The sequence below is a fragment of the Candoia aspera genome, chromosome 1, assembly GCF_035149785.1.
Source record: "Candoia aspera isolate rCanAsp1 chromosome 1, rCanAsp1.hap2, whole genome shotgun sequence".
NCBI classification, from domain to species: Eukaryota; Metazoa; Chordata; class Lepidosauria; order Squamata; family Boidae; genus Candoia; species Candoia aspera.
This window is the reverse complement of record NC_086153.1, coordinates 189,570,155-189,685,905: the sequence shown is the minus strand read 5'-3', so window position 1 is coordinate 189,685,905 and position 115,751 is coordinate 189,570,155. Positions and strand designations below refer to the sequence as shown.

At 38.8% G+C, this 115,751-nt stretch overlaps 1 protein-coding gene across 1 annotated transcript; it reads left to right on the top strand.

Moving 5' to 3' along the window:
* Positions 1–45,718: 45,718 nt before the first annotated feature.
* Positions 45,719–105,534, top strand: AGPS (alkylglycerone phosphate synthase). Its single transcript, XM_063318134.1, has 20 exons — positions 45,719–45,971; positions 61,377–61,466; positions 63,576–63,666; positions 64,339–64,459; positions 64,553–64,627; positions 66,860–66,931; positions 67,306–67,385; positions 71,857–71,937; positions 72,903–73,028; positions 73,463–73,571; positions 79,098–79,225; positions 82,301–82,352; positions 83,908–83,984; positions 85,924–86,036; positions 88,230–88,299; positions 89,116–89,177; positions 90,400–90,489; positions 92,770–92,869; positions 94,051–94,108; positions 104,954–105,534. The coding sequence occupies exons 1-20, from the start codon at positions 45,790–45,792 to the stop codon at positions 105,073–105,075; spliced, it is 1,899 nt and encodes a 632-aa protein (XP_063174204.1). The 5' UTR covers positions 45,719–45,789; the 3' UTR covers positions 105,076–105,534.
* Positions 105,535–115,751: the final 10,217 nt, after the last annotated feature.

The following is a 115,751-nucleotide window of genomic DNA, read 5'->3' as shown; positions in this document are numbered from 1 at the left end:
CTCCCAAACGGGCAATGCGGGCAGCTTATTCTCTGCCTCTTCCCTTCTTAGACTTCCAGACACAGTGGAGGAGGCAGCCGCTTCTTGCCAACATGCCTTGCTTCCCTGCTCAAGCTCCATTGCTCACTTGCCCCAGTGACCACTGAGGGAAGAAGGCCAGTTAGTGGGTAGAAATGAGTTCCCCTCTGATCTAACATCAGCCTGGCTGCTTTGCACTGAAGGGAATGGAGGAGGGAAGGAGGCACTGCTGCCAAGGTGCAGTGAGTTGCCAATAAGAAAAGGCCTGCCCAGGAACCAGGGTGGCTGCTCCTGGACAGCTGATAGGACTTGGCTTTGGAAGGCTCCTGGATGAGGCACCTGAGCTTCTGAAACAGCCAGTGAATGCTGACTCTATTTCTCAAGCAGGTTCCTGCATCTCATCCCAGTACATAAATTGCACCCCCACATTCCTTAAAGCTGGAAGGAACTTTTTAAGAAAATTTCTGAAATAATGAGTTTCAGAACTGAACCGAACTGAACTAATGCCATTCAACACAAGCCTTTCATATGGCTCATTCATTGCAAAGAGCTAGATGGGGTGAGTGAGATCCAGTTCGGTGTAGTGGTTAAGGCTGCAAGTTAGAAACCCAGAGACCCTGAGTTCTAGTCCCGCCTTGGGCACAAAACCAGCTGGGCAACCTTGGGCCAGTCCCTCTCTCTCAGCCCCAGGAAGCAGGCAATGGCAAACCACTTCTGAAAGCTTGCCAAGAAAACTGCAGGGGCTGGTCCAGATTGTCACCAGGATCCAACACTTAGTCGAAGGGACCAAAAAAAAAAAAAATGGGGTGGGTAACCTGCGCTCCATGGGATGTTAAATAAATATGTTAGCTCTGTTCATATTCCACATTAAGCCATAACCAGGCTTTGCAAATAACAATGACAGGTTTCCCTCAACACACTAAACCCAAACCAGACAAGCCATGTTTTAGCTTAGAAGATAGGAGAGCCCAGCCATAGTCCCTCTCATTGGTAGAAGAACCAACATAATATAGCAATTCAGAATGTTGGCCGAGGACTCTAGAGACTGTAGTTCAAAACTGAAATCAGCCCTGAAGCTCTGATTAATTCCAGCCCAATTCTTAGCTCTCAAGACACTATCACACAGTTGTGAGAACCCATGCTGGCAGTGAGCGAAAGAGAGAGGGATGGCGGTAACATACCCTGCCCTCCTCAATGGAAAGTAGGGATATAGTATTATAAATAGATAAAACAATTTCCTGATTTCCAGAAAATCTTATCACAACTTGTAGAAACAAAATTTGAAGAATATCGCAGTAGGCTAACAAGCTGTGAGATCTTAATTGCCATAGCAGTGATGTGTATAATAGATGAATCACTTGCATCAGGGAAAAACTGGAGAACATTTGTGGGATTGTTTAATGTAATTTCAAGCCATTCTGAAGCCTCCAGACTGCCTGCCAGCCACAGTATACAAACATTTGTAAAGTAGTATACAATAGAGGGTGTAGTAAAAGTCAGACCCCACACATAATTTATCATATAAATTACGTCTAATGTTCAAGTTGGTTGCCATTTCTTCTAAACACTTCCTTACTCGTTTGACACATGACCGTTGAACATTCCTAAGCACTGGAACATTTTCTCCAATGTTCGCAAATTCTAATGTGATAGTCTCCTTTAGATTTGTCCTGTGAGGCCTGACTTTTGGTATACCCTGTAGGGTGTGCTACAATAAGCTATACTTTATAGGACAATACTACTTAGACCAATAAACATCTTGGAGTGAAATAATATTTAGCAGACTTAACAAATATAGTAGATTCCAATGGGGTAAAGGAGAACAGAGTAGAAACCTAACAGCCAATCTACAGTGGCATTTTAGGCCATGGAATTGGCATCATATCAAAGCCTTGGGTACATAACGTGTTGGTCATGGGTCTTCAATCATCCCCATGTTTAGGGAGTGATACAGCTTTATGTGAGAGGAAGTGCCCTATTGGAATCCATGGGAATGGGGAGAAATTAGCAACTGATAGTGGGGGAAATTGGGGATGAGAACACATGCGCGCACGCACTGCTTTTCCACAATCTCCCCACACTACAGGCTTTCTAAAGCCAATTTTATTTACCTGTAGAGAGAGAGAGAGAGCACAACTGCATGCCTTCTTATTTAGCTTGCCTTTTTGAGTAAATGTCCTGAAAATTTAGACTGAGTGAACCCAGAGAGTTCTGCAGATGGTGAAATATGTGACAATTCATCTCAGCGGATTGTCAACAATATCATAGCAACGCTGCCAGAGGTTGGTGGAGTTGCAGCACAATAACTGTGGGTTGAATTGCAAATTGGCTGTGTACACACTGATCACAGCAAACAGCCACCTACCAAAACAAAATCCAGATCCTCTCAAGAGGCATTATCAGCTTGCTAATGGAGTTTGAATTAGCCCAGAGAGAGAGATGGAGCCAGACCTGTTAAACAGTTTAGGAAAAACACTGAATGCTTCCAGCATATCAGGGCCTGCCTTTCTGTGAGGATCATGTGCTTATTAACATTTCTTAAAAGATGAAGAATTGGTTGGATTACTTAACAGGGCTTCAGCAAAGGATCGTTACCTTGTCGTGGTGCTGGAGCTTGAGCACCTCAATGATGCCATGAACTAAACCATGAAGGGCCACCCGAGACGGGAAGGTCATGACAGAGAGGTCAGACTAAATGCGATCCCTGGGGAAGGTAATGGCAACCCACCCCAGTATTCTTGCCGTGAAAACTAAATGGATCAGTACAACCAGAGATATGTCGGTATACCATGGGAAGATGAGACCCCCAGGTCAGAAGATGGTCAAAATGCTACTGGGGAGGAACAGAGGATGAGTTCAACTAGCCCCAGACGTGATGACGCAGCTAGCTCAAAGCCAAAAGGACGGCTAGCGGCCGACGGTGCTGGTGGTGAACGGCGAATCTGATGTTCAAAGGATCAGCACACCATTGGAACCTGGAATGTAAGATCTATGAGCCAGGGCAAATTGGATGTGGTTATTGGTGAGATGTCAAGATTAAAGATAGACATTTTGGGTGTCAGTGAACTGAAATGGACTGGAATGGGCCACTTCACATCAAATGACCACCAGATCTACTACTGTGGACAAGAGGACCACAGAAGAAATGGAGTAGCCTTCATAATTAATAGTAAAGTGGCTAAAGCAGTGCTTGGATACAATCCAAAAAACGACAGAATGATCTCAATTTGAATTCAGGGCAAGCCATCTAACATCACAGTGATCCAAATATACGCCCCAACCACAGATGCTGAAGAAGCTGAAGTAGAGCAGTTCTATGAGGATCTGCAGCACCTACTGGACAACACACCTAAAAGAGATGTTATTTTCATCACGGGAGACTGGAATGCTAAGGTGGGCAGTCAAATGACACCTGGAATTACAGGTAAGCATGGCCTGGGTGAACAAAACGAAGCAGGACATAGGCTGATAGAATTTTGCCAAGACAACTCGCTCTGCATAACAAACACTCTCTTCCAACAGCTAAAGAGACGGCTTTATACATGGACTTCCCCAGATGGACAACACCGAAACCAGATTGACTACATCCTTTGCAGCCAAAGGTGGCGGACATCTATACAGTCGGTAAAAACAAGGCCTGGAGCTGACTGTAGTTCAGATCACGAACTTCTTCTTGCACAATTTAGGATCAGACTAAAGAGATTAGGGAAGACCCACAGATCAGCTAGATATGAGCTCACTAATATTCCTAAGGAATATGCAGTGGAGGTGAAGAATAGATTTAAGGGACTGGACTTAGTAGATAGGGTCCCGGAGGAACTATGGACAGAAGTCCGCAACATTGTTCAGGAGGCGGCAACAAAATACATCCCAAAGAAAGAGAAAACCAAGAAGGCAAAATGGCTGTCTGCTGAGACACTAGAAGTAGCCCAAGAAAGAAGGAAAGCAAAAGGCAACAGTGATAGGGGGAGATATGCCCAATTAAATGCAAAATTCCAGAGGTTAGCCAGAAGAGATAAGGAATTATTTTTAAACAAGCAATGTGTGGAAGTGGAAGAAGACAATAGAATAGGAAGGACAAGAGACTTCTTCCAGAAAATTAGAAACATTGGAGGTAAATTCCAGGCAAAAATGGGCATGATCAAAAACAAAGATGGCAAGGACCTAACAGAAGAAGAAGAGATCAAGAAAAGGTGGCAAGAATATACAGAAGACCTGTATAGGAAGGATAACAATATTGGGGATAGCTTTGACGGTGTGGTCAGCGAGCTAGAGCCAGACATCCTGAAGAGTGAGGTTGAATGGGCCTTAAGAAGCATTGCTAATAACAAGGCAGCAGGAGACGACGGCATCCCAGCTGAACTGTTCAAAATCTTGCAAGATGATGCTGTCAAGGTAATGCATGCTATATGCCAGCAAATTTGGAAAACACAAGAATGGCCATCAGATTGGAAAAAATCAACTTATATACCCATACCAGAAAAGGGAAACACTAAAGAATGTTCAAACTATCAAACAGTGGCACTCATTTCACATGCCAGTAAGGTAATGCTCAAGATCCTGCAAGGCAGACTTCCACAATTCATGGAGCGAGAATTGCCAGATGTACAAGCTGGGTTTAGAAAAGGCAGAGGAACTAGAGACCAAATTGCCAATATCCGCTGGATAATGGAAAAAGCCAGGGAGTTTCAGAAAAACATCTGTTTCTGTTTTATTGACTATTCTAAAGCCTTTGACTGTGTGGACCATAACAAATTGTGGCAAGTTCTTAGCGGTATGGGGATACCAAGTCATCTTGTATGCCTCCTGAAGAATCTGTATAACGACCAAGTAGCAACAGTAAGAACAGACCACGGAACAACGGACTGGTTTAAGATTGGGAAAGGAGTACGGCAGGGCTGTATACTCTCACCCTACCTATTCAACTTGTACGCAGAACACATCATGAGACATGCTGGGCTTGAGGAATCCAAGGCTGGAGTTAAAATCGCTGGAGGAAACATTGACAATCTCAGATATGCAGATGATGCCACTTTGATGGCTGAAAGCGAAGAGGAACTGAGGAGCCTTATGATGAAGGTGAAAGAAGAAAGTGCAAAAGCTGGCTTGCAGCTAAACCTCAAAAAAACCAAGATTATGGCAACCAGCTTGATTGATAACTGGCAAATAGAGGGAGAAAATGTAGAAGCAGTGAAAGACTTTGTATTTCTAGGTGCGAAGATTACTGCAGATGCTGACTGCAGTCAGGAAATCAGAAGACGCTTAATCCTTGGGAGAAGAGCAATGACAAATCTCGATAAAATAGTTAAGAGCAGAGACATCACACTGACAACAAAGGTCCGCATAGTTAAAGCAATGGTGTTCCCCATAGGAACATATGGCTGTGAGAGCTGGACCATAAGGAAGGCTGAGAGAAGGAAGATAGATGCTTTTGAACTGTGGTGTTGGAGGAAAATTCTGAGAGTGCCTTGGACTGCAAGAAGATCAAACTAGTCCATCCTCCAGGAAATAAAGCCAGACTGCTCACTTGAGGGAATGATATTAAAGGCAAAACTGAAATACTTTGGCCACATAATGAGAAGACAGGACACCCTGGAGAAGATGCTGATGCTAGGGAGAGTGGAAGGCAAAAGGAAGAAGGGCCGACCAAGAGCAAGGTGGATGGATGATATTCTAGAGGTGACGGACTCGTCCCTGGGGGAGCTGGGGGTGTTGATGACCGACAGGAAGCTCTGGCGTGGGCTGGTCCATGAAGTCACGAAGAGTCGGAAGGGACTAAACGAATAAACAACAACTTAGCAGGGATGGAGAACCTATGGAACCTCCTGATGTTAGCGCACTACAATTCCCACCAGTCCCAGGCAGTGTAACCTATACTGACAGGTGCTCAGAAATCTAGTTCAGCAATATCTGGAGTGCCACAGGGCTCCTATTCTTATGCATAATTAGCATAATGCTAATTCCTAAGAAACAAGTTTTTTTTCCCCCGTTTAAGGTATTTGACGAGTTGCATTATCAGTTTAGCCTGTAGCTGGAGGAAGTGACTGGCCTGTGGCCCATTGCTCCATAGCTCCATTCTCATAAGAAGCAAGAAAAGAGACAGCTGCTTGTCTAAATAGCTGGATCAGGTGGCCTGTGGGAAGCAAATGACCCTCCTAGGCTTATCAAACTTAGTTTAATAAGCAGTTACATCCTGGTTACAATGGCAACTCTCACTTTCCTTTTAGATGAAGACTGAAGAGTAATGTAGAGTCTCACACATTGGGAATTCCATATGTAGGACGTTAGGCAAAGAAAAGCCTGATTTTACCTGTTAAGTATAGTAGCCTCCCCAAACTATGTAACAATACCTTGATTTCAGATTCCTTGATCTAAACTTGTAGAGCTGTTTTTTTTTTCCAAGTTATGTTCTTGAATATTTTGAAAACAAATACTGGATTCAGTAGAAGACTGGACAAACAGGAAAAGCATAGACAAATTCCCTGCTACCTGGGTGGGAAGCCAGACTTCCAGAAAGCAGAGTTCAGGAGCTAACCTTTTCTCCAAGATGGTACATTATTTTATTTGTGAAAAGAAGTAGAGTCGATGGTAAGTATGGAGAAGTTGGAGATGGTAGAAGAATAGAGACAGAGCCTTCCTGGATTTCTCCAAAGACAGAGGACCTATTAGAAGAGTCTGCCCTGGGTGCCTGGTGGGTTTGGAGAGTTCCAGCAGGCTTCTTGGGATTTTCCTGACAATTTGTAGGGCAGTTCTGTCTCATCCTTAGTTAATCTCTAGTATATGGAGGCAACTCTGGTGTTGGACAAAATTGCCCTATGTGGCCTTTCTCCAACTGCCCCTCGCAAGCAGCTCCGCTTTGCAAGGAGATGAAGCAACTGAAAAGATGCGTAGAGTTCATATAAAACTGTATAAAATCATATAAAACCAAAAGTGAACACTGGAACAGCGGTACAAACTCAGGGTTGAGCCTACTCTGGCAATAAGAATGGCAAAGCCTCATTGCTTCCCCACAGCTGAGTGACTTAGACCTTTGAGGGGAAGGTTGGGTGAGGCAAAGTGCCCACAGCCATTCAGATTTTTTTTTTGAGAGGGGGTTCTTGTAGGTAAAAAAGCTTGTATTTCCTCTGCTTTGGATGCCAGTTCTGCATATCCAAGTGAGACAAGTGGGGAGCATCTTGTGTTATGATCTGAATACTTTTGAGCTTGTGGAATCTGAGGAAGTAAAAAGGGTTTATTACACTTCTATTACAAGCGTGTATATGGCCACCCAACTCAAACAATGTGACTCTGGGTGGCATACAACAAAGTAAGCAACAGAGAAAAAAAGAAAGACAAAACCATACATCATTAAAATAACCCAAATAAGCAAAATGGTGAGCTAACAAAATGGATTAAAACGACCAATAGGGAATTCCCCTCAACTAGATCCAAATGCCTGAGGAACGAGCCAGGTCTTAACTGCCTTTCTAAAGGCCATCAAGGTCAGGGCCCATCATATACTGGGGGGTCTCGAGTATGAGCTCTGCCATGTGTAGGCTTGATGGATGTCCTTCAGGTGCCACAGTGGGGCATGGGTGGCTAGATTCAGATGGTTAGTGCTGTTTTTGAAGGAAGTTCATCCTCTCCAGAAGAGACCATTTCTTGATCTAGCTGTATTTAACAACTTTCAGTGTGATGCTGGGATATCTAGGAATTGTCTTACCAAACATTCTGTTCATCCAGTCTGGTTATCAAAGAAGCCCTGTTGAGATTCCTGCCCCATAGGGCCTGGACATGACAACACCCTCCGCAATATTCTGTGCTTGACTCATTTGTTTAGAAAGACCTTGAAGACTCCTTCAGGCCTTGGGCCATCGTATGATTGTTGGGAGACCACTATTTCTTACATTATTTTTTTTCCTGTTTTTGCTTTTTGTGTACCACCCAGAGGCCTAGAGATTGGAACAGTATATAAAATAAATAAGGATAAATATTGCTTGGGGAAACAATTATAATTACATCCCTACTTAATAAACAGACTGCTGTATGAAGCACCCTTTACCTTGAATGCATGTTGGAAATAATTTTCAGAGCATTGTGTTCCCTGATGCGCTAACTCAGTAACAGAGAATGGATGGCCCTTTAACCAAGGTATGACTCCAGCTTCCACCAGTCCTCCTGGCAGCATAGCTCATGGTCAGTGGTGATAAAAATTGTAGTTCAACTACATCTGAAGAGAGAGAGATTTTAAAATGAAATATACAGTATGTAATGCTTGTTTTACAAGTTGAATCTTAAGAAATGTAGCATTTCTTCATGTTTCCTGTTTAGGAGAAACAGGCAGGAAAAAGTTGACATTGAAAACAGAAGAAATCAAATCTCAGCATTGTACAAAAACAACATTATGAACTCTGGACCTACAACAAATAATTTTCATGGGGAAAACGGAGGGACCAAGGCTCAGAATCCATATTTTGACACATGAAACATTGTTTAAGCAGTTTCAGTTTCTGATATAACAGAGTATTATCCCTAACAATACTGCCTTAGGCATCTGTAGACAGTGGGGGATTGAGGAAACATCACTATGCAAATTCTGCACTATGTACGTGTACAAGTACAAAAGGGCAGAGCTTGCATTGCGATGTCACAAGACACATTTTGACATTTTAGCATCATCATAGGAATGATAGTGATACTGTTTTTTTGTGGGGGGAGAACCTCTAGCATAATAAGATTACTAGTAGAAGAGAATATATATAGCTCAGGGTTGGCCTGTGGAGTCCTTGGTGCCCTCTGAGCTTGGTGGTTTGCTTGCAGACGTTTAATTGCCCAACTAGGTAACATCATCAGTGATAGTGTGGGGTTTGCTCCTATAGGGCAAATCCCACACTCGCTAGCACTGATGATGTTGCCTAGTTGGGTAATTAAATGTCTGCAAGCAAGCCACCAAGCTCAGAGCACCAAGGACTCCACAAGATCACTAGTACAATTATTTTAATTATGTAACGTAATTTTTACATAGATTTGTAGATACTTTGATTATAGATGCTTTTATAGATACTATAAATCTGTATAGAATATATATGTGTGTTTTGTTTGCTTATTTGTTTCTAAGCATGCTGGCCTCAGGTATAATAAAATTGAATTTGAATATCAATTTTTTAATCAATTTCATGGATTACTAAAAACAAAAAATGTGCCTGTATTGAGGCAAACTTATCTAATTTCCAAACATAAACCAGTTTCTTAAACATTCTGGCTGGTTGGAGTACCAGCTAAAAAGGTTTTTTTTTTAGCATTTCTGCTTCTTTTTTCCCCTAAACTTTCATCTTCTTAGTTGGTCCTCATGTCTTTTATCTCTTGAGTACAAAACAAGTTGCAACTCAGTGGGATAAGCAGCTCAGACTGCTGTTGTGCTCAGCCAAAACCAACTGCAGCTTTTCAGGATTAAAAAAAAAAAAGCCTATAGAGCCTCAGTCAAAGCAGGAGCCAGTTGAATACAACAAACAAAATGGCCTACCTCGACTATGTAGTGAAAATATCTTGAAGTACTGTGGCCACAAAACAAATGCTTCTGTTTGTTGTTTGAATGTCTCTCTAAAGGGGGTTTGTTTAAAATGAAGCTGGCATTGTCTGAAGGAAATGGGAAGTGCACAGGAAAATATTCCATCATGAAGGGGCTATGAATTGGAACTACCAGATCTGGGCTGCAAATATCTGGATGACCACTTTGTTGTTTATTCGTTTAGTCGCTTCTGACTCTTCGTGACTTCATGGACCAGCCCACGCCAGAGCTTCCTGTCGGTCGTCAACACCCCCAGCTCCCCCAGGGACGAATCCGTCACCTCTAGAATATCATCCATCCACCTTGCCCTTCGTCAGCCCCTCTTCCTTTTGCCCTCCACTCTCCCTAGCATCAGCATCTTCTCCAGGGTGTCCTGTCTTCTCATTATGTGGCCAAAGTATTTCAGTTTTGCCTTTAATATCATTCCCTCAAGTGAGCAGTCTGGCTTTATTTCCTGGAGGATGGACTGGTTTGATCTTCTTGCAGTCCAAGGCACACTCAGAATTTTCCTTCAACACCACAGTTCAAAAGCATCTATCTTCCTTCTCTCAGCCTTCCTTATGGTCCAGCTCTCGCAGCCATATGTTCCTACGGGGAACACCATTGCTTTAACTATACGGACCTTTGTTGTCAGTGTGATGTCTCTGCTCTTAACTATTTTATCGAGATTTGTCATTGCTCTTCTCCCAAGGATTAAGCGTCTTCTGATTTCCTGACTGCAGTCAGCATCTGCAGTAATCTTCGCACCTAGAAATACAAAGTCTTTCACTGCTTCTACATTTTCTCCCTCTATTTGCCAGTTATCAATCAAGCTGGTTGCCATAATCTTGGTTTTTTTGAGGTTTAGCTGCAAGCCAGCTTTTGCACTTTCTTTCACCTTCATCATAAGGTTCCTCAGTTCCTCTTCGCTTTCAGCCATCAAAGTGGCATCATCTGCATATCTGAGATTGTTAATGTTTCTTCCAGCGATTTTAACTCCAGCCTTGGATTCCTCAACCCCAGCATGTCGCATGATGTGTTCTCCGTACAAGTTGAATAGGTAGGGTGAGAGGATACAGCCCTGCCGTACTCCTTTCCCAATCTTAAACCAGTCCATTGTTCCGTGGTCTGTTCTTACTGTTCCTACTTGGTCGTTATACAGATTCTTCAGGAGGCAGACAAGATGACTTGGTATCCCCATACCACTAAGAACTTGCCACAATTTGTTATGGTCCACACAGTCAAAGGCTTTAGAATAGTCAATAAAACAGAAATAGATGTTTTTCTGAAACTCCCTGGCTTTTTCCATTATCCAGCGGATATTGGCAATTTGGTCCCGAGTTCCTCTGCCTTTTCTAAACCCAGCTTGTACATCTGGCAATTCTCACTCCATGAATTGCTGAAGTCTACCCTGCAGGATCTTGAGCATCACCTTACTGGCATGTGAAATGAGTGCCACTGTTCGATAGTTTGAACATTCTTTAGTGTTTCTCTTTTTTGGTATGGGGATATAAGTTGATTTTTTCCAATCTGATGGCCATTCTTGTGTTTTCCAAATTTGCTGGCATATAGCATGCATTACCTTGACAGCATCATCTTGCAAGATTTTGAACAGTTCAGCTGGGATGCCGTCGTCTCCTGCTGCCTTGTTATTAGCAATGCTTCTTAAGGCCCATTCAACCTCACTCTTCAGGATGTCTGGCTCTAGCTCACTGACCACACCGTCAAAGCTATCCCCAATATTGTTATCCTTCCTATACAGGTCTTCCGTATATTCTTGCCACCTTTTCTTGATCTCTTCTTCTTCTGTTAGGTCCTTGCCATCTTTGTTTTTGATCATGCCCATTTTTGCCTGGAATTTACCTCCAATGTTTCCAATTTTCTGGAAGAAGTCTCTTGTCCTTCCTATTCTATTGTCTTCTTTCACTTCCATGCATTGCTTGTTTAAAAATAATTCCTTATCTCTTCTGGCTAACCTCTGGAATTTTGCATTTAATTGGGCATATCTCCCCCTATCACTGTTGCCTTTTGCTTTCCTTCTTTCTTGGGCTACTTCTAGTGTCTCAGCAGACAGCCATTTTGCCTTCTTGGTTTTCTCTTTCTTTGGGATGTATTTTGTTGCCGCCTCCTGAACAATGTTGCGGACTTCTGTCCATAGTTCTTCCGGGACCCTATCTACTAAGTCCAGTCCCTTAAATCTATTCTTCACCTCCACTGCATATTCCTTAGGAATATTAGTGAGCTCATATCTAGCTGATCTGTGGGTCTTCCCTAATCTCTTTAGTCTGATCCTAAATTGTGCAAGAAGAAGTTCGTGATCTGAACTACAGTCAGCTCCAGGCCTTGTTTTTACCGACTGTATAGATGTCCGCCACCTTTGGCTGCAAAGGATGTAGTCAATCTGGTTTCGGTGTTGTCCATCTGGGGAAGTCCATGTATAAAGCCGTCTCTTTAGCTGTTGGAAGAGAGTGTTTGTTATGCAGAGCGAGTTGTCTTGGCAAAATTCTATCAGCCTATGTCCTGCTTCGTTTTGTTCACCCAGGCCATGCTTACCTGTAATTCCAGGTGTCATTTGACTGCCCACCTTAGCATTCCAGTCTCCCGTGATGAAAATAACATCTCTTTTAGGCTTGTTGTCCAGTAGGTGCTGCAGATCCTCCCAGAACTGCTCTACTTCAGCTTCTTCAGCATCTGTGGTTGGGGCGTATATTTGGATCACTGTGATGTTAGATGGCTTGCCCTGAATTCGAATTGAGATCATTCTATCGTTTTTTGGATTGTATCCAAGCACTGCTTTAGCCACTTTACTATTAATCATGAAGGCTACTCCATTTCTTCTGTGGTCCTCTTGTCCACAGTAGTAGATCTGGTGGTCATTTGATGTGAAGTGGCCCATTCCAGTCCATTTCAGTTCACTGACGCCCAGAATGTCTATCTTTAATCTTGACATCTCACCAATAACCACATCCAATTTGCCCTGGCTCATAGATCTTACATTCCAGGTTCCAATGGTGTGTTGATCCTTAGAACATTGGATTCGCCATTCACCACCAGCACCGTCGGCCGCTAGCCGTCCTTTTGGCTTTGAGCTAGCTGCGTCATCACGTCTGGGGCTAGTTGAACTCATCCTCTGTTCCTCCCCAGTAGCATTTTGACCATCTTCTGACCTGGGGGTCTCATCTTCCAATGGTATACCGACATATCTCTGGTTGTACTGATCCATTTAGTTTTCACGGCAAGAATACTGGGGTGGGTTGCCATTACCTTCCCCAGGGATCGCATTTAGTCTGACCTCTCTGTCATGACCTTCCCGTCTTGGGTGGCCCTTCATGGTTTAGCTCATGGCATCATTGAGGTGCTCAAGCTCCAGCACCACGACAAGGTAACGATCCTTTGCTGAAGGGATGACCACTAGATGGCAGTTAAAATTGTAAGATTTTCTATATTTGTGCTGCTATCTAGAGGTCATCCAGATATTTATAGTCCTGGTAGCCCTGCATGAATGCAGCTACTGCATTGCATACAACCATGGTGGAGAAGTGTCCTGAGTGTGTTTCCAAAAAGGCAAAGGCAACAAACCAAAAAATTGCCTACCTCTCTATAGCAAGATTTGGGAATCCTGTTTCCAGAGTCTCCGTTTTTGGATTTCTACTAAACAGTGCCACCTAGTGGCTCACAAGGGCAATCGTCTCTATCCCCACCCTTCTCAACTTCATAACCATTCAAGGACAGTGATTAAATCGGGTTAGCTCTTTATTGACACAGTGGAAAGATTGATCAGTTGAATGGGCAAGGATTAATTTATTTAATAACTGAGTCACTGTTTTATATCTGTTATAACATGCATAGTTGGTTTCTCTCTGCATGTGTTTATTTTGGTTTCCTCCCCTTCTTAGTTTCCTTTTTAGGTTGTTTTTTTGGTATATTGTTTTGTATTTTGCATATTTTCATTTTTCTAGTTGTCTGCATATTATGGAATAAAATAATTAAAAAATAAAAGGGGTTGGCAATTCTCAGGCACCATCATGTGTTTTTTTGCCAATGAATTTTTATTATTTTTTTTAAAGGCCAACATCATGCAAGATCCATAAATCTCAAATGACTTTAGGGTTCTTGACTAAAATTGTTCAAGATTCCAGATGAGAACACTGAACTGACATGAAAGCAAACAACTGCTTAAGATTTGGGCCATTAGGATCCCACAGAAACCATCTGGGGTTATCAGAGGCAATATAGGCCTTGCAGACACCATGCTGACAACCCCTGGATCAACTAAAAGTGGGACACCTGGCTCCTTGACTTAAACAACAACCCTTGAGTAATTCATACGGAGAGAAAATGAGAGACCCAAACTGTATTTTGTTTGTTTCCTACCTTCACCCAGGTCCATCTTCCCACCTTATCAACTTCAGGAGCAGTGTTGGAAACTAAGGGGAGGAGTAGAATTGCCCCACAATGTGGAAGTCTTTTTTGGCTTTTTAACTAAAAATGGGACTGCTCCATTTAGCTACTGAGATACTATTCCTTCTTCTTTGCAGGATCATTCCCAGAGAGTGGATACTTCTAAATTAACTATTCACTGGGCCATTGTCACTGATTTTTCCGATCAAATTGCTCCCCCTACCCCGCAATCTTTGCTGTGTATCTGGTGGCTCCAGTTCTCATCTTAGCATGTTCCCATGTTATTGGTGGTGGAAGTGTTTTGGGTGTGCCTGTGAGAGAGTGTTCCTGAAAGCAGGAATCTGATCTGAGCAATGATTAGTGAAGCAGGCTGTAGAGCTATAATGGAAAGGAAATCTAGTTACAAGAAATACACTGTAGGGATAGGAGGAGTAGAGTCAGAAAGCACCTGTTCCATAAATAAATGTAGAAAGAAGTAAGTCCAGACTGCAGTCTCACAACAGACAAGGAGAGTAACAAAGGAAGGGGGCAGACTAAGTCCTTAACTCTGCCCACTGCTCCCTTGTGGTCAGCAGGTCCACAGTGCTGAAGAGCTACTGAAGTCATGCTTCCAACCCACAGGGCCTCCATTTCTGTGGTAAATATTTTCATGGTATTTCTCTTCAGAATAAAGTGGCAGTTCAGAAAATGCACATTTTACTTATTGCACAATGTAGTGGCACCCAGGGAGAGGTACAATAAGTGGTTTGTGTATTGTGATCCATGTAATTAAAAGAATTTCAATCAGGCCCCCAAACATTGGGAAAGTCTTGTTCTCTTTTGTCCAGAGGCAAATCAAAATAAACTAGTAATCAATTAGTCACTTTGGGTGAGATAGGCAGCCATATAAATGGAAGGAAAGGAAGGGAAGGAGGGCACATCTGGCAGTGTAATGTACTAATGAAGTAACACAATCAAGATTACATTATTTAAATGAATATTAAAATAATTTTAACTTTTTAATACAAAACACATGTGCAAGTTAAAGAGAAGTTACAGCACACTGAGTAGGCAGCAGAGATCAAAATCAGTAAGTTAGCAGATGGAGTGCTGCAATGGAAGACCCAGCCCTTCTGAATGTGTGTATCACAACACAGCATGTGCAAAAAGTATGAGCCTTGCATTGCAACACTCCTTCTGCCATACTGTATTGCCACTGAAATACCACAGAAGCCACTAGTAGTCAGGGAGCTAGTAATTTACTTCTCAACTGCACTGGATCAACAGGTGATTTTGATTGTTACCACTAATCCCATGCCAGATGCAAATAAGTAAGAGATATCAGATTAGAATTTCTCTGAGCAGATGCTCTGTTCAGGGTCCTTACTGCCAGCTGCCACCCACAAAGCCATGTTTGTTTTCTATCTTATAAGCCTAAATTGAGAAGAAGAGGGACACTTTTTATTGGTGTTACTATACATCAGGCATCCTAATTTGGGGCTGGTGGGCTCATTTAGAATTTTGAGAATATGTTATGGGTGCTTTGCTATACCATGTGGGACATAACTGGGTACAAAGTGAAATTTGTTGGAGATCCTGGCAAATCCAGCACGCTTCATTAGTATGTGCATTGGCATGTAAATTGAGTTCATCCTATGATGCAACTCTGAGGAAGCGGTTTGTTGCCACTCCCACTTCCCCTCTCTCTCTCCCTCCTCCTTCCACCCAAGGAGAAGCAAGCATGCTGCTCTGCTCTCCATTCATCAGGGCCATGTGCTCGGGCTTTAATGAAGGATTCTGCCCCTTTTTTTCACAGAGCTCTTGGCAGCAAATAGGGCTGAGGGTTTAGGGCAAACTAAGTATTTAGAAAGAAAAGAAGAACAAAGGAACTTCATCTTTTCCACCAAGATGAACGTAACAGAACAAAGAATAACGTCAGTAAGATTCTTTTTACTTCTTAACCTAATCTGTCTAAGTGTGTAATTCTTAACTCTTTGCTCCCATCTAGTGTTAACTGGATTTTGCAGCTGTGATCTGGCTACCTTACCATTTCACTTTCCTGCCCCTCACAAGATGTATGCTCCTCTTCCCCTGCCTTACCATTATCCATCTTCAGGATAGGCTGACACTCAGTGCTTTTATCTTCTAAGAAAGTTCATGGAGTTCATTTGGGCACCAAGGCAGATTTGAAAATAAGTGGATCATAGAGACTGGTGCTTAACTTTCCTGCATTCCAGCTTCACATTGTTCTTGTCTCATATTCATAAATAAAAATATGCATGCTATGTTGGAAACCAGTTAGAAAGTAGCAATGTTTCCTTTTTTTAAAAAAAAAAGGTCACAGACACTATCCCATAGTTGTTTGTGACATTTTTTTCATAAAGCTTTATTAATTTTCAAGATATAATTAAAACACAAAATACAAAGTATAGAACAAATAGAATACAAGTCTAAAAAAGAAACAAAAGAAACTAAAACAGTACAAAAATAGAAAAACAAAAGACAGGTGACTTCCGACCTTCTCCAACACAGATATAAAAGCCATTAAAAGTTAATCTCTTGCTATTTAAACATTTAGTAACATTATTTCTCTAAAATCAAACCATTTAATCATCAAAACCCAAAATCAGAACTCCATTTTTTTCTGTTACAAGCAAATAGTCCAAAAGTGGCTTCCAAATAGAAACAAATCCAGTTACAGTATTTTCTTTTACCAATGCTGTCAGTTTAGCCATTTGCGCCAGTTCCATTAACTTAATCATCCAGTCCTCCATTGAGGGAATTTGTGCATCCTTCTATCTTTGAGCGTATAAGTGTCTTGCTGCTGTTATTATATATAAGAACAGAATTCCATATTGCTTCTTAAACTGTTGGTCCATCAAACCCAAGAGAAACAGCTGCGGTTTCAATTGTAAGTCCACTTTGATAATCTTTTGAATAGTAATACATATTTGATTCCAGAATTTCTTAGCTTTTCCACAAGTCCACCAATCTCTCCTTGCCTTTCCAAACTACTGTAGCTGAGCAAAAACAGTTCAATCTGAACATGTAAAAGGTAAAGTCTCCCACAGTTAATTACAGATTTTTTTTTCCTGAAATGTTGCTTGTGCTTCTTTGTAGATGTTGTTAACTGTACCAAGTCCAAATGCGTTTGTGATGCAACCGGGACAGTGGGCAAAGAGAAGGAGGACTAAGATGAACTTCAGTTTACCCTGATTAAATGGGTCCAGAGTGCTATGATGGAAAAAACAAGGTAGATAGAAGAACAAAGGGCTAAATGGAACAATGAGCTTTTCTGCCTTTAGCTACTCAACTCCAGTGCTGAAACCAACTGGCAATGAAGTCAATTTAAACCAACTGGCAATGAAGTCAATTTAAGAAACTAGTGACTGGATTTCAATCCATTCTTCAGCTTTGACAGTAAAGCTGGCCTGATGGCAGTTACCACAGCCTCTGATTACTGGGCTCTCAAACTATTGTACACCTTCCTCCAATGCCAAAAAAGCAAAAGACAACAGCTTTTCTTTCCATGGTGAGGATGTATAGTTTCCTGCATTCCAACTTCATATTTCTTTTTGGGGGTGGGGACACCTGAGTGTTACATAATTAGGAATAAATGAACTTTTTATTTTTAAAAAAAGATGTCACAGACTGTATCCAATAGTTGCTCACGACAGTTTTAAGAATGCAATCCAATTATTCAACTCTGAAATTGCAGCTCAGTGATTGGCAGACAGTGCCCTGTAAGCTGGTGATTTCATTTTCTCCATGGGGATGGTTGCACAAATTCATTTTTCATTTTAAGGATGCAGTACTGCAGAGTTTGAGAATCAGAAGCTAGCTAGTGTGTTCTTCTCCAAAACAGGGCAATGAAGAACAAAATATATATGGTGTTAAAGAGGAAAATAAATTATCCCCTCCCTGTGTGCACTCCCCCTCCCTGAACATCTGTTAAGACAGCCATAAAACATTTAGACACAAAAGAACACTGATTCAGATAGTAAAAGTGCTGGGATGTAAGGGCATGTGATAACACCTAAGGAAGAGTAGCTGCTCAACAGGCAGTCTTAGACCCCTTTGTTTAAATCCAAAAGCCATTGTATTCAACCCATTACCTCAACACCCTGCCCTCATTAACAAAGACACAACATAATCCAATCAACTAATTTGTTATACTGATTAAATGTATATTGTAATTTGCATAAGTCTATACAGAGGGGTTGCATCCCCACCCACTTTAGGTTTGTCTTTCACCTCTGGTACCATAATAAACCAATCTGTGCTTCAGTGGAATGGTGTGAAGGTCTCCAGTCCAGAACTCCTAAAAATTCTCCTACACAGTACTTCAGAATTTGAGAATCAGAAACTAGCCAGTTTAATTTGTCCTAAAAAATGCAAATGAACCACAAATATGCTGACCTTTGAGGGAAAAATCCCACCACATTGCATGGAATGCAGAAATTTGCTATGGGTTCTGAATGGGAAGCAAGATGTGCTGTGCAGCTATTTTCTTTGCTAAAAATAGATCCAGAGGACATGTCCATGCTCATAAAAGAGGTTCACACAAATGCCCCCATTTTCCCCCCTCGTCGTCTGTGGCTTTTCTAGGACTAAATACATCACCTAAGCCAACAACTCCACTCAGCAATGACCAGAATTTGAACCCTGATTGACTTGCGCAAACCAAAAATTATAAATGCCCCAATTGTTCAAAAGCCAGAGAGAACAGGTGAGCCTTCTGAGTTCATCACCAAGAGTAGTTGAATAGATACTGTGAACCATTACAGAACTTACCATTCCGCTGAACTCTGTATTTTTATATTAAATGGTATTATATTTAAAATTAAGCAATATGAAATTATTGTATAAGCATGAATTACTAAAGATGGTATGACAAAACGCAGTGAATGATGTATGCTAAGATGACACTTAGCATACAACTCCCACAACTATTTGTGTAACCCTTTATACTGGTTTATGTATATTATCTATGTAAATTATAACTGTGGCAAAAGGTTTTAAAGTGTATGCAGCCATTTTATGTATGAAAGTTGGTGCTCCAGATTTCTTGTTTTGGTTTCTCCAAAAATGTAACAATTTATGCTCCAAATGATAACAAAATTAAGTTTTATGAATTTTTTTCAAATACCTCTTGAGATTGCAGAAGGTGATACCTTAATTCTTGGAGGTGTGAATTGGTTTTCTTCTCTCTATAAAATAATTCTTCTCTACATATAGAAAAAATCAAAACAACACAGGTATATGTCATTGTTATCTTTCTTGTACATGTGTAGATAAAAACATCACAGGGAGAGAGAATGAGAGAGAGAGAGAGAGAGAGAGAGAGAGAATATTTTCCCCTTCAGTTTTTAACACTCACTGAAGGATAGACATGTTTTGGATTTCTAATTCATTGTTAGCCTATCTAACAGATTTGGAGGTGGCAGCTCCTACCTACTTATTAATATTAAATTCAGGTGTTATCAGAAGGTAAAGAACTTCTAAATCAACCTTGCTTGGATAAGCTAGTTTCTTCCTATTTGCTTCCCAAATGATCTGTTTCTTTGCTTTACATGAGCCACAGACTCCCCACTTTGACCTCAATTAGCTAATTATTTCTTACTTTTGCCACAGCTAGCTGTCTACATCCCCACTAAGTGCTTAATGTTCATAGACACTCAGTGGTAATATGTAACCTTTGCTGGTTTTCCCAATATTTGACCACATACTCTCCTGATTCTTCCCCAAAGATTGAGCAATGTAAACAATGTAGTAATTTCCTGGTTTACCTTCCTGAAAACAATGTGAACAATTCCAGGGGGTGGGGAATGAGGAGCAATAAGATCCATTCAATAAAGGCAGCCCCATGGGTGGATTTGCCATGGCTGACCTTTCTCACTGCTTGAACCCACCAGAGCTGATTGGGAAAGGAACTCTCCTATGTAACTATACAGAATTAATCAATAAAGCTTTGCTGATTGCCTTTATTCTGGCTTTTGTTGTCTAATCCTTCTTAGGAATCTAAACTAGGGCCATCTCAGCCAGCAACAATATATTACTGATTTATTTGAAACAACTAGAAACAAGGCATAAACTTACTCCAATGTCAGATTTAGAACTAAAGAAAAAAGCAATACAAAATCAGTTAGATTTATTGGAAATAAAGAAGACCTATAGAAAGCTGAATGTTGTCAACAGAGATATTTTGGTAAAGGCAATATGTCCTGCCCTGGTCACCCTCCTGGGTGGACTACTGTAATGTGCTCTACATGAGGCTGCCTTGAAGAGCATCTGGAAGTTTCAGCTGTTGCAAAATGCAGCAGCATGGGCAGTTATATGTGCCCCTAGAATGGCACATGTTATGCCTCTGCTCTGTGAGCTGCATTGGTTGCCAATTTGCTTCTGGGTCCAAGTCAAGGTGCTGGTTTTGACCTTTAAAGCCCTTCATGGCATGGGGCTGGGTTATTTGAGGAACTGCCTCTTCCCAATTACTTCTGTCCATACCATCAGGTCTGGCATAAGAGGTATGCTCCAGGTCCCATTGGCTATGTTTAGTAGGACCCAGGAGATGAGCCTTTTCTGCCATGGCGCCCGTCCTATGGAACATCATCCTGCCCCCCATCCCATAAGGTGAGACTGGCCCCATCCTTGATGTCCTTCTGAAAGTCCCTCAAAACCTGGTTATGTTGACAGACTTGGGAGTCTTAATGAGGTGGCTACATTGCATGTAACATCTAATGCTCTCCCTAGCCCTTTTGCTTTTTCATAATAATAATATTAATGTTTTAATTCTGGAGTGCTTTGTACTTACTGTTTTTATGGTTTGATTGTATGCCACCCAGAGACATATTTCTGTGAGATGGGTGGCATATAATATGATAAATAAAAGATCAATTTCTGGCTTGCCAAGTGCATAAGGAACAGAATAAAAGAAGTATTACTTCTATTTGGGATGGACCAAACATTGTTTTATAACAAAAAAGATGATACAATAATATGTGAGTTATTATTCCAAATTAAATAGTAAACAGACAATTGATTCAGAAAAGGTTGAAAATGCTTGAATAATATTGCATACAAAATTTACAGATCAAGAAAAAGAAGTCCTTAATCAACCTACATTATAACTGAAGATTGACTAAAGAAGCAATTAAAAAAGTGAAATTGAATAAAGTTCTAGAAGTTGATGGTATTTCTGCAACATATTATAAGATATTCCAAGAAGTTTTGGTTGAACCTTTAACTCAAGTAATGAATTAAATTCAGGATGATGAAGAACTCCCCTAATCATGGAAAGCAATTTTTGTTTCTTTGACTTATAAAGAAGGATAATATTTAACTTGCCCAGAGTCACATACATTTATTTCTTTACTGAATGTAGATTATAAACTTTATGGCAATACTCGAAAAAACAAATAGTTTTTTAATCAAAATGACACATCTTGACCAGACTGAGTTTGTTCCCAAGAGATATACAAGGGACAATATTAGACATATTCTGGATGTTATTGACAAGATAAATTAAAAAGAAACCAAAAAAGTGACCATAATTTTTCTTAAAGCAGAAAAGGCTTTTGACAGTTGAGAATGGCCTTTCAAACTTGCTGTTTTGAAAAGATTAGTTATGGCTCCAATTTTTTTACTTGGATATAGAGTATTTATAAAGAACAAAAAGCCATGATAACAGTAAATGGCTTTGTATCACAACAAGTTGCCCCCCTTTCCCCCTCTTTTTTTATTGTCATTTGAATAATTAACAATTAAATAACATCAAGAAAATAAGATTTCAGGACTTAAATGAGCAACCCAAGAAAGCAACAGAAATCATACACTGATGAAGTTGTACTTAAATTACTCAACTGGAAGATTCCTTAGTATTGTTAATGGAATGTATGCAACAATATGGTCTTATGTTGGGTTATCAGATTAATAAAGAAAAACCTCAAATGTTGATATGGAAATTGACAGAGGAAAAAAAGCAATACCTATATTTAGTATCAGGGTTTAACATGACTGTAAAAAAGATTAAAATAGCTAGGAATCTATAGACAAAAAATAATGGGGATTTATTTAAAAAATAACTAATTACTAAGTTGGAAAAGTATAACAACAGATATCTGCAGATGGAAAAACACCACATTTGTCTTGCCTGGGTAGAACTGCAGCCATCAAAATGAATATTTTACCAAGCTTTAATTTTCTTTTTCAAATTATTTAATACATACTGTATTGATAACAAGGTATTAGTGATTGGCATAAAAAAGCAATCAACATACTATATAGTCTAATAAAAGACCAAGGATTAAATTCAAGATTCTACAGGACTTGAAAAAGTGAGGTGGATTAGTGGCTTTGAACTTTCAATTGTATTACCATGTCAGCTACTTCACATGGATCTCAGAGTATATTGTATAGCTTTATGGCTTGGTTACATCTATGGAAAAGTAGGACTTCCAGATGGCTTGCATAAATATATCTGAATTAAAATAAACAAAAACAAATATTTTATAAGATATCATGTAATAATCTGTACTGAATATCTGGGATAAATAGAGAAAAAGAATTAGTCCAGATCTCTCTCTTCTCATATTGTTATTAAATATTCATTTTTATGAAGAGGAAGGTTCTAAGAAATTTGTTCAATTGAGAGCTAATAATTCATTCAGACTGCAACATGTAATTATTAATAAAAATGTTGAAACTTTTACCTCACAATGGTTCAGTAAACCTGATTGTTTTCAGTATATTCAAATACATAATATAGTATTAAAAGAACTGCAGAGGCAAGGGGGAATACTGAGGAACTTGACCAAAATTGAAAACATGTAACTTGGAACAATTGCTGAGTCTTTATAAATAAGACTGCTGGTGAAGTATGACTCAGATCCTGAGCAGGACAAAGATGTTATGATTAAATGGATGCAAAATTTGAATGCAGCAATAGAAATATAGCAATGAAATTTCAATGGAAGAAGAACATTAAATTCACTCAGAACATCATAGAGAAAATTTGTATAAGATTTGTACAATGTTTTATCATTGCTTTTCATTCCTAAAATGGAGAATTCATTCTCAAAAAATGGCCAGAAATATAATGAGTAGGTTCGATCATTCTTTCATATTTGTTGGCAATGCTATAAAGCAAAACAGCCCTGGAAAATGATTAAAATTAAAATGAAACAAATTTTAAAACCACTTCAACCTATGATATTCTTATTAAATTTCAACAAACTATATATCCCTTCAAATTATACTGAATTAGCCTTACACATGATCACTGCTGCAAGGATACTATGTGCTTCTTACTGGAAAGGTTGTCTGATTCCTTCAATGGAAGAATAGCTAATCAAGTTGTGGGAGTGTGCTTCAGTGTCTAGACTAGCTTTGTACCTTAAAGTAAATCTGACACAGATTTCACTCAAACTGGAAACCATTCTTAGACTATAATGTAATAAATGGATTGATATCCATCCAAACTTTACATTTAACTATGCATAGAATTTACATTTCAATTTCATGAGATATTTAAATCAGAATAGTTTTTTAATTGAATTGAATTTACACAGTTTTGTTTGGTGATATATATTGTGTTAACTATGATTCTTGATATCCTTTTTCATTTAATAATGACTGTTAGGTCCTTTAATGTGAGATAATATATACAATATACTTAACTATTTACAACTAATTCATGGTATGCTTGAAAGTTGTAACCTCCATGACATATTTAAATCTATGTTTTATTCATTTTTATTATATTCTTTTATTCCATTTCATGTTCTTCTTGTACTGTTCTATATCTTTTGTTTAAAATGTTCAATTAAAAAAGAAAAAAAAAGAAAATGTAATAATGTTGCAGCTGACTACAGTCTTGAGTGGAAACTTGCAGACTGTTAGCTCTTAAAGTTTCTAAATTTACAACAAAGAATAAATATTGGAGGAGCTGCCAAGTTAATTGAGGGCTTCAGTAAAAACCCTCCAAGAGTACTGTGTCCCTTTAAAGTTCAAGCCAGTATATTGTAATTTAAACTTGTGAGGACATTCTTGCCACCTGGCCTGGTGGTTGTATTTTGCCCAGGCCTGAAACAGGTTGGGGGAGGGGTTGATCTCTGTGGGGTTGTCTACAAGGGGAGAGTACCAAAGAGACTTGCCCCTCAGGAGCAATAAGGGCAAAGGTTCTTCTCTCTTCTACTGGGGTCCAGATGGTAATAGGGAGAATTGGGTTGTCACAAGGTAAATGTCTAAATTAGCTGGTAGGGATGCTTTTTAATCCATCCTCTAGGTAAGAGTTGGCAGAAGGTTGGATGGGGCTGAGGGAAAAACCGAGCCAGAGCTTTGGATGCAACCCACCTCTACATATTTGTGTGTATGTGTTTATGTGCAGTGTGAATACATAGGCTATGGATAAACAGCCTAGGCTTGGAAGGGCAATGGGAGAGATGAAGGGTTTTTGCGTTCTAAATGAGAACTAGAGGGCTGTTGTTGTTGTTGTTGTTTGTTACTTTGCTGCTTTTGTGGCTGGGTTTGTCTTATTTCCCTTCCCCAGTTTGCATCACATTTCTAAGACTTACTGAAAGATATTTATGGCCTCAATACAGTATGTTGTGTGGGAGAGGAGAGGGAAGGGAAAAAGGCAAATATGTGAAAGAAGATAGAACACAATTAGTTATAATGATTTCTCCTGCTACAATCTTTATCTCCCAGGATAACCTGGGAGCAGGTCAAGTTATCACCGGTCATATTGATGTTACTCTGGCTGAATCCCAGGTCGGTCTCTAATCAAAATAGGTAAGATTTGTGATCTACTAATATATCAAGGGGCTTATCTGGTGTGTATTATAAAGATATGGCAGGATGCAATGGGGAAAGGCTGTTCAGATTCACTTTGGCAGCTGGCCATGTCATAAAGGAGAGGGACAGACCTACTAGTTTGGGAGATCAAGGATATGTACTTCATTCTGAATGGTCAAGTGAAGCAATTATTTTGTTGATGTACAAGCTGTGCCACTATCTGGCAGAATTCCTGGGATTCACGAACTGACAGCCAAAGATCCAGAGGTCTTCTGCTACCAGTAACTGCTACCAAAGGTGGCACTTCCCACCCCTGGCTCTCTCCTCCCCCAAAATATCTTTGGTGAAGCTGGAATGATGGGAGCCCCTATTTTGACAGTAGATAACCATGTTTATTTTTACACATGCTTTATTTCTTTCTTATAGCATCCTTATTTCCTTTAGCAAACTTCAGCTCGATATTTATGTATAACATTTCATAATTCAAACCTATTCACTTCATCATATGCTTTCTCAAAAACAACCAACGTACAATAAACTTTTTCATGTGCGTGTATTTTTCAGTTGCATTTTACATGCATGCATTTCTCAACTGCAGAGCAAAAATCTGGTCTGTACATGCCCTGCCCAGCATGAAGTCACCTTGCACTTCCCAAATTTTGCTCATTGTTACCTCTGGTATTTTTCAATCAAATACTTGCCAAATACCTTCAGGCACAGTTAACAATCTAATTTTGCTGTGATTTTTGCGCTCACTCTTGCTACCTTTCCTTTTGCATGAGGAAACAATGTTGTGGAAAAATATAATAAAATTCCCCTCCTCTGCTTGTGGATATGACTAGAGTCAGGACCAGACCATGGCTGTGCAGAATCCCATCAGGCCCAGGAACGACCATTCTCACCTTCAGGCAAACTCCCTTGCATGCCTATCAAGGCTAAAAAAACAGAGAATCTTTACCCATCCATCTGAGATCCAATTTGGTGTGGTGGTTCAGGCATCAGGCTAGAAACTGGGAGGCCATGAGTTCTAGTCCCACCTTAGGCACAAAGCCCCCTGGGTGATCTTGGGCCAGTCACTTTCTTTCAGCCCTAGGAAGGAGGCAATGGCAAACCACTTCTGAAAAACCTTGCCAAGAAAACCCAGGCAGTCTCTGAGAATCAGACATGATCAAATGGATTAAAAAAAACCCAACCATCCATCTGGGGTTCAGCCTGAAGGCAGCCTTAATGAGGGAAGCATTGTTAACATGGTGAGAAACCACAGATGTTTCATCCCCAATCAAGGACACCTACTTTCCATCCCTTTAACAATAGAATTATCTGCCTGCCTCTGAAAGTACAATTTTTAACTAACAATAGAATTTGCTCTTTTCCATCCCAAGAAAGCTCCCCGACTTCCCCAAAATTTGACAGGGAATCAGGTCCCCTGGATTTCTCACCCTACAACTCCCCAGCATGTATAAAAATCCATACTTTTCTTCAGGGTTTCTCTTTATTAGAAAATGTGGACCCAACAATTGTTGGATAAATTGCTGGCAATTGTCCTTGGTATTTGTGCTCTTTACTTGGACAATTTCCTCAACAAACAATAACAGCATTCTTCCAGTCATCAGGCACAGATGCAGTCTTCACACACAAGTTAACAACAAGCACATAAGCAAACCACATCCATATTTTAACATATCGTCTGTATCTGCAATCTTGCCATATAAGATTTTTTAAAAGCTTTAATAATCAGAAAATACATTGATCCTTCTTTCTTATTTTTTTCCCATATTCATTTTTTGTTTTTTAAGATGGCACCTAGGTTCTAGTTGTAGATTAACTCCAAGATTAGATTTTAGTTTTGGGGGTTTTAGTTTGGAAAAAGTCTGCTAGCAATTGTTAGTAGCTGGCAGTCCCAGATAACAATTCGTCAAAATTGAACAGCTGGTGGCCCCAAGAAAAATATCCGATCAGAATCTGATCAGAAATGGCAAGTCAGGGACAGGTAGGGTTGAGGAAGATTCCTCCTAATTTTGTGGTGAAACAACAGGGGGATTGGGGGTGTGACAGGGTGAGATGTCCTTGTTTGGAGAGAGTAATAAACTCAATGGATTCAATGTTAAGAAATTTTGTCTGTTTTCCAAAACTATGCAAAAGTGTGACACAGACACTTAGAAGCCTGATCTAGTCTTCATTCCAGAACAGATGAGATATGATTTCAAAATGAAGGACATTAACATCTATCATGCCATGATCAGATAACTTCCTTGTCAAACTGCAAATCTGTCATCCCTTCAAGATAGGCCAGGTCAGGAAATAGACACCACAAAGTTTACAGGAATGTTAATTTATTGTGGTAAGGTATAATAACAGAATCTTGAAAGCCTGCTAACATTTCCTTTGGCTCTTCTTATATCAAACAGAATCAAGGCAGGATTATTTGTGATTTCTTTCTCATGCTCTCCCTTTTCTTAGGATTGTCATTTCTCCTCCCTTCATGGCTCCTGCATGCCTTTACAAGGTTATTTCCTTTTATTACGGAATCATAGTGCCTCTAGACCTTTCCCCAACTCTAGATCCGGGTTCCCCAAAGTGGTCCCCAAGGGTTGATGGGACTATCCATTATTGATGATATTATTATTATTATTATTATTATTATTATTATTATTTGTAGTACTATTAGTTAAAGTAGTGTTTATTCAATTATTTTCATGTAATAAATGTTTGGGGGTCAATGAACAATCTGAAATTTCATGAAGGGGTCAATGAGCTGAAGAGTTTGGGGACCTCTGCTTTAGATGAATTTGCCCCTGGCAGCTAATGAAGCCAGAGGATTTCTATACTGCACTTCGAAGGTGTCCAGACAATTTGGCTGGCAATTGTATCTCACACCTGGTCAACCTCTGGAGCATGGAGGTGGCCAGAGCACTGTACAAGATTTCTCTGGCATGGCCTCTGCCCAGTCGCCAATCCGAAGCAGCTCCTTGGGTTGCTGACAAATTGTACAGGAATTTCTGTAGGGGAAGGTATGAAATAACTTTAAGGAGGGAATTGCAGAAAAGATTACACAGTCCAGAGATCAAAGCAAGCATGACACCTTGATTTTGTTTGTTTGTTTATTTATTCAATTTATATAACCGCCCATCTCAAACTAGTGACTCTGGGTGGCTAACAATAATAAAAATTTAGTATGGAATGGGACAGAGAAAATGGCTAACAATAATAAAAAATTAGTATGTGATGGGACAGAGAAAACTTGGACAAGCTTTCCAGACTGATGTCAATTTTTTTAGGTAAGCCAGGTCAAGAAACAGACACCTCAGGGATTCGAGGAAAGCTACTTCATTGCTATAGGGTATTGTAACAGACAAACAAACAAATCTTTATTATGGTCAAAAACCAGCATAGGTAACAGAACCTTCTATCACTTTTCAGCTTAAAATAGGACATACTGTACACCGGCTTATTAAGTTTGTCACCATTTATGCACAGGTTATAATTATAAAAACAAAGTCTAATCCCAACTAATCTTTTTCTTTGTTGTTTATTCGTTCAGTCACTTCCAACTCTTTGTGACTTCATGGACCAGCCCACGCCAAAGCTTCCTGTCGGTCATCAACACCCCCAGCTCCCCCAGGGATGAGTCCGTCACCTCTAGAATATCATCCATCCACCTTGCCCTTGGTCGGCCCCTCTTCCTTTTGCCCTCCACTCTCCCTAGCATCAGCATCTTCTCCAGGGTGTCCTGTCTTCTCATTATGTGGCCAAAGTACTTCAGTTTTGCCTTTAATATCATTCCCTCAAGTGAGCAGTCTGGCTTTATTTCCTGGAGGATGGACTGGTTTGATCTTCTTGCAGTCCAAGGCACTGTCCTAACAGCCAGGAACCACGCTGAGACAAGGAATAGGTCTCTAGTGTTTTATTACTGCTACATAGACAGAAAATCCTAACAAACTGAAGAAGCATGGGAAAAACCCAGACAGATAAACCCCAAAAGTTAAGGCGGTTCTGATCTGTGTCTCTTTGAATGGCTGTTTAACTCCTCAGTACTACGCATGCGTTTTCCCCCCTGGATAGGGCCCCCCCTCCTGCTCACCATCAGTACTCATGACAGGCACTCTCAGAATAATCTTTTTCTAGCAACCATCAAAAGTCACCAGTCTTGCATCCGTGCTTCTAGAATACATAAGAGATAGTTCTTATAAAGGCCATATAAAATTTCAATCTATCTGCATGCATGTGTGTTATGTTGCAAAATATCTGTTAGAATATGCATAGGTTGAGACATAATGTGCTGTTGCAGACTGTACCAGCCTGTTCCACCTATGTGATTTGGTAAAATCACATACTACTCCGACAAGTTGTCCAGATAATCAAGTAAGATTGCCTGTTAGGTCTTTGTAGCTCTTAAACTTGATTCCAAGAAGGTTCTTTGGAACATGATCTCCAGAAAAACTACAGGTGATTTAAGTGTTGCAGACAAGTGCTATGCACCCCCCCCCCCCCCCGCATGTTCCAAGACACTTTTTTGGAATTAAATCTGAAGCATTACACAGCCCTATTACATATATAATATGGCTATGCAAAGCAATTGAAAGGATCACTTATAAGCTATCCAAATCAAAATTCAGCTATAAAATTAAGACTCCCAACTTCGCATGTTTTAACTAGGCTGTTAAAGTCAAACTTGGCAGAAGCTCTATTAAACCATTTATTGTCCTTTATCACTGTGAGGATACTGTTCATTCTTATACCCATAGCAGTTAAAGCTGTAGTTGCTACTTCCTGCTTTCCCACATTTCAAAAGACTCTCATGATTTTGAAGCTGAACAATTATTGGTTGTTGGCATAATTGATTATCACTGCATTGAGAACCTGTGACACAGCTCATCTCTTACAACAACCCATGTCTCCATTCTCCACCCCTCACTTTCTATATGTCGGGAAAGACCAGAAATAATACCTTCTTCTCCTTGTCTCAAGGCAGCAGGAAGAAGGGGTATTTCAACCCCTCACTCCATCTCCATGGATATTGGAATCTCTTCTGGCACTTCCCTATCCCCATTGCCATTCATTTTTCTGCTGGAGCTAATAAGACCTATACAATTCCACAGCTACCTCTCCCATTCAGGCGGTGCTGTCTCTTCTACTGCAGGGGTGAAGAGACAATGGAGTGCCTCTCCTTGGTGATGATGCCTCTCCTTTCATTCCTCTACCTCTATCACACTGCAGAATCTGTATTGCGCAACTAATCAGGCACAGTACAGATGAGGGGTATGTGTATATGTGTACATCATCTGCTTCCTCTCAGGAGCATTCAATATCTATAGAGCCCTCTCAAGCCTCCCCCTCTTGCCCGAGGAATGCACTCTGCCTGAATTCCTCCCCCTTAAGAGGAAAGGGGGTGGTAGAACTAAGTTGCACCAGGGCAAGGACAGTGTAAGTGTACTAGGAGGAAACAATGGAAAATTTGTTAAATGAACAGACAAGATATCTCAGGGGCAGTGGGGAGGCATGAGGAGGAATTAAATGAGCCGCCTTAGAAAAAAGATCAACTACCATCAAAATAGCATCAAGACCCTTAATACATGGTAGGTCCATTACAAAGTCCAAGGAAATTGTATCCCAAAGTTTTTGTGGGGGTGGGAAGTGACTGCAATAGGCCATTGTACTTCCCAGTTTGAGGCTTGGCACAGTAGCAGATGTGACATGAAGAATGTAATTCTTAAATACTTTCATAACAACACTGTAAAACTTCCCCCTTCAAGAAAGGAAGAACATATTGTATAGCCAGCCATTCCGGTGTAATTCTCTCTGCTCCCAGGAAAAGGAGGAGGAAAGAGGTAAAGTGGTTCTTTGAGGCTCATCCATCCTGACCTGCACATGGGGGGTGCTCCTCCTGAGAATGGCTCCTAGAAAGAAGGTATCAGAGGAGGGACTTCAAAGTTTTCTGGCCCAGAACTGAGGCTGAGGAACATGGTAAGGCAAGAAATATTCTAGCTCGCATGATATGGTTGTGAATATAAGAGACTGAAAAGTCAACATGGGGAAAAAAACTGCCGATCTTTGAGTAAGTTTATGAGAGGTCTGTAGATGATCTAGGGTTTTGTGGTCCATTCTCCTGTGATGTAAAGTGTTTCTTCCAGAAGGTGGCACCAATTCTGAATGGCTTCTTTGGGGGCCAAAAACAGAACGTACAGTGGGAGGATGTTGCCTAAAAACTGGTAGTAGTATCAGAGGTACTGTATGTAAGGGACATTAATGTGCACATATTTTTGTGTACAAATTATGCTGATTTATTGGCATAGAAACCATTATTTACAATGAACAGCCGATACTTCAGATTTTTAAATGTGTATGGATCTGAAAATTTATATATGAAAGACCAAGGGAAAATGGAGAAAATTATTGTAATTTATACATAAATGGTAAAAAGTAGAAGAAATATTGTACATTGTGGTAGTGTTTACTAAAGATGGGAAAGCAGATGGGGACATTTTAAGTCACAAAAACGCTAGTATAAACCCGATGGGTGGTATGTGGGGCTGTTGCAATCAGAATGATTTTTTTTGTCTAAAAAAACAAAAATGACTGCCCACTTTGTTATATCAAAGAGTTAGATGTGCTGGGAGAAATATAATATTAAGTTGAATGGAGAATTTAAGAAACGTGTGGTGAAACAAGAAATAAGAACGGGAATAAATGGATGATGAGTGAATGTAACTTAAATGCAAGAGAGAGTAAGTAGCACAAAAGGAGTAGGTTGAGGGCAAATATTTATATATACATCTTTTTCCATTGTAGCAACCTTATTTTGCATTTGAAGAATGCCTCAGTGAATTAAAAGGGAGAGACATACTGTTTAATAACTAGTGTGTAGACTTTCATTTGTTAAGGCAGTCATTTAAAAGCAGAAATACGAAGTGTTACATACCTCATTGTAACAAGCCATCGTAATTTTCAACTGGATTTATGAAACAAGTTGTAGCTTTCAACAAGCTGAGCCAAATATGAAAACAGAGTACCCTATAAGCTTTTCATAGCTATACTAAAATGCAGGGTATTTAAATTAGAAAGTTTAATGGATAGTCTATGTTTGAAGCTTGACAGAAGATGCAATATATGATGTGATTTGTGCTTCTTGATCACTCTCTGAGATTTTCACAATAACCATTAATTCTTTTGGGTAAGCTGGAAAGATCTGTTCTTGAAGGCATCAGTTTGTAGTGGTTACAACTCACTGGATTTATTTTAGGGATTTCTTAACTATTCATCATATTTTGTCTGCTATCTATCTATTTGCAACCTTGGGAGAGAACATCTGAAATTTTGGAGGATGTTGGTGACCCACCAACTCCACACCAAATTTGGGAGCAGTATCCAATATAGAGAAATATCTGGAAACTATTACTGTTGGCAGAAAAGCCAGCAAACTGAACTGAATTTATGATTGGTCAATAAAGATATGTGGGATAGGATTCTTGCCTAATCATGACGGGATTATACTCCTCTCAAAAATAAAATATGATGGATCCATTTATTTAAGTTTGCCTTGCTGCTTGATGTGGATAAATGGCTTATTACCAGCCTCAGCAAATGAACTGACTATGCCCTTAGCTTAGACCATTGTCACAGTTACAATAGCAGCCTCTTATTTAGACTGTTGTAACATTCTGATTGCAACAGCCCACATGCCGCCTGGCCAGGAATGTTGACATGGATGGCTGCATGGCCTTTCAGATCAAATAACTATTACTGATAATTGAAATGTCTCACTAATATTTCTGAGAATATGAGTGCAAGATTCTTGAAGGAAACGTTTGGAAAAACCACTGTTGTATGTATAAAAAGGATGAGATAGAAGAATATCTGTAAAACAGAAACTCCACTTCCTTTTCACCTATGGGATATTATGGGCATTCCCACAAAATGGCTGACACGGAGTTGGCAGCTGGTCAGAAAACACTTATTTATCAAAAGGCTGACTGATGAGATTGCTTCCAGCTGTCAACTCGAAGATGGACTCTATTACTCACCTTGTATCTTGTTTTTCTCTGTAGATAGGCAAACTTTCTTATGAAATTTATTTTCAAAGAATATTTCTAGGGTGTATGCGGGACCCAAAGACAATAACGGAACCAAAGTTGATGCTTGAGGCTGACAGTTTGTTTTACAGCATGCTAGCCTCCATTTTTTAATTAAAGAAATATACAAAAAAAAATATCACATAAGTCAAGAAGCCTAGGAGGCACCAAGGGAAGTGTCAGAATGTTGGAAATCCAGGCTCTGAACTAAAGTAGGATCAAGGAAGCTGTATAAATGTGTAACTGTTACATATGTTGGCTTTGTTAGACATATAGTCATCTAATCTGTGCAGATTAATGTAATAATTAAATAATTAATTAAAATTAAAATTAAATAATATAATATAATATAATATAATCAAACTGGTTACAGTCCAATGAGAAGAGGGCATACAAATTGGTTGAATAAAATACATCAAAGGGGATATGATTTTCATATCACAATGAATTCAATTATTTCCTTTGATAACTGCATGGGCACCATGGAAGATTGGTGAGGAGATAGTGGTGTCACCTCTTTTTCCCTTTACATACAAAAAAATTCTATGTAGAAAGGTGTCCTAACAGGCAGGAACCACGCTGAGATGAGGAATAAGTCTCTAGTGTTTTATTACTGCTACATTAGATAGAAAATCTTAACAAACTGAAGAAGTGTGAGAAAACTCATACAGATAACCCCCCAAAGTCAAGGTGGGTCTGTTCTGTGTCTCTTTGAAAGACTGCTCAATTCCTCACTACTATGCATGCATTTTTCTCCCTGGATAGGGGCCCCCTCCTGCTCACCATCAGTGCTCATGACATCACCCTCCCCTCCAGATTTACATTCCATTTCAGCTCCCTCCTCTCTAGAGTTCCTTCCTCCCTCCAAAGTCTCATGAGAGTCCATCTCCCCCTCCAAGCTCCCATGGGAACTGGGCAACGATGGAAATTCTTCAAAGGAAAACTCCTCCAAGGACGAATCAGTGCTGCTCTCCAGGTCTGATAATGCTTCTGGCCCAGTGGCTGCTGCTGGAAAATAGCTAGATAATTGGAAGATTCTTCCCCCCTCCCCCTTGGGAAATGCAAGCCGGAGGTGGAGGGCTGCGGCTCCCCCTCCTCCTCTCGCTCTGGCTTCAGAGTCTCAGGTGGGGGTGGAGGTTGCCAACTTACAAACTCCTCTGCTTGGGATTCCTCTGCTTGCTCAGCCAAGTGAGGAATCTCTGGTAGAGTGCGAGGCTTGGGTTTGTGAGGGAAAAGCTGATGGAATAGTTGAACCAGCGCTGGTGCATGCACATCTCTGGCATTCTCCCACGTGCGCTCTTCCTCAGGGTACCCTTTCCAGTGTATTAAATATTGGATGCCCCTTCCCCTCCTCCTAGAGTCCAGACTTTCCTCGACTTCATATTCCTCCTCCCCGTCCACAATTACTGGAGGTGGGGGGGGGGAATTTGTGATCATAAGGCACTTGGGGGAGGGTCTTTGGCTAGCAAGGCTCTGTGAAAGACTGGATGGATTTTCATGGATGCTGGCGGCCTCTGTCACTCACCAAGTGATTAATCATGCCTCTATACCTAAAAACGTGGTCTATAAACAACTGCACTGTGGCTTGTGCAGATGGGAGGCCCTTGCAAGGAATAAAATGTGCCATTTTAGTGAAAAGGTCCATCACCACTAGCATGGAAGTCAGCCCCTAGACCAGGGGTAAATCAGTGATGAAATCCATGGAAACTGTATCCCAAGGCCCACTGGGGGTGGGTAGGGGTTGCAAGAGGCCTATGGGGTTCGCTGGGAGAGGCTTGGCTCGTCTACAGGTATGACAAGAAGTGATGTAACCCTTTATGTCTGCAGTCATCTTAGGCCACCAGTAGTCTCTCAGAGCTCTATGGAGAGTTTTGAAAACACCTCTGTGCCCTGCCGTTTGATGGTCATGGCAAAGTCTCAGTACTTCTTCCCTCAATGAGGGGGGAATGTATAATCGCCCCCTATGCCAGAGGATTCCTGCTTCCACATTAAATGGGTATTCGGTGACTTGTAGACCCCTCTGGAGGTCATTCAACCTGGCCCTGGTGTACAGGTACTGTTGCTGCTGAGCTTTGACCCTTGCAAATAGGTCCTCTGCTTGTCTGCCTGCTGCTAAAATCTCTGTCTGGTTCCCCCTCATAGACTGATCAAAGTTGTGAGGTTGTAATATAGTAGCCTGGACCTCCTGGTGAGTAGCGGGGTTGCCTGAATGGATTGAGACAAGGCATCTGCCAAACGGTTCTGCGCCCGGGAACATAAGAAATAACAAAATTGAAACAGGAGAAAAACTGGCTTCATCTGATTTGGCGTGGGGTGAGGGATCTGGTGTTTTGTAGAAGCTGTAAATTCTTGTGATCAGTGCAAACTTTCACAGCAAAGGTTGCACCTTCTAGCCAGTGCCTCCACTCTTGAAATGCTGCTTTAATTGCTAGCAACTCCTTGTTAAAAACATCATAGTTTCTCTCTGTCGGCAAGAGCGTGTGAGAGAAAAAGGCACAAGGAAGCAATGTCTTCCCTGCTTTGTCAGTATATTGCAATAAAACAGCAGCAATAGCAAAATCTGAAGCATCTGAATGCATTATGAATTGCTTCGTGGTATCAGGATGCTTTAAAAGCAGTTGGGATGCAAAGAGTTGCTTAAATTCTTGGAAGGCTGCTTGTTCCCTCTCCCCCCAAAGGAATTTGGATCCTTTCTTCAAAAGCTGTGTGAGAGGCTTGGCCCTGTCACTAAATTTATGTATAAATTTTCTATAAAAATTGGTGAATCCTAGGAATTTTTGTACATCTTTCACATTGCGGGGGGGGGGGGGTTGCCAAGAGAGAATTGCCTGGACCTTTGAAGGATCCATGGATATGCCTTCTGTTGATATTCTATAGCCCAGGAAATGTAATTCAGTTAAATTGAAGGCACACTTCTCTAACTTGGCGAACAGTTTGTTCTCTCTCAGTCTTTGTAAGACATTACGTACATGGGTTACATGAGTTGTAGCATCCTCAGAGAATATTAATAAGTCATCTAGATAAATGACAAAAGGGTTATTTAGCCAGCTGAGGCAATTTCTATGTAACTGAGCAAGCTTTTCTTGCAAATTCCTCCACATGTATGCAAAACTTATTTAGCAAGCTTTGTGGATTGCATCACTGTATTGTTTATCACCCTTGCTTGCCTTTTATCTGTAAACTTACCTATAGCAATTAAGGTAAAGAGGACAACACCAGTTCCCCAATCTAACACAGCTAAGGGGAGGAGAATAAGCATACTAGAAGCAATGTTCTCATAACATATTCTTAGCAAAAGGTCACTTACCTGGGTCTCCAAGGTATTGACCAAAAATATCATCAGACTCTTTCCAGTGTTGTTTCCTAGACCCTCTGTCTTCCATAAAAATATCCTTAGCAGAGATTCCACTGTCTAAAGTTATGATCAAGGCCCTGGTAAGATGTGTTACCAAGCTATGCCTAGGTGTTATTGTTTGTACTCCGCCTCTTCTTAGTATAAAAAGGTGTCAGAGGCCTCCAGTTTGAACGTCAGCATAGACCCATGTTCCTAAAAGGGTGCTGCACAATTGCTGGTTCCAGGGGTTTATCTGCTGCCATTCTTGGGATTCCTGACAAACAGAAGGGAAATTGATTGGTGTATCTTTCTTCCTCTCTCTGTTGACTCTCTTAATATTCATTTAATAAAGGCTTCTTCACATTTCACTCTAGTATGAGGCTTTTGTCTTCAAATCCTAAAGAATTTGAAGAATTCTGTTGGCCCTTGGCTGGCCACTGGTGGCAGCACAATAACTAAGCCCACTGTCCTGTGAGTAGAGGCTGAAAAAAGACTACCATTTGGTCCAGACATAGGGCAAGAGAAAGTGCAATGCATCATCTAGCTGCCTGATTGCCTTCTTTGCTTCCATCAGTGCCTACTCCTAAGCACAATGATGCCCAAATGATAAAACATGCAGTGGACACCAATTCAAAATCTCCAGCATCTGTGCCCACATTTTTCATCCCTAAAAGGGATAATCATTAGAGATCACTACACTATGTGTCGTTTTTCTGATCTTCAAAAGGCATGCATTTTCATGAAACTGGATTTGAAAACTGTGTACAATTTGACCACAATGAAAGAGGGACGCAAATATTTAAATATCTTTGATACCAGGTATGTCAAATTTAAATACATAATAATGCTGTTTGGATTGGTTAATTGTGGTGCGGTCTTTTCCAGATTCATGAATGAAATATTTTCTGATAGTCTGGATAAAAACATACTAATGTATTTAGATGGCATATGGATATTTTCAGAAAACCCATCTGCGCAAGTATTTTAGAAGGGTCTGAGAACAACTCTGCAAACACAAGCATTTTTGGTAAGTTGGAAAAAAATATATGTTTGACTTTCCCCAATTGAATTATTAGGGTTACCAGATCTCTACTGAAAGAATACAAATGGATTCTGCAAAAGTACATCCCATACTCTCATATCCAATGCCTGGAGTAAAAGCCAGGTTTTCACTGTTTTCCAGAAGGACAAGAAGATCGGAGCTCTCTGAATCTCAGAGGGAGGCTGTTACAGAAGATGGCTCTGTTTAATAGAGAGGACCCAGAGCATGCCCACCTGTCAGATCTGATAGAATGGGCAGAAACCCTCAGAGATAGATGTTCCCACAACTAACCTGGCCCCATGCCATGCAGGACTTTAAAGGTGATAAACACAACCTGAATTGCACTCAGAAGCATATTGGAAGCCAATGCAGCTCACACAGCAGTGGTATTTCAAGGGCAAACTTTGGAGTACTCAAAACTGCACACCGCTGCATTTTGAATCAGTTGAAGAATCCAAATGCTCTTCAAGAGCAGCCCCATGGTTAAACACATTACAGTAATCCAGTCAGGAAGTGATTAAGGCATGAGTGACAAAGAGCAGAGCCTCCTGGTCCAGGAGTAGGTGCAACTGACACACAAGACGAATCCATGCAAAGAACCCCCTGGCCCCAGCTGCCACTTTCTCTTTGAGCAGTAGTTGTGTGTCCAGGAGGACCCTCAGATTGTGCACCAACTCTCTCTGGGGAAATGCTACCCCATCTAGAGTTAAAGATGAAAAATCACTAGATCCAGGGGCCCCCAAATTCCAGAACGACTCAATCTTGCCAGGATTGAGTATGGATGGATAGATTTTGTATGTTGCAGAAGGATTTTGTATGTTTTAAGATCAAGGAGTATGCTGTTGGTTGGCGGGCTTTTGCACTTACCTGGTCCTTTTCAATCTCTTTTTCAGTCTCCTGGACTGGACTGGACTGCCCTGGATTGGAACCCAAACCAGATCAGCTGGACTGTGCATCTCATGTTCCTTCTTGGGCTGCTCACTGTGAGAGAGCAGAGTTGTGTGTGTCTGTTGCTCCCACAGACTTACATCAGTAGCAGGAGTTGTGCTGGGGTCATTTGGGGGGAGAAGGAAAGTTTTGGACTGACACAGATTCGGTCAATGCTCAGGTGGACATCATGGTGGTGCCAGATGCCATTGTTGGAGGCCCAGGCAGTGGTGTCAGTGAGAGGGGCATTTCACCTGCCGGGATCTTTTTGTCAATGCAGATATTCCAGATGCACATTGGCACCAGTAGCAGTAGTAATGTTGATGGCATGCACTTGCTCGGTCTAAGCCATCAAAGGATGGTATGACATTTTTTATGGCATCCAGATTGTCCAGGCCTCGAAGAATGGCTTTGTTGCCCCCTTGGGAGTGTTGGAAGTGTGCTACTGGCTGAATCGGGAGGGAGTAGTGGCAGAGGAAGGTTCATGCCTAAAGATCGCCATGGACTCTTTTTGCAGAAGCCATTTTGTCTTCTTCTTATTGGCTAGGGTCTGAAAAGGAAAGCATGGCGACCATTTTGTGGTTGGTTACATTCATTGTGCAGATGCCACCTAGTGGATGGACTAGGGACAGACAGGCAAAGTTGTGTTTGGATGGGGTTTTTTCCCCCCAGTAGGAACTGATTCTCTCCCCAGGTGAAGGAGGGTGAGGGGAATTGGGATGTTGGTGTGGTTGGTATGGAAGAGAGGCAACTCCTGGCCAGCCTAGTGAGAACAGCTGGGAGGGGCATTGATGGGTGATTATGAAAGAGGGGTGGGTTTTTGAGTTTCCCTGTGGCACTGAGAGCTTGAGTTAAAGTGCCCAGGGAACCCAGTTTCTCTACCCTTTGGCAATGTTTGATGTTATTGAGGAGATGTGAGGATCCCCTGTTTTGGGAACCAGGGGCATAGGGTGAGGGGAGTACAGGCCTCAGGGGGACCAAGGGCAGGTTTGAATATCGCGATGGGGATGAGGATGAGGATGGGAAGATATGGTGGGAGACTGGGGGCAGTCTGCACATGGGAAAGGCAGGCCCAGTGTCTTAAACCAGTTCCGCATTCTGGCCCCTGGAACTCAAGCCCATTTCCTGGCCAGCAGACCTTCAGAGGCCCTGGCTTTTGGCTACTGCTGCTAAATGCCAGATCAGCCTATAAAAAGGCCTCCCTCATCTGTGATTTAATCACGAATGAGAGGGCTGACCTGGCATGTATTACCGAGACCTGGGTCCAGAGCAAAGGCTTTGGGTGTGGCATCAGCTGAGACTCCAGCATAGAGGCGGGGGTGTGGTAGCTGTCATTTGGGAATCTCTTACAGCTTTCAGGGGTGCTGCTCTACAAGTTGCCGGATGAGACCCTGTTCCTTAAGTTGGGTTCTAGGAAGCAATTGGGTCTGTTGCTATTGTACCAGCCTCTGTGCTATGTAGCAACCTCCCTGCCTGAGCTCCTCAACTATGTCTTGGGGTTGGCAGTGGAGTTCACTAGGTTTATGGTCCTGGGGGTCTTCAATTTGCCTTCTCTGGAGCAGGGTCTGAGGTGGCTCATGAGTTCACAGCCACCATGACAGCTACGGGCCTATCCCAGATCATCCAGGACCCGACACAGGATAGTAGTCACACACCTGAGCTGGTTTTCTTGTAGGAGCAGTGGCAATGTGATCTGGAGTTCAGGGAGCTCTCTATGGCCTCCCTGTCATGGTCAAATCATGCCCTGGTCACCATGAGAGTCTCTGGAGCTGCCCCCTGCCATAAAGGGGTGGGACCTATTAGATTGATCCGCCCTCAGTGACTGATGGACCCTGATGGGTTTCAGAGGAAACTGGGAGTTCTTCCTGATGGTCTGCTGCATGGTCCTTCTGAGGCCTTGGTTGTTACTTGGAATGAGAGGGCAGCTGAGGCTTTGGATCAGATCACGCCCATGCAATCTCTCTCTTCCCATGGATCCCATCACTCACCATGATTTATAGAAGAGTTGAGGGAGTGAAACAGGAGAAGAGATTCTAGAGCATCTCTGGAGGTCAATAAAGGATTAACTTGACCTAACACAGATTAGAGCTGCTATTAAGGCCTGCTTTGTGGCGGTAAGGGCAATGAAGTGATGCTACTTCTCCACCCTTATTGTGTCCACAGATAACCATCTGGCCGCCTTGTTTAGGGTACCTCAATCCTTTCTGGGGAAGGAGGACTTGGAAGTTCACCTACAAGGCCATGCAGAGGAATTTGCAGAGCATCTGTTGGACAAAATAACTCAAATGCATTCCCAGTTAGATGCCAGCCTTGATACAGGTTCAGTGCAGATGCCTAGGGGTACAGTCCTGCCCAGTTATCTGGGAACAGTTTGCACCTGTTGGGCCTGAAGAAGTGGACAGGGTCCTCACGACTGAAAGCTCAGCCACCTGTTCATTAGATCTATGCCCCTCCTAGCTAGTTACAGCTGCCTAGGGGATGTTGCATGGTTGGGTTCTAGTGATGGTGAATTCTTCTTTGAGGGAGGGGGTTGTTCCTCTGCCTTTTAAGGCATTGGTTTGCCTTCTCCTCAAGAAGCCATCGCTGGACCCCCACACTAGACAATTTCCATCCAGTGTCCCAAATTTTTATTATTTTTTCTATTTTTTCAAATTTCTATCACTGCCCATCTCCCCCAAAAAGGGGACTCTGGGCGGAATTTCCCTTTCTTAGGAAAGGTTGTGAGGAAGGTGGTTGTGCATTAGCTTCAGCAGGCCCTGGATGAAGCGGATTATCTTGACCCCTTCCAGTCAGGATTCAGGCCTGGGTATGGGACAGAAACAGCATTGGTCACACTTTGGGATGATCTCTGGTGGGAGTGGGATGGGGGTATTGCATCTGCCCTCGCTCTACTTGACCTCTCTGCAGCATTTGATACCATCAACCATTGTATCTTTCTGGATCAGCTCTGTGGGGTAGGAGTGGGTGGCACTGTATTGTGCTGGTTCTCTTCCTTTCTGCGGGGCCAGTACTAGTTGGTGTTGATTATGAGAGGTCCCACCCTTGGCACCTACTATGTGGGGTTCTGCAGGGTTCGGTACTCTCTCTGCTCCTGTTTGCCATCTACATGAAGCCACTGGGTGAGATCATTCATCGCCACGGGGTGAGGTAACATCAGTATGCTGACAATATTCAAATATACATCTCTGCCTCTGGTGAACTAAGTGATACTGTTGATGCTCTGTCCCAGTGTCTGGAGGCTGTGGGGCTGGATGGGGAACAACAGCTTCAGCTGAACTGTCAGGTTTTAGGTGGAGAAACAGATGCTGAGCCCGGAATAAGCTCTAGTCTTTATTGCTTCTCACGTACACAGAGAATCTTGCCAAACTGATTGAACAGGCTCTAAGGGATAAATTCCAGAAGTCTCTAAGGCGGATCCTGCCTGACTCTCTTGGCTGTGCGCCCAAGGTCCCCCACACTGTGAATGCACTTCTTCCCCTGGAAGGCACCTCCTCCCTCCTCGCGTTCAACCTCCATAACATGAACCCTGGCAAGACTGAGTGGCTTTGGATTTTAGCACCTTCTGGATCTGGGACTTTACCATCTTTAAAGGTGTGCAATCTGGGAGTCTGTCTGGATTCATGACTCCTGCTAGAGGAACAGGTAACACTTGTGGCTAGGAGGGCCTTTGCACAGCTTCGTGTTGTGTGCCAGTTGAGCCCATTCCTGAATCGGGAGCTCTGTTCATGGTCATTAATACCCTGGTCACCACCCAGGTGGACTACTGTAATGCACTCTACATGGGGCTGCCCTTTAAGAGTATCCAGAAGCTTCAGATAGTACAGAATGAGGTGGCATGGGCAGTTACGTGTGCCCCTAGAATGGCACACATTACATCACTGCTCCACGAGGTACATTTGTTGCCAGTTTGCTTCCAGGTCCAATTCAAGGTGCTGATTTTGTCCTTCAAAGCCATTCGTGGCATGGGGCCAGGTTATTTGAGGGACTGCCTCTTCCTGATTACATCAGCCCATCCCATTGGGTCTGGCAGAAGAGGTATGTTGTGGGTCCCATCTGCTAAGGAACTACATCTAGCAGGACCCAGGAGATGGGTCTTTTCTGCCATGGCACCCACCCTGTAAAACATTATACGCCCCCAGAATGAGATTGGTCCCATCTCTGCCAGCCTTCTGGAAGTCCCTCAAAATTTGGTTGTGTCAACAGGCCTGGGGGTCTCAAGGGAATGTTGAACTGATGAGGTGGCTCCATTGTTTGTAATATCCAATGCTCTCTTCTAGCCTTTCAATAATAATATTAATGCTTTTAATTGTAGAATTTTTTTAGTATTGCTATGTTTTTTTATTGTATGCCACCTAGAGTCACATTCTGTGAGAGAGGCAGCCATATAAATATGACAAATAAATAAATGGGGCTGCCCTTGAAGCCTCATGAATAAATGGGGCTGCATCTGGAAACTTCAGCTGGTGCAGAATGTGGTAGCAAGGGCAGTTACGTGTGCCCCTGGGATGGCACAGGTTATACCTCTGCTCTACAAGCTGCATTGGCTACTAGTTTCCTTTTGGGTTCAATTCATTAAAACAAAGAAACGAACAAACATAAAAATAGCAAACTCCATTTTATCCCAGTAGTCATGATGGGGATGTGATTGAAATTAGTTTCTGATGTGAAACTATACATGCTCAGAATGTCTTTGAAAAACTGGCTTAGGAAACTCTTATTCTAATATACCAGAAGAGATTCTAAAGCAAGGAATGGGAGGAAGGGAGATGAATGCGGGGAGGAATGCATGCTTCACTACTGATGTAATGCACATGTTTGGAAGTCTGTAAGAGGCTCCTTTAAGAGCATTATCTCATAGTCTAAAATTTCCTAGCTATTCCTCTTTCCTTTCATACTTCTCAAATGCCAGTATGGAAGGTCCTATATTCATTTATGAAATCTATTCTCACATAAGGGTTCTAGTCCAGGACCAGCTCTGCATCTGATTGATCTCACATCATTTGTTTTGGGGGAGTAAACTTACTTATTTTCAATTTTGTTCCAATCTACTAGTCTCTTTGTTTGAATTGCTGCAATTCTGAAGATCTTTTGTGTAGCTTCTTTTCCCATTGGTCAGAATTTTTGCCTCAACCCATTTCCTGACCCTAGCTAGTTCAACTAGCCATTGCTATCCCTCCACAACTCTCCCCCAGTCAAATAGAAGTTCAGTAGCATCTTATTCCTGAAGCTTATCTTTATATATATAAAGATAAGCTTAGAACTTTATATATATATAAAGATAAGCTTTATATACTGTATATACCTGTTCATTCATATCATAAATAAAAATGTTGAACTAAGGCCACAAATGGGTGATATGTTGGACAAACCAGAAAACAGGTGGGCCTCATCACTGTTTCGTATTCAGGCTTTTGGTAAATTATGTTTAGTCTTCTGAGAACAAAGCGTTTTGTGATTGGTCATAAATGTCTAACACTTTCTTTGTAAATGGACACATCTTACCATGACAACCATTTGAGGCTATGCGCAAGAAATTTTCTCAAGTCAAAATACACCCCAGTTCCAAAATTGGAAGACTACATTCTCAAGTATTGTATTTTCATTTGTCCTTGGATTAATAATCAGATAGTTTTTTTCCCCAAAACTATAAAAAGTGTGTGGGTGTTCTTGTTAAAGCTGTGCTCTCTTGAGTAACACTTAAACATCATTCAAAAGAGAAGTGCTTTGGCATCGCCCAATTACTCAATCTCTTTGGTTTAAGTTTTTTTAAAGAAATTGGGAAGGTCACCTGACAACCTTTCACAATGAAGTCTATTGTACTGTATTGTATTGTATTTATTTGCTTTATGGTCATAGACCAGAAAAAAAACAAATGAACTTCATAAATCAACATGTTTATCAAAATCTATTCCTGTCTGTGCATAGCTGAGACTCCGAGTCTTCTAATAGTGGCTGCCATAAGATAAAATTTTGCAACTTTCCCAGACATTTGGCTAGACTGGTCCTTCAATAAAAATGCACAAGGCCATTGTTAGTTTATTGTTTATATTTCCTAAGGCATGTAAACTGATGCAGTTTCACACATTTCTTCAGTTGCTATTGTTAGCTATGAGATTTGTAATCCCGAAACAGTGAAAAACTAAAGCACAAATTTTACTGGACCAGTTATATTTAAAAATGTAGGCAGATGGTTTAAAAATTAACACAGAAAAGCTTTAAAAAAACCCTTATAATGAAGAATAAATTTAGTCAAAATTGACCATCTTTTATTAGCCATATTAAATTTGAAACTTTGAAACAGTGACATTTTATAGCCAATGGAAACAATGGATATTTGAAGTGTATTTCTCCATAAGGTGATGTACATATTCATATATTTACATGTATGTACACTCCAAATTTCTATTTTTTATCTGAACTTTTGTAATTCTTTTTAGATTTGTCTTGATATTTTGTTTGTTTAATAAAACAGAGAGAGAGAGAGAAGTGTTTGCTTTTATCTTGGAAGCAAGAAAGTTCATAAGCAGACCTAGAAAAATCAAGAAACATGTGGACAATCAGACCAGAGGCATATCCAATCCAGATCACTTTGTGAATTACAAGTATGTATTCCTGTATTGATTTGTTAGTATACAGCTTGGCCACATTTTTGCATTAAATAGTAAAACATATTAACAATACAGTGATTTATAAGCACACACTGACAGACAAAACTACAAAAGAATGCTTCTCAGTGGATTCCGAATGAAAAATCCATGAGGAAACTGACAATAATAAAGTCTGTCAGTGTCACTTTACTTGCCTGGTCAGGAAACATTTATCTTTTTGAGGGATGAAACGTTAAACGTTTGCCATGTTTATAACAGTTTGTCAAGTTTCCTAGAGAAAAGTCCATTTTCAGATCAGCAACAGGGACTTACACGTCTTTGCAGTAAGGGACCCTCCCCAACCCACCATAGAAAAAAGGGCCATAAAATTGAGCAACTTGGGCGAATTCCTGTGTTAGCATCAAGCCTTTTGCGGCTCTTCCAAATAACGTATGAAGCAAATCCAATATATTCGTTCCATGGAAACTGATTGAAGACTTCACCCAATTTTCGCATGTTAAAAAACTGTTGGAAGTATCATCGCTCTGGCGGGATTTGCAGAAAACCCTAGTTAGGCTAAATTGGTTAATTAATTGGTGGCTGTGTGTGGTGAAAACCCAGGCAGCGGATTAGGAAGACAGTTCAGTGCACTGTGTTCATCCGAACAATTGAGTGAATACAATTAAACACAGAACACCATCGCGGCGAAACAGGCGTCTCCGTACCCTGCCGCTCTTCCCATCTGCTGAACGCCAACTCCCACCGCTCCAGCTAACGCGGCCTGTGGACGTTTAACTCCGACATCACTTGAGAGCTCTGAAGCAAAATCAAATACACCGGCGAGGGCAAGTTCTAAGAGCCACCACGAGCCCTTGAGGGTTCCAGTACTCTTAAACTCGAGGCTGGCAGAGCCATTGATAAGTGGGCGTGAGACCCTCCCGCCCCGCCACTAAGGGGCGGAGCATCCCTCTACCTTTTGTCCAGGCTTAAAAATGGACAGAGGAGCGAGGGAGAGACACAGGCGCGGTGCACGACGGGACAATCTATAACCGCTATTGGGCGCCGCGCGCACCTTTTTACCCCAGCGGCGCCTGACGGCGCAACACGGAAGTGAAATGGCGGCGGCGCCCGGAGGTGAGGGAAGCGGCGGTTTCCAGTCTGCAGCTCACCGGAGATTGCGAATCCTTTCGGGTCACCTGCGCAGCGCTTCGGAGACCTACCTGTCAGCTAGCCAGTGCCGAGGGCGAGCCGTCTCGACGCCGGTAGGATCTCAGTCAGGCACCTTCCCCAAGAGACGGTAAGCGAGGGAAGCCTAGTCGAGGGCGGCGGTTGCGGATTTTCGTCGGTGGCTGTGGGCTTCCCGAGAGGCCTGGCCGCCAGCTCCCCCGTCCCGACACCGCCTTTAGTAGACGGATGCTGGAGAGAGGAGGGCAGCATCTCCCTCTTTCTCACGCCCGGCCCTGCCCGCTCGCTTGAAATGTGCCGCTGGTCAATTCCGCGCGCCTAATCCTAATCAGGCAGGTGGTAGCCCTGCTCGCTGTGACGGTCCGCTCGAAGTACGCTGGGGCATTTAAAAAAAAAGATTTTTAAAAATCTCTTCTTTGCGAGGCTGGAAGGCGGGCGAATTTTGTTAAGTCCCAGTGGATCCTAGTGGCCAAACCTGCTGGTATCTGTGGAGGAGTTTATAAATTGAGGATGTTGGTAATTTACATTAGTTTTTGAAAATGCTATCACTGAGTTCAGTAACAAAGTTTGCTAACTCCCATACTTAATTCAGCTATGAATATGTGGATCTAAATTTGCATCTCACAAACAGTTCTCGTTTACCGTGGCATGATATTAATTTGAATGGTGTAAAGTAATGGTGAATTTGGGATACTGGAGGATGACACAGGCTGTAGTACTTGAGATAGAGAACCCCTAGTTGCCTTCTCCCACTCAGGCATGAACTCCCTCCACAGTATATGACTCATACTTTATGAAAGACATTCTCAACGTTTTGATAGAACCACTTGGTTGATACTCCTAAAATAGGGTACAGCTCTAGTTTTCATCACGCTCTTCAGTTGTTACTTTTTTTGTGTTGAAGAGTTCTGGACAATTTGGACATCCTTGTATGCTCTTTTGGATAATCTTTATAAAGATTATGAAGATAAGGCTGTATTATGGATATTGCATTTTCTTTCTCATGGGCCAGCAAGAAAGGTTAAAGTGCTAGATGTCTACAATGTAGATGTAAAACTAGAGATTTAATAAACATTTATTTATTACTGACTTCTGTCTGTAATATGTTTGCATGTGTCAGTTATTTAAAACTTTACTAAGATTATCTGGCCTGCACAGAAGATTTAATATTCTTTATTTCCTTTTTAAAATTTATTGAGATTTTATGGATAATTAAGTAAATAATTGTAAGCAGATCTTGAATTGTTCTAAAAGGTGGGCTATAAATGTTCGTAATCTATACATGATTACATGTATATAATGAGCATAATTTAGCAGGTTTATAAATGAGCAGTATGATTCTGAGTCCCAGTGTTTATTAGATTTATATCTCATCTTTAATTTTGGAGCTCAAAGCTCAGTCTAATATTTTTAATTTAATGTGGATTAATTAGCAGCACAGAATTTAATTTAATATCGGACAGTCACTCATGCCCTTGTTATCTCCCATATAGACTATTGCAATGCGCTTTACACGGGGCTACCCTTGAAGAGTATCCGGAAGCTTCAGCTGGTCCAGAATGCGTCCGTGCGGGCTATTTTTCGTGCCCCTAGAAGGGCGCATATAACACCTTTGCTTCGCGAGCTGCACTGGATTCCAGTTTGCTTCCAGGTCCAATTCAAGGTGTTGGTTATCACCTTTAAAGCTCTACATGGCATGGGACTGGGTTACCTGAGGGACCGCCTCTTCCCCACTTTATCAGCCCGTCCTACCCAGTCATGCAGAGAGGGCATGCTGCGGACCCCGTCTGCAAGAGAATTCCATCTGGTGGGGTCCAGGAGGCAGGCCTTCTCTGCAGTGGCGCCCACCCTTTGGAACATCTTGCCCCCGGAGGTGAGATTAGCCCCATCGCTCCTAGCCTTCTGGAGGGAATTGAAGACCTGGCTCTGCCATCGGGCTTGGGGCAGGGAGGAGAATAGTCATACTTGGGGTTGGCTAGTGCCTTGAAGTGCCCCTCCTATGCAAGGACTGAATGAGACCATAGCCATTGGGATTTTATTATATTTGGTAGTTTTTAAAATCGTTTTAGTCTATATTTTATATTGGAATTTTATCATATAGTTATTGTTTGTATGTTATGCTGTAAACCACCCAGAGTCCCTCTGTTCGGAGGAGATGGGTGGTGACAAATTTGATAAATAAATAAAATAAAATAAATATTGAAGGAAGGGCCAAAGCATTGGATTTCTATTTGGCTGTTTTGGTAAACAGCTAGATAGATAGGAATTGAAATATGGTATTGGGTCTCTGGACAAATTTCTTCATGGTTGCATACTTTATATCTCTCATGGAACAGATAATGGCTTGGAATAGGGAACAACATTTAATCAAGAAAACAACAAAGGGAAATGGTGTCGTGCCCCCCCCAGCAGCAGCCAAGTAGACCTTTGGATTTTCCTCTTGGTGCCTTTTGCTAACATTAGAAGAGATGAGTCTCTAACTCATTCTCTTATTTGGCCCTGAGGAACTGAATTACATTTAGCCAGAATGACTTATAGCGCAGCTTGCTAAAATAGTAAGGATTCTTGAGGGGGAGTGGAGGAAACAAAGATGTCTTTCTGAAATGAATTTACATATTCTTTAAATAAAGGGCTGTTGTTCTGGGCAGGGACTTTGGAGTTCAGTGTGTGACAATAGAACAATAAGGGAAGATTTTGGAAAGGTGTACAAAATATTGTACATCTTAAATGACTGCGTGCCCAATATAAAATATTTATGATCCATTCTGAATATATATTGAGGATCTTACTAGTGTGCTTACCTGATATAAAATATTCTTCAAGTCAAGCAAAACTCTGGGTGATTTCATAGACATGCCTGCAGTGTTTTTGGCACCAACATGGAGATGATTTGCCATTATCTTCTTCAGGGATGTTATTTTGTCTTCATAATCTAGTGTACAGCTCTGAGATTCCTTGGAGGTCTTCTGTCCGAGTATTAAACGGGGCTGACCCTGCTTAGCTTCTGTGTCCAGGTTGGTGCTGCCACTTGCATAGTTTCTTGATATAAATTTTTAAAAATCAGTGGAAAAAGAATCCCAGTTTCATTTTGAAATAGCTAACCTAACTACACTCTACCAACAAGAAATGCATATTCTACAACACTTGTCAAGTAAGCCTGTCCTTATGCATATTATAGTGTAAAATGTACTTTAAAATACTGTTTTCAAATTTTAAAAAAATCATATGTTTTAGAAGAGTTGCAAAGCAGTTATATTAATAACTTGAAAACTTTTAATAACTATTGGATTCAATAAAATCATTTGTTTTGTTATATATTAGTAGTTCCATGATATACAAAGGGCTTTAAAGATGACAGAAGAAATCACTACTGCACAGCTCTACTGGTTTCACACCTGAAACTCTTAAAATTTTCTCAAGATCTCTTGAGTATCCTCACTGTTGTTGTCCCCATCATGCACAGACCTTTCCAGAAGACAACTAGCATTCCCTCCAACTGACCAATAGGAGAGTGCAAAAATAGTAGGCAATCTCTCTCCTTGTCTTACCATATTTGTTTTTGTGGTGAGAAAAAAAAGTTGCCCCTTGGCTCAGTTTATGAGTGGTGGAATGGTGACAAGATACCTTGGCATTTCAGCTTCTTATTCAGCAGTGAACTGGCAGCATGATACTGATTTCTGCATGCAGGAGAGGCAGGGTAAGGCAGATACTCCTGTCAAAGGGATTTCACCACTTCTGATTAAGGAGTTAGTATTGCTGAATTGTCCTTGCATTGTTTCCTTTTGAATGGAAATTTAATTGACTCAGCTACAGAATTACAGTATAGTAGAAACCATACAATGTTGTGAGAATTCATGGCATAAACACCTAATGTATGTGGTAGAGATATCCTTCCAATCCTTTTGTGTGTATATATGTGCACACACGTGCCTTTGAGTCAGCCTTGACTCCTGACAATTGCCTGGATAAGTCCATGCAGTTTTTTAGCTGCATTTTCAGAAGTGGTTTGCCATTGTCTTCTTCCTAGGACAGAGACAGTTATTGGTCCAAAGTCATCTAGCTGGTTTTGTGCCTAAAGCAGGACTAGAGCTCATGGTCTCCTGGTTTATAGCCCATTGCCTTTAACCACTGCACTAAAGTGTTCTTAATCCTAAATTAGAAGAAGGGAAATAAATGAAGTTGGGTTAAATATGGGAAGAATGTCCAATGAGTCATGAACCAAAGCTATACCTCCTGGGTATTTTTATTTCTTATATATTACTATAGCTTTTATGCTGCTGCATTGCTGGAGACTCTGAGCAGCTTACATCATTAATATCAGAAGATTAAAAACAAAAATCAATATAACTACAACCAATCAGTCTAATGAACCAGTGTTCAGCGTAGTGTGATCTTACTTATCCTCAAATGCCTTTCTGATGAGCCATGCTTCCACAATTACAGAAAACATAAGGAAAAAGTAGTTTAGATATTCAGTGAGTAAATTGTTCCAAAAGAGGAATATATCACTGAGAAGACTTGAGCCCAGTGTCCTTGTAGATGGCATTCCCTCAGTGGCGGGTCTCTCAGAATGGTCTCTCCCCTAGTTCTTACTGGACAAGCAGATTCAACTCAGAAAGCAGTCAGAGATATCTGGTTCCTGAGCCATTTAGGCTTTAAAAATGAGCACCATGAATTGCACCTGGAAGATAACTGGCAGCCAGTACAACTCTTATAGTAGCTGTCCTAACAACCAGGAAACACACTGAGACAAGGAACTGGTCTCTAATATTTATTGCTAGTACTTAACAGGAATCCTAACAAACTGAAGAAGCGTGGGAAAACCCAGACATATAACCCCCAAGGGTTAAGGCGGTCCCGATCTGTGTCTCTCTGAATGGCTGAACAATTCATCAGTGCTACGCGTGCGCTTGACAGTCTGGATGGGAGCCCCCTGCTCGCCATCCTTACTCATGACAGTAGCACTGTTACATGGACATATCTCGGTGCACTGATAATAGCTGAAGCATCTGGATGGGTCTTCAAGAGCAGCCCCATCTAAAGTGCATCACAGTAATCTAGCCAAGAGGTGACAAAGACCTTTGTAACTGTGGGTAAAGCCTCCTGATCCACAAAAGTTTCAAGAATCTTAAGCTTTGCAAAACTGACTGAATAAGTAGGAGCAGCCTTTTATCAATAGCGGAATGTCTCAGACTGTCCCACAGTCTCTCCCGTGGTATTAGGTCAAAAGCTGACTTAAAGTCGACAAAAGTTGCAAAAGGGAGTCTCGGGGTGGGGGGGCACAGTGTTTTTCTGCCAAATGATGGAGAACCAAACAATGATCTAATGCTGATTGTTCCCCTCTAAATCCAGCTGTTCTTCAGCAATGATATTTTCATTTTGTACCCCATCCACTAATTTTAGGTATAGAAATCATTCAGATTGGCATTGTATTCTTGCACTTTAGCAAACTCCACCCTTTATTACATATTAAGTTCTGCACATCGTTGTATTTTACACTTGAAAGTTTTTTGTCCATGCATACATTGAAGAACACATAGAAAAGAATATTCTGATAACAGGATTAGTGCAATAATGGGGTAATTGTAACTAAGCTACAACTTCCAGTATTTTTATAGAATTTGGTCAATAGTTGGAGATTGTCAGAGTTATATTCAGCAACATTTGAAAGACCAGAGTTTCCCTATTTTTGGTTAAGGCAGTCATGGGGGATGGTGGTAAGATATTTAAGAGTTATTTCCTGCTTTGTTTGTCTCTTCTCTCCATCCCTGGTGTTTTAGGTTGCTATATCACCTGTTGTTAAGGTACTGATTTTGAATACAAGATTCTTCATGGAAAAGAAATCATAGATGAAGTTTGATGGCCCCCACTTTGCTATTTAGACGAGCCATGAAGGCCTGGATCTTCACCTAGGCCTTCGGCAAGGGAGAACAAGACCCCTTGCTTCATTCCATCTGCTCTGTCACTCTTGCCATCTTTCTCTATTTTTTATGTCTTATTGATTTTATTGTAATTAATTTCTTTGATTGTTGTGCACTGCTCAGAGTCATTGAGTGTCAAGCTGCATAAAAGTTAGTCTGGCATGTGAAAACTGGATGGATGAATTTAGGGGCATGATTCTATTTTGCCTTTGTCCATTTTTATATATAATGTAGCATCAACATTGCATCAACATCTAAGAGATATAAATCTCTCATTGTCAGACCTGTTCTCTCTGTTGCTGGATATCATCAGGGATATACAAATTTTCATTTTCTGGTGACAGAATGTTCTGGAAAGCCATGTTTTAGAGGCATTTTTTCATCTTATGAAAATGATTCATCCAGAACATGAAGCGACTGACAGTTTTCTGAACATACTTGTTAAAGGATTCTTTTCCAGTATTGCTTCTGGAAAAAGAGAAACTAATCCCTAAATCAGTAAGTTCCAAGGGGAAAAAAACATTCCAGGGAACACCTGAACATTAATTAAACAAAACATGGAATTTGCATACTACTAGATCTGAGTATGTCTAGTAAAGAGACATCAGGGGTTGTATAGGTGCACTAGCCTCCTACTGACCAGGCTGGCTGAAATGATCACAGACACATGAAAACTGTAGTCAATTTCAACATTAATATGGAAGCAACTTCAGTAAAGTTGAAAGAGACATTATGGATGTTATGACACTCACAGGACTGTCTAAGCATGTCTTTTGTTCAACACACTTTGTCAGACACACGCTTATGCTTTCTTGACAGAATACTAAGTAGAGGGCTGGAATTGCAGGAAGAAATTGTCATGAGTAAGGATGGCGAGCAGGGGGCTCCCACCCAGACTGTCAAGCGCATGCGTAGCACTGAGGAACTGTTCAGCCATTCAAAGAGACACAGATCGGGACCGCCTTAACCTTTGGGGTTTATATGGCTGGGTTTTTCCCACGCTTCCTCAGTTTGTTAGGATTCTTGTTAAGTACTAGTAATAAATATTAGAGACCAAGTCATTGTCTCAGTGTGTTTCCTGGTAGTTAGGACAGAAATTTTTGTTACCACCTTATAGTAAAATACCTTCCTTCTGGATGTGTAGTTTTAACTTTTAATTTATTGTATGTTTTAATCCTTATGCTGTTACTGCCCCGAGTCACTTTTATAGTGAGATGGGCAGTGTATAAATTTAATAAATAAATAAAAATAAAATAAATAATCCATGATATGTTTCATTTTTCTATAGAGATACTTCCATTTTGAAACTTCATTAGTAAGTAAACCCAGCCAACTTTGGAAAAGAGAACACAATTCCAGTTCTGTATCAGCTTTGTCTCAGTATGAGATGATACCTAACAAGTGACTCTAAAACTCAGATTTCAATGAAGAAGAGTCGATAATAGATGAGTGGTTGTTTATACATCATGCACAGTTCTATGGGTCCCATAAATTTATTAGTATGTTAACAGTTTTCACCACCATTTCTTCTTTCAATTTAAAAAATATAGGAGGAAATGCTGTTGTCTTGAAATGTTTACGCTAATGTAGCATTATTTTACATTGTAGAGCATTGTTTAACCCACACTGAATATCCTTTAGTTTTTTCTCTCAATATTTCAGGCCTGGTCAAATAGTTGTGACTAATAACTGGTAACAGTTGATTCTCATTATTTGTGGTAGTTATTTTCTGTAAAGTTGCCATGATCATTGAATTAGCAAATACTGAACCTTCGCTGGGAACATGCACATTGGGCACCTCAAATTTTTCGCTGTTCTGCACATGTCTGCAAATGACCACAAAAGTGCCACAAGTATTGATTTTTGGAGTTACAAATAAATTTTAGTGAGTAGGTGAATTCACAAATACACAATCCATGAATAATGAGGGTCAGCTGTATATTTTAAAACCTTTATTAAATAGCAAAGGTCACCTGACTGATACACTGGTCTGAAGTTATTTGGGGCAATATATCAGCAAATATAATAAGCAAAATCTGGAATCTGGCTTGGTAGCTAATTGGCAGCCAGTACAGTTGCTTCAACAAAAATATAACACGTGTACAGCCAAGTACCCCATTGAGCACTGTGGCTATTTGCATTTGACAAAGCTGCAGTTTCTTAATAAGTGTAGGGTAGCCCCACCTATAGCACATTACAGCAATGAAAGTGTGAAGTTTAGTACGCAGACAACAGTAGCTAAGCTGTCTTGGTCAAATAAAGGATAATGTTAGTATACAGTGTTCTTGAAAAGTGAAAAAAATATGGGAGAAGAACATATAGCTGGAAGCACTCCTCACTGTTTGTAAAAATAAACTTTGGGATAGATCTTTCTGTGAACCTGGCTAATCTAGAGAAAAACAACAAAATATAGTTTGAAAGAACAGTTTGGAGCTTGAATGTAATACCTACTTGCCTGATGTATTTGTGATGTATGGGTAGTCCTTGTTTAGTGATTGCCTCATACAGTGACTGTTTTGCAGTTACAACGGTGACAAAAAAGTAACTTTGCGACCAATTCTTGTGTTTACAACCTTCACAGGTCTGTAAAGCAAAGGAAAGCTGAAGTAAGATCGTAAGCACAGTGACGGTTTCATTTGGTGACTGCTCTGATTAACGACCAAGTTGCCAGTCTCAACTGTGGTCGTTGAATGAGGACTACCTGTAATTGCCCTTTTCTTTCTGGGAATTTTTTAAGAGCGATTCTGATGACAAAAATTAATGGTCTCATCATGCAGGACCTAAATGTGAGCAGAGAATTTGGAAGCTATAGATGTTCTATAGGCTGACATAAAGATATGAATGCCATGGGGAAAAAAGAAAAATTAAATGGGGTGGAGGATTATGAAATATTATGAAATATTGCCCAATATGTTCATATTAAGTGACACATAGAATGGTTAATATATTAAATAAATTGTTTTATGATTGGAAGCAGAGAGGTAGATGTTCTGTTTTCAGAAGTCCATGAAACAGACGTTTTTTAAAGAAGGATCAAAAACAGCAATAGAAACTGGTGGTAATTATAATACTTCAGACTCAGAAAATGATGCTGATTTCATATGGCTAAATGTTCTGAGTAGGCCTTGTGTTTTCCCCTTTTTCAGCTTTTTCCCCTTGAAAATCAGTACTTTCTATATAACAGTCCTTCACTCTTTCCTCTAAATTTCAGGTATTTTTTAGGAATTGGGGTTTTTTTTCCCTGACTGCTTTACATTTCTGGAAACTTTACATTTTTATCTGGCAGAAGGACTTCTGATTGCAAAAGAAATCTGCATAAAATAAGGTGGGAATAATCAGATTTAGAAATGAAATCCAAGAATAACCTCAAAATTAACTTGATAGCAACATTTTAAAGAAATGTTTTAAAGAAAGCAATGACTACGATGAAAAATGCATGTTTTGACATCTGATGTAATATACTTTTTTCCTATGCATTTGCAAATGAATGGAGTGGCTTTATTTTCAACATGAGTTTGTTCTGTAAAGAAAACTTACCTGAATGAAAAAGAATTGGCTGTCATTCAGATACAAGAAAATACTGCCGCCTTGTGGGTGCTGTTTGTGATTCAACTTTTTCTAAATAACATTTCCTAGTATTATCCATTGCTAGATTGTGAATATTAATTAACATTTCTACAATCTTTTTTTCTAGTAAGTCTTTGGGAAATGAGGGATTGTCTCTGTTGCAATTTCTGTTATACTCTAATGTATGGAAGTATCATCAGTTCTGCTTTAAACATTTGAAATTGCCAGTGGAAATTTAAAACTGCTTACTTAATATCTTGTTTAATATACCTCTGTCTCCAATTAAGTTTCTTATCATATTTCTCTGGAAATATTTTCCCTGTTATCTTCTATTAGAGAGTTTTACTGCTGGTTATAAAATAAGAATTAGATTAAGCTGTAGTCCAGAGGTCTCCCATTCATGCCTTAGATCAGGGTTTTTCAATCTGTGTTCCACAGAATCCTAGATTCCTCAAAGACTTGAGTGGGTTCCATGGAACTTAGGAGGGATAAAAAGCTCTTCATAAAGGACGAAGGGGGCAAAAACCGATCTTGCCTCAGTGCTGCTTGATAGCAATTTTTCTAGGGTAGAACTGAAACCGCAGGGCTTGTCAGCTGATATTCAGAAGCTCCACTTCTCTTAATTAGAGGTTTCGTAATTTTTTTTTAATGAATAGAATCCATGGCTTGAAAATTTTTGAAAATTCCAAACTCTGCCTTCCAGATTTTTGGGCTACAGCTTCCATCATGCCAGATGGTATCCTGTCTAATGGATAACAGATTATTAATTAGCTGTGGTTTCTGGTGCCCCCACCCCTTAATGCCCTAGTGAACCAGAAATGACCATGTACTGCCTTTTCTATGTTGTAGTGGCACTATATTGGGTGACAGTTCTATTGGTGCTACTTCTCCCTGTCTCCCTAACTATCAGTTGCCCTATCACTTCTTAATGGATGGAATGTGTGGTCCAAGTTATTTGGGGATGATTGTAGTATACAATTCCTTAGAAAAACTATCATTTTAATTTGACTTATTTGATATAGAGTATACTTAAATTTTGTTTTGTTTTTAGAACAAGTAAACCAGGATGTGAAATTCTATATTTGATTTATTTTAACTAATCTATATTTTCCTTTATGCAACATTTACTGTAACAGTTCTGATGGCAATGTTGATCTTCTGCATCAAGAGTTGGCAATTTGAGATCAACAGCATTCTGAGTTTCTGAAGGACTGTGGGAGATCATCTGGTGGCACTTTAATATCATTGAAAGGGTATTAGTTGAAATTTCCCATCCCATTTGGGGTGTTTTAACAGTAGGATGGAACTAGGAGGCCTCCCAAAACTGAATCACTCCCATCTCCAATCTTAAAAGCTATTTTTAAAAAAAAGACTATATGAATTTTGGCTGTACAGTCTCACTGGGGGGGCATGTGGGCTTTTGATTATTCATCTTTCTTCTACAACCTAAGTTTTCATTCTTGAATTCTATGAGCTGCTTTTAAAGACTGGATTATTGGGAATAAGTTGTGATTAAAAAATCCTTCCAAATATATTTGTCATAATACTAGTAATATCACTTAGCTGTTGCTATCCAGAAAATTTAAATGTATTTATTTATGTGGAATGCTCTGAGTATTGTAGTAAATATTTCTGCTCCTGGATATTGTAACTTCTGAATTCCATTTGGAAGTTGTGACTATGTTGGGTGTACAATTATTTAAGTACTGTTTAATATGGTAGGACTGGGCAAATGTTCAAAAGAGTGGTTTAATTTGAAGGAGAATCAGTTGAATCTTCAAATCTAATTTCCAAAGAGATTTAAAGCATAAAGTCTCTTTAGTTGCCTTTGAACTGTTTCAGAGATTCATTTGTCTTTCTACTGCTTCTGATTTTGCAGAGTTGCAAACAATGTTGCAGTTTTCCTTTCACCTATGGACAAAAGTGAAAAGGTATTAAATACAGTAGTGTAAACAGTTTTCTGATATTGACATGAGTAGCCACAAGTGGGTTTTATGCTTCTACAAATCAGAATGTTGATGGAATGTTGCTATGCTGAATCTCATGCTTCTGGTAGGATTTGTTTAGGCAGGCACAGCAACAGAGAAAGCATACCTCCTGGGTCCTACAAAGTGACACTATTTAATTGATGGAATCCTGGGGATGTTGACAATATGAGTTTTTATAGGACAGGCAGAAACAATTGGGGAGAGGCAGTCCCAAAATTAGACAGGTCCTATGCCATGAAGGGCTCAATAGATGACCACCAGCACCTTGAGTTTCAACCAGAAGCTCACTGGTAAGCTGTGCAATTTGTGAAGTGGCATTGTTACATGGCTGTACTGAGAGAGCCAGTTTGGTCTAGTGGTTAAGGTACTGGGCTAGAAACCAGGAGACTGTGAGTTCTAGTCCCACCTTAGGCGTGAAAGCCGGCTGGGTGACCTTGGGCCAATCACTCTCTCTCAGCCCAACTCACCTCACAGGGTTGCTGTTGTGGGGAAAAGAGGAGGAGGAAGGAGTATTAGGTATGTTCGCTGCCTTGAGTTATTTATAAAAATAATAAAGGCAGGTTAATTAAATAAATAAATACTGAGATTTGTCCATAACAACTCACAATGCTGCATTCTGGGACCCGTTGTGGCTTCCAAATGGTGTTCAACGGTAGCCCCATGTAAAGCTCATTGCAGTAATCCAGCTATGAGATGACGAAAGCATGAGTGACCATGAGAAGGCCCTGCAGTCCAGGAATAAGTGTACTTGGCACACAAGGTGAATTGGTGCAAAGACCCTCTTGGCTACAGCTGCCATTTGCTCTTCAAGAAGGAGCTGGGAGTCCAAAGGACCTGCAAATTGCACACCATTTTTTTCTGGAGAAGTGCTACCCTATCCAGAACTAAAATTGGAAGATCTCCAGAAACTTTTGGTCTATGTACCACTTGCCTTGCTAGGGTACCCATAGTTTTGCTAAGGTTTGGCCTAAGCCTGTTCCTAACAGACTCCCACATGCTGCAACAGAACCTTAACAGCATCAGTTGGTTGGCCTGGGGTTGAGATGTACAACTGTGTATTATCCGCATATTGATGTTACCTGACTCTATGTCATCGAATTATCTCATCCAGTGGTTTCACGTGGATGTTAAATACTGTAGGGGTGGTGAGAGGACCAACCCTGATGAACTCTACACCGCAGAGGGTTTTGATGCATCTTCATTATTTACTTAATTATTACAAGTGTTTTTATGTTGCTTTGATGAAACAAATTTAAATAGCTTACAGAAGTGTTACAGTAAGAAACTATACTATGCATATAACATTAAAAATGATGATGATGACAACATCATTAACAGTGCCAACTTCTTAGATATAGGAAACTTCCAGTAGAAGAGAGTATCTGTAGCTCAGGGTTGACTTGTGGAGTTCTTGGTGCTCTCTGAGCTTGGTTGTTTGCTTGTAGATGTTTCATTACCCAACTAGGTAACATCATCAGTGCGAGTGAGTGTGGGGTTTGCTCCCTTTTTATATGCAGTAGCTTGCCCTGCCAGTTTTGGTACAGGTGTAGTTTCTTCCTTGGTGGTTTCTTGATTAGATTGTTTTCTGCCTGATTGCCTGGTGCGGATCCTTGCTTATCTGAATATGGGCTGCTGGAGGGGATATTTTGTAGTCATTTGGTTTCCGCCCTAAGTTTTTTATTGTCTCTCTTGAATGATGTGTAAATGTGGCTTATCTCTATGTGTCTATAGATGGCTGAATGATCTAAATGCCAAGCTTGCAGGAATTATCTAGCATTTTTGGATTTGGCTTGGTCTAAGATGTTAATAGTTTCCCAGTTGAAACTATGGTTGAGTTTGTCCATGTATTATGAGATTAAGGAGCTTTTGTTATGTCCTCTGACAGCCAGTTGGTGTTTGTGGGTATATGACTCTTCCACATCTCAGTCTCTGAGTGCCTGCTTAAAGAACAAAGGTTTCATGAAGTTTTTACCTGTTAACAACAAGCATGCCAGTGTTACTTCTCTGGCAAAGAATGCTTGCTTCCCCTCCCACTGTAACTCACATGGGGTGAGGACTCTTGGCATGGTTTTTCTACTTCGCATGGTTTCTCTACTCTTAGCATGGTTTCTCTATTGGCACTCTACCTGGAGTAAATACTTTTGCACATTATCATATATAGTAGAATCTTTTATCAGATTTCTAATTGTTACAAACAAAATCTTCTTGCCTTCATAACTCCAATTAACACTAAATCTAGTCACCTTTGGACTGAATCATGGGTGCTTAGCATATCCCTAATAAACACTCTTTTTCACATATATGCAATAAATATGTATGCGCACTTTTAAAATGTGTTAACATTTACAGTTAACAATCCAGAAATGAGTGTGCCTATTGTTTAAATATTCTGTGAGTTGATTAATACAGTTTTAAAAACCTATATAATGTTACAGCATTATCCTGAAAAAAATTTTTTCTCAGCATTATATGGATCTCTCTCACTTTTTTACTTTTTTCATTTTGAGTCCTTTCGGTTGTCACTTTTATTTTGATTCTTCTTGCTTGGGTGTATTTCATCTTCACAAACTTCTGTTCATTAATATATTGTTTAAAATCTTTTGTATTTTTAGGGAGAGAGAGTTAAGGGTTTGATGGTATATTTGCTCTGCATTTTTATTACCTGCAGAATAGGACTGATCAGGACCATATCTCCTATTTCCATGTGCTATTTATAATTAGAATATATGTTATTTGGGGGCTGAGTTCCTTTTTATATAATACTTTAAAATCCTATTTAAATTTAATGTTTTTAAATTAATTATTAGATTTTTATTTTTAAAAATTGCTGTGTAAAACTCAAAAGGTTTCTACAATGCAATTTTGGTATCAGTAGTCTTATTTTTGGCCATATGACTCTATGGACAATATTAAGGAAAATGAAATTGCTTTCTTCATGTACCTACTTAACATTTGAGTTACTATATGTCCATTTGTTTTCTGTGTGGGTACCCCATTGTCAGTGAAAATAATGCATCCTGCTTTCAGTTGGTAGTACGTAAGTCACTGATGAATGTGCAGGAAAATGATCTCTTGGCAATATAGCTGATGCAATTTTTATCCCACTCCTTAGTGAATAACTTCTCATAGTGTCTTACATACAGATAAAAGATACTTCCTGCTTGGAGGCTTGCAGTCTAAAATACAAGAAAAAAGAATGAGAAGGGAAATCTAAAGTAGACAGCTTGACCAATGGTTATGGTTAGAATCAGAGATAATGTACAGCATACTTTTATTATTGTACAGTGCTGAAATGGGGTTGGCCCTAGAGATTTGTCTCCATTATTGCTATTTCTAAGTAACAGAACCAGAATGACCTGGTTAAACAAGGTCAAATTCTGACTCTTACCTTCAGCTACTTGAAATGATCAGCTTTTCATAAATGGTTGAAAGTATCTTAATCTCTGCTGAAAAGGTTTTAGCCTTGGAGCTGTACGTAACTATATAACATTAACTGTATAGTTATATATTCTGTTAGATCTGTATTCTATTCATTCTGTTCATGGGGCCCTGGCCAAACAGTTTTGATCGTGCTGTGGGCTCTAAAAAGACCTTTCAGAATAGTAGCACTGTCTGAGTGGAGCAAAATGACTGGCACATATGCATAATGATAGTCGTTGTTGCTATTAATAGATTACTGGAGAATATGCCTTTTAGACTGCTATAGCTAAGACAGTGGAGAATTTGGGGGCACTTAAAGACAACAACAAATTTATTATGGCATATGTTTCTCAGACCAGACCAACATTCCAATTATCAGATGAGTATCTGTTGGCATCAAATTGTTCTAACAGAATTAGGTGGAATGAAAATTATATATTTTCATAGGATGGAAAACCTATTATATGCCTTCCCCAGTGACGTGTCTTAGGGAGTATTGAATAACAACTCCCATTCCTGTCAGAGAGCAAAATGAAGATGTGTTGGTGCTACTTAATTTACAGAACAAGTTGGAAATATTGAACTAACAGCACATTCTTTTCATCCTCATTTCCCTTTAAGGCAAGAAATTTTAAAGTGGAATGGATGGGGATACAATGACTCAAAATTCATTTTCAATAAGAAGGGCCAAGGAGAATTCACCGGAAAAAGGTAACAACCATGGAGACAGTAATATTTATGATTTCTTTTCTTTTTAGAAAAATAACTGCACTGAAATTATGGCATATATTAAGAAATGGGTACTAGCATTGAAAGCCAAGAGATCTGACATTATTATGCATCCATGTTGTATTCTGTTTGGCACAAACAACTCCCCTCTTTTCCAGTGTGAATGAGCAATAGCAATTCTATCATATTCTGCTTTTATCAAACCTTTCAGCTGCAAGCTGCCGCATACATAGTCACAGACAAATATGGTTGGTTTGCTGTGGCATATTGGTAATTAACTCTGGAGTAGCCTTTCTTTTTGTTAGGAACTAATTACATTTAGAGTTTATTTACTGTTGGACTAGGTTGGGGCATATGCCATTTACCTTCCACACATTAATCTAAACCTGTCCTAAAATTATCTGTGGAGTCCTGGGTGCTCTCTGAGCATGGTTGTTTCCTTGCAGACATTTCATTACCCAACTAGGTAACATCATCAGTGTGAGTGAGTGTGGGGTTTGCTCCCTGTTTATGTTTCCACAGTTCAACCCTGACAGTCTGTTCAACCCCGAGTCCATAGTTCAACCCTGAGCTACATGTATTCTTGTCTATTAAAATTATCTAAACCATCTTTATCAAATTCTAAGGTAATAAATTATCTAAAGTGCTAACACAATTATGCATTATATAAAGAAATACTTTTCATTTATATCCCCTGAATTTTCCAGCTATTATTGACATTGAGTGAACCAGGGATCTAGTATGAGATAAAACTATTTCTCTTTTTTTCACTGTGCATATTTTTTATAAATCTTGATTATATTGCTTCTGAATTAAGATTTTAACCCTTATCCACTTGTTGGCTTTGTCATCTCCTTTTGGAAAAGAGATAGCAAAAATCATTTATACATTTGGCTGCTCCAAGGACATGTACTTTAAAAAAATGATTCAGATATTCTTGTTTTCAAGAATAAACATTCCTTTTTTTTTGTGAACTTGTAACCAGTTAATTTAATAAGCTGTAGTTTTCTAAAGGAATAATGTAGTAGATAACATAGTAAGCCTCTGCTATGCTTTCAGTAAGCATGTTTTCTTGATTTTTTTGCAGTATTTTAAATGTATTTTAATTTTGGTATTTCAGTCCCATTCCTAACACTGAGATTACCTCTTGTCAGTTACAGCAAGCAAGTGTGTGGAGGCCCAAGGACCTTTTCTGCTTATACAGGTAGTCCTCGTTTAGCGACTGCCTCATTTAGTGACCATTCACAGTTTTGACAGTGATGAAAAAGTAACTTTGTGGCCAATCCTTGCATTGATGACCTTCTCAGGTCTGTAAAGCAAAGGAAAACTGAAGTAAGATCATAAGCACAGTTGCGGTTTCACTTAGCAACCATTTCACTTAATGGCTGCATTGCCGGTCCAATTATGGTCACTAAATGTGGACTACCTGTAACTGGTTTTGTCCCAGTGTGCATCACTTTGCACATTTGGACAATGATCTTAGGCACAAGATAGTCAGCAAAAGTCATTTTATTGTTCACAAGCTCAGTGTGGAAGTCTTGTATTTTGCATTCCTGACTGTACTCAGTCTTCAATTTATTGAAAAATTAGTCATTGGAAAACAAATGACTTATTAATACATGAAACAGCACTGATGCTAATACTAAATTTCATTACTGTTCCCCTCCATTGCAAAAGCTATTCATAATCTGCTTCCATGTTTTGATTAGCTGTAATCAGTATGAGGATTTGTCTTATAGCTTGCTTAACCTGCAGTGGAATACTTTATCTAAACTTAAAAAATATGTGGCTGTTATCTCTGTATTTGACAATGATAGAGTTCTAAAAGGTTTTTGATTTGAAGTTCTTGTTACAGAAATCTTATCAATACTTCTTTGCAAGGTTACTTTTTCATGCTTAAAGTTTCAGATCTTAAATTTCTAATCAGTTTGTTATGACTGATATTTTAAGATCTCCATCTTCCCAGATTCTCAGCCCCCTACTTCTAGAAATTATATCTCCACTGCTTTTGTATATTGAATAAAGAAATTAACATCGGGTTTTCCCTAGTTTCACTCTAGAAGAAACTGATTAAAATGCTTTTGGATTCAGGTACCGGATAGGCGGACTGATATTCCCACTTTTGAAAGATTGGGTGGAGAAAAATCTTGGTGGAAATATGGAACATAAAACTACTCCTAAAGTAAGTGAATACATGGGCTGTGTGTGTTTTTTAATCATTAACCCATGCTAAGTTCTTTATATACAGTTTAGTTAAAACATAAAGCTGCTTTACATTAACCTTGTCCATTGACTTTTTGCAAGTGTCATGTAATGATTTTTCCCAGCTTTGTTGCCAATATACTATCTTGTCAGTGAGGATCTGTAGTTGAAAATACAGTCTGATACATTCAAAATTTCTTAAGAACGAATTGTTTATTTTTATAAGCTTTAAAACTTCTGCTTCTGTATATTGATAGATTGCTGATTTTAAATTGTTGCAGTATTTCAAGATGTCTGTTTTACAAAACTGCAGTGTTCTTCTGCCTCTGGTGATTGGTGAATAGAAGTGTGGTATAAAAATATTAAGGGCTGCATCACACTTAGATTTCTGCTTGTTTAACATAAATTTCAGTTGTTCCTTATTCCTCTGCATCTACCTGAGGTCTGCTCCAGAGACTTCCCAAAAGGACTTTTATGTGAGTGTGATGAGCTGATAAAATGGGGAGGAAGAAATTGATTTGCTTAAAGAGAGGTTGCTGGCAAGAGGGTGGGAACTGCTTTTCCTATAGCAAAGTTGAAAATGATGCTCTTCTGAGGTGGCTCATTTTTTCTGAATAGGTACACTGGAAATTATCTTTTTTTTACTTTGAAGGCATCCTTAAATATCAGTGATGTACCTCCCTCCATTGCAAGTGAAGAATTTCTCCAGGACCTCCAAAATTCTAACATTTCATATACACAGGAAGCAGAATCTAGACTATTTAGAGCCCATGGTAAGCAAAATCAGCTTGCACAAAATAACATCTTAATAGTTTGCTTTCAACATTTGATGTCTTTATAAGACTTATTTTTACCTTGTACTTCAGGTCATTGCCTACATGAGATTTTTTTGCTCAGGGAAGGAATGTTTAAGCGGGTTCCTGATGTAGTGGTATGGCCAGGTAAGCTATTCAGAATATTTTTCACATTCTTAAAATACTTCCTTGTTGCATTTCGTACTGAACTTATCTAGCAGTATCTTAAATTTTGGAAAAACTGGAATTGAGAAAGAATTTATAGAAGCCTCAGAATACAAAATATCTGCTAGATACATAGTCCAGAAATGCAGCTTGGGAATCTGCCAACAATGTTGTTTATGTTGCTTGTTGGTAGAACTGTTGTAAAAACACAGCCTCTATTTCCACTTGATACTTGTTTTCATTCCAAAATGAAGGGAAGAGGCAAAATTTAGAATACACAGGGTACCAAGGAACAAAAATATATAAAATAATAAAATGTTGTTTCAATATATAGAATGCTTTGATTGTTCTGAAGGTCAAATGCAAGTCTTAAATTGGTAACTTTTGAACATTATTTTCAGACAATTAATTCCTATTAAACAAATGAATTATAATATTTTCTGAAATGCATAAACATGCCTTACTGTTTAGAGAGCATTACATTAATTCAAGATGGGCTGCTTTTATTTACCAAGCTTCTGAGCATGGCATTTTCAGTTGATGCACAGAGCTGTCCAGATGCCAGGTTGGGCAAATTCCACATAATCATGAGGAGAGAGGCACATGTTATGTCTTTTCTTCAAAAAGCATGTTGCCATTATATGTGTAATGATTGCCTATTCAAAATCACTATCAGACTCACACAAGGCTTTCATGGATATCTGATTTAATAATGAATAGTATGCAGGATCACAAGCAAAGCTGAGAATAGTAAAAGCGCGGGATGTCTCCCAGTAAAACCCCAAACAACTCCCAGTCCCTCCCCGCAAAGTCAACACAATTCCATGCCCCACAGGTGCTCCTAACGGTTCCTGCCGGTCTGCAGGGAAATGTCCTTGACCAGGCAAGATAACCCAAACATGCATTCCTCATTCTTCACTCCTCGCACCGCAGCCTGGTACAAGGAACGGGAGCAGCCCCCTCCCGTACAGCAACTCGTGTCAGCCCCATGGCATGGGAACCCGTTACGAAGTTTTTCAGGAACACTGGAACAGTAACCATGACAATATGATTATCTTGGCTATTGAATGACATTGTAGTGTCAGGAATAATGGGCAAAACTTGTAGGAACCTATTTCTTGGTGCATAGGCCAAGAGTTGTGATTGTCTATTCTCATGTAATGTTAGTAAACAATCACCTCATCTGCTGTAAGTACCATGATTATAAAATTAATTCAAGCTCCAGTTACTAGCTCTTACTATGATAGACTGTGTAAATACAAGGAAGTTAGTTTTCCTTAGCATCTTATGTAGAATTTAATCTGCATGATTAAATAAATATTACCCCTGGCATAACTAAAATAACTAAGCCCCATTGAAGCTAATGAAGTAAACTCTAATTTTAAAATAGAGGTTGTGCCCATGAAATCAATCAGGGGTTTCCAGTGCCTGAAAAAGTTGCTGACCATTGGACAGCATGATACAAAGCTGCCATTAAACACATTTGACAATGTGCAAACTGCCACCATGAAATTGTTAGTGACTATAGTCAATTGGAATGACTATGGTCTCCAACGATTCTGATTCCAAGTGACATAGTCATTTGGAATCAGAACTATAGTAGTTGCCTTTAAAAAAAAGAATTCTGTACAGGCCTGAGTAACTTAGAACCACTTCCGCCTCAAGTGTGCTACGCATTCCCTCCCTGAAACTTGGCCTGTGTCCTAGGAGCAGGGACTTCACAGTTCAAACTCCTTGTAAGACTTCTCAAGCATTACCTCTTTAGATATTAAGTGTCAAGTATCTTTCAAGACCCTTGGACTTGACTGGGTTTTTTTTTAACACCCCCCCTTTTTTTTTCCTGGAAGTTCTGTTGAATCTGAAACTAGGTATTTGAACTGTAACAATCAATTTTGCTGTATTGTGATTAGTTAATTCAAGCTACTTTGATTTCATTAATTTATTTTTAAACAACATACACATTTTAAAATGTTTATAGTTTGGGCTCAAAACTGTTTTTTAAAATGAGACTAACATCCCATTTTCTCCCATAGCTAATGCTAATTTTGCATTGAGGATATCTGTCAGATATTAATGACTTTATTCTTTTAATACAATTAAGTATTTTAATTAATATAAAACTAACTTCTCAAAGTTTTGGAATTATCTGAATTATTCAGTAGTTTATGTTAAATATAATATTTTAAATTCTTAATACTCTGTTCATTTTTATAGAATGCCATGATGATGTAGTTAAAATCGTGGAAATAGCCTGCAAGCATAATATTTGTATTATACCTTATGGTGGTAAGTAATAAAGCTTTTAACACCTTTAGAAAATAATTATTTTTAAGCCAGGCTCTAAAGACCAATTGAGGCATAACGTCTTAGATATGTCAAATGAAATTGTTTAGTTTTAATATCAGATACTCTTTGCCATATAGTATTTTGCTTATGGAAATCTCCCCAACCTTAAATGTGACTTTTAGATAAATGCCATAAATATTGGGGTGGGGGGAGTATTCTACCTGATCTCATCCTCACTTTATCCCCTCACTCACATCCTAATCCCATCCATAGCATTCTCTATTCTGTCAGTGGGTGTTATAAATTATAATCCAAGGAACTAACATTAAGGCAACAAATGAAATACAAATTGATTTGTTTCTCATAATCTGTAGGAGGCACAAATGTTACCAGCGCACTTGAGTGTCCTGCTGATGAAAAAAGAACTATTGTTTCACTAGACACTTCACAAATGGTATGTGTACAAACAGTTTCAAGTGAATTTCACAGAACGTCAAATCAAAAAAATATTTCACTTAGCTTAAGGGTTTGCATGATGCTTTGAATGTTTTAATCTTTCTAGAATCTTTGTCATCATTTGTAGGATGTTTACACTGAGTACTTGTGTAAACATTTGAATCTGTTCTTCTCATGTCTCAAGCCCATTATTTCTCACCGGATATCTGTTAAGAATCAACTCTTTAAATACCATCTCCTGGAACAATAACATGATGAGTTTTGTAAAACATTTTCAGTATGTGATCAGCAGCTTTCCAGCAGGAACATTCACATCAAGATCTTGGGAACTGGGATAATTTAAACAATGGGTATTAATCTTGCTAATACCATTTCATCAAGTTAACCTAAAAGTGAAGTTTAATGGTATCTAGATATTATATAAACCGATACAGATATGATCAGAGAAAGTTCCCTCTGGAACCCTCCTTGAGATCTTTAATGACAGCTTCATCAGTTAATTTCAATGGTTTCTGAAGTGGCAAAAAGCCTTTACTTAATAAAACATGTGAAGAAACTGGTAAGTACTCTGCTTACAAGGAACACACAAGAGGACCAACTGATTGACAATCTTGGATGTGAGGTAGAAATTTGTGATTAAAAGACCACATTAAAAATATGGCAGTACATTTTTTGTGAGACAGATCTGTAAATTGAGGCATAGGTGGTAGTTGATATCAGTATGAAATATAAAATTAGGAGACAGCTTTATCACCTCATTTTACATACCATGAAATACAGCCTTGGATTTTGTAGAGCTTGTGATGTAAAAAAGTAAGATCCAGATTGTGGTAAACCAGCTGAACCTGATACATGACCCTAACCATCCACATTCTTTAATAGTAATCAGTGAAAATGAGGCTACAATTTAGATTTGAAGTTTGTCAGCAGTAATATTGTAAGAAAAAGCAATTAAATGGTTTTAGACCCAATTCTACATTCCCAGCATCACTTTGTTGCTGTTTATTTTGCAGCAGAGATAATACCATTTCAGTATTAGTTCAGTTTCAAGAAAGCTATCAGAGTTCACAGCTGATACAGTAGTTGCAGACATAAAATCCAGTCAAGAAAATTGTGAACGTTTTGTCAGAACCAAGCAATATGCTGCCAAGGCACGTATACCAAGAAGCTCTAAGACTAAGTACAGTATGTCCCTGGTCTTCACCTCACTTGTTCACTATTTATGATAACTATGTCTGAATGTCCAATATTAACCACTTTGCAAAAAAAAAAAATCATTTCCACAAGAGAAGAACTCGCAGCAATGCTTGTTAAAGAGCAACGTAGGCAAAGGGATGCGGTGGCGCTGTGGGTTAAACCGCTGAGCTGTCGATCGGAAGGTCGGCGGTTCGAAACCGCGCGGCGGGGTGAGCTCCCGTTGCTCGTCCCAGCTCCTGCTCACCTAGCAGTTCGAAAACATGCAAATGTGAGTAGATCAATAGGTACCGCTTCGGCGGGAAGGTAACGGCGTTCCGTGAGTCATGCTGGCCACATGACCCGGAAGTGTCCTATGGACAACGCCGGCTCCAAGGCTTAGAAACGGAGATGAGCACCGCCCCCTAGAGTTGGACTCGACTGGACTTTACGTCAAGGGAAACCTTTACCTTTACCTTTAGGCAATGGCAAATGTTGATTGAGAATATAGATATGACCCACAATAGCATGTAAGTTTGGAGCACAGTCACAGAGTTGAACAATGACCCAAGGAAGATGGAATAGCACCAGAAAGTAGCTGCCAACTGTGTTATGTACCAATTGTTCTTAAATGACAAGCCTTCAAACAAATTGCAGGAAAAATGTGCAAGAATATGAAAATAATGAGTATTTTAAAATACCAGTAGAGGTAGACCATAACATAAAACATGAAATCTGGCAAAACTGCAAGGCTCAGTGACATTTGAACGGAGGAAATAAAACACATGAACAAATCAGGAATTGAACAATAATTGGAATGGGACTTGATAGGATAACTGTAAAAGTGCAGCTCTTGGCCAACTTGTTTAAGCTTGGAAGCTAAGCAAGGGCCAATTAGAATTTGGATGGGAGATTATCATGGAATACCAGGACTGTAGGCTAGTCTGAGAAATTGAAAAACATTCCAAAAGAAACCCGTGGCAAATTGCTTTCTTGCTGCTGCCAAGAAGACTACATGGAAGTATCTATGAAGTCACCAGGTGTCACTCAAAATAAACTTTACTTTATAACTTGAGTTATGCAAGATCGTACCTCTTTGTTTAAAACAAATACAGAGAAGTTGAGAAATTAGGTCAATGCCCAGCCATTGTGAGAAACTGTGCCTTAGGCTTCTGTTACTTTAGTGCTGAAAATGCATGCTGGGTATGGTAACAGTCCACAAAGGCAAGAAAAATTAATATGTTATTGAATAAAAGCTATTGGTAATTCAATGCCTACTAAAGCAACCTATATTAATTTGGCAGCTCTTATTCAATATGGGTTTTTTTCTTGCCTGAATGGATTCTTCCCACACCAAGAATGTAGCCAATCAGTATAAAATAAATTGACAGCAGGGAGATGCTGTGTATAATGTGGTTATGCTTTGTATAACCACAAAGTGGAGCAGAATTGTTTGAGATCATACAAAAGTTTTCTTAACAGCAACAAGAGCTTTAAATACCAGACCAACATCTTCTAGAGAAGAAGTATATTAGGCATAGTTAAGAAACTTTGTAAAGGCTGACATTGTTGTTAGTACAAAAGAGCCATTCTATAGTAGAAGAATAAATTTTGAGGACCCTAAACTACCTTGGTATTGAGGTACATAGTTTGGGTTGACATTATGAAGTGGACCACAGACCTGTGATTGTGGCACAAGGCAGACTGTGCTGTATCTCCTATTTTACGCTTTGTTAGGGACAAACTCTTGCAGAACATCGGACCTTGGCATTGCTGCGGCTGACTTACAAGCGCTGATGTATGAAGTAATGGAAAGAATTTTCACTTGGTGAATAGACTCAAGAAATAGTCTGAGATCACGGAAGAGAATGTTTGCTTTAGAATAATTTAATATTGCAATTTTGATGGGAAGATAAATGTGACATATTCAATCTCCTAAGATCTTATAGTTTCATATTATAAGGTCCTTCAAGACATTACAATATAAACTTTCAAGGGTTTTGTTTTGCGTATGTGGTTTTTTTTTTTTTTTTTTTTAAACCTTATATAGTATATATGATTTCGTGCATTACTGAAAGTTAATTTGTCACATTTCTTTGGACGAAATCCAGCATCATGGTAGTGGATTTACATTGTCAAGCAGGATTTTCTCATCCCTCCTGCAGCCACAATTGCATTCAGGTGCAGTCTAGACAGATTGGGAGGAGGAGGAGAAAACTGATTTTACCAATGGAGTTGGAATTCTATTCTTCTTTGTAAATTGTCATAAAATCTCCTGGTAGGATTGGACTCTTTCCCCACACATCCTTGAGCTGGTAGAAAACAATATTAGCATGAAATTTGCAGTCTCTATTGCTGATACCTCTGCTTCTCTATTGCCTCTGTTTGCAGTCATTGCTAGCTGTCTGGCTTCCTTCCAAGGTTATGGGTGACAAAGCCTAAGAGATTTTGCATACCTTGAAGCTGTTTTGGGACGGCTGTCTGAATAAGTGGAAAAATATAACTTTAAGGCCGACCCAGCTAATGATTTACGGCTCTTCCATTAACAGGCTGTGGATGAGATGAAGGCAGTGTTGTAGGGACAGGGGAAAAATGCCTTTACCAAGGAATTACTGTGTGGTGATTAAGCACTAGTGGAGGCACAGCTTTAGAAACCTACATGCTATAAAGCAGGTTGGGTCTGACCCCAATTAAAAGTTCAGCATTCGTAATACTACTTTTGTAGATGGATAGCAGAGTACAAAATAAGATAAAGGAGAAACTTACAGAAAAGTGTATTTAAAGTTGGCACAAACGTGCCATTTTCTTCTTTAAAATCTTGTCTTGAGCAAGACTGAACATAAAGAAAATAATTTCTGCTACTATAACTTTTTTCACTATTCTAAAGACCTTGTCTTTGGTATATTGTCACTTTAGAATTATTTTGACACCTGTGGTTAATTGAAGTAAGATGAAATTTGATTTCAATGTCTCATGAATTCCTTAATGCTTGAAAGCATTTATGAATTCTGATTTCTGACTGATGTTTTTGTGCCAGGCTAACAGTACCCTATCTTCATATGTGCAATTGCAGCAATGCAAAGAGACAAAATGCATTCATCTTCTTGTCTCTATTGATTTATACTTTATATGGCTATGCAAAACTTGCCCTTTGGAGATGGAGCATTCCATTCCTGGAATGGTGGGTTTTACACATAACTAATGCCTACTGTTGCACTCATCACCAACTTTAACAGTGCTTTGTTAAATAATTAAATATCAGTATTTTTCACAAGTCTTTTGTTTCTTTGTAACAGAACAGGATTCACTGGATAGATGAGAAAAACTTAATTGCTCATGTTGAGGCTGGCATTGTTGGCCAAGACTTGGAAAGACAGGTATCTTCAACTTACTGCTTTGAGAATGCTGGTCTTTTTATAGCTGCCAGATAAACTGCCATATATTGGTTCATAAAATAAATATATTTAAACGAGTATGTACATTATGTTCAGGTTAATTGCAGTTGCTATGTTATTAATTTTTCTGTATTTTAACCTTAACAGATATAACATGTATGTTCAAAATAGGCAAAAGGGATTTTTTTTAAAAAAGCTACCATTTAAGTTTCCATAGCAGACAACAAAAATAACAAATAGAGTTTTGCAGTCCGCCTGCACAGTCTTTCTTAAAAGCTTAAAATTGTCCCCTTAGCCATTTTATTAACAGGGGTATTATTTATTAAATGTATGTACTACCATATCTTGCAACTCATAGCAATTTATAACAGTAACGCACAACACACAAAAATGATACGTTATTTATCTCTTGTTTTAGTTAAATAAAAACAACATCAGTTCCCATGATTACAGGTGCCCACCAGAAGGTAGCATTAGTTCTCAGTCCTCTCCCTTCATCCCCCCACTGAGCTAATCTTTTATGCCCTGAGGAATACTCTATATCCTCAGTCAGGATATAGAGTATTTACTGGATGGGTCAGTACTACCTAAAGGATTTGGTTCTGTAGGTACCTAGGGTCCAAGCCAAGTAAACATTTAAAGATCAAAACCAGCACTTTGAATTGTGCCTGAAAACATATTGGAAGTCAAAAGCAGTGCCTACAGTGTAGGTATCATGTGCCTTAATGGCTAAATGGACGTCATCTGTTAGCTTGCAGGTAGCTGTATTTTAAGTTTCTAAGTACTCATTTGTGTCTTTGAGACTCTCTTCCAAAGAGCTGGTATTCCACAACTTTTATGAGCATTTTTTTCTAAGTTTTTAAAGCATTTACAAAACTGAAGTTTGCAGTGGAAGTTAATGCAACAGCTAAAAAACAGTTAAAATAATGGGTTTTTCTCTATTTCAGCTTGGTGAAAGTGGTTATTGTACAGGCCATGAACCAGATTCAATAGAATTTAGTACTCTTGGAGGATGGGTAGCTACCCGAGCATCAGGCATGAAGAAAAATGTTTATGGAAATATTGAAGATCTGGTAAACATTTGCGATAATTCTTCTTCTTTCTATCAGTAAATAATCTCACTATTCTGCATTTGTATTTATCTTTTTGTCACTAACAAATATTAATTGATGTGCAGAAAAAGTTATTAAAATAACTTGAAGAATGTAATGGTTGGCAGAAGTGTTGATTTATTTGACACATATCAAAAGAAAACAACGTATACACTCATCTACTTTTTGTGTTTTGGTGGTTTGGAGAAAAAGAATTAAGGAGGCACCACAAAGTTTTTAACTAGATCATATTCTTTGGTGTATTACAAAGTTCTGTTCTGTCAATTTCTCCCTTGTTTCTATCTGTGATGGCAAAATAGGATGTTGATTGGTTTTTCCTGGGAATTTAATATACATGCATATTTTATACACTCTTATTTATATATAGTATTAAGCAGACTCCCTATTTTATACAGGTGGTTCATATAAAAATGGTAACACCCAAAGGAGTGATACAAAAAAGCTGTCAAGGACCACGCATGTCAACAGGACCTGATATTCATCATTTCATTTTAGGATCTGAAGGTACAATTTTTAAAAAACTTGCAAGACTTTGATGCTTTTCAAACATATTTCTATAACACAATATTTAACTAATACTTTTGACTTAAGGAACAGGAATTTTACCAACTGTGCAACCCTGGGCATTTGCAAGGTTTTTCATCAAGATGTAGAACGCAGCAATGCACTGTCACACCACAAGCTCTGTTCTTTGTGTATATGTGTGCACATATAAAAGGAAACAGGGCTTGTGTCACAACAGGGCAGTGTTGCTTTGGTCATTCTGCCCCACCACCTCCTGCAGATGCCACTGTATGCATCTAGCTCATACAGTCCAACACAAAATAGCATAGTTTTGTTTTGTGAGCCTAACAGCTGATATTTTAGGAAGGAGCCAGTACATTTCCTTGAGGTACTTTTTCACTCGATAGTTTAACATTGCTTCTTGTAGATATCAAGTTGCGGTCTAAATTGTAGGGGTATATTCTTTGTTTGGAATTCTAAGTGTGGTTCCTATGGACATTTCCCTTGGTACATGCTGGGGCTTAAAAAAATAATAACAACATAAAAATGGGATACTGGCATGCCAGCTTCCAGTGCTATCTTTATACCTGAACCATCACATGAGCCCAAGCAGCAGTCTAAAAGCAATTTAAATGGTGGATGGCTGCATTCCTCTGCTTCATTTGGCAGGGAATATCTTGAGTAGAGGCTAGAGGTAGATGGCTAGGATCATCTTCACCAATTTTTTCCTAGTAAATGGTGTGGGTTTTTTACTGGCTACCATACCATGGCTAGCACTTTTTGGATGAGTAACTCCTCCTCTTGTGGCAGCCATTTAGTTATTTAATCATAGTGTTGGAAGTGCCATTTTAAGCCTTGAATCCAACTTTGTGCTTGATGTAGGAATCCAGATTAAAGAGTTTTAGACAAAGGGCTGCCTAACGTCTACCTGAACACATCTAATAAAGTCAAGCCTACTACCTCTTTGGGCAACTGGTTCCACAATCAGTCTGCTCTTACTGTTAGGTAATGTTTGCTAACTTTAAAACAGCATTATCCTTCCTGCAGTTTAAATCCCTTAGTTCATGTCCTGCACACTGGAACAAAAGAAAACAGATTTGGTCCTCCTTCTGTATCATATCCTTTCAGGTATTGAAGAGATAATATTACCCCCTCCGTCTCACCAGTCATCTTTTCGCAAGGGTAGAGCTATTCATTTAGGAGACAAATCAAATGCATAAGTATAGGATGGGAAATACTGGCTTGGAAATGAAATGCCCAGGTCTTTCAAACTCTGTTCATAGGACTTAGTTTCTAATCGGTGGATCAGCTTCATTGCCCTTCTCTGAATTTGTTTCGGTTTCTCAGAATCCTTCTTATAGCATGTTGCCCAGAATTGGGCACAGTGCTGAGGTTGAGTCTGGCCAAAGCAAAATAAAGCAGATGACTTATTCCTGTGATTCGGAAATTATGCATGTATAAATGCAGCATAACAATGAATTTGCCTTTTCTGCAGTCATGTCACACAGTTTTTGACTACTCGCAATTACTGTTGTTTTCACAAGTACTATTTCCATCAGTGTGATTAGCATTCTGTCCATCTCTTCCAATCATGAATAAAAATATTGAAGAGAACCCAGACCTGATCCTACTAGATACTTTTTTCGAGTTTGATGAGACACCATTTATGTGCTTTCTTTGAGTGTGATTTTGAAGCCTGCTACGTCTCCATCTGTCATCCCTAGACAGTCTCTAACTGTTAACTCACCTAGCCCACTTACCTAATTTTCTAATCAATATGTCATGAGGTCCATTGTTCAATGGTCTGTAGTTAGGTGAATCTTCCTTTTTTCCTACAGTGCGACCAGTATATCTAAAAGTTGGTATTTCCCTCCCACTTTCCCTTAGACTGTCTTCCTGAGTCTACTTCCTGTGAAAGAAGATAGCTTCTTTTCCAATTCTGGCTCTACCTTGCTCTGGAGAAGATAGCTCTGTTAGCCACCCTCATGATCCTGACCATTCAAATCACCAGATTTTTGTTTTATTTTGTTTTCCCTTGTTCTCCTTTTCTTTTAGCCTACTACAATTTCCATGGCTTGCAAGCTCACAGAAAGCATTTTGCTGACCATGGACACATTGGAGAAGTAAGAGGTTTTGCTCCACAGGGGCCAAACATTCCTTCTCTCCTTGTCTTTTTTTTATTTTATTTTATTTTATTATTTTATTTTATCATTTCATTTCATTTCATTTCATTTTAGTCCTGCCTTTATTATTTTTATAAATAACTCAGGGTGGCAAACATACCTATTACTCCTTCCTCCTCCTATTTTCCCCACAACAACAACAACCCTGTGAGGTGAGTTGGGCCGAGGGAGAGTGACTGGCCCAAGGTCACCCATCCGGCTTTTAGGCCTAAGGTGGGACTAGAACTCTCGGTCTCCTGGTTTCTAGCCTGGTGCCTTAACCACTAGACCAAACTGGCTCTCATATACAATAAGGCAGATATTAAAAGGAAGTCCTAATCACTGACAGAAAATGTAAAGGAAAGGGCAGCAGAACATCAACTGACTCTACTAATTCTTTTTGTCACTACTGAATGCGAAGCAAAACCTTTGACCAGGAAGAATACAGAACACCCAGAGGAAGCAGAAATCTCATAATATTTCCCCATGTGCAGAAACGGAGGCATAAACATCACCTCCTTTATGGATGGGAAGTTCACCCATCTTTGTATCCACATAACATTAGATACATTCATACTAAAAATTATCACAGGATCACACCACAGAATTCAACAGCCCCCCCCCCCATCCATTTCTTAATTCTATCTTTAAAATCATGCGAGCTGATTGGATACCAGCTAATTCTGGAAACCATAAATCCCACAATGCAAGTGGTTCTCTCGTTCACGTTTTATATTCTTTATCATTCTCAAGAAAACAAAGAGTAGTGTGATATCTTGGACACTGAAACAGGTGAATTGGCACATCAAGCATCACAAATTCAGGATGAACATTCTGAGATCTCTAAGAAAATTCTTCTAGAAAAAAGATGCCCTGGCCTCACTGGATGGTGATGCTGACTGTCATAGCCCACTTCAGATCCCAGGATACATGTGTATCCTGCATGGGGAATCTACTTACTCAATTCCCTTTACTCAGATCAAAACAGCTATTAAAGGCTCATTAACTTACAGTGATTTTCAGCACTAGATGTTTTCCTTCATAGACTCAGTACACAAGTGAGATTCCACTGGGACTATATCCTCTCCCTGAATCTGGCTGGATGTCTTTGGGCCAGTCACTCTCAGCCATAGAGTGGGAAGTCCACCGTGGACCAACGTGATAGATCACACTCCATAACTTTTAGTGAAGAGGCCTTCATCCTGTATTGGATTGATTCTGGCAATATTATGTATTATTATTTAGTTACAGATCACTATCAGTCTTTTAGCTAGATCTGTAGTTCTGCTTGGGCTTGAGGAAGGACAGGTGGTTTTTGACAATATTGTTTCAACCCCATAAAAGTTACTGCAGAGGTTTGGGGATCTTCTAGGTCAACAACAACAAAAAAAAGGCTTGCAGGGGGAAGGGGAAATTTGTAAAAATGGCCTTGTTGGATCGGAAAGAATTCAGTGTAAGAAATTGGAACTTGCCAAGTAAGAGAGCGATTGTTATAATTTTTCAGGGTACGGTCACAAGCTCCTTGATTCTACCTCCAGACATGTCTGTTCACCTTCTGCAAGGTGGAGTGGAGAGGACTTCTGCACCATCACTATAACTAGAACCCACTATGTTAGGTTTGGGAGGTGCTGTCTGGCACTGACTTAAGATATGCATCAGGGAAGAGATGAAGGTCTCAACAGAAAGTCACCTACATTTCACTCAGTTTCACTTAACACCTTACTGCAGGGTTTCTCAACCAGGGTTCTGTGGAACCTTGGGGTTCCGCAGAAGGTCACTAGGGGTTCTCTGGGAAATCATGATTTATTTAAAAAATTATTTCAAATTCGGGCAGCTTCACATTAAAGAGGTAAGCTTCATTCTTTCTTTTTAGTTTAAGAACACTGTTAATGCATGTATACAGGCCTACCCATGAAACGAATAGAATAATTTTGTAACTTCTGGCCTATATTTGAGCCTGAATGTGCAGGGCTTCCCCGAGGCCTGAAAAATATTTCAAGGGTTTCTCCAGAGTCAAAAGGTTGAGAAAGGCTGCCTTAGTACATACTCCCAGTAGAATGAAAGTACTGAATTACATTGGTGAGGTATAGACATTTTCAGACTAGGTAATAGATTACAAATTTGATGCATTGCATATGTCAAACAACACAGAAAAGTGTTAAATCTAACACCATATTAAAGCAACCTAATTTAAAGTTCCCATTTGAATAAGAGACAACCAATAATTTTAACTAAATGTACTAAAAAAAAGGATATATCTTAGAAGTGCTGTATTAAACTATACTGTGTTATATTTACTGACATTTTATTTAGTACAGACAATGACTCATCCTGGATATTTTGCCTAACTATGGATAGTATTAGTCATAGTTTAGAGATGCTTGCCTGTACATTTCCTTATGCATAGTATTCTTAATATAATGGCTTTCAGAAGCAAATCCTTGGTAAGTTTGATGTCTGAATATTTAAGAATAATTAGCACAAATTAATGACTTGCTAATCAATTATATGTAGTCAGATTTTCATAACCCCCAGTAGAAGTGAATTTAACAAATAGTAGGGTTCAGACATTATGCTAAATCATAGTTTATTTAATCATGGTTTGAACAAGCTGTAGGGATCCGATTTTCACTTAGCCATAAAGTACAGTTTACAAACCACAATTGCAGAGATCACCTATTGAATTATGCCAAAATCAAAACACAGTATATGTATCGGCCACTATATTAATGTGGTTTCTAATGCTTACTGAATTTTGAAACAAAACAGGCAGTAGTTAATTGGGCATCAGCATACTTTTGTGAACTCATTTGCATAGGCCTCCAAATGTTTCTTTTCAAAATTTGGCTGTGTCTTCTTTGTAGTCAGAAGTCATTTCCATTTTAAATGACTTGTGTTTGCCAGTAAAAATACTAGAAAACATTTTTAGATGCTTTGTTTCATACCAAACAGTGCAAATTATTTGCATTTTTAATGGGTGCTAGAGCAGTACATCATGCTGAGTCCTTTGACAAATCTATTTTGCATGTTGAGTTTTAGTTACATTTCAGAGGATTAAATAACAACTTTAATAATTCTATTGTTTAAAAAGTTTTAGTCTGTACTATAGTGAATAAATACTATTACATTTGGAAGGCTAATCCTCACAGTTTGAGAAATACTGCATTCCCTGTACACTATCATTTGGAGTTTTGAGGATAGGAAACATTTAAAGAAATGAACTACACTGTTGTGTGGCTTTCATTTTTTAATGACTTTAAATAGATGTGTAGTAATAGGATTTTGGACATTGCTATTAAATCATAAAAATCTGTATATCTTTCAGCTGCAGTAGCAAAACGATTATTTTCCTCTTTTTATAAAGGAATCCTTGGAGTGATAACAGAAGTTACGATAAAAATTCGACCAGTCCCTGAATACCAAAAGTACGGCTCTGTAGTATTTCCAAACTTTGAGAAAGGGGTGGCCTGTTTAAGAGAAGTATCAAAGCAGGTAAAGTAACCTTGTCTTCAAATTGTATTCAATTGCACTTTTTAAAGGCTGCTGTATCAAACACTTTCACTAGATGGCATGTTGACGCTCTACTCTGCTTCCCTCTGTGAGGCTGAGGAATAAATTTAAACAGCAATACAGTAATCTAATCAGTTCCAGCAGAGGGCTAGATGAAATGTTAAAATATTACATTTCTGAGAATGGATCTCTTGATGCCATGAACAATGGATATAGGATTATTTCCTGCTTCAGTAGTATGGTTTTAGTATTTAAATATTTCATTTACTTTATGTATACAAAAATCTATTCTGCTTTACCGTTAAAAACAATCCTGAAGTGGAAGAGAAAGTGGATGCAGATTTAGTCATTGAGTAGTGTGATTAAATCTGGATCCAGACCATTTTCATATAGTGCAAAAATTTTCAAAATGTTTATGTTAGCATGTTATGTTTGGAGTAGAGTTATGCTACTTAAACTACAAAATGTCCTCTTCTGGGAACAACACATTATTGTAGTGGCATCAGCTATTTTATTGTGGTTTACTTTTTTTTCAAATTGTTAAACTTAATATGCGACACTGAGTGCACTTGAGTAGAAGGGTAAAAACTGCAGTGCTTTCTGTCAGTGTTATAAGAGGATTCAGATGGGGCTTTTTGTGTATAGCTGAACAACTCAATATTCTTTTAAAGAACAGTTGTGTATATTAAAAATATTCAATCTTTTAATGTATTTAATTAAATTCATTTCTGACATAGATTTATAATGACTGATAGATCAAAGGAATTAAGATATAAGAGGGAAAGGGATCAGCAGGCAAATTTTCAGAAGTAGAAAAGGCCTTCCATTGATTTTCGTTGTTAACTTAAATCAGTATTGTCTTTTATAAAAACACAGACAATGTAACTTTGAAATAGAGACCAGTGGGACTCATGAAATAAATCTATAACTTGAGGATAAAGGCAAAGCACTTTTGAAGATAAATGATTTTCCTTGGTTCAAAAAAAGCTGCTGACAATTTGGAACATCCTTTCATGCTTGCAGTTTTGTGGGTGCGGGAAGGGTTATGGCTCAAATTTCCATCCATGGATACAGAGTATTAAAAAAGACCAGAAAGCCAAAATAATAGTAAATGGTTCTTTGTCACAACAGTACAATATGCTGAAGGAGATAAGATAAGGTTGTCCTCTCTTTCCTCCTCTATTTTTTATTGGTATTAGAACCATTGGCAATCGAAGTACTGTAGTTCAGGCAAATGAAATCCTAGGAGTTAAATTAGAAGTGTAAGAACCTAAATTGAAATTATTTGCTGATGATGATGTATTTACAATTACTCAACCCAAAGTCTCTTTAATAATGTTAATGGAATATATATAGCAATATGGCTTAGTGTAAGGTTACCAAATTAATTAAAAAAAACAAACCCCAAATGCTGACAATGAAACTTGGCAGAGGAAGAAAGGTAATACTAGTATGAAGAAATGGGGTTTAACACTACTGTAAAAAAAGGTCAAATATTTCAGAATCTATTTGACAAAAAAAACAATAAGGATTTATTTAAAAAATAATTACCTATTAGGTTAGAAAAGTGTAATAGCAGATATTTCTAGATGGAAAAAACTAAATCTGTCTTGGCTAGGAAGAATTGCGCTCATTAAAATGAATGTTCTACCAAGACTCTATTTTCTTTTTTAAATGATTCTAATAGATATAGAAAATAAGGTTTTAAGTGACTAATATAAACAAATAATGAATTACATATGGTCTAATAAAAGACCAACGATTTAAATTCAAGATTTTGCAAGATTCAAGTGAGCAAGGTGGATTAGCATCTTCAAATTTCAAACTGCATTCTTAGTTTAAAACTTAAAAGTGATTCTTAGTCTTTTAAAGTATTATAATATATTCTATAATTGATAAGTAATTTATGATATATTGGAAAGCTATAGTCTCCCTGACGTTGTAGATTTTACTTATTTGTATTCTATTCATTTTTTCTTGTCTTTTATTTCTTTCTCTTTATACGCCTTTCAAATGTCTAATAAAAAAAAGTGTGCCTTCTCTCCCTCCCAATTTCTACTCATTTTCCCATATTACCAGATCTTATGCTACTCTGTCTCCCAAGCCTCAGGAACATTTTTTGGGAAGACAGAGTACAGGACATAGAACAGCCCCATTGCACAAGTATACTTCTGTTTGTTTTTCTGGTTCCAACCCAATATATATTTGAAAACAGTACTTTTTATCCTTCATCCTCTCTGCTCTTGAACTGCTCTGTATTCTCTATAAACACTTAAATCTTCCATTATTTGTCTTTTCATGACTTTTACATGACTTCTATTCTTTATTTGCTCTGGTCATCTTTTGGCTGATACATATTTTTAAAAAATTATAATGCCTGGTTTTACAGTTATACCTCTTTGGGTGAAATTTAACATTGTACAAACCTATTTTCTCTTCCCCACCAGCAGCTGCTATTCCAGGCCTTCTCCCTAAAACCTGCTCAAGAGTCCTCTGATTCTCCAGTGTAGGTTTTAAAGGGTGCCTGGGAGATTACAGAGGGAGAGCAAATTACACAGATACACATTTTGCTGTTTGACTGAGGGAAACTAGTGGTTGAATTCATCCTTCAGACATAAGCAACATTTTTTCTTTGCTAACGCATTTCTGAAATGGTTTTTGACCTATTAAATTAATTCTTATTTATGATGTGGCATTATATTTTTCTAAATGCTGTCCTCAAACATTTATAGTTAACTATGATTCAACGCAGCATTAAAAATCTTTCAGAGTACTGAATCTCAGACATATCTGAATTATCTGCAATTTATTAAAAGGCTGGATGTACAATATATTATGGTTCAAAATTTAAAAACATTATTCTTGGCTCTCTGTGTTGAAGAATTATTGAATATCTTTTTATTGAATGATGAAACTCCTTTGCCGAAGTTCAGTGTTCAACAGTTTGGTTGGACAGCAATACTTGTTCCCATGCCAGTTTTTTTTCAGTAACGTGCAAAATTTAAATTGTGTTTTACATCAGTATTCTTTATTTATATTCCATCTTCTTTTTTATAGCGATGTGCTCCTGCATCCATTCGCTTGATGGACAATGAACAATTTCAGTTTGGTAGGTTTTTACTAACTTTATTCTGGAATTGTTTTGGTAAAATACTAAGTACTCTGTAACCACACCTCCCTTAATTGTAAGTAGTGAATTGGAAACAGCATGCTGGGATTCATATCTATTCTTCCTATACTTATTTCTTGTGCTGCAACCTTCTAATCTCTGTCTGCCTGATGTCAGTCATCATAGCTCATTGTTGCAATCAAGATTCAAAGAACTACTCAGCTCATCCCAAAAAGACAACACTGGACATGTGTTCCTGTAGCTGAAACAGCCAGTGATATCTAGCAAATTGTTTTTATAAGTAACTTTTTTTTTTTGCTTTCAAAAAAAATGTCAGAAATCACACACAATACACCCAAGTCCTCGGACACATCCTAAATAGTTTTTTGGAACTTGGGTAAGCTTCCTTTGATGCTAACCTTGGTAAATTGTAACCCAGCATTGCAGTCAGGAAAATAGGACATTATTTGTAAGCGGCTCTCAGTTACTTAATAAGGTAGCCATCACTACATCTGTTCCAGTTTTTACTGTTTTTCTCATCTGTTAATAACCAATAAATAGTTTAGTGAAATTCAAATATTGCTAAAACATGCCATAAAATTAGGATTATAATACTGATTTGATAGTTTGATTAATCAGTTTAAGATCTCTTCAACAGCTAATTGGGACAACTTCTTGATCATGCAACAAGCTTTTTAAAGAAAAAATTATCATTTAACTTTGCAATCCCAACTTTAGTCACAGATCAGCATATAGGCTTTAGAAAGGAGAATAAGTGCTATTCTTCTTGCAGCAGATGTCCTATGAGAAAGTGTAGAAAATCCTCCACTTTTTGAAAGCTGTGTTAGTATCAATATTCGCTGATAGGGTTGTAACTGTATGGCACTTGCAATCTTCTAACCCCCTTTTGTATTTTGATGTACTTGAAGAATTGGTGAGGCCTATAGTGGTTGTGAAACTGGAAGAGTAAAAAGGGGCTGATAGAAAAGCTCCCCTCCTCACCTGGTCATGAAAAATGGCAAGGCAATAAACAAACAAACAAAAATCCCAAAAGTCCCTAAGTGTAGGAGCAGCAATAATTGTAAAAGCCAGTTCCTTTAAAAGCTTAAAGAAGTAATTGGACTTAGCCAAAGTATATCCATTCAGTCTAAAGTGAGCAAGCACAGATTGCACCAAAACCCTATACTTTACACTCAATGATATGTGTGGTTTTTTCCCCCCAAAATACTGGGAATGTGGAGGAGAATTAAGTTCCACCTTCTCTGTGCACTTCAGTCTTGATAATGCTACCTTACAAGAATATAAATCCAGGAAATAGGCCAGTTTGATATATAATTTAGATTCACTGAAACCCTAGATTAGTACAAGAAGTGGAAGTTCATGCAAAACAGCTTTGTTTCACCCTACATAAAAAGGAGTCTCAAAATTCCCTTGGTTTGAGGTATATCTGTATGCATTAAAATAATTAATGTATGTATTACGTAAATTCCCAATATGCATATCTGAACTCTTAATCTTTCTGTTGTCTTACAATATTTTTCTCTTTCCTGGCAAGGACATGCTCTTAAACCACAGGTTGCTTCTATTTTTACATCACTATTGGATGGATTGAAAAAATTTTACATCACAAAGGTATTTAATTTTAACCTTAGCAATAAATAGATACAAATTTTGAATGGTTTTGTATATTTTCTTTCACAGAAAGTAATTTGAATATGGATGTGTGTAACAGTTTGATGATGAACAGTTTCAGGTGGTTTGCAAATGAACCAAAACACATGTATTTTGCAATCCAAAATATTTTGGATGGAAGATACTTTGAATGTTTCATTCTATTTTAGGTTACTCAAAGTGTTTTGAATATTCTATTCTAAGTGAGGTGATATGGTTGGTACTTGTCTTGTTTCTTGCAATTAGGATGTTATTTTTTTTTTTAATTGTACTGCCTGGACCAGTACAGCAGGAGGGACAAAGTGTGTTCCTGCTGCTGTTGGCTTAGGCTGCGCAGAGGGTTTTCTGGGATGGAGTTTGGATGGAAGCAGCAGACATTTCAGGAGCATGTGGCACAGTGAAGGAGCCATTGTGGATTAACTGCCATTGGAGACTGGTTGAAGTGTGAGCTACAGAGGCAGAAACTGTTGCAAGGGACCATTGAACTCAGCACTGAACTGGTGCTTTTGTTGGAGTGATAGGGATTGGTGCCTGCCCTGTGATACCCTCTTTAAACCCAAACCTATTATATTGTATTGCTAATCTTTGGTTTGGTTTGGTTTGGTTTGGTTTGGTTTGGTTTGGTTTTTTAGATTCAGCGTAATTGGGAATAAGTTTTTAAAGCAATGTTTTTTTTTCCCCAGAATCTTTTCTAGTGGGGTATTATTGTGAGTGATACATAAGAGTTCAGAAGTATATTGCAGGCTTTCATTAGTGAAATTTAACAAAGGTAAAAATAGTATGACAGTGATAATACCATCATACACTATTAACATACAGCTGGCTCAGTTCTTTAACATACTGTTACATCTAGACCATATAGAAACATACTGCTCCACCTTCTCATTTCAGCAATATAGAGACATTTCAGATGTCAACAAAGAACACATCTCTTGAATCCACCCTTTAACATAACCTCTCAAAACCTTAAAATAGGATCAGGAAAAGTATATTAAAAACCTAACACATCATTTATCAATTTTTAAAAAATTAAAACATTCTATACTGTCTTCTCCTAAATTGGTTCTGGAGCTGTTTCCAGGGTAGCATTGTCATACTGACAGAAATTTACCGTAGAATTGCATTGCTGGTATCATTCAAATATAGTATTAAATCTTGGTTTGGGACAACATAAATGAGCCTTTTAATTGTGAAAAAAATAACTCTTTGTATTAGGAACAATTCTGTAACCTGTAAAACCACATTATTACCTTTGGAGAAAATCCAGTACTGAGCATAGCTCCCTCCCCAAAGTACTTGGACCTGAAGTTAGCATCCTCTTTACCACTGAAATCCAAAGTAGGGGAAGGAGGTGTGCTACAACATGAGACAGTGATTGATCCCTATTGTTCTGCATTTCCATGCCGATAGAAAAGAAACATCTGCATATGCTGTCCCTGTCTGTTATTTTCTCCAGCTAACCAGGTCTCTTGGCCTGCTACTATGACTTGCAAGGTCTGCAGAAAGTTTTTCTTTCTTAATTATTCCTATGCTGTGAAGCATATGATTGCACATTTTTCTTTTTTAAAAGAGTAAAATAGAAATAGAAAAGAGTAAAACATGCTTTTTCTGGATTTTACCTGATGGAATATGGTATTAGTTGGTATTTGGTAGTTGGAACTGCACTTCATTTTAATTGTGCTTGACAAACTTAAAAAACTGAACTTGAAAGTGAATTACACTATCAGCTTCATCATCCTTTTTTTAAAAAGTCATGTCATGCTTCTTACGTCCCTGCTTGTCATTCACTTTAAGAATTGCTCTTCTTACCAAAAGTAATATGAAAATGAATGTAGTGCCAATAATTTGGAAATCTTGCTATGCCTGTTACGATAATAATGCAGGTGCTTTCTTTCCACAGTTCAAAGGATTTGATCCCAATGTATTGTGTGTTGTTACTTTGGTTTTTGAGGGTGACAGAGAGAAAGTGCTCCAGCATGAAAAGCAAGTTTATGATATTGCTGCAAAATTTGGGTATGATTTTTAAAGCTTTATTACTGATACTTTACCATTTATTATCCTATTGCCTTTACAGAATTGAGTACAGTAGAAATGGCTTTTGTGAAAACCATTGGGTGTCATGCATTTTTCAGTAATAGAGAACTATTTGGCAAAGTGAGAACAATATTGCAGACATTAATTATAAAAACATAATTACTGAATATATAGAAGTGCAGCTAAAAAGACATTCAGCAATTTTAGTTTGCCTAAGCATGCACTTCGGCAAGGCCTTAACTATTATAAGAAAATGTAAATATTTATCTCATTCAGCTGAAGTCGTGCCTATTTATAATAGTGTTCTTTTTTCCAATTTTTAAAAGCAACTTCTGATAATAAGTCAATACAGTGAATGAGAATAATGTTTAGAGATTAAGGTATAATAACATCCATTATTGACTTACAACTGTAATGAACAAGTCTGTTTTTAAAAGGAAATTGTCTGTCTTTAATCAACAGAACTTGATTAATTATATATATCCCACCTCCTGTCACCTATTGCTCTGTACTGTTACAAGGAAACAGAAAACATTTCACTTTTATAAGCTGAGTAATGGTAGGGTAATTTGTGTCCATCTGGTTTGATTGATTATGGGCCTAATAATGAAACTATGGTGAAGATATTTATCTAGATCACAACAACTTTATTTTCCATTTAAGAAAAAAATAATTAACATCATTGCTACTGCTAAGCAGATCATTTGTTAACTTTAGTTGTTTTACAGGTTTTGCTAACAACATTTTACTTTTCAATGCTAAAAAACCCAGAAAATTCAGATTTAAAGAAGTACGGTGCCTTTTGAAGTATAGAAATTATATGCATATTAATAGATAATTTTGTAATCAATTTGCAATTTAAACATGGGCTGTCCTACCAAATTCTTGGGCCTTAACCCATCTGTACATCTCTGCTCCGTTATGCTTCACTTTTGGCCTGAAAGCCACAAAATGAGGAGTAAGATAGCATTTCTATTAGTTGCTGAAGCTACTGATTCTGTAACGCTTGTACAGAAGCTTTGTATGTGTTTCTCTAGTGCGCTGCTCTTTGCATACTCTGTTCTTTGTCACAATGCCAGAGGAAAAGGGAAGAAAGTGCAGCCAGCTATTAAAGGACTATTTATACTCCCCACCAGGCAGCTGTTACTCATGTCTGGCTCTCACTATGTCAAGCCGCAAGCCCAGCTTCTTTGAAGTGCCGGTGATGGCAGAAGGAAAGAAGATAGCTCCATGGCAGCACTGCTCCCAAGCTCAAACTGTCTTTTTTGCTGGGGGTGTCATGCTTCATGAAAACAAACATGCCGCTAGCAACCAGCTCCCATGACTCTTTCATAGAACACTGCTCATTAGCACCAGTAACTTGAGTTGAAGCAGTGCCCTTTTTAAAAAAAAACAAAACATTTATACTCGGAGGAATTTGACTAACGATCATAAACTTAATGCAGAAAATGGAGAGAAGGCAGCAGCAGTCAGGAGCACAGCATTTGCAAGTACCAAAATATCCATGAGATAAATCCACCTAGATGAATATTTTATTTGCCCAAATCTTACAATATTTCAATACCTGAGAATGGGCTTTTCTGTATGTGGACATCCAGCACCATCATTTGAAGGCTAGAAAAATTGGCTTTACTGCATATATATATCCTGCCTTTCCTCGCATAAGTTAAGGTGGCATACGGGGGAGGGGGGTTGACACGTTATCCTCACAAAAACTCTTTTGAGTAGACTGGGCTGACACCGAGTGACTGGTCCAACATCTTTGTGGTCTGGTGCAGAGGCTTCCCTGGTCCAAGTGCACCACTATGCTGTGCTGGCAATCTTTTAAAAGAAATTTTCTCTATGCCCTGCATAATCTTTTTGCCAAATAGCAAAAGCCTCTGTCCTTTATCTTTCTGGTATTGTATTAAAGAATCTAACCAATGCAATACTTCAGGATTCCCATATCAACATATGGTAATGATGGGCTTTGTGTCACTTGAAAATGCTACATTTGTGTCTCTGCACATGCATGTACAACTCAGTTCTTTTGTCAACTATTATATTTAAAACTGAACTTAATCTATATAAATTCTAACAATTAAAGTACTGTTACTACATTTTCAGAAGAGCTAGTATTGACATCTTAGAAAGAGCTAGAATGTATAATATTTTAACATTTTCCAATTGCAGTGGTCTAGCAGCTGGAGAAGACAATGGACAGAGAGGCTATATGCTGACATTTACCATTGCTTACATTAGGGTAAGTTTATCCTACTTTTTGAGCAATATATTGATGTATAATTTTCTACCATGTATTACGTTGGCATGTTATTGAGATAAAGCAAGAAAAAGCCATGGACTGATTCTGTTCAGAAATGCACCCATATTCCAGTGGTTCAGAACTCTTGGAGATACATATGGACGTGTGCTATTAAAATGTCTGTTGTATACCCAGTAGTGATCGAACTTAATATTTCCAACAATATTGCTAACAACTTTAATTGCCATTGTGACCATTACCCTTCTTTTGGGTGACCACTTTTCAGAAACCTCTGAAAAGGCTGAACATTTTCTATTAATAGCGATAGCTCTTAGAAGCCATCTGGTTCCTCTCTCATGCTATTAATTGTTAGTCGTTAATTGTGTCAGGATTATCTTGCAATTTTTATTCTTTTACTATATTTATTGTATGAGTGGTCTTTTTCTTGTGTTAGATTTTAGACTGTATATAAATAACCTTTGAGGTACAGTATTCATGGAAATTGAATTGCTTTGCTTCTTGTTTGATTTTTGTGCTTTATAAAAATTGTATAGTTTCACAATTTTCCTATAAGTTATACATTAAGTCCATGATACATGATACACACAGATTTGATAGGACAGGAAATTGGAACTAAGTTTCAGATACATTTTTCCCTACTCCTAAACTGATTGAGCTTAATCATCTAATTTGATAGATAAATGCAGATCTGCAGCCACAATAATACCTTAACTATTTTCAGTTGCATAAGTATACATAGTAAACATGAGTCTAAGATGGAATACTAATCTAAGACTTTTCTGGTTTCTTGAATAGGACTTGGCCATGGATTATTATATAATAGGAGAATCATTTGAAACATCTGTTCCTTGGGATAGGTAAAATCAAAACATTTTCTATTCATTACAAAAAAATCCTTTTTATGTGTTTTTTCTGGAAAATTTGCTAGAAAGTGATGGTTTGAGGTTTTAATAATGTAAATGTTTTGTAGAATATAAAGATAGCAGGTTGTTTCTGGAATAGGAGGAAAAATCGCATTATTTGACAGTCCATGTGAAACTTATTTTGGTAATAAAAATTACATCGGAGATTCTTGATGAAATAAGCACAGCTACTCAGCTGGGTCCTAACTTCCCCATCCTCCAACAGAAGAACAGTTTTTGAGCCAATGGAAAATCCTGTTATCTAAAAAAGAGAACAGTCATCTCTCTTGTGGTGCCCTAATCAGCATAAGCAAAGTTTAGTATGAATGTAATTTAAGAATAAATTACAAAAATAAAACATAGTACCCAACAGCTCGTCTTAGAGCTGCTGAATTAAATGGCTATCTGCATTGATACCATCTTCTGAAAACCATCTGAATTTAGTCCTATAATTGGTCTTGCAATTCTGTTAAGTTGGAAATGCTCATTTTCACATTTGTAATTGTTATTGTGACACTGTCATTTTCCAAACTAAATCCTATTTTCCATGATTTCCAAGATAGTATCAATTGGTAAGTTGAGGCTTTAATTTATAGGAGACTCTATGGAACTATGTGTACCTAATTCAGACCTTTTTGATAGGTGGTTTTCAAGTACCAAGTATAGATCCATTATGTACATTTGGCCTTTACAATTAATGTAATCAAGTTTGTAACCTTTGCTTGGTCATCTGATTGTCCTTACCACATTCAGAGGAATTTGTATTGCCAATGTGATTTGTCTGTAGTAGGTTTTGTGGAGAAGGGGACGGTGTCTGTTTTGATTTATTGAATAAACATTAAAGTTACATTTTTGGAGGAAAAATCCCTGAGAAGCAAAACTGTCCAACTAGCTGATAGGTTTAGGCAGCTTTAATCAAGGGGAAAATTGTAACAAAGGTGGCATGTCTAAGTATAATCTCAGTTTCTATTAAATCTTAGTTAATAATTTTTGTAGCAGGATGTGTTTTTAAGAACCAAACAGAATGTGTAGGCACATTTTAACTCTTAATGATCCAGAATTAATCCTTGACTTAACATAAGTTGCAGTAAATCCATTCTTAAATGGATTACAAAACGTTACTGATCAATGTGTTAACCATTTTTGCTTTTTTAACTTTGTACTATTTTATCTTTAGGGTTCTCGATCTGTGCAAAAATGTAAAGGAAAGAATAACAAGAGAATGCAAAGAAAAAGGTGTCCAGTTTCCACCATTTGCTACTTGTCGGTAAAGCATCTTCATATAAATTAAGTTCTAAAGTGGGGTGGGCCTATAATGTGACTTTTGTGGCCCCCAGAATCCCTTAAAATCATGTCACCATAATTTGGTACTGAAACTCTAATTCTCTGCAGTTTTATTTTTTTATTTAGTGACCAGTTTTTGTAAAATGCCATCTTTCATCAGCTGAATCCCCTAATTGCAACAAAGAAAGCTAAATAAGAATAAGCCTTTATCCTGTTTAGAATCACCACAGTTTATCATCCAGAATGTAAAGAGAACTTAATCTAAATTATCACTAGTTGAAACAAGTCAGCTTTGTAAGATATGGTTTAACCTTTGCTTTTCTCTGCTGATAAGAGAGAAATTTCAACCATAGTTTCTTCAGCTTCAGCAGCATTGTTATGCATATAATGGAAGTAAAAGCATATGAACGCTTTACAGAGGAGGAAAGAGGGAAGTGGAGGTGGAATTTACTGAAAATTGTGGTCAGAATGCTGAAGTACTAGTTAGAATTAGCTCTAACCCAGACTTATAAGTACAGCTAGAAAATTCAAGAACGTATAATAACACAAGTCAAGAATTTTAGTTATGTGGGCATTTTATTTAACCATGCTCTGTCCTGGCAACTTCATTGCAAGACATTACTTCTGAACAAAAGCTATTATGATGGCCTTGCTTCGATATTTTTATTCAAAAGGGGGGAAGATTTATTCCTGCAGCAATACAGGTTTTTAATACAAAATTTTATATGGAGCTCCAATTTGGATTACAGTTGTTAATAATAACATAGCCCAAATGCAGATGAAATGTTTAAAATCTCTTTTAAATATTCAAACTTGTGTTCCAAACTGGAACTGGACAATGCCCTTGAAAACAAAGTCTTGGCTAAGTACTATTAAGTTTTGCTTGCCAATAACGTTTTTAAAAGCAAGGAAGGATTGCTTTATGAAATCCCAAATGGTTATTTTGTAGATACATGGTTTAAACAGGTGACCCCACAGATTAGTTGGATTGGCATTGATCCTGATTATTTGTTTTCAGGGGTATGACATTAGCATTTTATTGTACTAAACAAAGATTATAGGATAATTCAGTACAGGAAAAAGCCAAAGTTTTGTGTATACCTGTGATTTTTGGAATAAATTACAAATCCAGTTTCCAACTCCCTATATAGCTTAACAGTTTAAGTACATACAGAATAGTCTTTTCAAAAGCCAGATTAAATCTGTTGTCATCAAATATGCTATATGGTAGATTTCAAAAGATGCCCATCTCAGAAAAGATTTTGTCCCTACAAAGGTATTGATCTTGAAACAGTGGATCATATTTTATTGTACTGTGAATTTTACAGGATTTTTAGCAGGATATTATCTGGCCTGTTTTAAAATCAACCAGGAAGAGATATTTTTGAGTATGTTAAAATTTTGCTCATAGATAAAACTTGTAAAATTACAGGGGCAACAGCTAAAATTTTAATTATGGCTATAAAAACAAGGCACTGTGGGTTAAACCGCTGAACTGCTGAGCTTGCCGATCGGAAGGTTGGCGGTTCAAATCCGCGTGACGGGGTGAGCTCCCGTTGCTAGTCCCAGCTCCTCCCAACCTAGCAGTTCGAAAACATGCAAATGTGAGTAGATTAATAGGTACCGCTTCGGCGGGCAGGTAACGGCGTTCCGTTTAGTCATGCCGGCCACATGACCACGGAAGTGTCTACAGACAAACGCCAGCTCTTCGGCTTTGAAATGGAGATGAGCACCGCCCCCTAGAGTCGGACACGACTGGACTTAATGTCAAGGGAAACCTTTACCTTTACCTTATCTAATGCCAAATTTCAGATTCTATTTGTACTTTGCTATTTGGGGTTTTGGGCTGTAAATAAAACTTATTAACCAGGACTTATAATAAGAGAGAAGAGAATATTTGAGTTTAATTCTTGTTTTGGTTCACACACTATATTTAGCTAAAGCAACACAAATTTGCTACTTCTGAAGCAGACATTCTGCTTTTTTGTTTGTTTGTTTGTTTCTTGTATATAGCTTTTGCTCTCTCTCTCTCTCTCTCTCTTTAACCTGGTAAAATTGTTGCAGATTTTATCCGTTCATGCATTGGGAATGTCTACTTAGAATTTAAATATACCTTAAATATAGGAAATTCTGGGAACATTTGTTAAGTACATCCAGAGAAGATTGTTATATTCTGTCACTGTATCTTATATTTTTAAATTGGTCTCTTTGCACAAGTCTACTGGGTTATTTAATCTGACATACCTTTTTTCAAATAAAACAGGGTGACACAGATGTATGATGCTGGTGCATGTGTCTATTTCTATTTGGGCTTTAACTACAGAGGAATTAGTGACCCTGTTCGGGTTTATGAAGAAATAGAGGTAATTCTACATATTTAATAGCTTAAATGTTCTAGATAAAGTTTATATTTAACTGTTGCCTAAACCCAAAGTTAAATGTTAAACTGGCTGTGTGATAGCTGTTGAAAACAATGTTCACGTGGGTGGATTTTTGTGAAGCAATTGAATAGAGGTGTGAAAAGGGTTTTCACATGCAAATGGACTAAGATTGTCTACAAGAGCTGAAGACCTGGGGGAAAAGGAAATGTTTAAATAGCTGAGAAATAGTTAAGATAGGAAAACATAGTGCTACCAAATATAGAGGTAGGAACATAGACATAGAGATAGAATTTTATAGATTACTGTAAATAAGTCTTGAGTTGACCTCAACTCTTGGTTATGTGGACACATCCATGTTTTGTTCTCAACAATACAGAAGTGACATCCAATTGAGATATGCAGCATTTCAAATCCAAAGATGAAAAGATGCTTCTGAGTAAACATGGCATACCTGATGGCACCTTCTTTAAAAATCATGTCTTTTTCTGAGCTCACACAGAAGCCAGATATTCCCAGGCAAATATGCATTTAAGGAGATGTTAACAATACATTTTATGACCTGTCGGCAACCATCTGGTTCATCGACCTGCAATTTCCTGGTGGTTCTCCCATCCAAATTCTTACTAGGTGGAACCTTCCTTAGTTTTTTTTAAGTTCTAACACATGACCCTTTTTTCTGGTCTCTATTACCCCCCACCTCCCAATTCAGTTCATGAATTTTGGTTGCACACTTCTCTGTTTGCTTTTTAAAACCAAAATAGGATATTTGCAGGAATGTAACAAAGTTTTGCTTATCAGCAGGTTTAAGAATTGGTTGGAATAAGATTCATGCAAATATGTGATAACATTTGCTATTTAATTATTTATTTAGTTACAGTTTAGACACATACTGCAAATAAAACTATGTTTACATAGAACTCCAGAATGAAAAAACTTTGAAAGGAATTATATTGTTTTCATTTTTACCAAGGACTTTTAAAAACATTTTGGAAATATCTCTCTCAATAGGTAAATTGCAAGTAAAACTACTATCCTGCATTATGTGTAAATAATGCAACCCTCCCCCCCTTCACACATATTACATACATGCTGGTGAATGAGTGAAACATACTGTCTTGCCTGCTTCAACAGCTGAATAATTTAAACTACTTTATTTCTTTTAGACAGCAGCTAGAGAAGAAATTCTTGCTAATGGGGGAAGTTTGTCACATCATCATGGAGGTATTGTTACAGATCCTACTGTTAGTTACTCACTTTGTAGTAGGGAGATTTGATTCATAAGTATAAAAAAGGAGAAAAGATGCTCCTGCAAATTATAGACCAGTTAGGCTGCTCAGCTCATTAGCAAATAATATAGCAGTCATCTCTCCTGGAAGCTTATAAATTGGTTGGAGCATAGCAGGTGAACTAGCCAGTTTCAGAGTCTGTCAGGCATGTTCAGTTAAATTGCCTGATACTAAGTCATCTAATGAAGAAATACACAGAGACTTAAGGGAGTTGTACACCGAGCTGTCAATTTTTAAACCGCGCTCTATTTTATATCCTTGTGGAAGGAATTAGAGGAATCTCCTGCAGATAGACATCTATTTTTACTCACACATAGTTGTACAGTAACCTCTCAGTAATAATGAAATACACAGAACAAGGAGATCCTAATATAAATAGAATTGCTCTTTTTTATAGGCTCCCTTGTTATTCAATGTTTATATGAATTCTCTAATTGAAACCCTTACTGATCCACTTTTTCATCTTTGTATTTTATGTAAAATACTTTTGCTGTATTCCTACGTGCAGATGATTTTGCAATGCTTTCTGTAATCCCAGTTGGTTTGAAAAAGGTTTAATGTATACAGTGTACAGGTAGTTCTCACTTAACGACCACAATAGGGACCATAGCATTGGTTGTTAAGCGATGCGGTCATTAAGTGAGTCACCACATGACCAGACCCAGTTTTATGACCATTTTTACAACGGTCATTAAGGAAATCCAGCCTCCCGAATGGATGTTTTTTTGCTGGAAACTGGCAAAAAAGGTCGCAAATTGCAATCACATGACCACAGAATGCTGCAACTGGTTGTAAATGCGAGCTTGCTGCCAAGTGTCCAAATTGTGAACATGTGACTGCAGGGGTAGTGTGACAGTTTGTGACGGTCGTAAGTGCAAGGAAAGGTCGTAAAGTACTTCCCAAGGCTGTCGTAACTTCAGACTGTAATTAAACGAACAGTCTTTGAGTGAAGGCTACCTATACTAGCATTACTGGTTCTCAGAAAATGTAAGATTCATTCTTTGTTAACAAAACCAAAACATATAGATGCCAAGTAGACAGCAGATTTAACATGTGAAATTATACAAACATCCTGAAGTTGTTTTCCAATTTCAGACTGTACTGTATTGTATTGTAATGCTTATTACAGTCAAATAATTTCAGAATATAAAGCCACTGCTATCCACAAAATTGGCCTCATTTCAAGAATGAAACACTGTCAATCTGGAATTTTTCCATTAAGGTTGGAATAATTCATTTTGAATTCAAAATATTTTACACACCTCTCATAACTATTCTTAGGAATATGAATATGCTGGTTCAGAAACACATTGTTACATACCTTCTGAGCTGACTGAAGTTTCCTGTAGAGTAAGCAAACTTAGTGTGGCAGCCAGCTGTATAAGAAATTTTGTCACCTTCTTTGAGGAATGTCCAACTAATAAGTAAATGTGTTTTAACATAGGAATGGGAGGTCTGCTGTGATTAGTAGGGGTAAGATTAAGATAAATTTAATACAAAACAGGTAGATTTTAATTTTTAGGTTACTTTATATATTTTATTGTCAACCACTAACAGAATGTAGGATACATACGTAAGTTTTTATCTGTGATATGTTTATAAATATCTAGGGGCAGTTATTTGTACCCCTAGAGTAGTACACGTGACACCTCTGCTTCGGGAGCTGCATCGGTTGCCGGTTTGCTTCCAGGTCCAATTCAAGGTGCTGGTTTTGACCTTTAAAGCCCTTCACGGCATGGGGCTGGGTTATCTGAGGGACCGCCTCTCCCTATTACATCTGCCCACCCCATCAGATCTGGCAGAGAAGGCATGCTGCAGGTCCCATCTGCCAGGGAATTACACTTGGCGGGTCCCAGGAGGTGGGCCTTCTCTGCCGTGGCACCCGCCCGCCTTGTGGAATCTTCTCCCCTCTCCCCCCACAAGTGAAATTAGCTCCATCCCTCTCAACATTCTGCAGGTCCCTCAAGACCTGGCTGTGTTATCAGGCCTGGGGATCCCAGGGGACCAGGGAGATTTTGCGATGGCTCCCTTATGGTGGTTAATATCATCCCCGCCTGTTTTGTATGCCTTTTTATAGTTATTTTTTAATTGTGACTGTTTTTTAATGTATTTATTGTTTTTTAATTAAGTGTTGTACGTCGCCAGAGTCACTTTTATGTGAGATGGGCAGCTATATAAATTTGATAAATAGATAGAAATAAATAAAATGTTATTTCTATGATTTCTGGTCAAATGACTGGTGACAACAAATCAGACTATATAAACTGTTCCATGTCCTTTTGAATATTTTCAGCCATAGGTCCATTATGTGCAGGTTCTTGATGTCTTTAAAAAAAATGGAAAATATTTTCTTTCACTACTTTCTCTAAAATGATGTATTTTATGTCAAGAACTTCATTGTAAAATTGGGAAAAGTGAAAAGACTGAAAGATAATTGTGAGCTGTTTTATAAATAGGTCCAGTGAGCCTGACTTATTTGATTAAAAATGTGAATCATACAAAATGCTTCCAGTTCCTGTTGTGAAGAATTCCTGTTTGTAGATACAGGTATTCCTCAACTTACTACCACAACAGGGACTGGAAAATCCATCATTAAGCAGTGCAGTCATTAAGCAAGGCATCACGTGATCACGCCCGATTTTACAACATTTTTTGTGGTGGTCATTAAGCGAATCACCATGGCTGTTAAGTGAATCACACGGTTTCCCATTGATTTTGCTTGTTGGAAGCCAGCTGAGAAGGTCGCAAATGGTGATCACACAACCCTGGGATGCTGCAACTGTTGTAAATACATGGCAGTTGCCAAGTGCCCAAATTTTGATCATGTAACTGTGGGGCTACTGCAATGGTCCTGTGAGGACCAGGCGTAAGTCACTTTTTCCAGCACCATCATAACTTTGAGCTGTTACTAAACAAATGGTTGTAAGTTGAGGACTACCTGTAATGTTATGCATACTTAGTAACATTTGGCCTATCTACCTACCTATCTCCAGCCGCAATCCAGAAACTTTTGGTGGCTATCTTGCGCTATGATAATGGGGAATCTTTTCCAAAGCGCTTATTATATTTACCCAATAGGAAGATTAATTTTTCATTTTTGTTAGTCATATGTATATATGTAGTCATCTTATATTTTCTGCGAATAGATGTCATTACTGAAAACTGAGCAGGAGATGCTAATAATTAAAGCAAGTGGGAGCAGATATTGCTGCTGAAAGCTTGAATGCCTTTGAAAATTAGACTTGCCAGACCAGCTGGGGAAAGGTGGGGGCAGTCAAGATGACATTTAATATCCATACAGAGCTATGGAGGCTCTCCATTGCAGACGCTCAACTTTTGTATGTAGACAGGAACAAGAGGAGAAAGAAAAAGAAACAGCTCAGAGCCCCCAAAAGTGCTCCCCTGTTTTAGCTCCAACTGTTATGGACCTGGCTGAGCTAAACAGATGAATTCTCAGCATAGCAGGCGTTTATGCATTCTGACCTGGAAGTTGAAGCTACTGAATTTAGTAAGGCTTACTATATAGTAATGTATAGATTTTATTCTTGCTGAGCTCAGATTTCCAATTTTTCTTTCTCTGTTTATGTGTCTGTGGAAAAAAGTAACTTGTATGCATGCATGCAGATGAATAATTAATTTATTTTACAAATGCAAAACCTTGTTTTACAAGTGATTAAATTTTAGTTAGAAGTTGTTACTTGATTTTTTTTCCCTCCTAACCTTAAACATTTTTTGAAATGTGGCTTCTGTAAATGCATATAGACACCTGCAGTTACTGTATGTAAGAGGGTCCCATGTGCACATTTTTTGGGTTAGGGTGTTAGCAACCCTGGCTGAGGAAGAATGGAAGCCGGGACTGTAGAGGAATTTTATGTATATTTATAACCTTTTTTATTTCTCATCTTTTGTTTTGGTAGGATCATCTTAAATTCAGAATTACCAGAGACAAACTCTGCCAAGCATAGTTATCCCAGAAACCTCTAATTCGTCTTGTAGACAACTCTTATTTAGAGGGTAGAAAAAGGCACAAGAAGATTTCATTGAGGAAGTGAAAGGAACTGGAACATTGGGTGGGGGGGGGAATGATCATACAGTGCTGGAATTCTTGATTTTAACGGAACTAAAACTTAGAATTTATCTATGTGGTCACTAAGTGTTGATACCAACTTGATATACTTAATCAAAGGACTCTGAAAAAACAGATTTTTATAAACTCAGAGCAATGATAAATAGGATCCTATGGCAGGAGAATTTAATGGGGAAAGAAACTCAAGAGTTCCTAAAAGAAGAAGAAAACACAATTCCAGTGAGAAGAAAAATGGAGGACAGTGAAGAAGCCATCTTGGCTACACAAAAGCTTATTGAAAATCTGAAGACAAAATAAGAAAACATGCAAAAAATGGAAAAGGAGTCAGGTCAAAAAGGAAAAGTACAGATGGATAGCCCAGAACTGTAGAGCTTGTGTCAGGAGAGTGAAAGGTCAAACTGAGCTGAGTTAGCAAAGGATGCTAAGAATAACAAATGGGCTTAAGCTGTATTCAGTAGGAAAAAGAAAGAAAGGAAGAATAAAATTGGTGTAGCATCTGCTCACTGAAAAAAGGTAACAAAGGTACCAACAGGTAACAAAGAAGAGCATCTCAGCTTCTATTTTGCTTCAGTCTTGCCCAGCACAAAATGATGGAAAAGGTAGGAAATTAAGAAAGGGCAGGATCAAAGATTGAAATTGCTAGAAATATCCCTACTTATAATGACTTGAAATCTCTAGAGCTACTTGCATTGCATTCTAGAGTTCTGAACATCTTAGGAATAGTTATTTATAAGCCTGTTTTAAGCATTTTATTCATAATCTCAATGGTACAGGCAGAATTAACAGCATCTGATAAAATTTTTAACCCAACATAGTTATTGGCCAGACCATTTCTACTCTCCCTTCAACCATTTGGGTCAAATACTACTCTTGCACTGTTACTGACATTCGTGCACTCTCTTTTTGCTTAGGAGATGACCACAACAGTTTTCATAGAACTAATACTGGACTGGAGACAATATTAATAGATTCTTCCTCCCAGTGTTCAGAAATGGGATCCTCAGCCATGCTGTTGTTTTGAAAGAAGATACCTGGTTGGTTTTGGAGCAGATTAATCATCTGGCACAGTGTCTTGCTTTGAAGTCTCGCAACTTCCACCCTAATTAAAGATTCAGTTTTCAATCACTCCAGTTCTGATTCCTCCATCCTGTGGGCTACGCTGATATTTGAATCTCTTTTACAGTACGCTGTGTGGCTGAATTTCTGTACTAATAATTTATGCCATATTTTATGGATTTCATGTACAAGTTTAACAGCCTGCTGTGGCTTTAACTCATTTTTCATATATAAGATGGGTTTCTATTTTCTTTAAAAGCTGGAAGATTCACCTTTACTTCCATAACAATATATCTGGCAGCAGTGTTTTTTCCTCTGTTGAAAATTCCTCAGTATTCTCCCATGTATGTGTCACTGATCTAAGAAAACTCCTTAATCTGAACCCCACCATGTCCCCCCAACACACTTGGTCTATACCTTTGTGGAGTTTTTTCTCTGATCGTGGGAGAATCTTTCAAGCCACTTGTAGCATGCTCCCGTAAACCGCTAATCTGAAAATCTGTATTTCTAATTGCTGCTAGTGGCTGGTGAGCTTTGAGCCCATGTCTTCCAGTGCATAGAAATAAAGTGATCATCTGCCCAGGTATATCAGTGATTAACTTACCTGATTTCTTCTCAAGGATGTGGTCGCTACTGAAAGTGTTTCATCACTTCCTTAATGGATGCAAGCCCCTTGTCTTCAACCTGAATTAAAATGGTCTATTTTTAAGGCTAGCAACTCTTTATTGTAATAGCCAAATGAACCTTGTTTTTCTCAGTTCATTTTAAAATGGTGTCTTCAATCCACATATGTTGTTTTTTATATCATTTTTCCTCTCAAATGGAATCGTTTGTTACGAGATCACTATGTTCCAAATCCCATCATGGTACATTCTACCAGGCAGTAGCTTTTGCTGCTGCATCTCTCAGAGGTGCCTCTTTCCTGGATCTGTGATGTGTTTGATATCCATGCAAAGGGCAATGCATCCTTTCGTCATGCAGTAATATCCCTCTTCCGGGGAAACATGTCTGAAGTTTGTAAGGTGACAAAGGAGGATAGATTATCAGCCTCTTACTGCACACTATGTTTCTTGCACCACTGGCAGTAGTTTCTGTTTCCTTTTTGTTTTGAATATTCTCCTTTGTCTTGGAAACTGAACAAGAAAAGCAGGGGCCATGGCCTGCACAGTTCTAGCTTAAGAGCTTGGTAACAGATCAAGCTTAAGAGCTCAGTTCTGGAGTATTCCACTCACTGGTGCAGGTATAAAATATATATGAAAGCAGAGTTTCCTATCTAAAGAAGAGCAATTAACGGTGAGCAAAACGTTTCTAGAAGGATATAGGTCAACAGTACATTGAAACAGTGCTCTGAGTCTGCATTGATTTTGTAATGTTTCTGGACACATGACATGTCAGGATTTGTTACAAACTCACTGTTGGAAATCTTACCATGAATCTGAAATGTCTTCTGGGCAGAAGGAGGTGAGCTACTGGAACCAATTATTTGTGGCTGCCACTCTGAAGTTGGCATTCATGGGAATACCTGTATTGGCCTTGGAAGTACACAGTGACCACTAGGAAGAATCAAAGGAAATGTCTGGGATGTATCTAGAGAACAGGGCAGAGTAGGCAACCTAATATCCCAGAGATGGTTTGAGCTTTCATTCCTCTCAACCCCGGCCAGTTGAAAGTGATTATGACATAATATCTGCAGGGTGCTAGGTTGCCTACCCCTGAGTTATGCTAAGTGAATATGTTGTTTAAGCAGAAATTTAGCAGCTAATAATAGCTGTAGTAATACTTACTGTAAACTCATGTCCTTCTTATGTTTATTGTCTATTCTAAAGCTAGGGATATGATTGTAGAGAAATTTAATAACATAAAATAAAAGAATGCTGCTTGTAATACAGTTACCAGAACTAAGCACGTAAAATTTTGTTTGAGCAAGGAATTAATGCCTTCATATTTTCTTTGAATCTGGAATTGGTACATGGCTCCCCAGCAGAGCATACAAACAAGCTTTGAATTTTTTTCTATTTTTCTGTGGTAGTTCTATCAAATACCATCTGTTAAATTCCCAGAGTGACTTTTAATACTTATTCTGAGCTGGAATTTATTATTTGGGATTAAACTGGTAGTATCCTTGTTTATTATTATTTACTGACCTTCAGGCCTTAACCATGTCATTCTTAGTGTTTCTTTTTGTTCCTGTATGTGGAAGGGAGAATATTGATGCAATTCCTCTTCAGTGTTTGCCCTATAATTGTGATTAATAACAGTTGCTTTCACTATCCTGAAAGAGACAGCCTGGTCTGTCTGCCTACCACAATCATGTTGTGATAAATGGAGCTATTTTAACTCTGGTTTTGTGTATCAAACAAAACAGATGTAGTCTGAGACTTGAGGCTATAAAGAATATAAAGCATGTTTAACTTAATCTTCATAGTACTTACTGTTTTTTTAGAAAGAACTGGACAGCTTATACCAGTGAATGTTCATTCTTAACAGCCCCTTTCCTGGAAAAAAGTTGAAGAATTAAATCTTGAGAAATTTGCCTCATGAGAAATAGCGTCACTTTGCAAATAACTCTGTTACCTTTCCTCTTATTATGTATTTTGAGTATAGATGTATCATTTAATTTTAGCTAAGGATAATTTGAAGCCAGAAAAAAAGAAGCATTTCCATTCTACTGGGAAGCATTGTATTTTGAAGACAAAATTTGCTGAGAGATTAGAAGACATCTCTAACTTCTCTTGAGTTCCATTATGCTAACCTCCCAAATGCCAATAGTATTGGAAATGCAGAGAAGGAATCATGAGAAGTCCAAATTTTGCATTGATAAGTCTATTCAGTACTGATGGGCTGGTTAGTGTTGCCATTTGCTTGCATGTACTGTATATGCATATATATTATAGTGCAGTTGTTAACACACATATTAGGGCTGTCCATATGATTCAAAATTAACAGCCCACTATAATATGCCAATGTGGTAGAATAAGTATCTCGAGGAGATATAGTAACATCTTTGAGCCTAGATTAATGATGTAATCATTTGAAATAAAAATTAATAAGCAATTAAAAGGCTTTCAAAACTCCGCCAGATTCTTAAATACTATCTTCTACAACATTCAGGATAGCTTAAACTTCCACATTTGTGTCTGTTTCTGTTGAATAAAAATGGTTTGTTTGATTCATTTAGCAGTTATCAGCTAGGCAATATTTTTATGTGTTTATTGAAGAGATGTTCATGAATATTCACTTGCAGTTTAAAGGTCTCATGTAAATTGTTATGCAGCTATGTCACTGAAGCAAATCCAGGAAAGGTATTAAGAAGCTAGCTGGGTGAATGGGTAAAAGCAAGCATTTGCAGCAGCTGAGAAATTAGAATAAAATAATGCATCGTAGGCTTTTTGCTAGATCTAAAAATGTCTTAATTACAATGAATTAGGCTGAATAAAAGCAGTTACTACAAGATTAAAGCAGAACTGGCTTGAAGATCTGCAATAAGAGCCCATCCATGGTTGTTACATACGTATGCCTGTTACATATGAACATCAGTGACTGCAACTAACAAATAATTTGTATATTTAAAAACAAACATCATATTACGCACCATGGGAAGCAGGCAAAGTAGGTTGCACCTTTTGCTGAAAGGTACTCTGACTCATGGATTCACGTAGTCAGGTAGTGCATCTGATACTTTATCTAAGGAATGGTTCTGTATTTTCCAAGCAAAATAAAATTATCTCCTAAATGAAACCTTGACTTGACATACTGACAAAAAGCAATGCTAGGCACTTAACACAGAGATACTGACATTCACAGTTTGCAGCTTTATGCTACAAATGGGTTAATTTCTTTATCAAATATGTTCATAGAAAACCACCAGTGTCCGCTGCACAGCTTTTTTACTTTCTGGTTCGCTAATCAAATGTATGTTAGATTTATTATTGTAAAAGTATAAAGCATAGAAAATGTGACAAGATAGATGTGTAAATTACCACACTGACAGAACTAATGATGCAGTCCAAGCACCTTCTGTTTTCCAGCACTCGGTGAGCAACTTCATTAAATATGCAGTGGCTGTTTGGTGGCTGCTCAGACATCAGTTCAGTCCCTTGTGGAATGGCATCATTGTGGAGGTGGGGAAAAGACAGGCCTGCTAGCTGTCGGACATCCTGCTGTGGCTTTAATGTGCTCCAGCTTGCTGGACCAGTTATTTCAGTCTTTTTTGGACAATTACATCTATATCCACAGGATACATTCACTTAAACAATGTAACAGATAATGGAGTATAATAGCATAGACTACTCATTGTCTCTTTAGCTCTGGTTGGCGTGTAGGTGGCTGGAGCTGAGAATGTGCTACTATCCTTGGAATTTCAATACCACCAGTGTGTATCTTCCTCGGTTTGGTCAGCCTTGCATTCTTTTCAGCGAGCTTGGTGACAGGGCCGTATTTGGCAGAGGAAAGAAACAAAAATACTCTGTTCTCGGTTGGTGTCCACACCATTATCCCTGAGGCAATTTAACCAGTTACTCAAGCACCGGACAGCCTAGATATGGTTCTGGTGGGGAGGCACCTGAATGCGGCAAAGACAAGAGGGAATTGTCGCAACTTATTTTCTCTCACAAATACATCAAACTTTTGGTTTAAACTCACACTGTATTCAGCACCTGCTTTAATTTATTCGGTTAAGAATTAAATGCTGCTATAATAGTTGTTTAATGATAGAGCTGACTACATTTAAAAGATCTGTACTTTTATGACTGTGTGTTATAAATTCACTGAAGCTTATATTCATATTTTTTATTTTCCAAGTTGCGTAAGAGAGCCAGCTTGGTGCAGTAGTTAAAGATCCCAGGCTAGAAATCAGAAGACTGTAAGTGTTAGTCCTCCCTTGGGCATGAAGCCAGCTGGGTGACTTCGGGCCAGTCAGCTCTGGGAAGGAGGCAAGGGCAAGCCACTTGCAAAAATGTGGCCAAGAAAACTGCAGGGGCTTGTTCAGGCAGTCACCAGGAGCCAAGACTGGCTTGAAACCCCCCCCCCCAAAGTTATGTAAAGATGGTGACTGCTGGCAGTGGTCTTGGATGCCTATGTAGTGTTGCTTAGATGTAGGTTTGACTGTGTTCAGCGGAAGTTTCTCTTATATGTAGATATAGGGAGAACTGCAGCCCCAATCTGTCATCCTACTTTTGAGAAGTGTGTTTTCTTGCTTATTTGATAGCCTGAGTACTTTTCAAAATACAATTTTGTATAGTTGCATATAGCCTGTGCAACATTTGTTTAAAACAGGTTACAAAACTCTACTCACATGTAAAATAGCTGTTTCTGTTTCAGGATCTTGTTGAAACATATGCTGCTTCAGTTTAATTATTTTTAATGCAAGACATCATCTCTGCCTAAACTTGATCTAAATTTCATACTTTGTAAAGAGAGAAAAGGCAGTCTGGAATCCAGGTTTCCTTTGGGAGTACATTGAACTTAATGAGCTTGATAGTCTGGTGGGCTCAATAAATCAAATAAAGCAAAACATTTCTCATTTTTGAATAAAAGCATTTATCACCCAGTGTTTGTTCATTCATGGCCATAAGATTAATTGGTTCCTGCTATTATGGTGAACATTAAAGACACTTTTTTGTTGTTCTTTTTTTCCAGTGGGCAAGTTACGAAAACGGTGGCTGAAAGAATGTGTATCCGATGTTGGCTTTGGGATGCTGAAATCCATCAAACAATTTGTGGACCCCAATAACATCTTTGGGAGTGGAAACCTTTTATAAGCTTCTTACTCTCCACGCCGAAGTACAGAAAAGAATAATGTTTGAATCTCATAGCTTTCCCAGTATCCAAAAATAGCATGGACTTAGTTTCAAAAGCTGTTTCCTTCCCTGTACAGTTTATTTCTTCATGCAGTTCCAGAGAGAAGACTGTTCGGTTTTACTACTCCATCTTTCACATTCAAGCAGTTCAGAGTATAGTTAGGGCCATTTAACTGATAACCTATTTGGATGGCTTTCCTGCTAGAGGTGCGGAAATGTTCAAGAGTGACCCTGATGTGATTGGAGACTTTCTTGATAGAAAAGCACTTTGGGGAAGCAGATGAAAAATAGGAGTATGTTTAACTAAAATATGATTTTCTATTGAACGGTTAAGCAAAAGGAAGCAATGCCAAGCTGCAATTGGAAAAAAAAAATCTGATATTTTGATAGGAGACAAAAATATTCCTTTCTGATATTATTTAAAGAATTAAACCTGGTTTAATGCATTTTTATTAATCCTGTATCAACCTTACTGAGCCAGAAAGGTAAATATTTCTTTCTCTATACTGGAACCCATTGTTAAATAAAATGTCAAGCTTCATAATTGGTCTTCATTTATTTTAGAGTGCAACTTTTCCCAGGAATAAAAATAGTGCTGTTAGTTCTAATCCTCCAATAGAGAAAAAAATGAAATTTCAGCCGTAAAGCAACGTTTAAGTTGTTTACCCACAAAAACAAAATGCCATGCTTCTAAAAGTATCTGTGAGCTTTGGAATTAAATATTTAATGTAATATGGGCGGGGGGGGGAGTAGTTAGAACAATTTAATGGGTCTAGAATTTTATTCTATCAACAATAGAATAGAATCTCCTGAGCAAACACTGTTTTTGTCGAAAAAAAGTTGGGGTGGGGCTCTTTTATTATTTCACTCTAATCCAAGAGCCACTCCCTATAGTTTGATGATGTTCTTACTAAGCATGTCTAAATCTGGCTGGCTTTGTTGGGACTAAACTGCTTAAATGTTATGCCCATCAGAATCCACTATTGTAAAATAAGGAGATTTAATCAGTTTTATTCTGAAGAACCTTATATAACAAAAGTATTTAAAACATGTTTTTTAACTTTTACTCTGTTTTGGTAACAAAACTGAAGCTTACTATACAAATTTAACAAACTATACAGCTAAACTCAGAAACATGAGTGTTACTTGGTCCAGGACACAAAGCAACACATGTACAAACCTTAAAGACTGCCATTATAGCAGATGGCTTAAAGATACTTATAAAATAGACAAATGCACAATATTATATACTGATGGCTACTAACCATGGTTTCCTAAATTTAATCCACAGAAATAAATCTGTATTCGGCAGAGATTACCTCTTTGGATCACTCCATCTAGTTGCCCATTGCTATCAGTAAGATTTTGTCAGCCAGAGAGGTGGTCAGACATTCTGTGACTCTTCAGAGAAGCAGGGGGCTATAAAGAAGAAAGGTACAGAACTGTCTGTTCGCAGGCAGAATCTAACTAGATCCCAATTAAAGACCGACACGTGTGCATTACTGTATGTGGATTAATTTTTATTTCTGAGTTAGGTTAAGGTATCCATGTCATTACTAGTTCAGTTTCTTATTCAAGCGTAGGGATACACTGAGCGTTTGGATTTTGTTATTGTAGAGTACCAAATATAAAGCAAATGTGTGCTTCAGGGAATACAGTTGCCTTTTTGATAGAATAAAAGCAGAAGTTTAATTTCCTGGTTGTCTTTGCTTGTTGTGACCAAGTTTCTGCTATCTCCCAAACTTCTAGTCTCATTTAAGGTGCTCAATTGGTTTATTTTACTGAAATGCTTTGGGGATATGTTTCATACCTTTATAGATAAATAGATGATAAGGAGTGTTCAAATCATGAAGTATAATCTTGTGTCATGTTGGTACTGTCCTATCAAAGTAATTGTGAAGTCACAGAGGTGGACAGGCTTTTGGAGAAAGACAATGCAGATAACTGTGAACATTGTAAATTGCTTTACTTATACCTATTTTGCTAAACCTTTTTTTAATTGTTAAATTGTTCAGAGTATTAGCAAGAGCACTTGTAAAATATGCACTGGCTGAATGCTAATTTTAAAAAGTTACATTCATTAAAAAATCAGAAATACACCAAATAAAAAGCTGTTGCTTATCTTTTCATGGCATACCAACAGATTGCAAACTGTGAAGGCTGTCTTGGCATATGGCATATTTAATTTTTCTCTCGTTCTGTATTGTAACACCTTGCTGCTGTTTCATGAAAATCTTATAGAATCAGAATGATTAATTGATGAAGTTGCAATACTTTTCACCAGACATCCAAAAGTACACAACTAGGCAGAGGCCAAGAGGGTAGGGAAGCTCAGAAGCCTCTTCCATCATGGAGCAAGACTGCTGGAAATCAAAATAGACACATGGGCGGTGCCCATGCTTTTGAGGTCCTAGTCATAAAATGAACCCTGCCCAGCAGGTGCTCTTGCAAAATAATGAAAATCTATGTTTTAAACATGACACGATGTTCAGGGAATTTTTACAATGTTGCGGTAACTACTCAGGACTGCTCATGAAGGGGAGGAGCGAGCCTGCAAAGTGCCCTGCTGCTTTCAGACTTGTCCCAGCCGGTTGGGGGCTTTCCCCAAGCACCCTCGGTGAGGAATGTGCAAGCCCCGTTGCAGGCCGCACAGCACGTCTCTTTGATAGGTTTCAAAGTAATCGGTGTTACAAGAGTTGCAAGGGGAAAAAGTCCATTTTGATAGGCCGTGAGCAATTTTTTGGATTCTGCCTGAAGTATCCTTTTAAAATCAGTTTTATAGGATCAGCTTTATATTGGTTAAAATGTTTTTGGTGCCACCCCGATAGAACCGGTTTTAAGTCACAGTTGACCATTTACAGTGTTCTCAGTGTGGTTTGCTTCATTTCATAGCAAATGAGACCCAAAGAATTAGGCAACTAAGTCCAACTCACTGGCCATGAGTGACCTTTTGTGCCTGGAATGTACTTCTTTGGACCCGGTTTCATAGGCTTGCTTATGGGGTGCAGGAGAGGAGTTGAAATTCAACTTTGTAAAATGGAGTATTGGCATTTAGATCTCCTTTTGATGGAACATGTAGAGTTTTGGAAAGTTACGTTGAATGTAAACAAGAATGGAGTTTTGTGGTTTCAGTTTAGAAACCTGGTTACTTAGAAGTCATTTTATACTAAGTATGCCTGTTGTTTTATGGACTAAACTGTTACATTAAATGCATCTCTGCATTTGCATTGTGGTGGTTTTTTATATAGCAGTAGGATGATTAATTTGGGTCTGGATCATGGCATAAATGGGAGGAGGTCAGTTTTTTCTTTCGGCCAACATTCTTGATTCTGATTGAAGCCTCACATGTGTTCCAATAATAAAGGTAAAAAGCATATTCATAGGTACATTTAACAACATTTTGGGGCTGCACATCAAATTAAAAAGCTAATTCACTATATTACTAGCTAATGAAAGATTGAGTTTTTGGCTAATTATGTGAGAACATGTTGATCATGTATTGATAAGCTAATTGTACAACCACAGTTACAATGTTGAGATTATAGTTGCTTATTAATTAAAAGGTCCTAAATTTTCTCCATAAGATGATTAAATTAATACATTTTCAAATGGCTTGTTTTTGCTTTATTGAAATATTTAAATAAATTTCAAACAGCAATTGAAATTATTGGCACTTCAGGAGGATAGACTTTGAGACAATGGATCAGTCTTTCAGAATATAGAACTTTCTCTGTTTTAACTGAATTCTCCATTGTTTTCCATATATCAGCGTATTCTGTTTCAGAAGCCAAACCTAATAAATTGAGTTTATTGATTAAGCTAAAGATATCAGTATGGACTATCTGGTTTTGTCTTAGCCTGTCATATCAACTCAGGGACTGTAGTTTATAAATAACTATTTATGGCTCAGCATGTTGTATGAGCCAAGCCACTTATAGATTATTCAGTAAACTATGGCAGAGCATGCTGTATATATCCAGTCACTGCTGCCTTTCATGAGGCCAGACATCTCCCATTTTCTGAAATGCTTTGGTTTCTTATCTTTGTTACAACCCTTTTACCACTTAGGTGTTAAAGAGTAACATCTGATCCATGTACATTTTGCTCAATTTTAGAGAGGCTTAAAAGTCCATTCATACAGAATTCTGCTGAGTAAAAACCTAGCAAAACCTGCTCAGGCTGAGACTGGAGACAGGCAATTCAATTTATTTTTCCACTGGTTCTTGTCCAACTCAAAATTGCCTTTCCCAGAACTTTTATTTGTGAAAGGAAGTACAGGTAGTCCTCGTTTAGTGACTGCCATGGAAAATGACTTCACAGTTATGACAGTGATGAAAAACGCGACCAGTGCCCTCATTTACGACCTTCACAGTGTCTCTCTCTCTCTCTCAGTCACATGTTCGCCATTACAGACAGTATGCGTTGTCTGCATTGTCCTATGCCTGACCTGTTGTTTTTTTTCTTCCCCTCGAAGAGCAGAGAAATTGCCTAAACAAGCTATCACTTCCTGAGCTGCTTTTCTCTGCAGTGCAGCATATCCCCCAAAAGTGCTAACCACAAGTTAATAAGCTCAGATCTGACCTTAATTAGTTGATTAGAACCCTCCAGCCCCCTGGCACTGCTGCCTGACACTGAAAGACCCTAATCAGTTTCACACTAAAGGCCTTCCTTTGCCTCCTAAGCAGCTCACAGCCATGAACATGCTAGGCAAACAGCTGGAGCCAGCAGGTTGCTTTCAATGTGTATTCCCCATTCTGTGCCTGCTTACTCTCTTGTAATCCTTTCCACTCTGATGAATGTAAATACATTAATTTCCTTCTTGCTAATTATCCCAGTACTGGGATGAGCATTCCCAAGGGAAGGGGAGTGGGGAAAAAGGGCTGGAAGATTTGCCGTTTTACCCAGCTTCCTTGTGAGTCAAGTTCCCTGTCATTTGGGCTCACTTGACTGTGCGAAGTCGTAGCCTGATACTGTAAAGCAAAGGAAAGCTGAAGTAAAATAGTAAGCACAGTTGTAGTCACATGATTTTTCACTTAGTGACCGCTTTGCTTAATGACCAAATTACCAGAACCCATTGCTGTCACTAAATGAGGACTGCTTGTATTTAAGCTTCTGTTCTGATGTGGATTGGGGGCAGGGGGCAGCTTAATGAGGGAAGAATATGAGAGTTGAAGAATGGTGAGAAGTGTCAAACAGATCATTCTGTCTAGTCTTGTACAAAGGTAGTCTCTGGTTACTTTATTGCTTTAAAAAAAAGTCTCTGGAATTAAAAGGCTCTTTTACAGCTAGTAGTTTCAGTCTAAGTAGGATTTAATGGTTGCATCTATGTGTTGATAGTGTTATTTCTTTGTACTTAGTACAGTATTAACATTATTAGAGGAAGAGTCAGTGGCCAGGCATGGAAGGGTTAATAATTTGCCCTGGAGATGAAACCTGGAAAGAATACATGTGCAAGACTATATCACATCACAAGATGTTCTGAGGGATAAAGAATATTTGAGACTATTTCTCTGATAGGCTTCTTGGAACCCCTGCTGTCATGGAATGGTCATGGAATGGTCAGGGCAAGGAATATTTTGATCAGATGGATGTTTCCCAACCTTGATCTGTGACACTGAAGTGACCCAGCAATCAAGCTGAAGTAATCTGGCATTGCTTATAAAAAAAGAACTGGAAGGCAGAGAAGTCTGAAGTCCATCTCCCAGTCCATCTTGATTCATTTCAGTGCTCTCCAGGACTTTCCACTTTTGTTGCCTAGCCAGCAACAAGAAGGGTGTTTTGGGTATGTATTATCAGAATGAATAAGAGAGTGAATGAATGTGTGATGCTTATATTGACAAAGCTTTTAAAATCTGTCTGTGGTCTCCTGGAATTGTTGGGTGGTATTCATTGGCATTGCTCTGGTGCTTCATAAAAAAGTCCTAATTCTATAGCAGAAGGCAAGGCTCTTCTAACATAAATGGTTATTTTATTGTTTTTTTTTTTCAATCTTTGGAATTATAGGGCTCCTTTACAGGTAGTAGTTTCAGCCTGAGTAGGATGTGAGCATTGTATCTATGTGCTGATAATGTTATTTTTTAGTACTTAGTTCAGTGGTAACATCAGTGTTCCTGGGCTTCTCCATATTGAACCACAGCGACCCCTGCTTCCTTCTTTCAATAGTCCTATCAGTTTGGCTAGCCTTGGGAAAAATCCTTGGCTTTGATGAGGGAAGGTTAGGCAAAATACACATTTTTGAGAATGCTGTTTTCCTCTAGCTCAGGCCTCCTCAAGTGGAATGTTCTCCACAATACATGAATGTCAACTTCCAGAATTCCCCAGCAAACATAGCCATCACTAAAAATTCTAAGAGTTGTAGCTCACACATCTGAGACCAACTGAGCTATAGAAGTCTGCTCTAATTTGACTCATTAGGAACATGTTGCATTTGCTTGTACTTCAGCTACATGTGGATTTCCTACATGCTTACCAAGACTTTAGGACTCTTAGTGTGCAGAAGAATTTGAGATTGGTAGAGATCAGAGGTAAGAAACTTGGTGCCTTTCAGATGTTCTGGCCTTCAATTCCCATCAACCTTAGCAAACTTTGCCAATATGAAGGGATTGTGAAGGCTGCAGTTCAAAATATTGAAAGGGCAACAGGTTCTCTGTTCCTGTTGTCCTGTTTCAACCCAAGAAGTACATGTTCTATTCCAAGCACAAGAAGCTTTGGAAACAATATAGACTCATATTGGAGCTTCTGAGATTCTGTAGTTATTTCATTAAATACATTAAAGATACCTTACTCAAATTCATGTAATTCTTGCTTCTTTGAGCTTACCAGCTATTTGATACATCCTTCATTCTGTGATTCCTGGTCCATTTGGAAAGACTTTTGAATGTTGGCTTATTGCTATGACTTCGTAGTCACAGACACTAAAAAGTCATGCTTTTTAAATGCAAACTTGCTGCACTGTAACCACAGAGTTACCACTTTCAGAGGCATTTGTTTCTACTCTTTCTACCACAGATCTAATAAATCATTGTTATTGTTGTTATTACTCACTACTACGTAGCTGTTCAGCAGTAATGGGGGGGGGCAAATTGTTAGATGAAAGTAGAAAAACACAAGCAGAGAAATACAGACTGTTTCCACTGAGCACACCAAGCCTTTAGGTTCTTAGCAGAGGAATTAAGGGCTTTTGATTAATCCACAAATCTCATGCACTTCAAGGGCGCTTGTGGTTGGCCTCAAAGCTACTTGGCCAAGTTGGAGGCCACCAGGGCAAATGTCGTTCAGCTGACAGCTCTCAAAGCATCAGACTCATTAAACAGACATGACCATGATTATATTCTGCCAGCATAGCTGATGATAAAAAAAAAACTAAAGTCAATTCAGAGGTATTCCAATTTTATTTAAACAAGCATCGTTAAAGTTGGGAAAATGGATGTGTTGGCAGCATGGAAAGCTTCATAATACTGGTAGCATATTAAGCAGTGTGGACTGCGGATATTTATATCTGCCTTCCTTCTTACCTCGATGTTCTTTCTTACACCATTTTACAAACAACTGTCCCCAGTTTAACTCCTAAAGCAGACTGATAATGTTGATGGGAAGTGACTGCACCAGAAGGGAAAACTGAACAGAGCTGCTGAAAGAACTCAGGGAAGAAGACACACAGAACAGAACTCATAATAATAGTGGACCACGTGTAGGTTTGCGTCTGAAAAGGAACAGTGAAAGGTGGACTATTTTAGACCTTGATGTATGTTCATTCTGAACCTGGGACTGTACCAAGTTTTGATTAAGAGGAATGTGATTTCAGCTTTTCACTCAGCTATGAAGCAAATTATCAAGTGCCTCCATCAATTAAATATCTGCTTCTTAACTTTAGGACAGGATGAATCTGGAATAGTGTTTCTAACAGCATGAGGGATCAAAGGTCAATAGCAGCAGGCAGGCTCAGAAGGTTATAAAAACCAGAACATCCCTTTTAAAATAAAACTGTTGCCAGAAAGTATGGAGTGTATTAGAGATAAGTGAAAACAATATTTAAGAACTGTATTTTTTTAAAAAAATACTTTTATTAATCTCTCAACAGCCAGAAACCATCTAGGAGGACAGAATAACCCCAAACACCAACCTCTGAGTGAATCAAACCAATTTAATCCACCTTTTACACACAACTAGAGGGACCAATTCAGTGAACTCCAATTTTTTTTTATGGGAACCATGTTCTGCTCCAGTTCTTGCCAAATCCAGTCACTGCAGGGCTCATACTGATGAATTGTTTCCTGACACTCCTGAGTTTGATATGCATTTTATTTTATTTATTTATCACATTTCCTCACCTCCCATCTCGTACAAATGACTCTGGGTGGTTTATAAGTACATTAAAACAATAAAAGAATAAGAAAGTATTATAATTATACTTTCACTTGAGATGCCTTTCCTGGTTCTTTATTTGATAATCATTGTGGCTTGATAGAGATGTATGTAAGCTGCTGGGATAATTGACTGTACATTCATATGGCTGCCCAGAATACTCCTTATTCTATTCAACTAATTTATGGCTGGGTGTCTATTCTTCCTAACATTTCTAACTTTGGATGTCAATTTTTCCTGCATGCATGCATTCATTCATTTTACAGCTTTTATAGCCTGCCCAGCTGAAAAGACTTGGGGTGAGTTATAAGTTAAAACTATAAACACAACAACAGAATATATCAAAATTATTTTTCAAAAAACAGTTATAATAAATCAACCTGCCCTCCAAATGAATGCCAATAAAATTTAGCTAAGATTGAAGGTCCAGTGAAATAAAAGTATATCTAAAGATCTTCTAAAAATCATCAGGGAGGGAGCTTTACAGACCTCTGGACCTCCAGCATCTTTTATCTATCTATCTATCTATCTATCTATCTATCTATCTATCTATCTATCTATCTATCTATCTATCTACCTACCTACCTACCTACCTACCTACCTACCTATTCTCCTCCCTGCCCCAAGCCCAATGGCAGAGCCAGGTCTTCAATTCCCTCCAGAAGGCTAGGAGCGATGGGGCTAATCTCACCTCTGGGGGCAAGATGTTCCAAAGGGCGGGTGCCACTGCAGAGAAGACCCACCTCCTGGGCCCCGCCAGATGGACCCCAAAGGTGTTATATGCACCCTTCTAGGGGCACCAAAAATAGCCCATGTGGCCGCATTCTGGACCAGCTGAAGCTTCTGGATACTCTTCAAGGGTAGCCCCATGTAGAGCACATTGCAATAGTCTATATGGGAGACAACAAGGTCATGAGTTTCATGTTCACCTGTAACTTTTGGAATTAACTACAGATATATTTTTCAACCTTCAGCAAAGGATCATTACTTTGTCGTGGTGCTGGAGCTTGAACACATCAATGATCCCATGAGCTAAACCGTGAAGGGCCACCCAAGACGGGAAGGTCATGACAGAGAGGTCAGACTAAATGCGATCCCTGGGGAAGGTAATGGCAACCCACCCCAGTATTCTTGCCATGAAAACTAAATGGATCAGTACAACCAGAGATATGTCGCTATGCCATCGGAAGATGAGACTCCCAGGTTGGAAGATGGTGAAAAGGCTACTGGGGAGAAACAGAGGATGAGTTCAACTAGCCCCAGATGTGATGATGCAGCTAGCTCAAAGCCAAAAGGATGGCTAGCGGCCGACGGTGCTGATGGTGAACGGCGAATCCGATGTTCTAAGGATCAACACACCATTGGAACCTGGAATGTAAGATCTAAGAGCCAGGGCAAATTGGATGTGGTTATTGGTGAGATGTCAAGATTAAAGATAGACATTTTGGGCGTCAGTGAACTGAAATGGACTGGAATGGGCCACTTCACATCAGATGACCACCAGATCTACTACTGTGGACAAGAGGACCACAGAAGAAATGGAGTAGCCTTCATAATTAATAGTAAAGTGGCTAAAGCAGTGCTTGGATACAATCCAAAAAACGATAGAATGATCTCAATTCAAATTCAGGGCAAGCCATCTAACATCACAGTGATCCAAATATACGCCCCAACCACAAATGCTGAAGAAGCTGAAGTAGATCAGTTCTATGAGGATCTGCAGCACCTACTGGACAACACGCCTAAAAGAGATGTTATTTTCATCACAGGAGACTGGAATGCTAAGGTGGGCAGTCAAATGACACCTGGAATTACAGGTAAGCATGGCCTGGGAGAACAAAATGAAGCAGGACATAGGCTGATAGAATTTTGCCAAGACAACTCAATGTGCATAACAAACACCCTCTTCCAACAACCTAAGAGACGGCTTTATACATAGACTTCCCCAGATGGACAACACCGAAATCAGATTGACTACATCCTTTGCAGCCAAAGGTGGCGGACATCTATACAGTTGGTAAAAACAAGACCTGGAGCTGACTGTAGTTCTAATCACGAACTTCTTCTTGCACAATTTAGGATCAGACTAAAGAGATTAGGGAAGACCCACAGATCAGCTAGATATGAGCTCACTGATATTCCTAAGGAATATGCAGTGGAGGTGAATAGATTTAAGGGACTGGACTTAGTAGATAGGATCCTGGAAGAACTATGGGCAGAAGTTTGCAACATTGTTCAGGAGGCGGCAACAAAATACATCCCAAAGAAAGAAA

Coding starts and splice junctions, on each gene's coding strand:
- AGPS (XM_063318134.1), top strand. CDS start 45,790: ATGGCGGCGGCGCCCGGAGGTGAGGGAAGCGGCGGTTTCCAGTCTGCA. Junction 63,667..64,338: donor AACATAAAACTACTCCTAAA/GTAAGTGAATAC, acceptor TTTACTTTGAAG/GCATCCTTAAATATCAGTGA. Junction 64,460..64,552: donor TAGACTATTTAGAGCCCATG/GTAAGCAAAATC, acceptor CTTGTACTTCAG/GTCATTGCCTACATGAGATT.